General features: G+C 51.7%; 3 protein-coding genes across 3 annotated transcripts; 1 reads left to right on the forward strand and 2 right to left on the reverse strand.

Moving 5' to 3' along the window:
* Positions 1–2611: 2611 nt before the first annotated feature.
* Crocc2 (ciliary rootlet coiled-coil, rootletin family member 2) lies at positions 2612–64496 on the reverse strand. The gene is made up of 32 exons (XM_038340768.1): positions 64419–64496; positions 53970–54120; positions 52940–53088; positions 50636–50742; positions 49010–49151; positions 45504–45607; positions 44756–44953; positions 44323–44419; positions 44159–44248; positions 43815–44021; positions 43384–43583; positions 41606–41788; positions 41146–41290; positions 40742–40888; positions 40240–40470; positions 35679–35872; positions 32748–32875; positions 32192–32361; positions 31177–31353; positions 27970–28083; positions 25362–25505; positions 21693–21910; positions 20981–21140; positions 20482–20649; positions 18923–19280; positions 18541–18719; positions 17545–17665; positions 16755–16888; positions 9107–9202; positions 8082–8228; positions 5498–5629; positions 2612–2680 (listed from the first exon to the last, which is right to left on the reverse strand). The coding sequence occupies exons 1-32, from the start codon at positions 64494–64496 to the stop codon at positions 2612–2614; spliced, it is 4938 nt and encodes a 1645-aa protein (XP_038196696.1).
* Positions 64497–66867: 2371 nt separating this feature from the next.
* Mab21l4 (mab-21 like 4) lies at positions 66868–81265 on the forward strand. The gene is made up of 8 exons (XM_042055620.1): positions 66868–67140; positions 70665–70860; positions 71100–71274; positions 72328–72923; positions 76446–76671; positions 78788–78941; positions 80079–80435; positions 81173–81265. Exons 1-8 carry the CDS (start codon positions 66868–66870, stop codon positions 81263–81265), a joined length of 2070 nt encoding a protein of 689 aa, XP_041911554.1.
* Positions 81266–88585: 7320 nt separating this feature from the next.
* Positions 88586–98953, reverse strand: Agxt (alanine--glyoxylate and serine--pyruvate aminotransferase). Its single transcript, XM_038339908.1, has 11 exons — positions 98657–98953; positions 98372–98564; positions 96644–96708; positions 95998–96098; positions 94821–94891; positions 93776–93860; positions 92704–92799; positions 91953–92022; positions 89780–89875; positions 89327–89455; positions 88586–88925 (listed from the first exon to the last, which is right to left on the reverse strand). Exons 1-11 carry the CDS (start codon positions 98885–98887, stop codon positions 88818–88820), a joined length of 1245 nt encoding a protein of 414 aa, XP_038195836.1. The 5' UTR covers positions 98888–98953; the 3' UTR covers positions 88586–88817.
* Between the last annotated feature and the right edge of the window lie 42579 nt (positions 98954–141532).

Raw genomic sequence — 141532 nt, forward strand, 5'->3', positions numbered from 1 at the left:
TGGGCTCTACAAGGAGCCCGGAGGCTCCACCGTGGCAGGACCAGGCCTGAGGGCCACTTTCTCATTTTCATAGACATTCAGAGAGCTTGTTCAGATTGCTCAGGTTAGGGGCAGAGCTGAGGCACCCATCTGAAGCCAGCACCTCTCAAATGGATGTGGGATCCATCAGACTTCATACAGGCCAGGAACCAAATATGGGGCGGTCCAAAAAAAAAAAAAATAAAAAAGAAAAAGAAACTGCCTGCCTTCCCTTGGAAGTGGGGCTGGGCAATTCCAGTAGTGAGGTTTCAGAACCCTTTCCTCCCAGACTCTAAGGAGGACAAGAGCCAGAAGGCTGGGTCCCCCACCACCTGCAGAACCTGAATCGTTCACCCCAGCTGCCTCCTTCCTTGGCCTCACCTCTGCCGAGGGATCCCATTCTGTCCTCTGCAGTCTGCATCCCTGTGCCTGCAGCTCCACTGGGCAAGGCCCGAATGGAGTGAGCTGTGGGGTCCTGGATTTGACCAACAGATAGTTACCTATCTGATCCTGACCCAGCTGCAGCTTCCTTACCCACACACACTGGTCTCAGAGCGTGGCTGGGAAGGCCTTTCACAAGCATCAGCCCTTTGTCCAGGGCAGGAGTTACCAGACTCTGACACACACGAATGTGCACACGCCTTTGAAAATGTTTAGAGAAATGCAATATATTCTTTAGAAAAATCCCTTTTCCCCAAATACATTCTTTTATGTTGATTAAGTAAAAGCAACATTCCCTGCAGCGATTCAAATACTCAAAGCGCAGCATTCTCAAAAGCCCTCATGGTACTCAATGTTCTTCCGAGCAGCCTGTGTAAAGGCCCCAGATCACCAGGGAGCACCTTGGCTGGACCACAAGTGTCTTTCACTTTGGTGCTGAGAAGTACCCAGGCCCCCTCACTGCAAAAGCGTGTCCTCAGCTTTCAGGTACATTTACGGGACACCTCCTCAGCGGGCAGCTTCAATCCCACTGATGTCCCCGGGACACCAGTGAGCCCTGCGAGGACAGGAAGAGGCATTGACACGGCACGTGGGCTCCTTGAATGTGCAATGGAGGAGCTCCCTGGCCTCCTGGGGCAATCACCAGCTTCTGGGCCACTCTTGGGTCCTTGAGCAGGGAGGTCAATACTATTCCAAGGGAACTGCAGCCAAGGGAAGGAGGAAGGTGAGAGCCAAGTAGAAAGCCCCACTTTCTCAGTCCTTGGTGGGTCAGGCCCTTCCACTCTCCTACGCAAGGCTCAGTGTTGGCTGATACCTGGAAACTGTAGATGGGCATAGACCAGGCCACCTTTGCCACCACCAGCTTATCCTTTGTCCAGGGGAGCCATTGCCAAGGGTCTCTGTGCTCTTCCTTTCAGAACTTCAGGATCTTTCTTCACACTGTCTTCAGTGAACCAGCCTGTCTTCCCACCTTGGCTGTGCAGGGTCTGGTTCCTAAGTTCAGCCAAAGGTCTGACAGGATGGCTGGTTTTAAGTCTGGTGGTCTTGGAGTCAATGACAGGCGGTCACACACCCCGGCCACAGCTACATGACTGCAACTGGATGGGCTCCAGGAGCCTCTGGCCTTTCCTGCCCCATGCCAGGATCCTCGAAGATGCTTTGGGAGGTTCTGGCAGAAGCACAAGCCATGGGGCAACCTGCACTCTGTGGGTGTAGGCAAGCACTTCCCAGGCTCACCGATCACCTAGAGGTACTGGAAATGCCATTTACAATGCCAAAGAGGCTGGCTGGAGGGGAAGAGAAGCCATTCTGACCACTGCTGAATAGGAGAGAGGTTTACAGATGCCAACAGGTGAGGCAGAAGCAGGCTCTGGTAAAACAATGGCCTCGGTGTCTCCATTGCACCAAAGCACGATTCCCTATTGGCATTTGCCAGCACTTTTGATGTGAAAATGGGAGATGCTGGAACAGCTTCTTATCTCCCATGGCCAGCGAGTCACGGACTTGTAGCTGAGCCATTTCCAGCCACCTGCCACCACATCGGGACTGCAGTTCCTGGATGTGGAAGAGTCTGTGGCCTCTGGATATGGGGTGTGGTGGCTGGCCTCGCAGGACACTGTGTTTTTGGCTCTTGCCGGTGGAAATGTTTTCCATGTGTTTCCCTGTGTTTACAGATCCGAGGGCATGGAATGCAGCCCGTGGTGAGGGAGCTGGTCTGACAGGGCCCAGTCACCAGTGCTTGGCCCAGTAGCAGGGCCAATGTGGGAATGGATCCTTGGGCTGGTATGGGCTGAGGAGTGGTCAATGCGCCTGCTCCTTGCAGCAGGAAGGAATATTAAAGAGCAGTGCCCAGCAATGTGGTCCAGCCCAACCAATGTGTCCCCCACAGGCAGGACTTCTGCAGTCTGAGGAGGAGCTGAAGGAATAGCGTGCTTTGGTTGGTAGCTGCCTATATGTGCATTTTCTCACGACACACCAGTGCTTGCTGGGCTTGGCCCCTCCAGTATAGTGGGCATAGCACCAGTTTCCCCAGTAGCACAGGGCCCTAACGTCTCCCCCAGAGCCTGCTGTTCCGGCTGGTTGCTGCAGGCCACCCAGCACAGGGAGGTAGCGAAAGGAACTGCAGTGGAGGCCATTGCTTAGCTCAGAATGTCTAGTCACTGTGGGCCTGCTGCTGTTGCCGCCACACTGCCTCGTCCAGTTGCTTCTTCAGGCTAGCCACCTAGGGACAAAGTAGAGCTTCAGTCAGGTGGGAAGTGACCCATGGAGAGTTACGTCAGGAAGGGCTGGGGTAGGCTGCAGCCCATAGCTCCCAAGGGAGTGTGCATGGGCTAGAAACAGTGGGTAGACAGGCAGAAGGACTCATTTTATCCAATTAGGCCTGCCATGATGGACATCGGTGAGCATCCTATGAATAGTGAAGGGGATTGTTTTTTTTCTGTTAAGGCCAGAAATATACTTAGAATGACTGGGTTAAAATAAGCATCGCTAGTAGGTCATGGAAACTAAATTAAAGGTAATATTGGGCAGTTACTTTGCCTCTCTGCATCTCTTGTTTCCTTTCCATAAAATAAGGGGTTTTGACCATCCAGGTTCTTATGACTCAGCAGTTCAGCTGTGAGCTGTGGCAGGCTCAGCACATATGTACTTGTGTGCATGCACTGTATGCACACTCCTGAGGCTCTGTGTACACATGTACTTCTGCGCGTGCTCTGTATGCACACTCCCGAGGCTCTGTGCACACATGTACTTGTGTGAGTGCACTGTATGCACACTCCCGAGGCTCTGTGCACACATGTACTTGTGTGAGTGCACTGTATGCACACTCCTGAGGTTCTGTGCACACATGTACTTGTGTGAGTGCACTGTGTCCACACTCCTGAGGCTCTGTGTACACATGTACTTGTGTGAGTGCACTGTATGCACACTCCCGAGGCTCTGTGTACACATGTACTTGTGTGAGTGCACTGTGTCCACACTCCTGAGGCTCTGTGCACACATGTACTTGTGTGAGTGCACTGTATGCACACTCCTGAGGCTCTGTGCACACATGTACTTGTGTGAGTGCACTGTATGCACACTCCCGAGGCTCTGTGCACACATGTACTTGTGAGTGCACTGTATGCACACTCCTGAGGCTCTGTGCTCAGATGTACTTGTGTGAGTGCACTGTATGCACACTCCCGAGGCTCTGTGCACACATGTACTTGTGTGAGTGCACTGTATGCACACTCCTGAGGCTCTGTGCACACATGTACTTGTGTGAGTGCACTGTATGCACACTCCCGAGGCTCTGTGTACACATGTACTTGTGTGCATGCACTGTATGCACACTCCTGAGGTTCTGTGCACACATGTACTTGTGTGAGTGCACTGTATGCACACTCCTGAGGCTCTGTGTACACATGTACTTGTGTGCATGCACTGTATGCACACTCCTGAGGTTCTGTGCACACATGTACTTGTGTGAGTGCACTGTGTCCACACTCCTGAGGCTCTGTGCACACATGTACTTGTGTGAGTGCACTGTGTCCACACTCCTGAGGCTCTGTGTACACATGTACTTGTGTGAGTGCACTGTGTCCACACTCCCGAGGCTCTGTGTACACATGTACTTGTGTGAGTGCACTGTGTCCACACTCCCGAGGCTCTGTGTACACATGTACTTGTGTGCGCGCACTGTGTCCACACTCCTTAGGCTCTGTGCTCAGATGCACTTTCCCAACCTACTCAGCTGCTCATGTGCTGATGCTCTCCCCATGACTCAAAGGACAAGTGTGGAGCCACCACTGCTCGCTGTACACACCAGGCAGTCTCTGCATGTCCCTCGTGCCTGCATGTCCCTCAGGGTCATGGCTATCTCTGACTGGAAAACCCATGTTCTGCCACTCATTGATCTGTGGATGACCCATGGAGTCACTCATAAAAGGGCAGACATACAGCGTATGCTAGGAACCAAGGCTCCCGACAGAGGTCATGTGGTTACCCTTGGGGTGCCATGGGGGCAGGGGCCCTTCCTTTTCCCTTCTGCAGTCCCGCTCAGAGGACAGCGGCTGCTGGCCCTACCTGCCTTTCCAGGACCATCACCCTCTGCTGGTGTATCTGCTCACGGGACTCTAGAGCCTGTGTGGCCTGCAGCTGGGCCTCGTGGAGCCTCTCGGCCTCAGCTGCCAGGTCCCGCTGGTGCCGGGCAGCCAGCTCTCGGAGCCGCTGGGTGTGGGCCTGTTCCAGCTTGGCCATCTGGGCCTGGAGTGAGAACACAGGCACTGAGGGCTGCCGGGATCCTGGGGTCAGGTCCAGTGGGATGCCCCACCCTACCTTTGGGGCTGCACTTCCTGTCTTGGCCCCACTGCTTTCGGCTGGGGTGCTGGCCCTGGCCCAGAACCAGCCACAGACCTGGAGCTGGCATACATATTCAGCCCATGGGTTTTGAGTCCAGGCCACCTGCTAAGGGTTTTGCTGGGCAGGAGCCCAAGCCACAGGCCCCAGGAGTGGGCCTCAAATCTGTGTGAACAGCATCCCAGGTTCCCTTGGAGGTCACTGAATTTTGATGATTATTCACCCTCCCTAAAGGTAGTCAGCTGGAATGGGGGGTGTCCCATGGTGGAAGTGGAGACTGAACCCTCAAAGGAGCACAGGTTGGTATCAGGCCCTGGGCTTAGAAGACATATATGGCTCCATCCTCCAAGCATGCTTGATCCTCCATTCTGTTTCTTGTGCCATTCAGCCGGGCTCACAAAGGGCTCACCAGTCGCTCCCCCCACTCCTAAAAGACTGTCCCTAGTGCTGACCCAGTTCTGTCGGGAACTCTGAAGGGGTCTCTGGTGGATTTCACTGTTGTCTCTCAGTCTCAGCTTGGCACTTGTCACAGACAGTGACCTGCCTAGCTGCCTTTTCTGTACACGTGCCTGTATACACAGGTGACATTCACAGGCATGAGATACACGTGGGCCCACCCCTTGAGGGCCACACCATTTGAACCTGCCCCAGGTTTACCGCCCAAGCTTACATACCATAGAACACCACCGACTCAGCTCACCTGCAGCTGCTGGCTCTGCCGCAGGGCTCCGTCTACTTCCTGCTGTAGGCTGCTCAGAGACTGGAGCAGCAGCTCCTTCTTGGCCCCCAGCATTGCTGTGTCCTCCTCCTTCCTCAGGGTCTCCTGCTCTGCCTGCAGGAAGAGGGAGGCAGAACCGTTAGAGTCTTTCTGGAAAAGGTGCAATATGAGGTCAGACTTCCCTCTGGAGAGTAAAGGGCGCTTCTGGGATGGAATCCAAATCTCCCAGCGGAGTCGGCAAGGGTACTGCCCCTTGTCCAGGTCTATTGGCATCTGCAGCCACAGCAGGAGTTAAGGAGAAGTGGCAAGTATCTGCCCTGTTTTGGACTAGCAGAAGTTCCTGTGGTGATCCTTGGTAAGGGATGTGGCATTTGAAGACCTATGTCTCTACCTCTCCCTCAGGCTTCTTGAGCCCTACATGCCCCTATGCCCTTTTGCAATGCACAGGACCTGCTAAGTGCACAGCCAAAGCCATGGATATGACTATGGTCATTGTCACAGTGCCAACAAGCCTGTGTCAGAGTGGCATAGCTCTCTCTGCCATCCATCCTGGGACAGAGCCCTCTTAGTCACTCACCCCCACCATGGGGGATACGGGCTAGGAGGAGTAGCCTGGAGGTTAGCTGTGAGACATAATCATATTCCATGTGGAGGTCAGGGATCCTTTGACCCTGCAGCTGGGACCTCAGGAAGACAGAGCTGATGAAGAATCCTCTCCTTTGAGATCAGCAGAAGCCTACCTACACACACCAGGAGCCTGGAGTGGCTGCACGTGCTCTTGGAAACTTAGGGGATCCTGGCTTTATAGTTTCACCAGGTCGGCCATCACCAAGGCAGGATTAGAGCCAGTCTGCCTCTGTGCTCGCTGCTGTGCCTGCCTGCTGCTGGCCTGCTGGGCTCATGTTCCGTGCCATGCAGCACCCTTTCCAGTGCTAGAAAAACCCACTTTTGTCATCTGGGGCCTGGAGCCCACGCGAAACTCTCAGGGACCTTGGGATATAGTGAGCCGTTTGCACGGGCAAGGTTATAAGGTCAGGGTCTGAGCCCTAAAAAAATAAAAACCTTCTTCTTCAGCACTGAGGAAAAACAGAGTTCTCTCCGCTGAAAAGGGAACCCTGTTTCTTTAAAAAAAAAAAAAATCTAGCTATACTGCTAGAAATGCATGTTATAAAGAGAAGAGAAAAGTGAAATCCAAAATAAATAATGTCCACATCCGGGTTTCCCCTCCTGAGACACCAATAAAGGGTTTATGGGTTTGTGGGCCCCTCACAGCTGACCTCCTGGAACTAATTAGCTGTTCCTGCCCTCCCCCTCTCAGGCCCCAAGGACCCAGTGCTGGCATTATGCCCATAGCTTGCTCTGTTACCCCTAGGCAGTGCCACCTCCCCTTGCCCTAGCAACCTCCAGGAAGGCACGATCCTACTCTCCACCCAGGCTCAGGCTGGGAATAGCTCATCCTTCCCTCCAGCAGCTACAGGAAGACTCCGGTGACTATATCCTACTGATATCACCTTCCTTTTGTGGGAGGGCAGGTGGCCTTTTACAGACAAGCTGGTTGGCAGCTTTTGTAACTACCCTGGCCTGCTGGCTCCTGTGCCCTGGGCAGGCTGGGGTGGAGGGCAAGTCAAGAGGCCTTGAGAGGGGCAGCCTACCTTGGAACCCATGCCTGAGGCCCTCAATGTCTCAACTCAAAACATTCTTGCTCTGCTGTTTTGCAAATGGAGACCCAAAAAGCCCTGAGTAATCAAGTTGCTGATGCTACTTGGCCAGCCTGGGAGATTCTATCCTCCCCTCCTCCCCTCCGACATGCCATCTCCTCCTGACTCTCTCTGGAGCCAGTACTCTGGGCCTTTTCTGTCTTGGAGAGGGCAGCGAGTGTATCAGAGCTCTGTGATCACAGTCTAGCCCGGTGCTCTGCAAAGCTAGCTTGAATGGGCCATGTCTTGCTCCTTTCTGCTTCTTTGTAGCATAGTGAACACTGGGTTGCACAAATTCTGTCTTGTATCCTAACTTGTGCTGAGCAATGACCATCCCTAGTCCTACACAGCATCAACACTGTCCGGGTCTCATGGCCTGCCTGTCTGCTCTGCTCTACATGAGCTCAGTGGTACTCTCCATGAGAAATAAGTGTGTGTGTGTGTGTGGGGGGGGTACGACAGGCTATGAATATGGAGAGAGGTTTGCAGAACCGACACAGGGCATGACATCCTCCAAGTCGGGTGCTATTTCCACTGTGAACAGGGACCCAGGGACCCAGGGACCCAGGAGGTAGCTCATATTGGGGCAGAGCTGGCCACAAAGGGGCGGTCCAAGGAGGGTGTTTCACCTCCCTCAACGACAATCAAGAGTGGTGCATTGCCACCACCAGAGGTCTCTACAAGGTGCTTTGAAGCTTTGGGGCCGGCTCTGAACTTGGCACCATTGCCAGGCCAAATGCAGACACTGAAGCCTGCTGGACCAATCTTTCTTTTCCCAGCATCCGCTCTCTGGCCATCCGTGGATCTTCCCCACTTCTTGCAGCCCTTCCCTCCATCTCTAGGAATCTTTTTCGCCTCAAAACCAATACCTGTATGAGGCGCGTGCGCAGCGCCGCGAGCTCCCCCTGTAGGCGGGCCCGCTCCGTGCGCAGGGAAGTGGTTTGCTCCCGCAGAGCTCTCCTCTCTGCCCGCTGTGTCGCTGCAGCTTCCTGTTCCCTGCGACTCTGCAGGAGCACCTGGGTGGAGAGAAGCTGCATGTGCGTGGGCCAGGGATGGAGATCCTTGGCCTCTCAGAACCAGTCTGTCTGAAGAGGGTCTTGGGCTCAGCTTATTGTTTTCCCTCAAACCTGCTAATAACCCCTCCTTCTGGAGGTGCCTAGTGTAGAGCAAGAAAGTCAGTTCTCTGACTCCCTATGGTGTCCTTCCATCCGGGTTTCCTGCCTGTCATCTGGGAATTGGATGCTGTCTGGGTCACTGCACAACTTCACATTTGCCTCTGGTATCTGCCTAGGCTTCCTTTTTTTTTTTTTTTCTTAATGAAAACATTTAATTGTGGTGGCTTGCTTACAGTTCAGAATTTAGCCCATTATTTTCCAGGTGGGAAGCAAGGTGGCGTGTGGATAGACATGGTGCTGAAGAATGAATGGCCTGAGGGGTCTTACATCTTGATCCCGAAGGCAACAGGAAGTGATCTGACTCACTGGGCATGGCTTGAACATATATGAGACCTCAAAGCCAGCCTCCACAGTGACACACTTCCTCCACCAAGACCACACAGACTCCTAATAGTGTCACTCCCTTTGAATGTAAAGTGTTTTTTTTTTTTTTTTTTTGTGTGTGTGTGTGTGGTTTTTCGAGACAGGGTTTCTCTGCGTAGCTTTGGAGCCTGTCCTGACACTTGCTCTGTAGACCAAGATGGCCTCGAACACACAGAGATACACCTGCCTCTGCCTCCCGAGTGCTAGGATTAAAGGTGTGAGCCACCGCCGCCCCTAGGCCTCCTTTTATGCTGAAGAACTTTTTAGGTTTTCAGATGCAGCATCTTGTCACAGTGAGCAGGTTCATTGCCTCCTGGTGACAGACAGGTAGACCCTTTCCTCCTGGGGTCCCTTACCTGCTTCAGGGGCTCCAGCTGCCTCCCCTTCTCTGTAAGGCTCTGAGTGTGCCTGCTGCTCTCTTCCAGGGCCTGGCGCAGGGTGTCCACTTGTTCCTAGGGAGGGAGAGAGAGAGAGAAGAAGAAGGAGGAGGAAGAGGAGGAGGAGAAGGAGGAGGAGGAAGAGGAGGAGGAGGAGGAGGAGGAGGAGGAGGAGGAGGAGGAGGAGGAGGAGGAGGAGGAGGAGGAGAGAGAGAATCTGAGCATCATGGTGTCTGCTGGAGAGCCTGCAGATGTGTGGGATGAGAAAGCCAAGGCCATGGTTGAGATGTGCTGTGCTTTAACTGGTCAGTGGACGGTGCAACAGCAGAGGGATGGAGGACTCTTTAGATGTCCTTTGGCTTCATTAGGAAGGACAGAACAGGGGCTGGAGAGATGGCTCAGAGGTACTGAGTTCGGTTCCCAGCAACCATATGGTGGCTCATGACAACCTAGAACGAGATCTGGGGCCGTCTTCTGGCATGCAGGCGTACATGCAGGCAGAACACTGTACATATAATAAATAAATCTCTTTTTTTTAAAAAAAAAAAAGGACAGAACAGGCTATCAAGCACCCTAAACCTGTTCCTTGGGCCCTAACTGATGAGGAGTTGAGGGGCGTGTATGCATGTGTTCATAAGGCTTGTGTACATGTGTGTAGGTGCATGTGCCTATACATGGGGAAGCTAGAAGGATGTTGTACGTCGTCCATGATTATTCTCCACCTTAGTTTTTTTTTAACTTATTTTGTTTTATGTGTGAGAGTATTTGCCTGCATGTACATGTGTGTACTGCACGCATGCCCGGTGCCCGAGAAGGCCAGAAACGAGCTTTATTTGACTGGATTCCCTAGAACTGGAGTTACGGAATGCTATGTTATGAATGGTTATGAGAACCACCACGTGGGTGCTGTGAATCGTATATATACTTGGGTTCTCTGCAAAGGAAGCAAGTGCTTTTAACCCCCGAGCCATTTTTCCAGCTCCTCCTCAATTTTTGAGACAGGGCATCTTACCGAACCTAGAGCTCCTTTATCCCACTAAGCGGGTTGGTCAGTGTGCTCAGGGCTCCACCTGCCCCCTCCTCAGTGCTGAGGTCACAGACATACCCCTGTCTACTCTGTGCTCATTCACCTGTCCGATCACGCTGGCTACCATGGTTTTGATATTCTCCTCCAAAATTTTGTTACCATGTCTCAGATATCATCTACCTTGTAAACAGACAAAACCAAACCAAAAGCACCCAACCAACCAACAGCCATTAAGTCCACACAGACATAAAGACCCAAGCAAGCTGTCTTCTGCTGCACCAGAGCCCAGCCCCTCTAGGGAGCATGTGCACAAAGGAGGCCCAGCTCAGCTGGTAGAGTGTGTGCCTAGCTTGCATGAAGTCCTGCGTTTGATCCCTAGCACCACATCAACCAGGCATGATGGTGTTTTCCTGTAAAGGAAGTACTAGGGAGATGGAGGCAGGAAAATTAGAAGTTCAAAGTCACCCTTAGGTAGGTACTGAGGCTAGCCTGGGCTACATGACTCTGAAAAAAATAAAACCTACCAACGAGACAAACAAACAGAAACTACTGCAGGACACACACCAAATCACAGCTAGGGCAAACTGAAGAAGTTCAAACACCAATAGTCACGTATTCCCCATTAACAAAGTAGAAAATGGCAAAAAACCCCAATAACATAGAGTATTATTTGAGATAATACTCTATAGATACATAGATGAGATGCAAACGAGAGAAGAGATAAAAGTTGATTATTTGAAAAGACAGACTTTGAGTAAGGCAGATTAAGAAAAACAGACTAGCAATGCAATGGTTAGGGACAGCGGGGTGTATGGTTCCAGACCACACCTCCACCCAGAAAACCATTGTGCATATGCACACATTCATGTAACATATTTGCACCTGTGTATAAGCCATCTGAGGTTGCGGGTGTTGAGCAGATGCATATACAGGTTCTTGGCATGCCTAACTCCCAAATGACATGCCCGCCGATCCAAAAAGTGGCAGAGACAAAGACTGGCCCGGAATGGAGATTAGAGTGCAAAGCAGGAGCTGTAGGGTGGAGTAGGTACCCTGTCTTTGAAAAGCTGATTCCTGTGCAGTTTCTATCCCTCCATTGATAGACAAGGGCAGGAAGCGCAACAATTCTTTTTATAGCATGAAATATTCTTAGCACAGATAAATCCAAACAAATGTGACATCATTAAGGGATTACAGCTGCAAACAGTTGACAGCAACTGTGGCCTCATGTCTGCGGTGTAAGCGGTGTAAGTCCCGGCAAACGTGCGCCTCCAAGGTAGGCCAGGTGCCTCCGGACTGGAACCCAGAGTCCTGAGGCTTTTGTGTGCTGGCAGGAGAGAGAGAGAGAGAGAGAGAGAGAGAGAGAGAGAGAGAGAGAGAGAGAGAGAGAGAGAGAGAGAGAGAGAGAGGTGGGGGGGAGAGCGCACGCAGTGGGCTGTGTAACGCCAGTGGAGTTGTTCAGGGTGTGCTTGCCACAGGGGAGGCTTGGGCGGGAGTCCAAGGACTCCAGGCGCCGCTGGGACTATGGGGCTGTGACCTGGTGCCACAGAGAACATCAGTGGCCTCTCCACTGGGTCATGAGGAATGTGCATGGGAAGGGGGGCGATTCTTGATTCCTCTGCTTGAAATCCTGTCCAGATGCATGTGTCCTGGTGATGGGTGGATGCATGTCCTCATGCTGCGGACATGGCCGTACATACAGCTGGGTTCCTGGGGTAGTCCTGTGCGTCCTGTCTTTCTTCTGGGTTCCTAGGACAGTCCTCTGTGTCTGTCATTCTGCTGGGTCCCCTGAATAACCCTTGTGTCCCATTTTTTTTCTCTTGGGTCCCAGGATAGCCCTGTGTGCCTTGTTGTTCATCTAGATTCTCAGGGCAGCCCTGTGTGCCCTGTTGTTCTGCTGGTCCTGGAGTAGCCCTGGCAACGGGAAGGAGTTGCTCTCAAACAAGAGTTGTACTGTTTGCATAGCACAGCCTACCATTTAATTAGAAAAATATGTTTTTAATTAACTTTTCCTTGACAAACACATTGGCTTATGTGAACCAAGTGGTGGTGGGGGGAGCGGGGGCCGGGGAATCAGTCCGTGAAAGTGAAAGAAGTTGTAGAAAATGCAGGGCTTGCTTTGGAATATGCCCTAGGTTTGGCAGAGCCAGGAGGGCACTAGGCCAGCCCTGTGGGGGCCAGCAACTACCCAGCTGTGGCAAGAGGGGGAGGCACGAGGAAGCCATAAGGGTAGCCATGTCCCAAGGTCTCCAGCTGGCCAGGAACAAATGGCACTTTTCTAGGGTTATGGGGAAAAGATGGCATAATGTTGATAGGTTCTGTTATAAAAAGCAAAGTGAATGCTTAATTGACTTGAGAGGTGATTATGGACGGGGAGAACAGGGAGACGCAGAGCTGCCCATTGCACCTTGAGGGTGGGAGGCCCCAAGGGGAGATCTCCCAATCCCAGGAAACCTGGCTCATGTGGATAAGGTGGTCCCCTGTCCCCCTCAGGACCCCACACTGGTAAGCTTGAAGCAGAGGGCCCCTCTACAACAGTGTCACTGGGAAAGCAGGCCTTTGTCTCTTTGTTCCCAGGATGGAGGGTCTTTGGAAGGGGGAGACACTACTCTGATGCAGGCCATCAGGGTTTCTTACACCAAGGGGGATGCTTGGGACCTTTTCCTGCCTTTCCCTTCAGCCTAAGATGTCAGGATGGAGTCACTGAGTTCCCACTGGCTCTGCCCCCACTCTGACTTCCAACAACAGCAGAGGGTCCCCTCTTCACAGATTCGCAAAGTCAAGAACAAAGTCTGGAAGAGTGCTCGTCAGAGGGGTTGGTTTGAGGCCCTCTAACTAAAGTGAGTATTGTTTTTAAGGTGAGGTGGGGCAGGAGCCAGAGTTCCAACAAGCAGAAAAATGCCAGTCACAGGCCAGGATGCAGGGAAGACTGATGACCCAAGTTCTGGATTTGGGGGAACGGTGGCAAGAAGGAGAAGTGGGAGACAGAGGCCAGGAATCTAACTTAGGACCCAGGATCAGAAGACTTGAGTTTAAGACAAAGCACTGAGAAGAAAGTGATAAAGAAAAGGGTTTTGTTTGTTTGGTTGGTCTATTCTTATACTGGAGATTGAGCCTAGGGCCTTGCATAGGCTAGACAAAAGCTTTACTACTGAGCCATATCCTCAGCCATTTTCCTGGACTCAGGGTTTTACGGTGTTGCCCAGGCTGTCCTTGAACTCCCTCAATGTTTTAGTTCAATGCCCTTGAACTTTCAATTTTTTTTTTTTTTTTTTTGCATCAGCATCTGGAGTGGCTGGAGTTACAGTCCTGGCTGAGAAGTTTCTGAAGTGGGAAGGATGTGAGGAGAAGGCAGGGGATTCAGCTCTCCTCGTGGAGAAAGCTCACAGCAGACAGGCAAAGGGGATAAGAGGGGCTGTGGCAAGCCAACATTTTGGTAATTCACACAGCCCTGCCTGGCTTGGAGCTTTCTTGTCATATGAAGCAGGTTGCCTTTGAACTTGTGGCAATTTTTCTGCCTCTGCCTCCTGAGTGCTAGATTCATCACCACACCCAGACTTGGCAACGTATTTGGATTTTAAAGGCAAGTGAGCCCTAAGAAAAAAAATCTGCAAAGTGTCACATCGTTACAACATACCTGAGATGCTGCTCAGAGACCAACAAAGAACCTGAAGTCTAAGAGAAAGCAGCTCCTTCCCAGAGGAACCGGGCCACAGGGTGCTTCCTCACCAGTGACGTCATCTGGAGTGGTCCATTGTAACCACATAGCAGTCAGGTTCCGAGGGACCCATGCATCACCCTGCTGTACTGAGATCCCGTGAGGTCGCCTAGCAAGGCACTAGGTAGGGGGTGTGAAGTCTACACATCTGTGGATGGGCTAGCTTGCTGCTCAGCTCCATCCTGTCACACAGGAGCTTTGAGCTGGGATTGAAAGAGGAGCAGGAGCCTTCCTGAGTCACCTTGCTCACACTATCCTTCTGTGAGTCAACCCAAGAGGGCCCATGGTTGGGAGCCTGAGCCCTGGAAGCTAAGTGATACTTGGCCCAGGACCAGAACCTCAGTCTTAGAATGGCAAGGAGCTGGACTTGCCCTAGCAAGCCTGGAGGGCCTTCTCCAGGGCCTTTGGTGGGGATTCTGCCAGCTCTCTCCTGGAGAGGCCCTCTGTGCCAGTGCTGTCTCGGGGAATGGGCTTCCTGCACGAGGGAATTTAGATCATGAGCTCATGGTCACAAGCTGCAAACACCCGGGAAGCTGTTGGCCAAGTGCAGGTTGTAGTGGCTAGAAAGCCCGGGTCTGCAGCAGAAAAGGACATGGAAGCTCAAAACACAAGTGTGGGATGTGGTGGCAGGCAGCCTCCCCAAGGTTACTCTAGAGGAGGTCCAGGAACAGACAGACAGACAGATCCTCGGTACCAAGACACAGGCAGAGGAGTATAAGGAGCCAAAGATCCACAGGACATTGCTCAGCTGTGGGAGGACCCCCGAGCACAACCAGCGATGATCACCTTTGAGACAACCCTAGGGAAAGACCTGAGAACTGAGGCTGGAAGAAGATGGGAAAACAAAGAATGAACTTCCTTCTTGTGAGTAAGAAGAAAGCTCAGAGAAGCGAACACAGATGCACTCCGAGGAAAAACCACCTCTCATCACGCAACACTTGTCAGGGGGGTAAACACCCTGAAAAGGCAAGGATGGATAGAAACAGTTGGGAATGAACATAAAGGGCAAAAATGCAGAAGCTTCGCTGGGCAGATGAGTGCAATGGGGCCCCCATCAGCCTTGGGTCAGGTACGACTGAGGACACAGCATTTAATTGGAACGGAGGCCATTCTCCTCCATACACTGGTGTGGGACGCTATCTTAAGAGGAGCACGCCATTGAGTCTGTGCTGAAGATCCACAGAAACAGCTGATAGTGACAAAAAGAGGAGCTGGAGAGATGGCTCAGCAGTTAAGAATCAGTAGCTGCTCTTATAGAGCCCCTGGGTTCAATTCCCAGCACCCACATGAAAGCTCACAGCCATCTGCAGCTGTAGTCCTATGGGATCCGATGCCCTCTTCTGGTGTGCAGATACACATGCAGACAAACACTCATTATGCATTAAATAAATAATAAATAAATCGTTTAAGAAATAGTGACAAAAAAGTCATAGTAGACATCAACACCCTTCTACTGGCCTGGGGAATTCAGGAGAGACATCACATTGGCAGAATACCAGTCATAGCTTTGTAAAGGTTTAGAAAGCCCCCTTCCAAATGAATAACCCAAAAGCGATAAGCTATTTTTAGCTTTGTTTGGAGAAAACACACACAAGTGAGCATACATATAAAATAAAACTGATCCAGCCCAGCAGGCCAACCCTGACTTCTCTGATCCCTCATGTCCCGAGTCACTGCCTATCTAAGCCATTTAACTGCAACCAAGGCCATTGTCCCCATCCATCGATGTGGGGACACTATATTAGGAGGAACATGCTACACAGACACACAGACACACACACACACACACACACACACACACACACACACACACACACACACTGCACAGAAGCTGTGCCTAGAGGGGTCTTTCTGAAACCTCCTGGGCAGATGAGGAAGCTTCTCCTGGAGGCAGGAGAGGCTCTCTCTTCTGCCTTCTGTCTTCCTCCTTATAGGCTGAGGGAGGCCCCTGCCCACCTGACTGCTCTGTGCAGAAGTCCCCTGAGGGTGGCTAGACTCCCCCCATGATCCCCGTGTGGAGAGAGGGAGTGTAGGCCTGAGTGAGACTGGTGACCAGTCTGGCCTAGTAGTTGCCTCTTCGGTTGAAGCTTAGAAGCCTGCGAACCCATGATGTCGAAAGGCTATTATTCATTTGCCGCTCCCTCCTTGGAGGGATATTTGGGGACAAGTGACCTGCAGTTTTTACTGCATTCCCCTGTTCCCATCCATCTGGCAATCAGCCCAGGGGATCCCGTTTTCCCGATACTTGGTGGAGGCCTTCCAGCTGGGTGTGTTCTTCCCTACACATCTGGGCCTGCCCGGAACATTTGGGAAGGCCTCAGCTGAGCTCTGGAGTCCCGCCTTTGACCAGGGGAAGCCCAGCATTCTCCGCATTCCTTCACCTGTAGTCCATGGTAGAATCTCTTGACTGAGAGGGTAGAGGGAGGCCAGAGCCAGGTCCTGATCTATGGCTTGACTGCTCCCTCTCTAGGGTTTCTAGGCCCCATGTCCTCAACTAAAATGGAAACTCCAGCAGCTATCCATAGCACAGTACCCAGTATAGGAAAATGTACTTAAGTTCCACAAAAACCCTTCTGTGTCTGAGTGATGCAGAATAAAAAGCAGGCCAGGAACAACAGCCAAGGGCCCCATGAGGATCTCAGAGCTAAGCAGAACCTCCTTGTGCCTGCTTGTGGGACCTCAGATAAATAGGTGGACCTGGAAGGCAGGAATGCAGTCCTAGCTCTGCCCCTTGCTGCTCTGCCCCCACCAGAAGATCTGTTTTGCCAATCTGTACAATAAGGTCTAGGACCACCTCAAAGATAACTGTGCTGGGGATGGGCCCAAGACCCACGTTCTGATGACCATCTGGTTTGTCTGTAGCAACGTCCCAGGAGTCTTACCTGCATCCTCCGCCTCTCCTGGCTTGCAGCTCGTGTCCTTTCCAGATGCTCTGCTTCCAGCCTCTGGAGTGCCTCCTTCTGCAGGACCTGCGTTGCCTGGGCGCCATGCAGTGCACTCTCTGCCCTGCGTTGGCCTGGGGGCAAAGCAGTGTGGCTTAAGGCTCCCAAGCTTGGCAGATCTATGGGGTAACTGCCACTTGGTACTGCCCCTCCCCAGCTCAAAGACCGCAAGTAGACTCAGTGAGTTGAGGCAAGGGTCACCTGGGTGCAGGGATGGGAGAGGCTCCCCTTCTCAGCCAGGGTGCTAGGAGTGGTCTCAGGGCCTGATAGTCTGACCTTGGGTCACTGCTCCTTGTCTTGCTTTCTCTACCCATCACCCTTCCCTTCTTCTTTCTTGGGCTCTGGGTTGCCACTCCCCCATATGCCACATACTGCCTTTTTAATGGGGGCAGTAAGTTTAAAATAGTGGGGGAAGCCCCTGCAAAGGGTGTCTCTGAGGAGGTGACAAGGGGAGTCATGTGTCCTTCTGGAAGGGAGGGTGCCAAGTAGAGGAGGGCACAGTTGCAGCTGGCCTGAGGTGTGTGTGGGGGTATGGTTAGGTTCAGCAGGTCCCAGAGGTCTCTGGAGTCCACTCCTCTATTAAGAAGTCATTACTGAGAAAGGTGGCATTGAGCCATCCTGGGGATTGGGTACAGTCCCAGGCCTACCCCAGAGCCCTCCTGAGACCATACACTAAAAGTGGCTAAGGAAGGGCCATGGAAGGGCCCCCTCATAGGAAGGAGAGATCTACCTTCCACTGCATCTGCTAGGTCCCTCTGTAGCTGCTCCACACGGCTCTGTAGGTGGATGAGCTCGCTCTCTGCCTCTCTCAAGCGGCTGCTCAAACTGGCCACCTGGATGCAAGAGTTGTCCTAGGCAGAGAGAAAGAACTCAGCAGGGGGAGTTCTGGCAGGCAAGAGGGAGGCGGCAAAATATTTTCTAGTGAGCTGGGTGGCCAGGCAGGCGTTTTCTGATCAAGCCAATAACATATGGGACAGAGTTGTGAAACCATAAGCTGCAGGGAAGCCAGCTATGGTGGATGGCTGAACTTACACACTAGCTTTGGAAGGCATACAGGCTGGCTTTGGGCAGAGCCTGAGGAGCCTAGATTTGGGAGCATGGATATAAAGTGGGGGAGCTTCCAGGGGTGGCCATAGGAGGCTGGAAGAGTAGGCTAAGGATTAGAGCTGAGAAACTTACCCACAGATCTAGCATTGTGGGAAGGGGGAGCCCACAGGGAAAAGGTAGGCAACCCCTGTGGTCTTTGTGATTATGGTCTGTCCCAAGCTCATCTGTTAGCAAGGAAATCATAAGGGGACAGCCACTGTGTCCCTTGTGGAGTCCTGGCACCAGAGGTATTGGTTAATAGGAGGGGAGAATGTCTCCATGTGAGAGACCGTGGGGAACACTCAGGTGTCCTGGCCAGATGTATAATGCAGTGTGTCTCAGACTCTAGAAGCTTCAGCAATGTGAGCTCCAGGGCACTTTCTGCTGCCTACCCTGAAGGACAGAGTGACCCTGTGCCATGTGAGGCAGTTGGATCTGAGAGGTGGTGGCATTCCTGGTGTTTGTCACCACAGGGCAGTCTAAAAACTGACCACAGAGTGTTTCCCAGCATCTCATCAGGCCCATAAATGGACAGACACATAGACAGCAGTCTTCAGTGAGTGATTAAACTCCTCCCTGCCTCCCAGAGTCCCTGGGGGTATATGCCCATACGGATGTGGAAGACCTGAATCTCTTTTACCCGCTCCTGCTGGGCTTCTTGAAGCTTTTGCACCAAGTCCCTCAGGGCATCCCTGACAGAGGCCACATCTATGATCTGTGAGTCAAGGTCTCCAGGTACAGGTGAGGGCCATCGGGATGGAGAGTAGGATCTAGTAGGGGAACTGTCCCTTTGGCGTCCAGGGCGAGTCTGGGAGCTGCCTGCAGGAGGTGAGAGCCAGGGGAATGTGGGTAGGAAGAGACACATAGATATCCTGCCTATAGGAGCTGGAAGCAAAGCTATGGTAAGCACAGACTCCTAAAATTGTTGGGGCTGGTCTGGCCTCCTTATTATGTGGGTTGTGAGGCCTAAGGAGAGGTTGGGGTACTCAGGTTGGGAACAGAACAGAGCCGAAATCACTGACCTGTTGTGGGAGAACGGGACCTCCCTGGAGAGTCCCCGTGGCTTTGGCTCCGGAGCCCTAGGCCACTGCGGAGTGTGGAGCACAGTCGGCCCAGCTGGGCCTCTGCATTGTGCCTGGCACCCTCAGCCTGTGCCAGCTCCTGCTCCAGGATGTGGACTCGGCTACAGGCATTGTCCAGGCTGCCCTGGAGGCTGTCAACCTGGCTGCTGGCCTGTCGTAGCTTCCTGGTGAGTTTGCGCAGCTCGGCCCGCAGGGTCTGCTCAGCCTTCTGGCTCTCACAGAGATGTCCCTCCAGCTGCTTTGCTCGGGCCTCCCCTGCAACCTCAACTTCGGCCAACTTTTGCTGTAGCCCTAGAACCTGTAGGAAGGACATTGGGACTCAGATGTAGGATTCCGACATCTAGGCTGGTTGAATCAATGGCTCAGCCAGGCCAGTAGGAAAACCCTGTTCTGCATGCCCTTATGAAACATCATTTCAAGACAGGTTATAGCTGGTAGGTGCCCTAGCTCTGTCTCCTAGTGTTTAGCAGGTGGGTATACCCAAGCCAGGTTAGGACTGCTGCCTCAGCATCATGGTGTATCCGTCAGCAGCAGAGAACCCTGCTGGGAGCTGTCTGCAAAATTGCAGCTAGCTAGGGCCACAGACTGGCTGCCTTCTGCTAGGGACCCGCCTCAGCCACTCTTCTTCACCAGCCGCTTCAGAGCACAGTAGTGACCAAAGCGTGCTTTGTTATGTTTCTTGCCATGGGACAATACCTGTGCTCTACATATTCATGCATGCATGAGCTGGGAATGCACAGGCATGGGGAAGACAGGAAGGCAGCTTGCCCCTTCCCCTGAGCCAGCAAGGGGAGCCTGGCCTCATGTCCCTTTCTGGGTGACTGCATCCTAACAATGGCCCTATTCACAGAAGGAGGTGTGGGGCTGAGGTCATTCTGGGTCGCCTGAGCTTGGGAGCTAAGCCCCCACATTCTAGGCATGACTGGTGTTCAGGATGGCCAGGCATGCGTTTCGGGTATGGAAGCTAGGGACTGCTGGGCTCAGAAAGGCCCCTCTGTCCCTGGAGGTATGCAATACCTTTAGTACACTGAACTACAGTCCTGGGCTGTGGTTAGACGGTGTCTTGGGAGCTGGCCTAGGGGCTGTGTGAGTCCGGGGTACAGGGGTGTGTGTGCAAGGGTTGGGCATGTGTGATGTGGGCGGGCAAGGTCTAGGCATTAACTCCGTGTCCTGAGGCCTCCCTACCTGGCTCCTGCCCAGGACTCTGCCTAGCACCTGGGCAAGACTCGGCTCTTTCCTAAAACAAATCCGGGGAAATAAATGGGTTACAGCTTAACCAAACCCCTTGCCCTCTGATTCCTTTCGCACACCCCTTGCTGCACATGGTCAGGTTATCACGGGGACAGTGGATGGAGACAGAAATGAACATCAGGCCTCTTTCCACCAATCCCTCTCATTGCCTCCTGCCTCCCCTACAGGTGTTCCCAGGGACCTTGTCTCAGTCCCCGTTTGTACCAGAGCTCGGTGGTCTCCCTAAGAGGGGAAAAAAGCCTTCCTACCTCCTTCTGGGCACTGTCACAGGCAGCCTGGGCCTCAGCTACCTGCCTCTGCAGCTCCAGTGCCTCCTGCAGGTTCTTATGTCGCTGCTGTGCATCCTGAGAAACTTGGGCCCGCAGCTCGTTCACCTCCTTCCTCTTCCTCAGGTTCTCAGCTTCCAGTGTCCTTATCTAGGATGTAGGGGCGGTGCTGAGGGGTCAGGGACCCAGCAGCCCCCTTAGCCCTTGCCTCTTGTCACGGGGCCTCCACTTAGGAGCTGTCCACATTTGAGGGGCCTCAGTTCAGGCCAGAGGGCTTGGGATCTAACCTCTCCTACTCTGCAGACATATATGTGGGGCTCCTCTTTGGGTGAGAGTGCTGACTGGGGAGGTTGGGAAGCAGCTGTGTGTTGGTTATAGCTCTCCCCAGGGGAGTAGCTCTGGCCAGTGTCACTCTATGGCTATGAGACAGGGACAGGGGAGGAGGACCTGGGGCAGCCTGGTTGGGTGGAGGTCCCCTCACCTGTCTGTGGCGCTCCTGGAGCTTCCGGCGGGTATCTGCCTGTGCCTGTTCCAACTCCTGCACCCTGGTCCTCAGCTCGCAGGCATCCTTCTGAGCTGCTGCTTGGGCCTCCTGAAGTACCAGCAGCCTTTGCTCCTGCTCCTCCTTGGACCGCTTTAAACTAAGCAGATCACAGGCTGGCTGGACACTGGGTCCAGAGCTCGTCAGACAGACCCTCCCCAGAGAGATGTTATTCTTTGTGTGTGCCCTATGCTCTGCCCTAAGACCTGACCTCTGGAGGGCTCCTGTTATCCTTGACTCAGAGTCTATCCAAGTCTTAGTACCAAGAAGTGCGCCCCTGTCCACTTTCACTTCTCAGCTCCTCTTTAGCCTCACCCTCTTTTACCTCTCTATCACCCCCCCAAAGACCCCTTGTCCGGCCCAGCCTCCTGAGCCACTCATGGGGACTTCAGTTCCCTCACCTGTTAAGCCTACTGGACGGGAACTCCTTGAGGACAGGAACAGGCTGGCTTGGTCTTTAGCCTCCCCAAATAGACTAGCGTTTGTAGGCATTTTAATCGGGGTAGCTGAAGGTTGCTTTCACTGTCTTTCTGACCCAGCTTACAGGCTACCCCTGCCAGCCTGCACTCTCTCACTATGGCCTGGCTGAATAGCAGGGCTGCAGGCTCTTCCCATAACTACTCTATAGGTTACCCATCACACCCTGTCGTACCTGGCCTTCTCTTGCTCAACCCTGTGGATGGTGGCCCGCAGCTTAGTGTTGGAGTGCTGCAGCACATTCTTCTCCTGAGCCTCATCGTCCAGCGCCCGTTGGGCCTCCAAGGCCTCCCTGCGGAGCCCTTCATGACTCGCTTCACTGTCCCGAAGCTCTTGGCGCAGTTCAGACAGCCGTTCATGGGCCATGTTCAGCTGGGCCTGTAGCCCCTCTGCCTACGGGAGAAATGTGCTCTAGTGACCAGTTTGGGGACCCGTGGGTGCACAAGGAGCTGCTCCAGGAACCAGAGAGGGTACAGGATTCTGACTCTAGCTGGATACCCCCAGTCACCCAGCACTTGCGAGAGAAAGCGGGTCCCCGGGGGTTCAAGGCCCAGAAAGCTTTCGCCTTGACTGTTCCTGGAGCTGGCTCCATGCTATGTTCACTCTGTAGAATGCTGAGATGTGGATTGGGGTTCAGCAGGGCCTTTCTGGGGCATAGTTTTGTTTACACGTAGCTTTGACTACTGATAGCTTTTTTTTTAACCTGCTAACCCGAGGCCTGCTCCTCCCTTTTGATAACTATATAGGTAGTGTGGGTCAGCAGCCAGGTGCTTAGCACCAGCAACTACATAGTTGTTGCTAAGAGGATGGAGCTCAACCATCCTTTCCAGCCTCTTAATAGTGAGGGAGACAGGGGAGAGAGAGGGAGAGCTCAGGCATCTGCGCTCTTCGAATTCTCCAGTAGACTCAGGGCTTTTCAGGCCAGGCTGCCCCATTGCTGAAGCAGGAGGCTATAAGCATCATAAGAGTCTCCAAGGCAGGGGTATGGATACCCTCAAACATAAGGGAGGCCACTTAGTCCACTTAGTACCTCTGTGAACTGACCCAGGGAAGGCAAGGGGTCACAGTGTAAGTTCCCATCTCCTGCTGGCTGGCCCATGGCCCAGAGGATGACCCCATCATTCTGGAATTGAGGATAGGGCCTTCACACTGCAGGGGTACTAAATCCTGGTTTCCTGCCCTGGGGAATAAAGCATCTCTGGGCACCCAGGTTCTATATGGAAGGGTCCAGAGAAGGACCAGTCCACTCTTAGCTCACAGGCTATGGGATAGGGACTTGCTGAGGCCTCCCAGTCCCAACCTACAAGTCTGACCAGAAGCCTCAGAGAAGGCTCCATCCTGGCTCTCAAGTGTCCCTGGGGAGGAGGTGGAGGAAGCCAGCAGGGACATGTTGAGAGAGGAAGCCACAAGAACTCAGTGATGTTGAGTTGCTGGTTTGCCAAAAGCAAACCCCTCTCTGCTAGCTGTTTTCACGGGACATTGTCCAGGCCCCCGGCCGGCCTGGCTCCAGAGTACGCCCGCTGTTATTGTTGTTCTGTTTTTGGGAAGGGCCAGGGCCTCCCCGCTGCTCCCCACCCACCCCCCACATGTGGGAGCCACAACCGTGCAGAGCATTTTCCGCTGAGCTCAGCAGAATCCACCCAGAAGGTCAAGGACCAGGGAGAGGGCCTGTCCATCATAAAAGGAGCTGCACTCATTTCCCGGAGTAGGGGAGATGAAAATAAGAAAAACAAATGGGGGAAGGGCCCCCCTGCTGCCAGGACACCTCCTCCCCCCCTGCTGTCCAGCACCCCCACCCACCGCCTCTTGAGGACATCCATCCCTTTTGCAGGAATTTTACAGCCAAATCGCTTAATGTGATTATAATAATTATTTCTTTACTAGAAGTTGTATAAACAGTCTCTTTTGAAATATCCTGCAGGGAGGCAACTCCAGAGCTCTGCAGGGAGGAGGGCAGCAAGGCAAGCAGGGGAGAGGTGACAGCAGGGTAGCCTGTAGCATTCATGCATGCATGCATGCATGAGGGAGGATATTCATGTGTGCTTTGTGCACACCCAAAGGATATGTGTGCATGCATATAGATGTATGCTTACACATGTATGATGGGTGTGCTTCTAAGTATGCATGTGTGTTTGCTCTTCATCTACATGCACATGTATATGCTTCTTGATGTCTGTGCTTTCTTATGCGAGCCCTGCAAGTGTGTGTGTGAATGCCTTAGGTATGCCTATGCACATTGCTTGGTGTGCACATACCAGCGTGTACCTGTGTTCATAGATGTGTGCTGTCCTAGGTTGCACAAGATGTGCACATATGTGCATACAAATGGGAGGTTATCAACATGTAGGCTTACATGTCTGTGTGCATATTTACATGTGTGTGAACCCCAAGAAGGTCTGTGAGAACATGCACGTTCCCGCAGTTGAAAGTGGGGGAATTCTGAACCAACCTGGCCCCTGGGACACCCTTCTGCAATCATTTCTTTTTTCTGCTCCAGCCCCACCTTCTCAGACTCCCGTCACTCCTTATCACTTTCTGGGGGGTGGGGAGGCTTCTTTACTGAAAACTTGACTTTGCTGTGAGGTTCATATTCTTCATCTGACTAGAACAAAGAGCCCCCCTCCCCTAGATCCTCCTCTCTCTGCCCCCAGTTTTGAAATTACACTTTGCTTCTCCATGTGGTCGCTGACCAGGCCTCGGCTTTGAAATCTGTTGGAAGGAGCCCGTTCTCTTTGGGGCCAATATAAACAGCCCGTCATGTTCAGTCATGCTCTCTTCCTCTCCCGGGCTCTTGGCCGGCCCCTTGGGGTGTACTTGGGGAGGGAGAGCCCCTCTCCTCACCACACCAGGCCAGCTGCCCTGCCTGCCAGCCTTGGCACACAGCCCAGAAGCTGTGAGGCCGCTTTGTCCCCACAGGCCCCACCTGGGTTCTGGCTGACCCCCCTCCATCCTCAATCCACATACCCTCCTGCCCTTGCCTCTCCCAGGAGCCCCCAAGTCCTGTCAGAACTCCTCAGAAACACCTTTCCATCCACCGGCCTGCTGGGCCCCTGCCTGGCCTAGCCCTGGCCTCTTCTAGCTCCGCCCAAGACTGTCCCCCATCCTGTTGTGATCATGTGACTCCTGGAGCCTCTGTGGGAGCATCAGGGCCCAAGATTGTTCCTGAAAATCCCACCACCATCCCACTTCTGCCTCTCTGCCCTGCATATTCTAAACTCAGCTTCATGCCACCCCAGCACCATGCCTCTTGTACAGGCTCCCCATGGCTCATTAGGTGGACAGATGTTTAGATAGCATCCCCACCCCTGTGTCACTGTGGTCCCTCAGTCAGGCTTTGGAAGCCACTGTACAATGACAGCTCCCTGTTTCTGTCTCCTGGTCTCCGAACTGTGTAGAGGTGAAGGTTAGGCTGGAGAGACCCTGGAGCCCGTGCCATGGTTCTGATCAATTGTCCACGGCTAGTATCCCTGGGTAGCCAGTCTCTGACTGTCCCCACAGAAGCACAGATGCTCTGTGGTCTCCCTGGGAGGAGGCAGGCCTAGTGGCAGCCATGACTGGACCTCACATCTACCTGCAGCAAACAATAGCAGCTCTGCTTTCTCTTAGCCATGGCTCGGCTCTGTCCTGTCAAGTCTCTTAAAGCCCAATCTATCACTTTGGGCTAGAAATAATACTAGGCCATGGCCCGCTTTCCCCAGCTGATGTCAGGAGCCAGGTACCATTTCACACCCCAGAGAGATGCCCCTGGTTACCGAACCAAGTGGGGCAGTCCGTTTGACTCTTGCTGGTCTTGTGGTATCTTCCTTTCTCCTGCATCCTTACCCTCTCAGGGCCATCTCCTCACCTCCCTCCTCACACTGCTCCGCTCGGCTGCTATCTCCCGGAGCTTTTCTCTCAGAGTTTCGGCTTCTCTCTGGTGGGTGGAGATGGCCTCCTCAAACTGGACCTGGAGAGTCCTCAGCTCTTTCGTCACGGCGGTGATGGTGGCCTGGGGATAGAGGGACCACTGGGTTTCTGGGAGGCCGGTCTGCAACCCGACTGCCAGGCCATGAGATGAAACACGTGGTATGGATGCTCTGAGATGAGGCCCATGCCTACAGCTCTTCACTTTCCTTCTGGGATTCCCAAGCCCTCGGCTCGTGGCAAGCGAGTGGACATGGCCTGGTTGGTGGGGGGCGGGGCTCAGGTGTCCTTTTCTGTCCAACAGTCCTGTTTAGCCCACTTTATATAGAGAGGGGGACAGGAACAGTTGCTTAGCAAGTGAACAGGTCCTGCCCCCAGTGGCACTACCTGGGCAAGCAATGGATCTGGGGCTGAACCTCTACCCCAGTGAAACTTTCTGCTACTCGAGTCACCCAGGTCTGACTGGTCCTGGGGCATCCACTACGGTCAATGTCGGGTTGGCGTGGGGCAAGGAAGCAGAAATCCCAGTGGAGAGATGTGGAACAGGACTGGGCACTGCTCACCACATACGTCCCTGTCCACCTGGTACCCAGTTCCTGAACTTTCCAGTGGGTGGGTAGGTGGCAATAGAGGACAGCTACCATCCTACCATCTATAAATAAATGTGCCCTAAATGTATGTGTCCTAGTTTCGTATTTTGAATGCTGCCATCATAACCTGGCAGCTGTGCAGTGCCCTGGACTCAGTGCAGCCATGTCTGCTGTCCCGTTGCACCACAGACTATCCCTGCAGACTGCTGAGCACCCAGAGGAGACTGAGGTCCTCTAGGCACCAGTTCCTGGGTACAGTCTGAAGCACTTCCTTGTCCGAAGATGTTACTCTCCTCACCTTGACGAGGCTCAGTGCAGTCCCTCATTAGGATTCTTCCCCACTCACTCTGGGCCCCATCCTAGGCCTCACATGGTTTTTTTCCAGGACTGCAAGGACCTCAGCATTCGGAAGAAAGCACTCTTTCCCCCTGATAGGCTACTGTGCCTGATAGGCTGGGAATAGAGACATCTAGGCAGGCGAAGTTAGGGCCCCTCCAGAACCTGCTGTTTTACAGAGAGGCACCAAGTGCTCGTGGAAGCCCCACCCCCACCCCTGCATTTTGCAGGTCACCACCTGGGGTTAAGGCTACAGAGAGGCTTCCATCCGCCCCACCTCTCCCTCTGGCCCTTAGCCCCTGCTCTCCTTCTCAATGAGCACGAGTCACCTAGGATGGCCAGGTCAATGGTTTTGTGGCCCACATGGTCCAGAATTGCTTGCTCAGTGAGGTTGTGGTTCCCTGTGAATCTTGGGGGACCAGCTCCTGGAGGCAATGATGACTCAGGCCAGTAGGCCCCTCCACCCATTGGTGGCTCAGTGCCATGTCACCCCACAGCTGGGGTTCCTTGGCTGTACTTCCCCTCTCTCAGCGGGTTTTAATTTCCATTTTCTAAGCCGAGGTGGCAAAAGAACCCTTAATGAGCTCCCCGAGGAGCCGAGCTGGCTGGAAGGCCTGGTCCCTAGCCCAGGGGGAGATTTGGCCAGCGTGAGAGAAGGCTCCAGAAGCTGCAGAGACTGGTCTACGAGGAGGCAGCAGCTCCCAGGGTCTCAGGATGCTTTCCTGCTCAGAGGGCAGAGATTGGGAAAGGTGCAACTTGGAAAGAAGAACATAACCATAGACTCGGGGACTGGGGATGAGAGAAAACAGAGCAAGAGGAAAAGGAGCCAGGGGAAGCTTCTGGAGCCTGGGTACCATTTAGGTTGTCCTCATCTGTGATGGGGGGGGGGGTCAGGGTATGTGTACTGGGGTGGGGAGTCGCATCTAATTGCCACACCATTTCCTACTACACAGCACTGGGGACCAGCCCCTACCTACGTCCATCAAAGCCACCAGATCATCCTCCCCAAGGGCCTGCCACCTCTGTGCACCTGCCTCTCGCTCCAGCTGGGTGATCTTCTCTCATCGCCCATGTGGGTAACAAGAACAGATCTCTGAGAGTCAAAGACTGGCCGCAGGAACAGCCTCCTGTGGAGGCAATCTCCACCAGTAAGATTAGTCGTATGCCCTCCCACAACCGGGCTTTATTAGAACTAGCTTGAGCACAACAGGCAAGGTTCGTGCTATATAGACCAGAAGGTGGGGACATAGGCCTGGGTCTACTCCTCTCCTGGCTGTTGCTATCCAGTGTATGGTCCAGTCTGGCCCTCCTGTCAGTCTTGATCAAGTCCTGGGAGCACCAGGCCAGAAGAGTCCCAGGTGTCCACAGCCAGCAACAGGCAGGGGCCAAGGCATAGAGAGCCATAATCACTTGGCTATTTCTGCCTTTGAGATCGTAGTTTCTCCCAGCAGGAAACTTGGAGGCCAGAGGAACGTAAGACTCAGGAAGACACAAAGAGGGGGGTATACTTCTAGGAGCAGACAGAATGGGGGTATCCTGGGGGGCTCTGCCAGGACTTGCTTGGCCCTAAAGGACCAGGCAGCAGTCTGACCTTGCCTGGGAACTGCCGTCAGTGGGGCTCACCTCAGCTTGTGCTTGCTGGTGCTGGGCCTCCTGGCGGGTCCGTTCCAGCTCTCTGTTAGCCCCAGAGAGCTCCTTGCTCAGCAGGCTCTTCTCTGCTTCCTTCAGAGACATTGCCTGGACATGAGGAGACAGAGAGCTTGTAAGGGAGCTGAAGAGTCGGGGAGCTCAGCAGAGCTGCTAGGGCTCCCTGTCTGAGGCACAACAGAATGAATGCCATGTTAAGTTTCCTGCCAGGCTCACCAGCTTTTGTTTGCATACCCTGCCACTGGGCAGGGGGTGGTCCTGAGCTCAGGCCTTTACCGGCAACATACTCCTTCACCCTACTCTCCCCTTTGGGGGTTCACAATCCTTCATGCCGCTCCCACTTCTCCATGGTCAGAGGTCTGGTTCTCACTGGAAAGACTGGTGTTTCATGTCCCCATTACCGCTTCCTACAGTGATCACGAAGAAGCCGCTGATAACACTATACCCCAAGAATGTCTGTCTCACCAAGGGTTTGAGCAGGACACAGCAGCCAGACTCGGGGAGACCCAGCTCCCCCAATGGCAGGGCTGGAAACAGACTTCAACCATGTCCCAGTCATATCATTGATCATGCCAGGCAGAGAAGTCCCAAGAGCCTTGGACACCGGCTCAGGGAGAGTTCTGGTTGGTAAATACAGACAGGCTAGAAGTGTGATGGGCCAGTATCACTGGGAGCTGCATTCAAACTGGTGCCCTGGCTTGTCCTGATTAAGATAAAACTACAGCAGCAAGCAGAGCACATTCCTGATGATCCAGTCCTTCCCCTGACTCTCCACTTGTGGGTCACGACACTTCCCACACTTGCGGCGAGGCTGGTCAGAAGTAGGGGTAGCAGGAGAGCATCCCTTTAGCTTCCAGCCACCATACATCTAGCCCACGGCAGCTAGGATGGGTTGTATTGCTGAGGAATTTAAGAATGACAGTAGTCCCTGAAGAAGAGGTGGCACGGCAGGAATGCCACTCTCCATGTTTCAAAGAATTAAAAAATAAACAAACAACCCTTTGCTCCTCACCTATCCGCTCCCTGTCAGAACGTATGCTTGCTTTCTTCTGCCTCATTCTGGTAACCCGCCCACCCCTGGCCTGTGAGACCTTTGAGACCTGGGGCCTTGATTTCCCTTCTTGAAGTTCTCACTAATGGACATAGCAAAAAAATACTTGTTGAAATCCTAAGCAAGACTTCATGAAGGACAGAGTGTGACTTTTGCTGCGGCGAGGTGAACAGGTCATGGTTCAGGCCCAGCAGACTACAAGAGCGGAGAATTAAGGGGAAATGGTCCTTCATAGCCAGTTGTCTTGTTTCTTTGAGGCCTGGTCCATGCAGACTCTCTCCTCTTGCCTGAGGTCTCCTGAAGATTGCCTTATGGTTGAAATTGTCAGTTTCTTCCAAGAGGCGTGGCATGCAAGTTCTGCCTGCCAGATCTTCCCCACCAGGCACTGTTGCTTCATGTTGACATGAGGGGGAGCAAATGGTGTGGGCAGAGGGCCAGGGAGAGTCCCCTGGCTGCTGTGGTGACCACTGCCCACACGCCTGGCTTTCTGGATTATAGCATTGGAGCACAATGTTATCGTGGCCCTGTTGTGGGTCTGGGGACACCATTGGAGGCCATCTTCGCAGCTTGTTCTCCTTTTATTGACGCTCCTCTCTTGGGGCTGTTTCTGAGACCAGGAAGCTTCAGTCAGATGGGAATAGGTGGTGTGGCCTGGTGGGTGGTCTCAGATGGCAGTGAGGGACTTTGTAGGGCCTTGACCACTGCCCCAGATAGGTTGCTTCTCTGAGCATCTTCTCATACACCCATGGGGATGATGCCACTGCGTTCCAAGTGCCCCTGGATCCTTCACAGGTGCAGCTCTTTCAGCTTTAAGCTCTCTGTGTCCTCTCTGACTTCATCCTCATTACCCCAACCCCCTTCATATTACTCCTGCTTGGAAACAGCCCTGTTTTCCATCACGTGTACCTGGTACGTGGGGCCTTCAGGGCTCCTCCGCAGTCCTTGCCATTCAGTTCACACAGATTCTGGTGCCCATACTGACACATGCACCCCAGATATTACTGAATGCTCTCACCCCAGCCTCTTGCTCTCATTTCAATACCCTGCTCCTCTTGCAAGGCCTTAGCTTCCTCCAGTATGGGACACAGTTAAAAATCACGGCTCCCGTGCCCGGAGTGTACATGGGCAGGAGACCAACACGTGCCCTTCTCAATTTCGTACCAGTCCAATAGCTTATGAGGCTAGAGTGCTGACAGTCAGTTCATTAGACACACAGTCTTGTCACAACCCCTACCTCTTCCAGTGGCCTACATTCTCTCCCTGCAATTTGCGATCAGCGCAGAGATTCTCGTCCTTGCTCACTGTGACGGCATGCTTGCATGTGTGTACTTGTCTGCTCAACTCACTCAGCAATGAATTCTTGAGGACGGCCCAGTTCCTTGGAAAAGCCTGGGCTCAAGGGTAACCCTTCCCACCCAGTGTCTAGACTTGTGGGACGGAAGAAGGCTCAGGTTGGATGAGAGTTGTGTGGCTGGACCTTGCAGATAACGGGGTGATCAGGTGAGGGAGTTGACAGACACGTGGATGAAGAGTTGGGCACCTGGGTAGATAGCTGAATGCATGGCTAGCTGAAAGGGCATCTGAGTGGGTAGGTCGATGGATGGCCAGGGAAGCTGACAGAGGGATGGCTGGGCAAATTAGTGGATGGATGGTCAGCTGTGTGGATGGAGAGCTGTGTGTGTTTCTGGATGGCCATGCGTGTAAGCAGAGGTCAGTGAGCACAGAAAGAAAGATGGACAGTCAAGTAAGCAGAAGGAAGACGGATGAGTGGAAGGACATCCAAGTGTGTGGATGGGCAGGTGGGTGGATGTGCAAGGAAATATATGAATATATAAGTGTGTGTGTGTGTGTGGTGTGCATGTGTGTGTGTGTGAAGGGGTGATTGGTTAGATGACATATGAACGTGTGGCTGGATGGTTGATATATGAGCATGTGGATGAACGGATGGGTGTGTAGACGGCTGGATGTGTGGGTGGGTGGATGTCTGTTCAGCAGGATTCCCGTGGCAGCTCAAAGCTGTAGCAGCCTGGAAAGGACACATCTGCAGGTGGGAATCCTCACTGCAGCCCTTGGGCTGGGACCCAGAAGAGAATTGCCGCAGGTAAGGACCCCAGTTCCCATGCCACCATCACCTGCTGCATCTCATGCTCCAGCTGGAGGAGGCTCTCATCCCTCTCCTGCTTCAGGCTCTGGATTTCTCCCTCCAGAGCCTCCCTCTCAGCTGTACTTCTTGTCACCAGTTCCTTTTGCTGTTCCATCCACTGGGCAGCCACCTCTTTCTCCTCTGCCAGGGATAAACTGAGGGTCTCCTGGCCAAGGCAAAGGGTAGGTTGTGAGGTCAGGACTGGGAGACAGGTAGACACTTGAAGCTCTGAGATTTATAAACCTCCTAGCCCCGAAGAACTAGGGATGGGTGGTCCAGCAATCAGTTCTCCCTTTGTCTTCTCTACAAGATTCCCCAAAACAGAAGCTGGGAAGGGCCTCTCTGGGTCTCAGCATCTACCATCCCATAGTAATCTAGCAGATCTTAAGATGCTCCTGAATCTCTACCAAATGTCACATGGTAGAAGTGGACATAAAGATGGGTGAGTATATAGATAAATGGCTGGCTGGCTGGCTGGATGGATGGATGGATGGCTGGATGGATGGATGGCTGGCTGGCTGGCTGGCTGGATGGATGGATGGCTGGCTGGCTGGCTGGCTGGCTGGCTGGATGGATGGATGGATGGATGGACAGGTGGATGGATATGCATATGGATGGAGGGATGGATACATGGATGTGTGTTTGGATAGACAGATAGGTACATGTTTATATGGGTGGGTAAATGTGTGGATGGATGGACCGACGGATGGATAGACGGACGGATGGATGGATGGATGTGTGGGTAGAAGAATGGGATGGAACAAACAAGGCCTCCAGGGTCAAATGACCCTAGTGGTACAGTCTGAAAGGTGTGAAACTGTTTGGTCTCTATAGCAGCCTGGAGCCAGGATAATGGATCTTCAGGCTCAGTTCCTTCTCCGAGCAAGAGCCTGCTCTGCACATCAGCTGCCCATCCCCCATACCATACAAGGCCTTCCCTGCCAGGTCCCTCCCCCTGTTCTTCCACCTCTGCCTGTCGGGAGGACATAGAAGACACGGCAGACCTTCTCCCTCTGCAGCCGAGCCAGGTCCTCTCTGTGGGCCAGTCCCTGGCGCTCCAAGGCCAGCTGTGCCTCCTGCTCCTGCTGTGCGGCCTGCTGCTGCAGCTGTCCCAGATCCCACTGCAGCTTTGTCTCGCGGACTTCCCAGTCACCTTTCAGCCGCTGCATTTCCACTGTGAAGGGTCAGGACTGTCAGATCACGGTGCCCTCTGTCCTTCGAAGTCACCCACTTAAGAGGTGGCTGCCTGCTCTGCTAGCACATGGTGGGCAGGCCAAGCGGGGACACAAACACTGGAACAGGGTGCCAGGCAGGAAGCCACTATACCATCCCTGTGATGGCACCTCAGGTCTGAGCTCAGAGTCGGCCACAGAGCAGGATGGGCCAGGTGCCCCCGTACATCCCACACAAGCTCTAAGCCCTTGGGTCTCCCCTTACAAGGCCCAGGGAGGGAGAACAGCACTTATAGGGACTGAGTTCACCCCGACAGTGACTTGGGAGTCAGGGCAAAGAGGGTCCACCCACTGCCGCACCTTGCAAAGCCCTGTGAGTGAGCCGCACCTTGCAAAGCCCTGTGAGTGAGCCGAGCAGCCTGGGCCTCTCTTTCTAGTTGCTCCTGCTGGGCCTGCAGCTGTGTTACCAGCTGCTGAGCCTCAAAGAGGCTGTTCTCCAGAGAGTCCCTCTCGGCCCTGTGGAGAAGCATCAGAGAGCAGGCACGTCACCCACGTGGTCCCGAGGTGTCTCATAGTTTGAACATGTAAGAATCGGTTGCACTTTACACAAAAACATGTTTTGGGCCAAATTAAAAAAAAAAAACCACCAAATTCAGAAACAAAACAAAATAAACAAGTCATCGCATAATAACTCAGAACTGTAAAAATAGAACAGATGCGGAAGATATTTTAATCTTCTTAAGCCTGACACGAAAGCCACAATTAAAAAAAAAATAATAAAGAGGCCAACAGATCTGGATATACTTAAAGGAGGGAGGGGTGGTTTTCCATAGAAGATATTCCATAAATAAAGTTGGAAGGAAAGGGCAGGTAATGAAACCCATCACTTCATCTGCTAACTTAAGAAACTGATCTTTAAAAATTAAAGAAAGAACATGACAGGGGGTAGAATTGGGAGAAAAATCTGTATTTAGTATATAAACGTAGGGGTAAGAATCTATCCTATGTAAAGAGTTCTTGATAATCATTAACAAAGTCAGCAAAATGAGAAAAGTAACAGTTACAAAGAAAGCTTCAAATCAAGACAAAAGCACACGAAACGTACTTTACTGTACCATGAGAGAGCAGAGCCCAGGGAAATTCAAAGTACAGCCAGGCAGCATCATTAATCATACACCAGATTAGCAAAGGGCTACAGGCAACATGCCTGGCGGTAGCGCAGGAGTGGTGGGGAGACCAAGAGTGCTGACTTTACCCAGGGCAAGACAGGTTGCTCACCATGGCTTTACGCGGGGCGGGAGCTGGATTTGACTGCAATGCCAACAAATGGGAAACTGTTGTAGACATGGTGGTGCATCTAACGCATGGAGCATCACCCCCTTGTCAAGGGAGGGGTCAGTCACCCTCAGAACAACCAGCAGAACTAGAGTGTTGCAGGCAGTGTGATCCACTGTGGGAAATGCAGCCCAGATTTGAAGGCAGAGGCCACCATTCAGAGACACGTCTTGGAGCGAGGTGTCTTGACCCACAACAGTGCCCGCTTCTGGGGGTGGGGGTGGGGGTGGGGTAGCTGCCAACAGCTTGAATTCCTGACCGTCAGCTGACAGCGATGTGCCAGCCCAGAGCTACCAGCATGATTTGTCCCTGAGCTCTGGCGACACCACGAGCACCCCAATTCAATGTGCATCCTAATGCGACATCAAGGTGTGCTCTCAATGGGCAAGGGAGGCCACTGCCGTTGACCAGTCTGAGAGTTTCGCCACAGCTCCTGTGTTGTCTTGGAGCACACCAGAAGCCTGCCAGGCCCTCCCGATGTGTGAGGGAAAAGTTCTCTGGGCCCAGGCTACAAGCTCTAGAAACCTCACTGTCTGCCTTGCCATATCCTGCCCCTCTTGTTAACTACACATTTTCTACTCTACGAGGGGTTATGTCCTCTGCCAAGGTGTTCTTCTCAGCTGTGTATGGAGAACATCCTTCCTCTGGGCTGCCTTGAAGGCCCCTCCTAGAACTGTACGTGATCTCTGACCCTCTGGTGTCTGTCTGCTCACGACCTGGGAAACTGAGGGTGTGTCCAGTTTCTTTTCCCAGAGTCCCAAGAGCATCTCACTGTGGTTGAGCTCACGAGGGGAAGCCTGGTGTTACAAGGGGAAGGCATATGGGGAGTTGGTCAGCTGCACGGTGATGTACAGATGTATACATCACATATACAGACGTAAGCCTGGCCCATCTCGCTGATGAGCAGCCAGTACTCCGTGAATGGAGAGAGGTTTGGTTCAGGCAAGTCCCCAGTGGCCCTGCCACTAAAACCAGCCATCATGGTACACTGGTGGTTCTTCCGGGCTGCCATATGCATTAACTCTGGGTCCAGAGGTCAAGCCTGGAGCCAGGGGAGTGTGGGAGCGGGGCCCAACCCATGGAGAACTCTGACCAGGCTCATGGAAGTCAGGTTCACATTCTGGGTAGCAGTTTGTTCCCAGGGCTCAGGAACCGCTGTGCTCTTGTCCATCTGGGAAACCTCCCCTAAACTCGCCATTTGGATGTCTGCACCAGCCTTTATTCAGAAAGTTTGGTTCTGAGAAGCTGAAGATCTGGATCCCTCTAGTTCCCTATGGCCCTAGTTTCTGGAGTTCCCAGAGGAAACCAGCCCTCCATGGCTGAATAGTCTCTAGGGAGAGAAAGCACCAACCAGCCTTGGGTCCCTGCAGAGACTGTGGGTCCAGTCTAAGCCACCACTGTTCTTGCCTCCGTGTTCCCAACTCCAAGTTTTGTATGTTGTCCTGTTGGTTGTGGGCTTCCCTGACCTCCACTGTCAGGACCTTGGTTCCCTGGGTGGACGCTACTCCAGGCTGCACAGTTTTGTCTCTCTGGCTCCCAGGACTGTAAGGGAACAGCCACTGGACAGAAGTTCAGGCAGGCTCTCTTGCTACCTCTAGGTGTCTCCCTGGGAATGAAATCTCGGAGGTACTCAGCAGAGGAGGAGGGGAAAGATCTCTGAGGTCCTAGAAACTTCCAGACACAGCCAACCTGAAATCCTCATTCTTCAGGAAGAAATTGCATGTCTTTCTTTTACTGGTTTGAGCTGAGTTTCTGGTCTCACGGGGTTTCCCCTGTCTTCAGGAAGGAGACCCCATCTAATACTGAACCATCTCAAAGGCACAGTGCCTCCTTTCTGTACAACCCATAATATACCATAGGCTGAAAGCAGACATGCCTTGTCCTATGTTACTATGTCTATGTAGCACCCCTAAGTCATAAGCCCACGGGCTGTCTGAAGGCAGGATCACGAGAGGTATGCCCCGACTAGCGGTCTCACTGGTACCTCAGATCGGCTGCCTCCTTAGTCACAAGCTCACTATGTCTTTCCAGGGCTTCCTGCTTAGCCAGTAGTTGGGCCTGCTCCTCCGAAAGAGTGTTCTTCTTGTGAAGAGCTTCTTGCAGAACGTCCATCTGAGCCTCCTGATCCTGCAAGCTCTGTGCCAGCTGCTTCTCCAGGGCCTGTTTCTTGCAGGTGACCTAGGGGAGGAAGGAGGGACCGTGGGACAATGAAGAGAGTGAGCAAATGGGAAGAGGCTGTGGAAGGTGAGAAGGCACGGGAAGAGGAATGCGATGCAGAGTGGCATGGAGGTAACCGTAGAGAAGGTGGGTAGACATGAGAAGCATCAACACCCATCAAATCGCGTATGGACTTTCCAACAGAGGGAGCGGCCACTCTGAAACCTTGGTGCACTGTGACAGAACTGGGTGTTTCTAGGTGAGAGCCAACTGTCAATCTCAGAGGCAACCTTTGCTAGACTGTGAGTGCCCAGGGAGTTGGTCGTGTGATGTAGGGGTACAGACGCAGCACAGGGTGGAGCCTAGTGTTTCCACTAGGAACCTCAACAGAATCCAGACAAGACCTCTGGGAGCCTTAGAGCTGCAGAAGCAGCAGTGTCCAGAGCAGCGGGGCTCTTGGGACAGGGAACAGGCCCTTGGGCCTCTTCTCTCCTTGAGGCTTTTGCTGATTTGTAGTTTGGGTTGGGATGATTCTGAGGAATTCAGTTACCAAGAACACCCCAAGTCTTATTTGGTTCCATTGTCAAGAGGGCTTGACTCGAGTTGTAACTGTGAGTCAACTAAGGACCACTCCTGCAGAGTAGGAGGCAGGATCTAGCTCACGGAAATGGGTCACTAGGAACAGGCCACAGGGGGATCTTGTCCCTTTCGTCATTATTTCCTTGCTTCCTGACTTCTGTGACGTAAACTGTCACTACTGCTTTCTCTTTTCTGTCGTCCACATTTTTATGCCAACATGGTATTCCGTCTCAAAACTGGCCCAGAAATTTGAGCCCAATGACCATGGCCAGCACCCCCTGGAAATCAGGGTCCCAAGTGTAAGGCACTCTTAAATGTCCTTGTCATTCTTTTATTGCTATGAAGAGACACCACAACCAAGTCAACTCTTATAAAAGAAAGCATTTAATGGGGGCTTGCTTACAGTTCAGAAGCTTAGTCTAGTATCATCATGGCAGGCACATGTAGCACTGGAGAAGGAGCTGAGAGAACTGGAGAAAGAACTGATCCTCAGGCAGAGAGAGAGAGAGAGAGAGAGAGAGAGAGAGAGAGACTAGGCCTGCTGTGGGCTTTTGAAACTTCAAAGCCCGCCTTCAGTGACACACTTCCTCCAACAAGGCCACACCTCCTAATCCTTCTAATCCTTTCAAACAGTTCCACTCTTTAGCTACTAAGCATTCAAGCATATGAGTTTATGGAGGCCATTCTCATTCAAACCACCACAAGTAATATGTCAGATGCTTTGCCACAATGACAGGACAGTAACTCACCCAGCAAGGCAACCCAAACATGGGGGTCCCTTGAAACAGGGCCTGGTCAAGTGAAGATTAGCATGGAAGACAGCACGTGTTAGTTCCCACCCTACCCTGCCCACCTGTGCTTCTCACGCTCTGAGGATACCCGAGTCACCTGGAGGGTAACTGAAATCCATATTTCAAAGTCTTACTGAGGGAGTGTCTGACTCAGTGGCTCTTAGATGGACACAAGAACCTGCGTTGTTACATACATTGAGATCCACGAAATTGATATGAAATGGACTGAAGGCCTCAACCAAGGCCACATGAAAACACAGAAGGTGAACTTTTTGTCCTTAGGAAAACTGCAGGACATAGGAAATACTGATTGTAAGATAAAGAAAGCCTGGCCTGGTGGCTCATTCATATAATCCCAGCAGTTAGGGAGATTAAGGAAGGAGGGTTGCTACATTTGAGGCCAAGGTGGGCTACTTAGTGAGTTTCTGGCTACTGTCTCCAAACCAAACCAAAACAACAAGTCCACCACAACAAAACAGAGCAACGACTAAAAATGTAAAAGAAATTTGTCAAAGTTAAATCTTTATCTTCTTCAAAAATACCATTAAGAAAATTAAGCTGGGTGATGGTGCATACCTTTAATCCCAATACTTGGGAGGTAGAGGCAGGTGAATATCTGTGAGTTCAAGGCCAACCTGGTCTACAGAGTGAGTTCCAGGATATCCAGGGCTACACAGAGAAACCCTGTCTCAATAAACCAAAAATAAAAAAGAAAAGAAAAAGAAAAAAGAACAAGAAAATGGAAAGACAAGACACTAGCTGGAAAAAGCATTCACTGTACACCTGTCCAACAAAATACTTGTATCCATATATATGAAAAACTCCTACATAGACCAAAACACAAAATCTACATTTACAAAACATGCAAAATCCTAAAAAACACACAAATTCAACAGAAGCCTGAAAAATGTGCCCAAAACACCACTAGTTACCTTGGAAACAGGAATCAAAGCCTTAGCGTGTAGAATATCACACAGCGAAGAGCTTAAAAAGTCAAACGGATGATATCAAATGCTGACAAGGTCAAGGAGCAGCTGAAATGCTAGAGCCACTTCTGAATCAGCGCGCTCCTTCCCAATGACCCCCTCATTTGCACTCTTTGTATTTGCTCAAGAATACTGAGGAGTGAGTCAGTATACAGAGGTTTTCAGGAGCCTTATGTCTACCGCCCAAGCCAGAAATAGCACAGGTGTGCAGAAGCAGTGAGGAAGGAGATGTGTTTATACCTACCACAGTGTGTAGTTATGTGCAAAAGCAAAGAGCTATGTCACATGCACTTACATGGATGAGTCTTACAGGGGGTGTGGAGAGAGAGAACCTTGGTACAAGTGACCCACACAGCCAGTGCATAGTACTCCATATTGGACCAGAGGCTCCTGGGACTTTAGGCATTTGAGCAAGAACTGGGTGGCCTATGAGGGAAGCTTTTGGACTTGTGAGCATATTCTCTGTCTTGACTGGTCGTCCACAGGGCACACCATTGTCAAACTCATTGTCCTGTCTGTCACCAATACCGCACACTGATTATACCTTACCAAAAAAATGGGGAACATTATAAAAAGAAGGGCCTGAGAATGGGGAGAGGTCACACTGTCCCACATAAAACAAGGATTCCCAGATGTCACCAGAGGACTGAGACCCACCAGAGACACAGTTTCTGCACAAAATGTATTGTAAAAGACCAAAATGGCTTCAGACTCAGTCCACACTGAGTGATTCTCCTATAGCTCAGTGGGTGAAGAGTACTGTGGGATAATGGTCTTGTACCCCGTAAAGATTTGTCACTTGTATTGGTTTAATAAAATGCTGATTGACCAGTAGCCAGGCAGGAAGTATAGGCAGGGTGGTCAGACTAGGAGAATTCTGGGAAGGGGAAAGCCTCAGTCTGCAGTCACCAGCCAGATGCAGAGGAAGCAAGATAAGAATGCTGTACTGATAAAAGATAACAAGACACATGGCTAAACATAGACAAGAATTATGGGTTGATTTAAGTTGTAAGAGCTAGTTAATAATAATTAGTCTGAGCTAATAGGCCAAACAATTTATAATATAAGCTTCTGTATGTTTTGTTGGGGCTGAATGACTGCAGGACTGGGCAGGACAGAAACGTTTGTTTACACCTGAGTTCAACCCCAGAGCCAGTGTTGAAAAAAATCTGAGCACGGTGGTATGCTCTTGTAGTCCCAGCACTGAGGAGAGACCAAGGAATCCCCCATGGTCACTGATCAGCCTGTCTAGCTTAGTGAGCTCCGGACCAGCAAAAGATCCTCTCTCATGAACAAGGTGGAAGGGGCTGGAGAGTTGGCTTAGCTGTTAAGAGCACTGGCTGTTCTTCCAGAAGACCCTGGTTCGATTCCCAGCACCCAAATGGCAGTTGACAATTATCTATAACTCCAGTTCTAGGACACCCTCTTCTGGCCTCCACAGGCACTGCATGCAGGGAGTGCACACACACACACACACACACACACACACACACACACACACACACACGGGCAAAACCCTTAAACACTTTAAAATAAAAAAAATTAAAAAGAAAAAAACAAGATAGATTACATCTGAGGTTGTCTTTCTGACCATCACATGGAAATGCACTTATGAATGCACACACATGTGCATGTACACCTGTACATAAACATAAAACAAAACCTCCAACAACCAAAAGACAGAAACTAAACAAAAACACAGATGTTTAAATGATGAGTGGCAGGTGAGTTCAACTGTGAACACACAGACCAAGTCCCAGGGGCCAGGAGCAGAGCCCCATCCCAAACGTGGAGGACAGGTCTGACTCAAATCTCCCTTCTACAAACTCCCTTCCCCTGCTCACTGAAGCTCCCACAGGGATCGCATATGCTGCTGTTGGCTCCTCCATCCTGTAAGTCCTGATAACCTCAATTCAGGCCCCCAAGCTTGTGTACCCGGCTCTTCATTCCCTGAGCCCTCTCTCCACCCCTCTTTACAGGTACAACCAGCAATAGCAAGACAGATGTGTGACTGCTCACTGCCTGGTCTTACCTGGTCCACTTGCTCCCGAAGCTGGGCACTCTCCTGACCGAGCAGGGCCATCTGCCCCTCTAGATGTCCCTGCTTTTGCTCCAGGTGCCCACAAGTCTCCTGCAGACTTCTCCGCTCAGCCCTAAGGAGGCCTAGCTGCTGCTCTGTCTGTACCAGCTGCTCCCTGACATCAGCTTGCTCCTGCTCCAGAATCTTCTGCTGCTCCCGAAGCTGGTCCCGCTCCTGCTCCAGCTGCAGATCAGGTAGGAAGGCATTTAATCTCTGGACTGCACACCTCTAGTCCCCACAAGCCATGTAGGCCTTCCATGGAGATGCTGTGACCCCTGCTTCAGGACTGGCCAGCATCTGTGGTTAGGGTCTGCTTCCCATCTCCAGCACCCACCCTTGGAATGGTGGTCGCAGTCCAGGTAGGAAAGCGTTCTGAGGGATCCATGATAGAACAAGGCCACAGAGGAGGTTCAGGGGCACCTTGGGGAAACTGAGGCCTTGGCTCTTGCCTTACCTGAAGCACCAGATGGTTTAGGGTGTCTTTGTCCTGGGAAAGTCCTTCCACCAAGGTACTCATCTTGGCCAGTGAGTCCCGATGCTCTATGCCCTCCGACTTCAGCCGTGCCACCATCAGTTCCAAATCAGCATTGCTAGATTCAGCCTGCAAAGGCGTGGTGGTCACCCAGACTTAGCTCCAGGGAGAGGCTTCAGATTCTTCCCAGGAGAATTAAAGTTCTGACTAGAGTTGGTAACTGGTGGCCCAGGGAACATTCCCTAGAAGATGTTGCCAGAAGGGTTGGGAGGGCAAGGTGTCAAGAGTGAGGCTGGTATACAAAGGTGGTGACCAGGAGCCCTGGTAGTGGACCAGGCCGTGTGGGTAAGGACAAAGGCAAGAGCGATGTGTACTGGGGCACATACCCGGGCCAGGGCATCACGCAGGCTCTCCCTTTCAGATTCTATGATGTCTCTCTGCAGCTGCAATGAGCTTAGTGCCTCCCGGGCTGTGGCCAGCTCCTTCCTGAGCCCAGAGACCTTCTCTTCCAGTTGTTCCAGGCGGCCCTGACTGAAGCCCAGGGCCAGAAGGCAAAGTCAGTGGTCTCTTCAGAGATGTTCCCACAAGACTTATAAGCAGGGAAATTCTAACAAACCCCGTTAAGCCCAGGGAGCCCCAAAGCTGCATGGTGCTCCCCTTGAGAGCAGCCTTTGGCTATGTGTCTGGGTGAGGTATAAACATAGGAGGTTTATATACATAGGGCCAGGCATTGGGCTGATAGAGGTGTGGGGATATGGGTTGTGTGATACCCTGCCCCTGCCCCTGACGCGTTGTAGTCTCAGAGTCTAAGGGACCCTGCCGGCCTGCAGCCCCTCTAGGACCCACCTGGCCTCCAGCTCGCGCAGGCTCCGCTCACTCTGCTGAGTCAGCTCGGCTTTCTGCTCTGCCCGCAGCAAGAGGCTTCTCCGCAGTTCTGCATTTGTGACCTCCAGCTTCTGTGTCTCTGCATCCCGAATGTCTGCCTTTGCTCTTAGCTCCTTCATTGTTGTCTCCAGGGCCGCTTTCTCCCTGGGAGCAGAAGCAAAGGCAGAGGCCGCCTCGAGCCATGCTTCAGGGGGGAAGCCCCTGAGGCCATCAAGACTTACTGGAATGGGGAGGGTGGTCAGGGGTGAGTGGGTATGGATCAATAGGGAATGTGTCCGTAGAGGTTGGGGTGGGTGCAGATCCTCAGGGGTCTCAAAGGCAGATGGAGTTCAGGGAAGAACAGGAAGAGGAATTGACACTGTGACTCAAAGCCTCAGGCCCTCACTAGCTGGCTGAGATGACGTGACCACTGTCTGGCTAGACCAGCCTTGCCCTTCCTTTGCAGTTTAGGGTCCAGCTCTCTGCCACATAGGCCAACTCTGGGCAATCATCACAGACCTCTCTCTGCCACACAGGTAATGTCCACCCCATCCTTGCAAGCTTCTACCATAGAAGTGACACCTCCCTGGTCTACCCAATCTGTCCCTCAGCCCTCAGGTCTACATGCCTGTGGGCCCTGAAACCCCTGTGCAGTGGCCATGGAACTCTGGGTGCTCAGCCACGCTTCTCTTACCCTGTCCTCTGAATATCAGATCCCATTTCCTGAAGGTCATTTGGATCTGACACTGCATGGGCCTATTGTGTCCAGCTGATATCCTCCCAGCATGCCCCTTGCCGCTTCTGTTCTGCTCCAGCACCCCACAGTCACCCCATCCCACGTGGACTCTCGTGGCCTCTGCTTTTGGAGATGTGGATAGACCTCCTTCTGTGACATGGCCCTGCCTGCCCAATGGGCTCACCGAAGTCTGCCTAGAGAATGCCCCACATAGTTCTGCTCTGGGAGGGCCTCCCTGCTCTCTGTGAGCTTATTACTGCTGCCTTTGGATTTCGGCCGCTGGGTAAGGTTGCCCTGATCTGCCTACCCCTGTGCCCTCCTGCTCTGTGTCTCTCCAGGACGGACTGATTCATTCCCCTTTTGGGTGCCACAGCACCCAGAAAACGTGTAGTCTGCTTGGAGGAGCTGTGAAGGATGTGTGGTCTGTCCCCAAACCCTGCTCCCTGGGGCATTGTACATCTCCTTCAGGAAAGTTTCCAGGCTCATGGCTAATGCCCAGTTTTTGCTCAGCTTGCAGCCAATAGATCCCAGAGATTCCCTGTACACTCTGTGGCCCTGGTTCTTTCCAGCCCCAGGTCCTGTGTAGAAAGTAACCAGAACTCTATTGTAGCTGCAATGGAGCCATGGAAGCCACAGGGTATGTGGGGAGTGGGGTTCTTTTGGCCATGGTAAAGGGTCACCGGTAGAGAAAGGTCATCTAGAGGGGAATCTGGGGCAGGGGTGGTAGGAGAACAAAGGCTGCATGAGGCCAGAGCTTCTGGGAATAGGATATGGGCCTGGGCCTGCAGAGAGCTTAGAGCATGTGCAAATGGTGCTTTTGATGTTCAGGGAAGGGAAAGCCAGATCAGGTACAGTATAGGGGTCACAGAAGAGGGAGAGGAGCTACTCAGTCTAGGCAAAGAGGATGCAGAGTGAGGGGTAGCCTGATCACCAGAAGGTCTTCCTTGGAGATATGGCCTTTTTTTCTCGCTTTTCCTGTGAGAGCTCACAATACTGCCCCGTCCCACCCTGCCGCTCCCATCACCTTTCCAGGAGATGGACTGATGACTGGCAGTGCTGTGCCTCCTGCCTTTGGGCCTCCAGCTGTCCCAGGAGACCCTCATGCTCCTGTGCCCTATCCTGCAGAAGTCTCTGTGAGGCCCGCAGCTCCTGACGGTACCCAGACAGCTGCTCCCGGAGCCTGGCTGCCTCCTCCTGGGAGGACTCCAGCCTCAGACGCAGCTCCTGCCGGGGTAAAAGAACCCACAGTGAGCACCAACAGCCATCCAGAGCTCCTCAATTCTCTCAAAAAGGCCTCCTAACCCCTGAAGCCCCTTCCCAGGCTTTGGAGCTCAGGGGCAGGCTCTATGGAGACCTGGCCATCCCCATCACCCCCGGCACCAGGGCAAGTTGTGAAAAGTTCCATAAAGGTCAAGATTTGTGGCTCTGGTGACCCTGTGGACCATGGTCACATACCTGCTCCCTCTGCTGCCGCCTCTCAAGGGCTGCTTGCACAGCCTGAAGTGCAGAATCCAGGCCAACTGGAGAACTGCTCAGTGTTGGGGACATATGCCGGTGGGGTGACACAGAACGAGGGGGGCTTCTCAGTCGGCCCTGCACCTCCCTGACTTCACTGCTGCTGCTCCAGGTCAGCTCTGGACACATTGCATCTGACTGGGCCACCTTCAGGTCATACAGAGAGAGACAGGAGACGAGAGCACAGGGCCACCATTAAACAGTACCTTCTGGATGAGGATCAACTAAAATCAGTGCTCCCAGAGGCCTTCTGCATCCAGGAAGAACATCAGGCAAGACCATACCTCCTTGATGCTGACCAGGACATGTTGCAGGGCTTCAACCTCATCTGTCAGTTCATCTACCATCACTTGGCCCCCACTGCGCTGGGATTTCTGTGGACAGAGAGCCCTGAGCCGAGCAGACATGCCCCCATGGAAAAGCACCCCAATCTCCCATTCCCACAAACCAGTCTTTGGATGTCCGCCTTGAGTGTCAAGATGGATCTCTCTCCTTCTTCCTTCTGTTTAGAGAGCTTCTCTACCAACAGGGTCTGTTCTGAAAGTCTGAAGAGAGATGGGGTGATAATGAGGGGCCCTGAAGGTGCTGTGGGCCCATCAGGACTCCTCCCGATGGTACAGCCTCCACACAGTGCTAAGGCTAGACCTCAGTCCATGTCCTGATTGGATGCTTTCTCTGCTATAGAACTCTGATAACTCTTGCTATCTCGAAGCTCAGCGGTCATGGCTCATGCTCTCCTCTCACTCCGACTCAGATCTGCAACCCCCTGTCAGAATGCTGAGTGCCATTACCCGGAAAAACTGCAACCATTCTCTCCACTTCATCTTAAGTCCATGCCTCGTGGGCGTCCCTGCACTAACCAGCCAGAGCCCTGGGCCCACCTGGCTTGTAGCGCCACTTTCTCAGCTGCCCAGTGGCCCTGCATCTGCAGCATTTCCCTGGCCTGCTCCCTCAGCCGCTGCTCCAGGTCACGGGTCATGCTGCTGGCTGTCAGCTGCAGGTGGGAGTCGAGGCTCAGGCAGGCCACGTGCAAACGCTGGGCCGTCTGGGCCATGTCCGCCTGAACGTCAGCGAGACCCCTGGAAAATAAGAGTTGTACCTTGACTGAGCCTCATGACACTGCTGGGAGTTTAGGACCCAGGATGTTGCAAGCCAGACCTCAGAGGGAGGAGAGGCAGGTCACATGAACAATGACCATTTTCAGGAGAAGCCCTACTGTATGCTATGAATTGGCTTATATGTCATAGAATGGCGAGGATGGAGCCAAAGAAGAGTGAGCAGGCATGGGCCTGACCAGAAATGACAACTTTGAGTAAGACACTGGCCTCTGGGCCTTTATTTCCTCCTGTGTAAACGGGGGCATGATTACATTGAGGGTGACTGGGCATGCCTAGGATCCCCATGAAGTGTTCAGAAAGGCCTAGATGGATCTCTGAAACCATATGAAAGCCAGTGTCCACCCTCCCACACATGTGCCAATGCCCTGCCCTCCTTTCCCCTTCTCTTTTCCTCCCTCTCTCCTCCCCAGCTGTCCTCCTTCCCAGGGGGCAGCCAGAACCAGCACAATTGCAGCCCAGAAGGAACTGTGTCCTACCACTCGGGTGCCACGGGGTGGGCACTTCTGCTTACCTCTCAGTGGATGCCCGGAGCTCAGCCAGGTGTGTCTGCAGAGCTTTGGCTTGTCTCCACAGGGGGAGGATGTCCAGAGGCTCTCTCAGGCCCAACCTTTGGGTCTAATAATAAGAGGTTGCCTTTGCTCAGGCCACATCCCTTCCCTCTCCTACCACCTACTATAGGCTGCAAGGGGAATCTGTGTCACCTGTTAGGTATCCAAGCCTCATATCCATCCCACGGGCTTCCCAACGCCACATAGGAGACCCTTCCATGTCCTCCAAGAGAGGACTGTTCCCTGATCCTACCATGGCAGCAGGGAGTATTGTCCCACAGTAGAGGGCATGGCAGGGCTACTGAGAACCTGGTCTCCCCAGAACAGAAAGACTCCCCCAGGAACTGGTGCTGCCCTCTGAGTGAGGAGCTGTTCCCCTGTCCCCTTAGTGCCATGGTCTAATGCTAGGGGGTTCTACAAGATGTGCAGGACCCGTAACCTGCAGGGGCTAAGAAACTGGGCAAGAGCACCCAATAGAACCCTAGTGCAGCCAGCAGCAGAGAAGAAGAGGTGGCTGGTGATAATGAAGTGGCATGCCAATCATAACATGTGCCCACAGCCTTTAGGGAATAGTGGGGACCAGAAAGCTTGGGATCTATATGCTACCTTCCTATCATCATATCTCACTGTGTCCTGTATGCTGGCCTCTGGGACCCACCGGGTTCTCTGTATCAATTGCTCCGTTATAGCTCCTTGCAGGCCCCTGCATGATTTAGCTCAACCTAGAACTCTAGCATGGCTTTCATATGGACACTCTCCCTATGCCTGTCTAAAAGCCACACCTCTTTTTGTGTGAGGCCATTCCCGACTCTTCAGCAGACCCTGTGTCTGAGCCCTCTGTGGGTCCTGATGCCAGGACCATGTTTCTGTATACCTTGGCACCCAGCAAGGAATGCTTGATTGTGCTCTATTATATCCCAGAGATGAGACATACTGGCTCCTGTCTTATGGGAGCATGAAATTCTAGACCTTTCCTCTTCTTGACAAGGCTGAGTGGGCTAGCACGTGCAGTCAGGGGCAGGTGAGGAACCCGGCACCATGTAACTTCTTTCTAAAAGGAGCAACTTCAGCATTGGTTTCTGTACTCTGGGGAGCTGAGCAAAGTGGGGGTCTTCTCAAACATGTGGACATCCAAAGCTGCACTCAACACATTAAAGCTGAGTAGACCAGAGAACAAGAAGACCTCTGACGTGCCACAAGCACACGCTTACACTTTCATCCTGTTCTCATACTCCAGCACTCACATAGAGCCACAGACATGATTCACATGCACACAAACATACACCCATACAAACACCATACTCTAACACACTATACTCATACAGCTCCCGGAAACTCAAACACTCACATGTCCTTACACACCCAGATGTCATTCACCACAATGAGCTCCCCGTGCACACATACCATACTCCCACACATGCACATATACACAATACATTTATATCTTCACATATACAAGTCTTACACATACCATACACACAGGCTTACACGCACGCACACACACACACACACACACACACACACAGTCTTTCAGAGAAGCTGCCTGTCTAAAATGTTAGAGCAAATAAACAAAGGGAACAGCTCTTCCCTGTGCCTAGAACCACAGTGAAACATCATGTAGTCTAAATGCACACAACCTATGTTTTTACAAACGCAGAAGCCGAAAGAAAGCCTATTTCTGTGTGGCTCGAAGACTATTGGGGCCTCTAGGCCCCCATCAAAAGCAGTTGAAAATCCTTTCTGTAAAAATCCTGCATTCATCCCAGTTTCAAAGAATTTTCAGGAAGTTCCAAGGAGAATAACCAGCTCCCTGTTAGAGAATCAAAGATCACCAGTGACATAAGGAGACAACACAGAAGTCAGCAGAAACAATAAGCTCAGACTCGGGCGAGGGCAGGTGGTGGAGCATCAGACACCAAGCACAACATAGCTGGGATCCACACCAGCCAGGGAGGGGATATTTACAAAAGACTCAGTCTATTCGCCTGAAGATGAAAAGTCTGCTGCTTGCATTTCAAGTCACGGAGGCAGAGCCCAGGGCTATTGAAAGTTAGGAGGGACAGTGATGAGCAAGAACGTGGGTCTGAAGAAATTAGCCTGGCTCAGGGAAAAAGAGGCAAAGTAACTCAGAATGATTCTGAGCACTAGAGATGGTGTAAGATTGACACAGACCCCTTGTTGGCACGAGAGGAGGGGGAGGTGGACATAGGTAATACTGAAAGGGTTAACGGTCCTTTCTGGGCATGAGGAAAGACAGAGGCTGGATAAGCCTTAAGCAGAATAAACAGGAAGAACCCACACTGGGGTGTGTCATAGAAAGCTGCAGCCTGCCAAAGTCAAAACGAGGTGGGAGAAGTCGCCCGAGCAAGGAGACCAACAGTCTCGTGTCGAGTTAGGGTCAGGGGAGGCCACAGCCTTGTTGGCAGCAGCAAAAAGTCCAGAGGCAGAGCCCTTCACAGGCCTGAGAGGAAGGACCTGACCCATAACGAGCAAAGTCAAGGTGACTGTGGACACTGCTTGTATAACATGGTTTGGTGGAAGCCACTCAGGTGGGTGGCATGAACCACACCCAGATACATAATGTGGGCAGGGCAATGGCTGTCATCTGCTCAGACTTCCTGGAATGGCAGACCCGGCTCTCTGGTGCCTCCTCCTCATACCTTAACTGTCACGGATATCCTCCTGTCTCCTGCAGAAGTGGTGACAGCAGATGTGTCAACTGTAGTTGCTGCCAGGAATGACAGGTGTGGGACAGGGGCGGGGGCCTCTATGGCTGCCTTTCCTGACCTCTGAGGGCAGGGCAGTGATGGCGTATCTGACATGGATTTGTTTGAAGGGACGTATGTGGACACAGGCCTAGGGATCTCCCTCAGCTCCTGCTTTCATATGGAGAGCGTCTATCCTTCAAGTGACTTCAGAAGGGAAATCTTGCCACTGGTGTGTGCAGAACACTTGGATGGGCTATCAAAGGACTCCTTTAGCTTCAGTTGTATAGTGTCACCTCTCCAAGACCACACCCTTCTCAGGAGATCCCACGTCCATTGACAGATCAGTAGACCAAACCCAGATACCTCTCAAGGCCTGTAACATTACTCCCTGAGACTACACTTCGAGTGGGCAAGAGTATGGGTCTCTGGTGGTGTCTGGCTAGGAGCTTAAGGATAGCTGTGTGACACAGGTCCTTTAAGCAGCTTCTCTGTGAAGCCAACAATGTCCCACATCAGAGCCAGGAATAACCCAAGAACCCTCCAGTCTTGTTCTTCTTTCCCCAAGGCGAGAGGGGACCGAGCTGTCCCTCATGACACAGACTGCTGTGACCAAGCAGAATGGATGGTGAGGTCTCCTACCAGGAGGGATGGTATGAAGCCAGCATCCCCCTGCCTGCTCCTTGCTGCTCACCTACCATCGGCTACAGGCACCAAATTAGACAGGCAGAAGCAGGAGCAGGCTCTGGGGACCAGCGACATACCTCCCGCAGCTCCAGCTTGCCCTGCAGGCGGAGCAAGCTGTGTGTTGTTCTGGCCAGCTCCCTTGCCAGTGTGTCGTTGGCCTTCTGCATGTGCTCCAGCTGTCCCCGCAGGAGGGTGTTTACTTGGGAGAGGCCCATGCTCCTAGATGAACAAAACCCACAGCTTCATGTGTGGTGACTTCCTAAGGAGACACATGCAGCCCAGGGGTCTAAACCAAGGGCCTAAACGGTGCCCTGAGGCTCCCGCGCTTGCTCAGGTGCACGCCACCCCATCCCCCCCCCCCCCCCGTACTCCTAAGTGGCACCGACCACCTGCAAGGAGCCCCACATGAAGCCAGCATCAGAAGAACTCTCCCCAGGGCCAGCTCAGCATCATCTTTCCTTCCCAAGACTCCTGTTCTCCCAAGTTCTCCCTTACCCCTAGCCACTCCTTTCCCTGTAAGAAATTGATAAGGTACGGGAGGCTCCAAGGGAGCCTTGGAGGGGCAGGCTGGCAGGAGCTGGGCACCTCTGGGAGATGCCAGCCATCCTGTCAGCTTTTCAGGCATCAGGCTCCCCTGAGGCTCTTCTTCCCCCTCAAAATGGGTTTTCAAAATGCTCTTCAGCATTTTCTCCCTCCGCCAGATTCCTGGAGGATAAGCCAACCACAGGATGTTGGTGATGGCGAGATCCGCTCAAGTGGGGCTCTAAGGGCTGTTTCTGGGACTGGGGTGTGGTGCATTCTTGCCAAGTCTGAACAAAAGGGCCTGTTGACATCAGAGAGGCTTGGAGCCAAGAGTTCTGCAGTTGTGGTTGGCGTGGTAAGGGAAGCTAGAGAAGGGCACCCAGGATTGTGTATGCCAATGGCTCATGGTTGACTGTGGTAACCCACCAACAGTGATGGCCAGGAGTCCTGGCATCACACTCAGGGAATGGGGTCAGGGAGCCTCTGGCAATGGCTGTGCCTTGGGAAGCTGCCCATGAGCCCAAACCTATTCCTGCTGTGGGTGGGGAGGAGTGAGCAGATTCCCCCTCAGTTGCTCTGGGCCTGACATGGATGCTCCCATGTCTAGGAGGTGGGAATATATACTGAGGAGTGTGGGCAGAGGACAACAAGGTCATCTCTGACGCCAGCTGTCACTTGTAGATGGCTCCTCTTAAGAACCCTGGCCCCAGCTTTGGGATATTAAGGCTTCAAGCCTCTCTTATGTCTTTGCTCCCTGTATTCAGGGGTAAAGATAATCACTATTAAAGAGCTAGGAGACGTCTCACTCACCCAGCAGTTATGAGAGGGCTCTCAGCTCTGTACTGTCTGTGCCTTGGCCTGTGCCACAGGGAAGGGCAGGGGATCTGCTGCCCACTCTACAGACTGCCCTTTCTCTCCCTTCTCGCTCTCCCTGTCCCTGAGGGGTGAGAAGCTGTATGTGAGGATATGGGAGTGGTCTCCAGTGGAAAGCAAGAGAGAGCGGCATGGTACTCAGCTCTGCTTGACGATGACCCCTCCTTCCAAGGGTCCTTCCCCTGCGCCAATTTTCACAGTCAAAGTTAACTTTAATGGGTTGGCCAGTAGCGGCAGAGTGAGGTCTGCCCCCTCTGGGATGATGGCCACACTCCTGCAACCCCGATAGCCTGTCCATTGGGTCTCACCTTTGCTGTGAGGCCTCCAGCCGGCTAAGGGCCTCCTCCAAGTCCATGCTATGCTCCAGCTCTGACTTCCGAAGCCGGGCCTCAGTGGTATCCAGGCGGGCCTGCAGCTAGGAAGGAGTTTGAGCCCACCTGGTCCACCTCTCTCTAGTCATTCAGGTAGAGCATCTTTGACATAAAGCTCACTCTGGGAAGAGGCAGGAGACAGGGCTTCCCAGGGGCCTGTCCATACCCTGCTTCTCTGTCCAGTGCCTGTGGCCCACAGAGGAGGGGCAAGGGAAGCATACTGTTTGAGCGGATGATGCTTGGGCACTATTAGGCCTGGGAATACTATGGAAGTGGTGGGACCACCAGGGGGCAGGGCTCCGGAAGTCCCTGGAGACACTTCACCCCTGGTGGCTGGAAGCAGGGACAGCTGAAAAGCAGGCTCTGCCATGCCTGCATGGGACATGAATCTGGGCTCTCTGACTTGACCCATTTTCCAAGTTGTACCTCCACTCTCAACCCCCATTCTTAGGAGGTGGGAACTAACTCACTTGAAGCCAAGTCCCCTTTCTACCAATACAGAGAGCATCCTAACCCAAGGGGTTAGGAAAGGAGACTGGGAACAATGCAGGAGTCAGGAAAGGCACACCCAAGGCCTACTGCTCAGAGCCACTCAGCCATTACTACAGTGGGGATCTGAACCCAGAGCCTAGGAAGTCATGGGGTCCAGGAAGTTCTTGGAGGAAAATACAAAGAGCCGCAGGGAACGGTGATGGGACACAGGGGTGGCTGATGGCCAAAGACCTGTTTATCAGCCACCAGCAGTGTGACAGTTGGGATCAGAGAACTCCAGTGATAAGGCATTGTATCGTCATCTGGGGAGGACATGCTGGAAACCCCTAGCCCAGCTTCCCCCATGTGCTGGGGAGTAGTTTGGGGCAGGGTCTCCTGGCACCCCCCTCTATCTGGCTCTGGGCTGAGCTCTGACTCACAGCTTACTAGTTTACTCCTCTTTGGAAGGACATCTGCAGCTTCTATTCCCTGAGGTCCCTTCTCAACATCCCCCGCCCTGTGCTAGGAAGATCCCTTCCCCCAGAATGCACCAGGGCAGAGGCTCACAGGAAGAATAGCCTCATGGAGCTCCTGAGCCACGCCGTGATAAGAAGCTCCTCGCTGTCTTTCTTAGAGGGATTCTAGGGATGGAGCTAAAGAAAACAGCATTTTCCACGTTTGGTGGAAAGGACATCCGAGAACTGGGACCCAGCGGCAGGTGGGCACCTTAGGGCTAATGTGGTTGTATTCGAAGGCATGGCCAAGCATGGCCAAGCACGGCAAGCCTCTGGTTTGCCACAGTTACAAGCCATAGGATGAGCAGATCCAGGGAAGGACTGGGCCTGGGCATGGTTGTAGGGCATTAGGGTGGTGGTTCTCAGCCTTCCTAATGCTGCGACCTTTTAATACAGTTCCTCATGTTGTGGTGACACCCCCAGACTATAAACTATTTTGTCAATATTTCATGACTGTAATTTTGTTACTTTTATGAATCATAATGTAAATATATTATGTGCAATAAATCTGCTGTGCAACCCCCTCAAGGCGGGCACAAGAACCATTGTGTTGGGGAACACTGGCCAGGGCTGGGCCTTAGATTCCTCATCTTGCCTGCCACACAGAGCTCAGGCTAGGTCCATAGATGGCTTGGTGGTGGGTGCTAGGGAGTCAGAGCCCCCACTCTTCTCCCTTACCACGTCCTTTCCTTCAGTTCTGCTTCTGAAGCTCTCATGACTCAGAGAGGATAACGTGTGGAAAGAGCTCCAGCCTGGAGTTTTCTTTTCTGCCCAAGTTTCTTTACCTTCATAGAAAAGGCATCCCCTAGTCCACAGGCATCCCCCCAAACTTCTGGTTGAAGCCTATACCTCAGAGGTCACCCCTCATGTCTCCCATTCTGAAGCCTGGCGGTAAGTAGGTGCATGAGAAAGGGCTAGGGGCTGGAGCAGAAATGTTTCCCACAGGCTCTGCCTGGGGTCTGAGGCCAACCCTTCCTGGCTCTCTCTTCTGTTCAGAAGCTGGTTCTGTGATTATGATTGACAAAGCTCTGGGACCAGCGGGTCATCATTGACCCAGTCACGCCATAGAGCTCCTGGAGCAGACATACATCTGAAGGGGACATCGGCTTCACTTGCTTATGACTAGCCTCCATCTGTTGCCCAGGTCCTGAGACTAACTGATGGACCCGCCACTATAATCACCAGTCCTGGGAGGTGGTCCCTAACAAGGGCTCGACTGGGAACACTGGCCTGCAAGTACCAGCTACACACTCACCCTCTGGCTGACCATGTGACACCTGCTAACCAGTTCCTCCCGCTCAGCATCTGCCTGAGCCAACAGGTCCTCCAACCGGGCCAGCTCCTCTTGCAGGAGTTCACTCTCCTCCTGTGTATGGGTTGTAGTAGCTGGCAGCTCCCGCAGCCCTGTGGTGAGCGCAGCATCAAGATCAGGCCAGGGCCCTCCTCAAATATCCTACGGTTAGGTCTGTACCAACAGGAGAGGGCTTCCATGAGGAACTTCACTTCCTCTCCTGTTACTAAGCACCCTTGCTACCCTTATTGCCTTTGGTAAACATCTTTAACCTTCTCAGACCCATGCATGGCCAGGTCAAGTCCCTACCCATTAAAGCATGTGTGGGGGACACTGGGTACCACCCATTGTGTCTGGGTCCTGAGCAGTAGTGGAAATGCTGCTTTGAGGTAGCAGGACCCTGCCACCAGAAAGATTGCTTTTCCAAATATGCAGTGGTGTTTCTCTGTTCTTTCCCAACAGTAGCCCAGGGCCCTCCTTATGACACAAAGGGGTCATCAAGACCCCAGCAGAAGGGAGCAATGAGCTCAACTGGGGGTCAGGGAGCCTGAATCCTATTTGGCCTTCATTCAGGGATGGATTCCTTGGAGCCTGTTCCTACAGTGTGATGGTAAGATGTGTATGGGGCTGGATGCAGGGCAAAGACAAAGTTCAGGATGTCTGGGCTCAACTTAGACTGAAATGTCAACCTTTAGGATTTTCACTTTGGTGGAGAAAAAAAATGAAGATGGATAAAATCGAGACACAATGACATAACGGTGCCACAACACAGAGATTACCTCCATATAGCACTGATAACAGCCTCGTAGCTATCTGCATGACTCCTGGGGACCCAATGGGGAGATTGTTTCCCATTTGAGAAAAATGGGGTTAGGAGAGTCTGGGATGGGCAGCAAGGGCCACAGACAGTCCTAACGGTGTGGCTCCCTAGGGTCAGACTCCAGTATGCTGCTCTGAGGTCCCACGGGTACCCGAGAAGCTTCAGCACCCTCACCTGAGAGTGGCTCTTCCACCAGGCTGCTTGACACGATCTCTCGGATACGGGCTGGCACAGGGGTGGGTAAGGCCCGCTGGCTTTCTCCACGGACAGTCAGTGCCCGGTCCTCCCTGCTGGCCATGGGGCTCAGGATGGTGTCTTCCAGCTTCTGAAAAACACCCAGAGCTCTGATTGGTGCAGGCCCTGAGTGACTTGCAGGCCCCTCACACAAGCTCACTGGGGTCAATGAGTGCCCCCACACGGTCACTTCCATGTAGCAAAGAGTCTTGGGGATAGCAAAGTGGGGCGTGGCTGGTCACTCAAGACACATGCCTTAAGTCTCCCCACTTGTGGGGTGGCATTGTGCCTGTCGCAGGCTGTGCTTTGGCAGAAATGAGGTGATCAAGAAAATGGCCGTTTGAGAAAATTCCTAGCTTAGGTCAGCACAGCTCACCTCTAATCCTTTTTCCAGCTAAGAAGATTGGGCTTAAGTCCTGCGCCGACTCAGACTAAAGGGCGGGCACTTTCTCTAGTCACTCAGTAGAAAACATGAGGCTTGGGGTTGACTGACCGCAAGCGTGTGGCTCCCTTTCCCAGCTATCTAAGCAGCTTGCCGGTCACTCTTCTCGAGTTAGAGCAGTCTCCTGTCTCCAACCCTTTGGTGTTGCAACATCAGAGCCAATAAAAAAGCTCATTCCAAATGGTTTCTTTGTCCACATTGTGGTCTTTAGCATGAGCAACACGGGCTGGGCTTGCTGAATGAATTAGAGACAAGACCTCAAGCTTCTAAGTCTTAGCAGAAGCAGAAATGGCTGCATTAGAGGGTACGAGGAGCCAAGAAGCCTGACACCTGGAGCCATGAGCTATTCTATTGCCGGGCATGGCAGCTGAAGTGTTCAAGACAGCAACTGAGGGCAGAAACCCAGAAGTTGAGCTGGAGAGATGGCTCAGAGGTTAAGAGCACTGGCTGTTCTTCCAGAGGTCCTGAGTTCAATTCCCAGCAACCACATGGTGGCTCATAACCATCTGTAATGAGACCTGGTGCCCTCTTCTGTCTCACAGGGATACATGCAGGCAGAATATTGTATATATAATAAATAAATAAATAAATCTTTAAAAAAAGAAAGCTAACGAGAAAGCTAGAACTCAGTGAAGAGCCTGAGGGTGGAGCCTAGATTTGGTAGACTGCAAACCCCAGAAGAATTTGGGAGAGCTGCCGAGGGTTCTAGAGGCAAGTTGGGGTACCTAGAACGGGGGACACGGACAAGTAGTCTGAGCCCAGAGCAATGGACCTTGGTTTCAGGCACCCAAAGCAATAAACTTCTGACTGAAGGCTTGGAGCCATAAGCCTCTTGGTCCCAAGACTCAGAGCTGTGGGCCTCTGGCTTTGAAATTCAGGCCCTAAAACTCAAGGTCATCAATACCACGGGAGCAGCTTCTTGTCTATCCATGATTCCTACCTAGGCATGGTCTTTGGGCTCTCAGATTCTCAGCAACATTTTCTTGGGGCGGGGGGAAGGCACAGTTTTGGGGGAAACAATGGGCCTGGGATTGAGACCTTGTTAGGTCCTGTGGCCAGATTTGTTCCGTGTCAGCTGAAAACTTCCAGATATGGGACGGGCAGACAATATGATGAGGATTAAGAACAACCCACAGTGGCCCACCTGCCCGGTGCATAAAGGATGTTTGAATTATTAGAGGCATTGGGCTAAGACTAGTGATGGATGCCGGGGGCCCCACTCCCAGAGCTTCCCAGGGCAGCAGCCACAGTTTTGCCGACTCCCCAGATGCCTTTCCCACCTTGAGCTCCTTCAGGTGACACTCAGCAGTCTCCTGACTTCCATTTTTCAGCCCCCACCGACAACCTTTTCTATCTGGAGCCCTGCTGGTTCTGACTCTCAGGCCTGCATTCGTGGGGAGGTCCTGCTTCTCCAAGTGACTCCCCTTCCTTACCCATACCTCCTTTTGACTGTAGCCAGGCCTCTTTCTACTCTGAATCCCGAATATCTCCGTGGAGATAAACCAGGACTTTCACCTAGTCCTCCTAAATATAATGACCGCCCCACCCCCCCCCCCCGCCCCACTTCTTTCTGAGACAGGGTTTCTCTGTGTAGCCCTAGCTATCCTGGAATTCTGGTTGTAGGCCAAGTTGGCCATGACTGCAGAGATCCGCCTGCCTCTGCCTCCTGAGTGCTGCGATTAAAGGCATGTGCTACTGCCCAGTTGATTCCTGTCTTAGGTTAGTCAGATTGGAGTCACCCCAATATCCAGATTCTCCAGGGCCCTGGACAGGGCCTGTCCTGGTCCCCCAAGGATCCTGCAAAGGTCAAATGCTGCAGATGAGTGAGTTCAGGGCCTGGCTAGTCTGCCCCTTCAGGCTGGGCAAAGGCTTACTCCCCTAGGTGGTCTTGGAAGGTGCTTTCACTTTGCTTTCCTTCAGAGGACCTCCCAGTCTTGCTCTGAGTGGGTGGTAAACAAATTTCCTTGGGTGCAGCAGCTCCACTGGTGAGGAACGGAGCTCTGCTTGCTACATCTTCCCAAGACCACCAAGGCCTCACCTGCTTTTCTAGGAGTTGGAAGCGCCCAGCCATGGCTGCCCTGTTTTGCACAGGAGAAACCTAAGGCCTAGTGGGGGTAGCAATCAGCACCCCAGGCCCCCAGATTAAAGACGTGATGCTGGCTCCATTTAGAGGTTCCCTCCAGGCCGGAAGGACCCTGCCTCCCCTTCCTCCTCTCCCCGGAGCATCAACGGCGCCACCCGCTAACGGGAAAGCAGCGGCGCAGCACAAACTTGACTCATTCCTAACGTTTACAGAGGGTCACTTATTAGCCGGGACGTCCCGAGAGGCGCTGGGGGCGTAATAGGTTCCAGCTGTGGCCGGGTGCCTGCGATGGGTCGACGCCCAGCCAGAGCAGGAGGGGTGCGGAGGGGGGACGGGAGGGGCGCGTCCCTGGCAGCCCGCCCTCCCCTCCCGCCTCTGGTCCCTAGCGCGCGAGGGAGGATTGCAAGCGGGGGCCGCCCCGCCTCCACACAAACGGCTCGGGGGAGGGGCGCGGGGCTCTGCTACGTCGTGCAAGGAGGTCTGTGCTGACCCGGGCTTGGATCTCAGGGGATCTTACCCGGGACCGCCTCCTTCCCCATCCCCAAGTCTGGCCCGTGGTGGGGAGTGGGGCTAGGGGAGTTTCCAGCGTATGCCCTACAGACTTTGTCCGTGTTGCCACCAGCGGACCCCAGCCTGGGTGGGTCACCATCTCCAGGGCTAGGATCTTTCCTATCTAGCCTGGTTCTGGGGAAGATTCTAGCGGGACCTGGATAACCTCTTGGGGGCGGGGGGATCCTCCGACTGTGGGAAGGACGCCAAGGTTTGGCAAAAGGGACTTCCATGGTCACTTTCCTAAAAGACATCAGATTCAGATGAGCTGGTTTGCGTTTGCTCTTTCCTATTGCTCTCAGCGTGTTCCCCAGCTCAACCTATGCCAAAGACCCCCAGGGAGGCCATTGCTCCTGTCAGTCATCTAGATCTAGCCCCAAGTGGGTTTGTTTGAGATAGTGGGTGCAAACGCCATTGTCTCCTATTCTTCTGTGGTTGTGTGGAGGGAGTCCCATCTAGGAGACTGACCTCCTTACCTCACTCTCTGAGTCAGAGCAGAACCCCCTTCTAAGAGAACTGAGGAGGGGTCCCTGCTGTGCCATCAAATGAAAGGTGACCATGGATATATCACACCACCGCCTGTGAAGTGATGGAGTATGAAATTCAGGCCAACCTGGGTTCCAGGGCCCCAGGGGCTGTTTTCAAGTCTAGAAAGGAGGGAGACTGAGCACCAGCTGCCTACACCCCCGATAATAGTCCCAACACTGCCCACCACCCCTGACCCCCTGGGAATGCAAACAGCTCAGATCTTCCTTGTAAACTGGCCTCCCCATCCTCCTGTGGCCTAGGAACCCCACACTGTACTTTTGCCCTTGCCTAGAGCCAGGCTGGAATGGGGAATTCTGGGGGGTGGGGTATGCATCCTCCCCCATTCTTGAACTTGATTCAAACATTGTTGGGGGACAGCAGTTGTTGTGGATGGGGGTGGACGAGGTCAGGGGCAGGGCTCCAGCCCTCCATGTGGGTTCATATCCAGGAAAGGAGCCTATCACAAGGATGGGCTCCAGATCAGGGCCCTGTCCTATCCTCCGAGGTTCCTGCCCCACAGCCATGACCCTTTCAGATTTGGGATGGTGATCACCCTGAAGGGGAATCCAGGTGACATCCAAGCACAACCCACTGCTAAGGACCAGTGGGGAGCTCAGACCCAGAGGAGCTTGGCCTCTCTCAGCTCTCAGGGGTCTGCCTGGGCTGCTAGGTTGGGCAGGAAGAGGAGTCAGAGTGTTCACTGCAGTGGACTTCTTGAGCAGGGTTTAATGGCCTCTCACTGTTGCTTCAAACAGTGGAGGCAGAATAGAGCACACAGGGACACGCACCCCAAGTGGTCCCAGCGGGTAGCCTGGCATGCTCCTTTTGGGATGCAGGTAAAGGATAAAACAAACAAGACAAAGTAAAATACACAAACAAAAACCATTAAACTCTCCAGGGGTTTAAGAGGGCTGGCTTCCCCTCTCCCATCTGAACCAGAACCAAGCAGGGACTGCAAAGGAGTGAGTGGGAAGCTCCTACTACCCCTAAGTTCTCTCTGGGGTCCTCTTACAGTGCCAGCCACACTGGCCCACTCCCTGAAGACTATCAGGGTTTTCCTGTGGCAGGGATGGTGTGACAGAGACAAAGGGGGTCAATAAGCAGAAAAGGCAATGCACACAAGCTAATTCAAAGCCTCTTTCTCACTACTATGACCACAAACAGGGGGACAGTCTAGGTGCTGGTACCCCAGGGGAGAGCAGAATGGATTTAAAAAGGACCTTGGCTGTTTCAGGTGTGGAGAAAGGCAGAACTCACCCATATCTTTTAAATAAAGAACTCAGTGGCAAGCAGGACAGCCCCTCCACCAAGTCTCCGAGGGAGAGGGCATTCAACAGACAAGCCCAGTGGGATGCTATCTCAGGCCCTAACCTAGGCAACAGGCAGAACATGGCTGGGTGACAGAGTCCTGTATAGTGCAGCGCTGAGTAGCTAGGCTTGCTGCTAATGTCTGCATGCTGAGCTCCAACAGTGCCCCCGTGTGGCCCCATCCAGTACTGCAGAAGGGCTGCAGGGCCTACCCAGATGCTGAAACTCAGGGGCTCCAGAGTTGATGTAGGTTAGGTTGTTTGTAGTTCCTTAGTGCTGTCCTCTGTTCAGGAGCAGACATTTTAAAATCAGTTATCTCGACTTGAAAATTCTGCCCTTCTCCCTCTGTGTGGGAAAGCTGGGGCCGGGCAAGTTTATCACTGCTGGCAGGGTCTGTTAGGACTGAGACTCAACCCTGGGTCCCCAGATACCTGTGGGGCTAGTTTTCTGGATAGCCAGGTCTCTGAATAATTCCCTGCCTTGTGTGCACCTGGTTGGATGCCCGTGGACCCTCCTACACCCCCGTCAGTGAACTGGCCTGGTCAAGAGCAGGCCCAACTGTAGGAGAAGAACACTTTGTTCTCCTGCAGAGGGTTTGGTCAGGACTGCTGGACTCAGTACCTGTAATGCCTACTCCTGTGTCTCACAGGCTGGCTTTACTTCTGTTTTGATTGACACCCCTCACTCCCATGCCTGATTGTACCTGTCAAGCTGGGGTATGGGCATTGCCCCTGGAGCAGACGCGTCTAAAGTCATGAGGGGACTGGATGCTGGTGCAGGGGCTGAGGATGAAGGGGACAACTTATTCTTCCACCCCTAGCACAATGCCTGCCATCCAAACAGGCTCAGACAGGTTCCCAGCACAAGTAATTGGGAGCCGTGTTGGGATGGCCAAATGTATGAATCACTACCTACAAAATGACTCACAGCAGGGAATGCTCAGCAGGATGGAGATGCTGTCTGTCTTATCTGCTCCTATGTCCCAACACCCGCACAGGCATCCTGGGGAAGACAGCAGGCCTGCAGAGCATGCAAAGGCCCAGGATAAAGAGCAAGGGATGAGGAGTGAGGAGACAGGAGGAAGCAGAGAGAGGGGAGGTGGGATAGACAGGGCAGAAAACTTGAGTGCCATTGTCAAGGCTTGGGATGTTCTGCCAAGGAGGGAGGGGCCTGTCCCTGGAACATGGGTAAGAGAAGTCTGAGATGTGGTCCATCTGGTCAGTGCAGTGGCCCTGGTGTCTGAGCATGTGGCCCTGGGAACAGAGCTAGTCGGTGTGTCCTTCCCTAGCTGGCATGTGGTTATCACCATGGCCAGGCCACATTTGGGCCACCATCAGCTCCTGTCCTTGATGGCCCTGCTCTCCTGGGACCTCACACCCTTGATCTTTAGAGTGAGGAGTGACTTTGAAAGGGGAGTGTGAGGGGGAGTGGCTGGGTCCCTGGGAAACTCTGGAATGGCAAAGGCAGGATGAGAGCTCTGGATCTTTCTGCCCACCCCAAGACATCTGGTGATCTAGTACTTCAGTCCCTGGGATGTAATCAATAGTGTTTGTACAGGAAGTACCCACGAATGCCCCCAGTGAGGGGCTTGGAGTGGCTGCAGGGCTGGGGCCAGCAGGTACCCCAACAGGGTGCTTCAGTTCTCCCTAGCATCACGTTGTGAATTTCCCTGAAGGAGCCCTTTAAGTCAGCAACAGGTGATGCCTGAGTGTTCCCAGCTGTTTGGGGGGAAGCCTTAGATTTAGCTAGCCACTCAGAGGACAAAGGGCAGCCTATGACAGTGTCTGATGTGTTCTCTCCTGTAAGATTAAGCCCTAGCACTACCCCTGGGTAGCTGGTATTAGAACAGGTGGGTCCAGAGCGTTGACAAATCGGCTGTGGTCAGCAGTTGAATGAGTGATGGGTGGAAACAGTTCCTACAGCTAACGTCTTGCTTTAGACACATGCATTTGCAAAAGAGAGTGGGAATGAAAAATAGAGGAGTCACTGAAAAATAAGGCAGGCTCATGTGGAATTAGCGCTGGATCCCTCAATTCTTCTAGAACAGACCCCACAAAAATGAAACCAAAGACCCAGGCATTTGAGCCTGTATCCCAGTGATGCTCTCAGTGGCTCATGGAGGAATGAATTGGTGAGCAAGGCATGGTCCATCCACAGGAGGAATAATCCCTCAGCCATGCTATGACCTGGGAGGGCTTTGAGAAGACACTATGCTAAGTGAAATAAGTTGACAGACAGTTCCGTCCACGTGAGGTTCAAATACACAGAGACAGAGAGCAAGCTGGTGGAGTTGGTGCTTAATGAGAATGACAGTTCGAGAAGATGAAACTATACAAATGCCTTTATAAGACTGGCCTGTATGCAAGTCTTGTGGGGTATTGTCTGGATTAATGATTGATGTGTGAGGGCCAAGTGCATTGAGGACAGTACCACCCCTGGACAGATGGTCCTCCATTATATAAGAAATCAGGCTGAGCAAGCCATTAAGGAGCCTTCCCCCCATGGCCTCTGCTTCAGTTCCTGCCTCCAGGTTCCTGCTGTCTTTCCTGGATGGTGGAATACAGCTATAAGATGAACCCTTTCCTCCCTGGGTTGCTTTTGATCATGGTGTTTTATTACAGCACTAGGAACCCCAACTAAGACTAGAGTCAAGGAGAAGAAGAAGCAGGTGATTCTCAGGGAGACCTGCTCACCCTGGTTAGTCCAAAACTTTCTTGTACTTAAGAAACATGTCAGCCGGGCGGCGGTGGCGCACGCCTTTAATCCCAGCACTCGGGAGACAGAGGCAGGTGGATCTCTGAGTTCGAGGCCAGCCTGGTCTACAAGAGCTAGTTCCAGGACAGGCTCTAGAAACTACAGGGAAACCCTGTCTCGAAAAACCAAAAAAAAAAAAAAAAGAAACATGTCTTAAGTTCTGGACACCTTTTTTCAGACCCTTTGGGAAGCAGAGGTGGTTGCTCTGTGTGCTTCAGGTCCTATGATATTAAAAAGTCAGAAGCACGTGAGCCACTACCCTGGTTCATGTCTTGCTGCTACGGTGAGCCTGGCCCTTGTATAGATAGAAATGTGGGCCATTTAGCTCATGGAGCAGGTGAGGTGCCTGGCTATCACCCAGCATGGCAGAAGCCGTTGTGGTGGACGTAAAGAAAAGGTGTGAAAGAAGAGGGTATATGGTGTACGGAAGGAAGGAACCAGAGAGTGCAGGAGCTGGATTTGCTGCCTTTTTTTAAAAAAAAAAAAAAAAAAAAAAAAAAAACTCCTCCTGGAAGGAAATGGGGGCCAGAAAGAAGCCACCAATCCCTTCTGGGGCCAGTGCCCTATGACCTGAACACTTTCCGCTCTTCATTACCGTCACCCCCTAGACTTCCAGCTCATGAACCCTTTGGGGGCACATTCAAACCACACCCAAACCATAGCAACAGCTTCTGCCAACAAATATGAAAATTTATAATGGACAAGTTCCCAGAAAACTAGAACTTAACCCAAAAGAAACAGTTCGAAAAGTTCTAGGCCGTTAAAGCATCCAAGTCAAGAGGGGGGAATCTTCCCACACCACTCGCATCACCTGGGTCTGAGAGGACTCAGGAAGCCCCATCTCCTGGTGCACAGAGAGCCCCTCATTCCATATGCAATTTTAGGGGTCTTTGAACTCACTGAGCCAGTGTGCCCCGTCCCTCAGAATCAAGCTCGGGACTCCCAAGCCTGGTCCTTGTCTCCAGTTCTAGCTCTCAAAAGGCCTGGGGGGCTGGGGCTCTGGGGCACTGTGCAGAGGCTATTGGGGGAGGGTGTGCAGATGAGGCAAGGGAAAGGGGACTCTGACTGAAGGAAGAGGAATGCTGAGGAGCTCTTCCCGTCTCAGGAAGCAGCTTGAGGTCAAAGACCATGCTCCTGGTCATATAGGAGGCTTCCCCCACTCAACCTCTGTCCTTCTCTGGGTCCCACAGTTCCCTGTATGTAGCCAGAGGAGCTGGAGGTCCCTAGAGTCCTGCCACAAGTCTGATATGCCTATCTGGGTATCTCATGGCGCCTTCCTGCTGCATGCTCACCTGATGTAATTGCACAGAGATCTCAATCACAGCTGTGCAAATAGCGGGTGTGGCCCGGCAGACAGAACAGTCTCACCAGGCTCTGTATGACTCTCAGGTGACAGCTTCCCAGGGACAGTGGGATTAGGTGCAGGCAGAAGCCCCCATCACCCGTGCCCAGAGGTGTTTGCGTTACCCTGGGTTTATCCCTCATGTCCCCTGGCAAACACACAGCCACATACTTCTACCCTGAAGCCTCAAAGGAGCTGCCCAGGTCCTTGCAGGGTGATGTGATGCTCAGATGTGCTGGGCTGGGAGTATTTTGTGAGCTGTGGTGTGCCGACCTCTCCTTCTGAACCCACCATCAGTCTTGCTCTCAGAACTCAGCCTGAGACCCCGTGAGGTAGAACTTGCAGGGTGGCCTCCAATCTCTTGTCATGTTGCATCAGCTAACCTATTTCTTAATTACACTTATTTATTTGTGTGCTAGGTTGGTGTGTGTGTGTGTGTGTGTGTGTGTGTGTGTGTGTGTGCTATAGGGTATGTGGGAAGGTCAGAGAACAAATTTTGGCATTTGGACCTCTTCACCACGTTACTCCCAGGGATCAGACTCGGGTCATCAGACTTGATGGCAACAGCCATCACCCACTGAGCCGTCTCCTCCACCCCAACTGGCTTTAATACTCTGTCTGTGTCATGGTCTGCCCTATGTGGGCAGATGTGTATGCCTATGTGTGCAAAGGTGCTACCGTGTCATTTAGCCACTTGGCACCTTCTGTGCAGCTACTCCTTCCAGGGCATCTGATGCACTGTTTACCTAGGACCACGTCAATCCCCTGCAGCGTGGCTCTGAGGGGCTGAGAGCTGAATTCATGAATGCTCTGAGTCAGCAGGACCATCTGGGGCACACTGTGATCCCCAGAGGATGGGCACGGCCTGGCTGGCATGGTTGGGTGATGACGGCGAAGGGCAAGCAGGATGTGGAGGCTTAGGGTGAGGGACAGCAGGACCGGCAAGTAGATGAGCTTTGAAAAATGGGAGGCGGAGAGGAGAACGGGGATGTGGGGATGGATGATTCCATCAGTGCTGTTCTGCAAGCAAGTTCCATGATGATAGAAAAGAAACTTCTGCAGCCTACAGAGAGGGTATTGGGAGTCCCCTCAAATTGAAGTTTCCCTTCCAGCTCAGCTCCAGCTGCTCCTATACCTGGCTGTCAGAACAGAGGAGCCCCTATTCCCCCCACCTTGGTGTGCAGGGTGCAAGCCCAGGGCTCCAGGGGGCTGGCCTTCTGAGCCTCTGCACCAGTCTAAATGTCTACGCTTACATGCTCATATTCACTAAGAGCATGTGCTGCGCATGCCCCTGGGAGGTGCAGCCTTCCCTGCAACGGCCTATGGAAAAGTGCTCTCAAGACCTGCTCTCCAGGGGTCACAAAGGGCAGCCACTTCACTGACCTGGATCACGGTGGCCAGCCCCAGCTGAGACTGCTCAGTGGTGTCCCCGTCTTCAGGATTGCTGGAGGTGGAGCTCATCCTGGGTGAGAGCACAGCACCTCAGAAAAGCAGTGCCTGGACTCCTCAGCACTCCTTGTGCCTCCCCACACCCGTGTGCAGTACCTGGGGCCACTATGCTGGTTCTGCCCTGTTGAATTCACTTGCTTCTGGGCGCCCAACTGCCCCACCTTGATTGTGGAGACCACACACCAAACAAGCCCATGAGTGTTGCTGCGGCAACCAGGACGCCAAGGGCTGGGTTTCCCTGGAAATAAGAGTAAGGGCTTGTTGTGAGGACTAAGGAACACTGTTGGCCGAAGCTGTTTCCCTGGAGACCTGGAGTGAAGCTGACCCGAGGGCGGGACTAGCCTCTTTCTAGAGCCCCCATTTTCTGTCCAGAGAGACTGTTTGTTTGCCGACCACACCCGAAGGTGCAGACCGTTCTCCAGTCAGGGTCACAAACTGACTTAGGTAACGTGCCAAAAAACTTTATGATCAGTAGTGAGATGTGTGTCATGGATGTCTAAGGATTGGCGGGGAGCAGACCTTCCCCAGGAGCCTGGCAGGTTACCTGCTCTGCAGTGTGCCCTGCTAGACTGTACAGAATCACATCTCTCACCAGTTATCCTGTTGGCACTGGTCTGGTTCATACTCTTATCGGCACAGATTCTCAACCTACTCCTGAGACCTTTTGAACTTTGCTGCAGCCTCTCTGCTCACCTGTGCTATAACCTATACATATGCATGCAGATAGAGAGATATATTTACTGCATAGTACATGATATCAAAGTTAACATTGGTAATTAAAATTGGAATAAGAGAATCTGCCCTCCTCTTGGACCAGGCGACCAAGGAGGGTGGAACTGTGTGAAAAATGTATGTTTTGGAAACTGCTAAACCTGTGTGCTTACTGTTATTCCATAAAATTTGACGTGGAAAGCACAAATATGTTTTCTTTGTGTGGGACACGCATGTGCCTTTCTGGCATCGCAAGCTCATGGCAGCGAGGCATCTTCAGAATGTCCTAGGACTAGGAAGGCTGGTTCTCAGGTGGGGCCACCCTGTTCCCTACTCAGGCATACCGTCTGATCTCCATATTCAGTCTCTATGTCCTAGGATGCCCTCTATGGCTGACAACAACCTTGGTCTGTCCTCCTCTGGGCTGTCTGAGAGGACCTTGGCAGTGTTCACCAGTTCATCCCTCTTGGCCACGCGCAGGAGCCTAAGACCCTGCCTTGGCATCCATCCCTGATGCTCTGTGTGGTCCATGAATGTAGCTTCTGGTCTAGGGCTATTGATGGCGAGGAGAATCTTCATGGTCAACCCAGAGCATACTCTATAATGAACCCTGTGAGATTGGCCATTGAGGATAGCGAGGCTCAGGAGGGTCTCGTCCAGTCCTGACCCCCCTCCTAACAGACTGGACTGTTGGACCCAGTACCCTGAACCTCCTGTCCTGAAGTATAGGGAACGAGTTCCACCATAGTTGTCAAGGACGGGCTCTGGCTCTATTGTCCATCCTCCTAACATGTGGCTGATTTGCTTCTGTCTGTGGCCACCTGTCTGGCAGGTTGTTCGATACTTCCGTTCTTGTAGGGAGACTCCTTTTCAGAGGGGGGGGGGGTTGGTTATCATTCCTTCCTCCACACCTGAAACCTCACCTGAATCAGCGCCAGGACACCGCAAACTCTGGATTTCCAGTTCCTTGGAGGACAATTCTTAGCTCTCTGGTACTGAACATGAGCACTGTCATGGCTGGCCTCAGGTCTGCATAGGCACAGACACCCTGGTGATGGTGGGAGGTTAGCCTTGGTACCGAACAGGGTTCTAGTGAACCAGAAGTCCAGTGCACAGGGCACTTCCCCCAGAGCCTATAGGGCATGCACTTCTGACAGCAAAGGGGTTGCACCCCGGTCAGCCCAGCCTTGGCTACCCTCAAGAACCACTCCCTGTGAGCAATGGCTGCCGCCTCTGGACCTGTGAGTTCAGCACGTGTGGTGTCCGCCCTGTCTCCGGGGCACAGAGCTACCAAAGGGACAGAGATGGCCACAGACAGCAGGTCAGATTCCAGAGCACTTCCGGCCAGACAGGCTACCCTGGGGCTGTGAAGCAAGGACAGGAAAGGACATTCCTTTGTACCCTCCACCCTCTTCCCAACAGGAGTTGTCCCCAATATGAACTGTGCTCGGAGGATGTCAGAGCCCAACAGGGCTAGGCATCAGGGCTCCTTCAGAGACTGAATGACACTATCCTCATTCTTGGCCGTTGAGTGACGTGGAGAGGCCAGGGCAGGGTTGGGGTGAGGCTGTGGGTGCCCAGCCTTCACACAGAAGGTACATACAGGTTCCCTCATGAGGACTTCCAATGTCCTTTTCCTACTCCAGAAAGGTTTGGGTCAGGGTGGCAAATTATGACATTCATAGAGCCAGCCAATGCCATAAAGAGGGATCCAGATAAGGATGACCTGGGGGGTTCCCTGGGCAGAGGAGAACTTCGTTCTCTACCCGCTCAGTGCTCACCTGGCCGGTTCAAAAGATGGTGGATGGTCCTGGATCATGACTGCCAGGGTGGCTCAGGGACCCTGTCCTCTGTCACCATTCTCAAGGAATACCAAGATCCAACCAGGAAGAGACTGCCTTCAGTGACAGGAGAGGGTGTGGAGCTGCTGGTCATTCCTAGTTTGGCAAGGACCACGGCGTAAAGAAATGAGGAAGGCCCAACACACCGCATCTGGTTGTGACTTCCTGGATACAGCCAGGTAAGCCTGGCTGTCAACAATAACAGATAACTTGAACTTCATAAACATTAAAGCATTCCATACCTCGGGGCAATATTAAGAAAGAGAAAAGACAACAGCCAGGATATTATGTGAAAAGGTACTTGCAAATAGTCCATCTGACAGAGAAATAAAATCTAGAATATCTAAAAATTTTCAAACACTCAGCAATACAGCACAATTTAAAACATAAATCAAGAATAGGAATGGATATTTCTCTGTTGGACACATACAAAGGGCTCGCAAGCCTACAGAAATGTTTGGCCTTACTAATTATTAGGGGAAAACTGTACCGACAAACGTCACTCCCATTAGGGTGGCTGCTATTAAGAAAGTAGAAAAGTATGTTAATGAGGAGGTAGATTAACCGGAGGCCTTCGAAGCTGCTGGAATGTGCAATGGTGAAGCTGACTGAGAGCAGCAGGGGACTTCCTCAAAAATCAAACACCTGCCACGTGATCGAGCAATTCCACATTTGGGTGTGTACCCAGGAGAACAGAAAACAGAGATGGAGAGATCTGGCCGCCATGTTCATAGCAACCGAGTGTCTGCTGGCGGGTGAATAGATAAGCCACATTTGGCTGTCTGTACAGCTGGATGACTGCTCCGTATTTAGCGGAAGGGACATTCTGACACATGTTGCAGCAGGGATGGACCCGGAGGATGTCAGGTTGAGTGAACTAAGCCAGTCATAACAAGACAGGACTGTGCAATTCCATCTCTATGAAGCTCCTAGGGCTGTCATATCTACCGAGGCAACCGTTCTCCCCATGCTGCTGTAGCTGACGAGGTGTGTAAGGGGCTGGTGTCTCATGGTGACACGGCTTCTGCTCCAGAAGACAAGAGTCTAGCCAGGCATGGTGGTGCACACCTGGCTCTCAGGAGACAGAGGCAAGTGGATCTCTCTGAGTTCAAGGCTAGCCTGGTTTCCATAGCGAATTCCAGGCTAGCCAGGGATACACAGTGAGACACGGTCTCCAAGAAAGGAAGGTGGATGGAAGTAGTGGTGGCCGTACAATGTGAACTTTTTAATGTCACTTTAATGCATACTTTAATATGGTTAAAATAATAGACACTGTGCTAATTTATTCAATAAACCTCTAAACCCAAACCCAACAACAGCAAAAAAGTCTTTCTCGTAAACATGGAGGCAAAGGGAGACCTAGCAGAGACAGCACCCACAGATCCTGAACCCAGAATTGGCTAGCTTCTAGTCTATCCTGGGCTGATTAGGTGACTCTGGGTCAGGCAGAATGGCCTTGTGTGCCCCATGTGTTGAGGTGAACCACATTGTGTTTCCATGGCCCGACAGGTACCCCGACACTCCCTTTCACCCTTATTCTGGTGGCCCTCTCCTTTGTCTGTCTTTTGTGTCCCATGCTCCCCTAAACAGGTGGCACAGTTCCATACCCCCGCTTGTTCAGTACCGGGGCTGCTTGGACCCCAATGTAACTGAGTAGCAGGCAGGGCTCACAGCGTCCCTTTGGGGCAGCTGTGGGGTGATTGTAAGGACATTCTGAGGGTGGATGACAGTTGGTGATCCCAGTCTTGGGTCAGGAGAGTGTGTGTCCCAGAGCCCTGTTGAACATGTCCCCAGTAAATCACTAGACACAGAAGAACTGCACATATTATAAGTTTCCTACATATGGTGTCAGAGGTGCCTGAGGCCCAGATCATCTCTTTGATAGAGGCCCGAGGTTGAGTAACAAAGGGGGCGGTGGAATAGGTGAAGCTTGAGCAGGGAGACTGTACTGACACCCCTGCACTACAGGGGTGGGAGGAAGGAGCAAGGAAGAATGCAAAGGACGTATGGGAAGACGGTCTCCTTGCTTGGCCTTGCACCTCCTCTGTGTGGACAGACACTGGGCAGGTGGAAGGAGGAGGTGGGGCTGAGCCTCCCTCTCTTGCAGAACCTTCCCACCTCGGGCCCTGGTGCTTGCATTATCTTTCCCCTGACTAAGGAATGAAGGGAAAGGAGAGGCCAGCAGGGTTTTGTTTTATAGCTTGAACCCTTTGTGGGGCATGCTCTGGTGTCCTAGCTGTGTGAGGGAAGGAAACAACCTGGAAGCAGTAGCTCCAGCTCCTGTGTGGAGCCTCTCGGACATTGTTGGTGAAGCTGAGGCTCCTGGGAGCTACTGTCCTGCTTGTCCCTCGGTCCCCATCTGCCAGCTCTAAGCTTGGATTACACCACTCCAGTCCCAGCAAACGCACGGGGAGGGGAGGGACGGTCAGCTCCAGGCTGTCAGTGAAGCAAACCCAGACTTGAAGACATCTAGCAGACTTATCTTCCCCGTAGTTCCTCCCTCGCCTCCTAGGACAGTGGTTCTGAAATCTGTGGGTCATGACCCCTCGGGGGTCAAATGACCCGTTCACAGGGGTCACGTATCAGATAGCCTGCATGTCAGAGACTTACATTATGATTCCTCACAGTAGCAAAATTACAGTTATGAAGCAGCAGCGAAAATAATTTTATGGTTGGGGGGGTCACCACAACATGAGGCATTATATTAAAGGGTCATGGCATCAGGAGGTTGAGAAACACTGTCCTGGTATGACTGTGGGCCTCTGCCTTCTCCTGAGACCCAGCTTGGTGACAGACACAATGGACCCTGCTCAGCTCTGCTCTTAGCTGGGTGGCTAGGGTTTCCCAGGCCTGCTTCATGCTGGAGCTCACCCTGTTGACTCCATTATTGCCCTCCAGACCATTGCTAGCTCTTTGTCCCCAGCTTCTGCCCTTTCTGGTGTATTTGCCTCCGATACTTGCTTATCCCATGGATGATGACCATGGAGTTCTCATAAGCACCCTTAGGTGGGCTGTGGGACTGGCATGTGAGCCAACAATGACTTCAGCTGCTGTGAACGTTAGGTCACTAAGTTGTAGACAGTCGTCTCTCTTGTTCTGACCCTTCTCAGTGGGCACACACATGCTCCACCTCATGGAGTGGGGGCAGACTGAGCAAATAAAACGCAGGTCTCTCACCATTCCATAAAAAGGAATGCTTCTGACCTCCTCACATGTCCAGTGCGAATCCCGACTTAGCTGGGAGCTGTATGCAGTATCAGTCATCCATGCCGGAGTTAGACCATGATGCCACGTAGCAGGCAATGGGTATAGCCTGTGAGAGAGGTTTTGGGTTTGTTCAGCATGGTGAGCCCCACCGTTCCATCTGAGATCCTGACCTACCCATCTCGTTATGGTCACTTGCTTCCCCAGGAGAGAGCTTGTGTCAAAGGTACCTGGGTAGTCAAGAATCTACTGGGCACTGTCAGAGTGTGGAAGCGGCTGCGGGCACATATCCTGTGATCTCCCGTTCTTGGTCAAGGACTCTGAGCCCAGAAAGGACAGTGACTCTCTGTGGGTCACACAGACGGCCGCTGAATGCATGCGCTCAGGAACCTGACTTTCTGTGTCCATGTCTGAGCTTTAACAGGTAACAGGCACTCTGGGCATAGGGATCCTGTCAGACCACAGAGTGCCAGAGAGAAGCAGCATAGCTCACAACAGAGGAGGGGTCCATCCCAGAATCTACCAGGAATGCCAGTGGACCTCAGTGACCTTTCTTAGGGTACCAGGCGGTGCCTGCCTTCTCATGGGCTTCCCTTTGGTCATTGCTGCGAATCCTAGAGGTTGGCACAGAGCTGCTTTGTAGAGAGTGGAAGTGGCCTGGGAAGTCGATGTGGCCATGTAGGTCTGGTGGAGAGGCGCGAATGCAGGAGCCAGGTAGCTGAGTCCCACTGTGGTGGTATGTGTCTTCAGGACACTGGAGAGGCAGCCAGATGACAAGGACCTTAGGCAGACCTTGCTCAGGGGTGGCTGAGTTTCTCTGAGTGACATTAGGAGACCTCTGTGAGGTTGTGTGGAAAAGCCCAAGGTCTCAGTAAGAAAGAAACTGTCTGGCCTGGTGCATCAGAGCTGGGCTATCTAGGGCTGCAGGGTCTACCTCTCACAGACTACGGTGCAGTGGGGGAGCTGGGTGGGGCAGAGCAAGCAGTGTGGAAGGGCAGAGGCAGCCCTCTGAAACCTGCACAGCCTTGGAGAGGGTGAGCCGTACGCTGGGCAGCCCAGCAGCTAGAGCTGCACTAGGCTGTAGGGAAGCCTGTCTCTGTCACAGAGGCTCATAGAGGCCCGCTCACAGGTCACAACCCCTCAGAGGCTCTGAGCAGCCACTCCAGGAAGGGTGGTTTTCCTATCCTATCGTCTGGTAGCTCTGACTTAGTGCAGAAGGCTGGGGTCAGAGGTGACGCATGGTGTGGCTGCAGAGATGGAATCTCTGTGACACCCATGGGGCTGTCGCCTTGTTGGCTTGTTTGCAGAGCAGAAGCTGAGCTGCTACCTGTGAAACTGGAGCTCCTCTAAGGGCCAAGGGTCGCTGGGGGCGGATCCCTCCTGCCTGTCTGGACTTGCATGACATTGAGCAGGGAGGAGACAGTGGGCAGGGCACTGGCAGGTGGCTCGTAGGGTAAGACTTTCCAGCCATGAGGTGGAGTCAGAGGCCGCTTCTCTCCTAGAAGGCAGCAGCTCCTGGCCAGGTGCGTGCTAACTCTTCTCAGAGGGAGGCTGGAGGGATGGGACAGGCACCCTGAGGGGCCGAGCTGGCCAATTATATGAATGACAAATGGAGAAGGGATGATTTACACTGGTATCTGGGGAATGCTTATCCAGGTCAGGCCCGAGTCTTGTTCCTCTCCCAGCCGCCTTAGAGAGGAGAGGACCCATACAGAGTCCGGCAGCCATTGCCTTCCCATTTAGACTATGGAAAGGACACTGAGCAGGGGAGGGACACTGTGGCTAGGTTTTGAGTTGGTGGGAGGCGTGAAGCATGACATACACCTGCCCTCCTCCAGTTTAGGCCACTGTGTTTTGAACCTAAGGTTCAGGAGGGAGTAGGGAGGGAGGAGAGTAGTAAGCAATTGGGCCTCCGCCTCCCTGGACAGCCCCCTGTGATACTTTTAATTGTTAGGTACTGACTCACCCCACTTCAAAGGCCTTGGCCTTGGTTCAGCTATTTAACCTGCTGCGCAGTGCCTGCCCCTCTGGAACTCTGCCTGTGGAGAGCTGAGCCCTACCTGCAGACCTTCGCCTCACCTGGGCAGGTACCGCTTCCTCCTCGCCAGTCCGCACCAGCTGAAGAGCCATCCCCAAGGGCCCCTAGGCCCTGCTGCCTACGGTTCAGGGATGCCTGCCCCCTGTGTCTTTGCTCCAGACATGACCGAGCAGGTGCCCCTGTGGCATCACTACCTGTTGGCCATCCAGTCGCGGGAGTCACCCCGTGTCCAGGACTACCAGAGAGCGGAGAACATCTTGCTCACCGTGCTGGAGCGTGTCCATGCCTTGGACCCCCGCTTCCTCGTCGACTATTCTCGAGACCTGGAGGCCTTCCAGTTTGCACTGCGCTCCTCAGAGGATCCGCTGGATGTGGAGGTGCCCCTGGGGGTGGACGCCGAGGCCCTCCTGATTGAGGAGTCAGAAGCCACTGAGCCAGGGGATGGCTCTGCAATCTGTCGCCTGGGTGTCCTCAAGGAAGCATCTGGCCTGGAGCCGTGGATGACTGATGATGTCTTCAGCGTCTCCTCAGAGAGCAGAGACGAGTGCTGTGGCCACATTGTACCCAGTAAAGTATTGTGTGTCCTTAAAGATCTTCTGGTGGCTGCTATTGTACACTGCAAGCACCACAACCTCGTCCCACCAGGTACGGGGTGGGGAGTGGGGAGGTACTCTGCACGTATGTGCAATATGTGTGTGCATGTATGTGTGTGACCACTGTGTTTGAGGGCTCAGGGTATGGACTGGCCCATGGGGGCTGCATACAGGTCCCTGTTTGTGTTTGTGTGTGTGTGTGTGTGTGTGTGTATGTGTGTATTCCCTGTGCATATGAGTACAGTGTGAGTTGGCATTGTGTGTTGGGGACCCTGTGAGCCAGGAGACTTGCTCTGGCCCCTGAACCCCCAGCATCCCTGAGAAAATAGGTTGTGAATCACATGTGACCTATTTCTGCATGGTGCTTTGGGGAAGACATTTTAACAAATGTCACTTTACAAATGTCTGAGAGTTTAGGGCAAGCCTGTGGTATTGCTGGCAAGCTTGCTGCACAGGGTCTCTGGCAGGATTCTAGTAAATCAGTCTGCTACCTGTTAGAGTCTGTGGTGGTGATGCTTAATGCCTGTCCCCACTTCAGTCTCGGTCACCATCGGTCAGACTGTATGTGAATCAGGATGCAAACACATGCTAGTGTGCATGCATATGAGTATATGGGGGTGTGAACAGACATGAGTACACATGTGAATGCATATGTGTGAATGTGTGCCTCTGTATATACAGGCATGTGTGCATGCCTGCTCCAGTTTATGACTGAGATGCTAACTTGGTACATTAAGACCCAGACTGGGTATTTTCAAATATGGCAGGGACCCAGCCTCAGTCTCTTGTGGGACATCTTGTTTATGTAATCTGGGAGGTGGGAGCTTCTGGTAGGTCTCAGCATGACCAGAACCAGCCAGTCTCTTTACACAAAGGTGACTTCAATAGTAGGTACAGCCTGTGATAAGCAAGAAGACTGGGGACCCTAAGTGAAGACGTTCGTCCTCTTGAGTTCAGGTATAAGATGTCAGGTTGATAGGGCATTGCAGGCCAAAAGAGAATGTCCTGTTTTTCTTGGGAGGAGACAGACACATGATGGTGGCAGTTGCTATTTTCTCCTATGTTTGTCTTCCCAAGTCAACTTCCTGGTATTTATACTGTGTCGTCAGTGAATGGGTAGTTGCCTCACCAGAGGGCAGTAGCATGCCTGAGATCCCTTGTGTGTGGAGTCTCGGCCTGTCTGCAGGTCCAGGGACAGTGGAGCCTGGGGCAGTGAACTGCTGTTCCTTCCCAGGGCCCTGGGAAAGGGTGTCTAGCAGAGCCCACAGCTGGGCACCTAGGTTTCAGTCTGGGCTGCAGGATTCAGGAAGCCCTTGGGCTCTTAGGCTTCTGACACCAGGGGTCAGCTTCTGTGGGCAGTCACTCCCAGACCTGCTAGGCCAGGTGTCCTGGAGCAGAACACTGACCTTCGGGTGGCCAGAGACTTATTATTAAGTGTCTGGTGTTTTGCAGCTCCTTGGGCATCTTACTTGGTCATCTCTTGAACCCTCTAATTCAGCAGGACCATTTCTGCCTTTTCGCTTGACCTAACACAGTCATGGCCACTGCCAGCTGGCCCTGGCTTCTGCAGGCCCCACTATTTTGCTGAGACACAGACCTATGGGGTAACTAGGAGATTTCCAAGTAATGGGCCATCAAGGACAGTCCAAACCTCTAGGCCCCGCATGCATAACCAGGTTGCCTCCTGACTGAGAAAGGAGACCCCATAGCCTAGGCCCATTCCTGCTGCTGCGGCTGAGCTGGGCCCATGGGACATTTCAGGCATTGCTTCCAACACATACCTTAAAAGGGAAGCTATTGCTGGTTACAGGGTTCAGCTATCCACTCTCCGGAACCGGTGAGACCAGCCAAGCCTGGCTTAGAGGGAGCCTGCTGAGAACAGGTGTGGCTGGCTGTCTTCCAAGCTGCCATTTCACAAATAAAAATGTGACTAGAGGAAGACAAGGAGACATTTAAATGCTGAGCCGAGAGGGTCCCCCTCCCCCTTCACGGGGAAACTGAGGCTCATGCAGGATGGAGAGTTCCAGAGGTTGCCTTAGAGTTATCCTGCAGATCATGGGAACTGAAGGGATACACAGCAAGGCCCGGCTCTTTCCTTGCAATGGGGGCTCTGTTGCAAGGCTTGGGCTAGGGATTCTGTTTTGAGCACACCTGGCTCCCAGACGATTGGCTGTTCTGGCCTCTGACCCAGGCCCCTCAATGGACATAGACAGATAGCGCTGGGGTAGGAGGGGAAACGGCTCCTCCCTGAGCCTGTGTGATGGTATGGGTGTCTTTGTTATCCCCCTCACTATCTCTGTTGCTGACTTGTTTTGAAAGGAAGAGGACGCTGAGGTAGAAGACTCCTGGATACACCAACATCCAGCCCCGTCACTCCTGAATGTTCCCTCTTAGGTGGCCTAGAGGTTCATGATAGGGACCTGAGCTCTGGGTGAGGTCTCAGTAGGGAGAGGAGAGAGAAGTCTCTCGGCCACAATGTGTGATTCATCAGGTAATGGAGGTAACCAATTCCTGGAGTGTTAAGTAGATACAGACCTCATCATACAGAATGTTCAGGCTTAGCCTGGATTTCTGGGTCATGGCAGCCTGGAAATGGGGTCACCTAGTACCTCCTCTCAGGATATCAGGGCCTTTCCCAACATGGGCAGTTCTTTCCCATGAACCTGATCCTAAGCTTTTCCTGTCCTTTGTTGCCCAGTCCCACCTGTCTGGTAGGAGGAGCAGCATGCATGCATGCATAGGTTGGCTCTGACCTGAGCTGTTAGGGAGGCTCTCAGTGTAGGGGAGGCGATGGGCACAAACCCACCAGCTCATCAGCAAAGGTCCAACCTGGCATTGATCCCCCTAGCTTTGTTATTACTCAGGTGAGCTGGGTTGTCATGTCTGTTCTCCCTGGCCACAGCTGGCTGGAACAGGGATATGAGTCTGCAGACACTGCAGGTGACACTATAGCTAAAGGCTGTCCTTTGGAGTTAACAGTGTCTAGGGGGTACACAGTCCCTGGTATGGGATGCTAGGCCCAAGAGCACCCTGTTGACTTTCCTTAAAGACTGGAAAGGTTCAGAATGAAGCAATGAGATGTCTTTATAACAGCGATCCGCCAAAAGAGCTGCGGGCTCTGAGCTGCCCAGGGAGGCAGGGGAACTCCACCAGCCTAGCTCTTCACACTTCAGCTTTAAGCACCATACATGTCTAGTGCTTCTCCTTGGGACTTAGCCTCTCTCCTGACTCCAGCCTGGACATTGAATGGAGCTGATCTTGAGAGGAGGTGGAACAGATGGGAGAGGGACAGATCCCACAGGTCCAGGAAGTGTGGGAAGCAGGCTCAGGCAATAAGACCGAGGGAGGGACCTATCAGACAGAAGGCTCATGAGGGAAGGTGTTGTTATGAAGGATGCTGTGACGTAGCTCAGCTGGCATTGCTCCATGCGTAGGGTTGTGCAATGGTTCCTATGGGCAGATAGAGGAGCCGCAGATATGGGGAAGGGCAGTCATGACAGCAGGGAGGGTGTCCCAGACCAAAGCAGGGTTAGGCCCAGAAGAGGGGAGCTAGATTGATGGCAGGTTGTTGCAGGTTCCCTGAATGCTGGTAACCTGAAGGAAGGGCAGTTGCACCTGTCCCTGCTGGTGTCCAGCGGCTGGAGGAAGATCCGCTTCAACGTTGTGCCTGTGGTGAGGAAGAAGCACAGGGTGCCTGCCTTGGAGCGGGCCCAGTTGAAGCCTGGATTCCCTGAGGGCATCTTGAAAAGAATTGCCAGCCACGGGGTGGACCTGGTGCCAGCTAATGCCCAGCACTGGAGGTAAATGCTGCTCTGGACCTGAGGGAAGGGAGAAACACCTTGATGCTCCCTGAGCCTCATGCAGGAGGATCTGAGGGATTCTTGCCTGTTTCTTCCCTGTGGACATCTGTGTCATACTGAGGTTTCTAGAACTCTGGGGCAGTTCTAGTGTTTAATGACTCACAGGGAGCTTTGGGGAGGACATGGCTAGGCCATCTTCTGCACAGGAGGTGACCAATAGCATAACGCCGTGATGAGCTATCCAATGGGAAGGTGGTGTGGGAGGGGGTCTTTCACCAATAGCCAGCTAAACTCTAGCAGAGAGGTTGTCTAAGGTCCTCACATAGCGAGGATGCCCACACAGTGAGGATGCTCACACAGTGAGGATGCCCATACAGTGAGAGTGCTCACACAGCGAGGATGCTCACACAGCGAGGATGCTCACACAGTGAGGATGCTCACACAGCGAGGATGCCCATACAGTGAGAGTGCTCACACAGCGAGGATGCTCACACAGCGAGGATGCTCACACAGTGAGGATGCTCACACAGCGAGGATGCCCATACAGTGAGAGTGCTCACACAGTGAGGATGCTCACACAGCGAGGATGCCCATACAGTGAGGATGCTCACACAGCGAGGATGCCCATACAGTGAGGATGCTCACACAGAGAGGATGCCCATACAGTGAGAGTGCTCACACAGCGAGGATGCCCATACAGTGAGGATGCTCACACAGCAAGGATGTTCACACAGTGAGGATGCTCACACAGCGAGGATGCCCATACAGTGAGAGTGCTCACACAGCGAGGATGCTCACACAGTGAGGATGCTCACACAGCGAGGATGCTCACACAGCGAGGATGCTCACACAGCGAGGATGCCCATACAGCGAGGATGCCCATACAGTGAGGATGCCCATACAGTGAGAGTGCTCACACAGTGAGGATGCTCACACAGCGAGGATGCCCATACAGCGAGGATGCTCACACAGCGAGGATGCTCACACAGTGAGGATCCTCACACAGTGAGGATGCTCACACAGCGAGGATGCCCATACCGTGAGGATGCTCACACTCAAGGATGCTCACGCTGATAAAAGTAACTTGGGCTTCTTAATACCTTTCACTTGGGGTGGCATTGCCTGATTTATAGAGCTCTTCCCAGAATGTTCCCTCACCTGAGATGTTTAGTTATAGATGTTTCCTTTGTGTGCCAGCCCTTATCTCCAGCCCTGACTTCTCCGAATTCAGTGAGGGCTACTTGCTACCAAGTCAGTGTCTGTGAGAAGGTGAAGGGGACAGAAGCTCAGCCAGCAGGACTCAGGGCCTGGGACCCATCCAAGTCTGACATCACTGGCACCCACCTTCAAGGCCACAGTGATTCTGCTGGGGGACTTACAAAATACTCCCATGCCCAAGGTGCTGCCATCTTGGAGCCGAGTTGCTCCTTAGAAGTGACATTTATAAGCTGCTGTGACTTTCTGAAGCCTTTGCAGAGCTCTGTGGGTCCCATACCCTGCATTTTTGCTGACCAATTCATGCAGAACAGGGTCTGTGCCAAGCATACTGAGTAAACAACAGCCCACCAAGGCAGGTGAAGGGTGGGGCCGAGTAGAACATGGCCTTCCTGTTGCCCCACCTCTGCCCACCCTTTAGGACTGAGACTCACAGGGCATGGAGATCCTACCCAGTGCTGGTTCAGCAAGCACAAAAGTGAGAGCCTTGATGTGCTGGGCCCTGTTCTAAGGGTCCTAGACGAAGACCCTCACATATTCTCCACCCTCTGGCTCCCATGGTGGACAGGGGACTTTGGTTTCCCTAATACACCCTAGAGTGGAGCCCACATCCTCTGCCACCTCAGTCTAAATAAAGGGTGGGCTGGCTGAGGTCTCCCATATTTCCTGCAATCTTTGATGGGGAGTCTGAACCCCAGATGTTCAAGCTAGTAAACAGAATCACCTGCTAAGAGAGACGTAGGTCATGGAGCCCCAGGATGGCCACAGTAAGGGTATGACCCTCATATGGGACTCAGGTTCTAGTATTGGGGAGCAGCAGCCGCCTGCTTTTTCTTTTGGGTGGTACACAGGGTGCTGGGCACTGTGAACCCCAGACCTGACAGGTGGGTCTGGCTTTCAGGATCTCCACCGGCTACCTGCTCAGCCGCCTGCTTGGTGCACTAGGCTCCTTCCCTGGTCACCGCCTGGACAGCCTCTCCATCCTCGACCGGGTGAACCTAGAGAGCTGGCGAGGCGGCAGCCAGAGCCCCGGCCTCACTTTTGACCACTTGAAGGTATGCACGGTAGCTCACCACCTGCCTTGCTCTGTCGCTCACATCTGCGACTAGACGACAGGGGGTAGGGACCCCTGGGTGTGTCCCTCACACCAGCTCCCGTGATGAGCAGCCACAGGTACTGCGAGGATTCCAAGTTCACCTGAGGAAGAGACCACAGCCCACGAGGTCTCATAGGCATGGCTGTAGAGTGGTGTCATGGCACATCACGCTGGCCTTGGCCATTCCTAGACAGGTGTCGTGGGAGGGAGGACTTACAATCGGAAACATGACTGGGTTGGGCCACACAGGGCTGGACCTCTCCCTGGCACGAGTCCTCTCGTCAGATTCCCCTACCTGCTGGTGCCAACTGGGTACCCATGGGAGCACTGGCTCCCTTCCTATGCTCCCTGGGGCAGGACAGTCACATCACATCTACCTCCTTCTATGGATGAAGAACAGGGGTTCCATCACCCCAGCCCCCAGGGCAGTGAGAAGCAAGTAGGTAGAGTTGTGAAGTCTTGGGACCCCCTGGGGTGTGTGTTCACGATGGAGAGGACCCTCTGCTCGGTCCATGTCGTCAGACACTGGCTCTGGGGAGTCAGTCTGCTGTCTCAGGCCTCTGCCCCAGGTGGGGATCTGGTTTCCAGTGGCCAATGGGGTCTGATACACAGAGGATCCTAGATGAACTGAAAGATGGGGAGAAAGACGGTCTGAGGACACAGAAATGCAGTTGGGTAATGGGGGCGGTAATCTAGTAAGGGCCTTGGAGCAGAAAGGAGGAGGAGGAGGAAGGGGAGGAAGAAGAGGAGGAGGACTTCTAATGCCCCGGGGTGGGCCTTGGGGCTGGTCTACAGAGATCAATGGAGGGGCATGAAAAAAGCCTCCACATGGAGGAAGCCTCAGACAACCCGAGGGAGTTCTGAAGTTGACCAGAGTTCAGCAAAAGCTGAAAAGGGAGGCCCAGAGGAGAGAGGGAGGGGCAGAGAAGGTGATGGGAGCCCCAGGAGCTGCTAGGGTGGCAGATATAAGAGGGACTCAGCATTGGAGATGTTGAGGAGGGTTGGCGGATGTGAGCTGATGCAGGGCTAGTGAACGGACAGGTGGTGGGGAGCCGGTCCAGCCGCCCCTTGACAGGTCTGACTTTGTGTCCTGCAGACAGTGCTGCTGTGGGCCTCTGTGCTCTTCCCAGCACCCGAGGACTGGATGGACCTGCAGGGCGCTGTGTACCGTCTGCTGGTGGTGCTGCTGTGCTGCCTGGCTACCAGGAACCTGCCCCACTTCCTGTACCCGGAGCACAACTTGCTGCAGGACAGCGGTCTGGACCTCGGCGTCATCTACCAACGCGTGGAACACTTTGCCAGCCAGCCCGAAGAGTCCTTGCGAATCCATGTTACCCACCTGGGCCACAGCCGTCCACCACGCATTGACAATGGAGTCAAGGCACTCCTGCAACTCCCTGCCAGTGACCCTACTTATTGGACCACTGCTTACTTTGATTTTCTGCTTGATAAGGTGGGTGCGGCTGTTTCATGTGGGGAGTGGCTTAGAGCCCTGGTCTTGAACCCTGACCACTCTCTCCCAGGCAGGAACTCAAGGATGGCTGTGGTAAAACCAGAGCTCTGAATGGCAGAGGGTCAGATGGGACATAAAATGCAACCCCAGGAGAGGCCCCATGAGTGTAAGGTTGCTCTCTGGAAGTCAGGGCAGAGTGTCTGAGATTGCACCTGTGTTCTATAGAATTACCTTAAACCACACAGCAGATGCCCAGAGTCCTTTCTACTTTGGGGCTTTGACTTTCCCTGGACCTTCTGGGATCGATTTCCTGTGTATTCTTGGATTTGGCAATTCTGAGAGTCACGCCCTTTATGACCTTATGTTCTCTGGCCTACTGTTTCGGGGTGCCTACCTGCTGTCCCTTCTACACCTATAGAGCCCATTGATCCCTGACAAAGGCAGGGACTCATCCACCCAGGCTCGAACACTGCCTCCAAAGCATGTCTGACATTTCTTGGTCAGGAATGTGCAGGAAAAAAGCCTTCAATCAGTTAGTGGGACCTCCCTGGGGGGAGGGGTCATTCCTGTGTCAGGGATACATTGTGTGAGGTAGGGCTGTTGGAGGAGGGGTGCTGGGGTGGTCCACCTGCAGGGGGGATGGACCAGGTGGGCACTCACAGCTAGGGTGGTCAGAGAGGGTGTCTGAAACAGGTGCAGCCTGGCTCCCTGTGACCCTCTGTCCCTGCCCACTGCAGTTCCAGGTCTTTGACATCCAGGATAAGGACAGAATCTCAGCCATGCAGAACATCTTCCAGAAGGCCAAGAGCATGGGAAGTGACCACAGCTGAGCTGGGCGGGCAGGTCCAGTCTCTACCAACCTGCAGAGCTCCCTGGAACTTCTGGGAAGGAAATGGGGAATCAGAGCTATTTCTCTGAGTGAGTGGTGGAGGGGCTTGTTCCCTAAGGACTCCTGTCCAAGGGACAGCTGTGAGACTGCAAGTGCCGGGCACTGTGGTCTGGAGGCAGCTGCCATTTCCAGACTGGGACTGAGGTGGGTGGTTGTATGCTTCCCAGAGACCCATGGATCCATCCATTTGACAGTCAGAACAGATATAGGCAGGAGACAGCAATGGGCGTTTGCTCTGCCTCTGCTCCACACTACTCCTGGAGTTGAAAAACTGTGTGTTCAGTGTTGAATACATTCATGCCCCCGTGTGCCCTGTGGAGAGGACCACCCCCCCCACTCTCTGTGTCTCTTGGTGCAAATATAGACTCCTAAGACTACGAAAGGCTGGAGCGCCAAGATGATGTCATTTCAAACCTTCTCCACCCTCAGGTAGGGATTGCCCCCTGGACAGATGTCCTTAATCTCCGGGTCAGAAGGAAATGGAGCCAGAAGAGGGACTTCCACAGCCCCCTTTCCCCTATACTGGTCTGACCTACTGCTCTGTCTCTGCAGGAGTGTCTCCTGTTCCCAGAATCCCGTGATTCGCGTCTTCTCATTAGCTTCCCTGGAGCCTAGGGACCTCTGAGTACCCCAGCTCCGAGACATCTCTTCTCTATTGTCTTTGGCCCTTGGTGACATTTACTCCTTGACTTCAGAACAGCAGACTGCACCCCAGGCTCTGAGGAGGGAATCCAGGTCCCATATGTGGGCAGGTCACCCAGTGTCCCAGTGTCCTCTAAGGACTGATAACATTGTCAGATACATACAATGAGCAATGCTCAGGGCCTCTGAGTGTTGTGGAACCAGGGCCTGAGCTATCTATCATCAGGACAAGGGAAATGCCATGTTGTCTCCAGAGTAAGACTGAAGTCGACCCAGGCCCACCCTGGCCATCTCCTTGGGGATGAGTATAAGTCACAATGGCTGCACTTAACAGAGAAGAGAGTTATGAGCACAGGAAAGGCCAAGAGGACACAATTTTTTAGACATGGTCTTACTATGTAGTCTGAAACTCTCTAAATAGGACAGGCTATCCTCAGACTCTTAGAGATGTCTGTTTCCATCTCCTGAGTGCAGGAATTAAAGGCGTGCACCAACACACCCAGGTAAAAGTTTTTAGAATTATATTCTGCATATATATTTTGCTTATACCAGTGTGTATAACAATGTGTGTGTGTGTGTGCGTACACACATGATTCCATGGTTTATGTGTCAGAGAACAACTTGGAGGAGTTGATCCTTTCCTGGTCCTTTATGGGTCAGTCCATGGATGAACTCAGGACTTCACCCACTTAGCAATCTCATCAGTCCTCAAGAGAATATATTGAAACTATCCCTAGTCCACTTCCCTTTAGAGAGTCTACCCAAACCCACCTCATAAGGGTGCAGGAGCAGAATGCAGCACTCCTTAAAGTGTACCTCAAGGGCCCCAGTAAGTACCGGGTGGACTGTAGTGAGCATTGGGGAGATGCTGTTAGACATGTGACCTACGGTAGGACAGGATGACAACGCCTCTGGAACTTGCTCTGTAGGCATCAGTACAGGAGGCATACCCTCTCTGGTCCCATTAGAAGGGAGGTCTAGAAATGGTGTGTTGGAAGAGGACTGTATAAGTTCTAGATCTGGCTAAAGCTAACTCTCCTGCTCTGGGCACGAGACAGATCGTGGGAGACACGCTACAAAAGGGTTCTGTGATGCTACCATGCAGATCAGGGCCAGGAAGTCTCGCTGGCAAGTTCTTCAGTGCCTTACACAGGCATCCAACTTTTAACATTTCAACATGACATTATGGTCTACAAATGAGCCGGGTTCCATTCATGTGGTCTGTGGGCCACAGGTTGGACATGCCTACAGCCTTACAAAATGCCCTCATTCCATAATTCAAACAGGACAAATCTTTGTACCTTCTCAAGGTCAGCCACACAAGCAAAACCCTTGGGCTCAGAGGCCCAGTATAGGTTGGGACTTTGTCCTACCTGCCTTGGTGCTTGGTGACCTCTCTGGATCTTGAAGACTCTCTGCACCTCACCTACAAATGCCAATCAACTAAGTGACTATGATGATTATCACTTCTGAGTGGGAACAGTACACATGTGGCTTCTATGGCAAGTTTGTGTTGTGGATCCCTGCAAGCCCCAGCATAGGAGCTGAGGCCCTGGAGCAAGGGATTGTCACGCACAACAGAAGAAGCCCGATACACCATGTGACCCGTTCCCACTGCCATAGCCCCCGTGTGCGTTGGCAGGGGTAGGAGACGATAGCAATGCAGCATAGATCTGGAGGACAATAGATGCAGTCTATCTGGGGCCAGTCAAGCAGGCTAAGGGACAGATCAGTTAGAACAGTGGCTTGTGCATCTCTGTCATCACACCTGGTGACCAGGCCTCCCTGTCACCTCATGCTGGCTTTGGTGACTTCTCTGGGCACTCAGAGTCCTGGAAAGCAGCAATGAGGAATGGTCCTCCCAGAAACAGAGCTTCAAGACAAAGAATTATTCCTTAACTGCAGAGACAAGAGACCCCTGGGAAACACGGAAATGAAAGGAAATTATAGAGGTGAAGGTGACTGCGGATGACATCCAAAGTAAGTACTTAGGAAAGCCCAGAAGTTCTGAAGTTAAACAGTCCCCATACCCCACGAGGACCCACGGGGATGTGTGGGCACCTGGAGATAGGAACTTCCCACTCTCAGTACCTGATGGGAAAAGTCTCCATACCCCACAAGGACCCACGGGGATGTGTGGGCACCTGGAGATAGGAATGCCCCACTCTCGGTACCTGATGGGAAACAAATCAACGAGTGTGCAGAGCTGCAGAAGAACTGTCACCAGCAGCCTGACTGCTTCTGGAGGAGCCTGCCCTGCTCACTAAGAACAGGTTTGAGTGCATTTACACGGATCTAAAATCCATACACAATAGGCTTTCTGATTTCAATAGACACAAATTAAAATAAAAACCGAGTGGATAGTTTGAATTTCCTCCAAATATTTAGCAATTGTACAACATAAATCAGAATAATCTATGGTTCCAGGAATAAGTCCCAGGAAAAAAGTCATCAAATACTTTGACTTGGGCGGCCACGAGAAAATTGCCCATGGAAGCTGGGAGACAAAGCCCACGCAGTGCTCAGAGGGAAGACTTTAGTTGGAAACGTCTAGATGAGACGCTGTGTTTAAAAATCAACTTCTTAAGCTTCCGGGGTAGGAAGCAGGAAACCAAGAGCAGACCTCCAAGATATGGAAAAGAATTACCTGTCAATCAAGAATTTATCCAAAATTTCAAAGAAGGGCTGGTGAGATGCCTCAGCAGATAGGAGTGTCTACTGACAAGCATGATGACCTGAGTTCAACTCCCAGGACCTCCCCCGCCAGGAGGAGGAGAAAACCAACCCCTGCCAGTTGTCCTCTGTCCTTTACACATTGTGGCATATGCACACACACATGTACAAAGGCACAGAGAGAGAGAGAGAGAGAGAGAGAGAGAGAGAGAGAGAGAGAGAGAGAGAGAGAGAGAGAGAGAATATAAATAAAAAGTTTAAGTGAGTAAATTAAGACGAGAAGGACAGTACAGTAGAAATGATCAGAGGACAGATGACAGAGAAAAGACAACACAAGCAAACATAGCAGTTTTGAAAAGACAGATAAAATCAATATTTCTGGCAAGGCTGATGAACAGAAAAAAAAGGAGAAAATATACACCACCAATATAGAGGATGCTGAAAGAGAAATCACTATAAACTCCGTAGACACAAGAAGTCCATGAAGGGGCACTGTTGGTGACTTCATGCTAGCACACTTAGCAGCCGAGACGGGAAGCTAACATGCCATGGGTAGTACAATTCTCAAAACTGACGCAGAAGGAAGATGACATCTAAAGAACCCATATCCAGTCAGCTCTTAGGGGGCTGAGGCAAGCAGAGGGCAAATTCGAGGCTAACTCGAGCTATGTAAGGAGACCCTGTCTCAAATAGAAGAAGGAGGGAGAAAGGAAGAAAGGGAAGGAGGGAGAGACAGAAGGACTCGTGTGTTGAAAAAGTTTTAAATTTCTCTGTTAGGAAAGTTTCCATCCGTAAGTTCTGGGGTTGTTGAATTCTACCAAACACATGAGGGCAAGAAAATATCTCCATTTCTAGATTAACTTTATCAGAAAATAACAGAGAAGAAAGTGTTGTTTAAATCGTAACCTTAATACCTAAGAAGTCCTGCACAATAGCTAAGGGTGGGAGTGTTGTGAGCTCCCCGCTGATAGCAAAATCAGCAAACTGAGGTAGACAGGAACTATAGAAAACCTGCTACTGGTACCATTCATAAACTGAACACACACACACCAAATAGATAAAATTTTTAAAATTAAAATATTCAACACTTTCTCTAAATCTGAAGTTATCCTAGCCATATATATTTTTTTGCAATGGGTTTATGGTCCTCAGCGAGGTGAGAAAGGAAGGTGAGAAAGGGTACATGTTTGAAAAGATGTATCAATGTCATTCAGAGGCAACTTGATTATCTACTTAGAAAAGCCAAAGAAATATACAAAGAAGTCATCAGACTATGAGCCTAGCAAGGTCAGTAAATGCAAGACTAATATAAAACACCATATTAAAAAGAAACAGTTGGAAATGAAAAAAATAAATACCAATACCAGCAAACTTCTTACAAATAAATCTAACAGAAAGATATATGCAAGACCTCTACAGTGAAAACCTGGAACATTGCTTACAGAAATGTAAAGTCATCTAAATTAATGCTCATAAATTCAAAGTTTATGGTATTTCTAAGATTCCTACTGTCCTTATCTAATCAAAATTCCAGAAACTTATTATGTAGAAGCAGACAAAATAAACCTAAGATTCATGTGGAAATTAAAAGGTTTTAGAATAAGAAAATTCTCTGCGGGTGGCTATGGAGAGAGAGAGAGAGAGAGAGAGAGAGAGAGAGAGAGAGAGAGAGAGAGAGAGAGATTGCTTCGTATTCAGACTTATTGGTGGCTGCGCATTTTGAGATAAGGTCAATTGACTTAGGACCCAAAAAAGCAGGCAGAGTAGAACAGATGCCAGAAATCAATCCACAAATACGTAGTTGATGACATTTGCCAAGCTGGCGGGTCAACTGAATGGAGAAAGCAAGGTTTGTTTAACAAGCGTACCGCTGGGACAACTGGCTCCTGCTATGGACAAATGCACTTTGCCCCATGTCCACACCATGGAACAAAGGATAGACCTACATTGTAACTCCAAAATAAAAGACAGAAATATCCGTAACAGCCTCAAAATAGAGAAGACCTCTGGAACAAGATACAAATAGCTCAGATCACAGAAAGAAAAATCATAGGACTTTGCCAAAATTAAACAGACCCGTTCTTTGGAGCCATGAGTAGGAAAATAAATAGGTGAGCCATAGCACAACGAAACCCTTGGCACACAAACATCTGGGTCAAGAATACACTTTCTAAAGTCTATTTTGGAGCTGGGGAGATAGCTCAGTGGGTAAAACATGTCACCAGGCAAGCATGGGGACATGTTTGGATGCCCAGTACCAACATAAGAGCTGGGTACAGCTGTGCACACCAGTAATCCTGGGAAGGAGCAGAAATGGGTTTGCTGGGAGTCAACCTAGCCAAAATGTGAGTTCTGGGTCCAGTGAGAGACGCAGTCCCAAAATTAAGGTAGAGAAACACAGGTGGAAGACATTCCAGAGTTTACCTTTGGCCTTCATATGCACCTGCATAGACAAGTGCATCCCCCACAGGAACTCAACCAATGACTATTACAAACCAGCAACCCAAATAGGAGAAGTCCACATACTGAGCGAAATATTTGAACTGACACTCCTCTAAAGAAGGTTTGCAAGTGGCTAGTGGCACAGTCTCCAGGGGAGGGTAGAGGCTAACGCAGTTAGTTTGACAGTTATTAGAACAAAAGGATGCCGGTCGCCTGGGCAAGGATGTGGAGTGACCGCAGCTCGAAGGCACAGTATCTCCTAGTTGAGGTGGCCTGCAACTGAGATCCCTGTCATTTACTCAAAATAAGTGAAAGCAAACACCACACGAAGCCTTGAATCAGGAGGCCCTTACTGCTGGGTTTATTAAAGTCCCACACTGGAAATGAATCAGGTGTCTGTCCGTCACTGGCAGGTAAAGAGACAGAATTTCTACAGAATTCCAAGGACAGTCAGGCACATGTGTGCAGAAGGTCCAAGATGCTGGGCTGGCTTTCATCAGAGAATGTGTGTGGTATGGGGTGCCACAGCTGATCTGCGGGACCAGAGCCAGGGGATCTTCCACTGGGTGGTTCCTGGGTCCGTTCTTAGCCAAACCACTGTGTACCTTAGTGTGCCTGCCTCTCGGGAGATCAAGTCAAGATAGGACAAAGGCCAGGCTCCAAGTGATCACATGGCTCTGGGCATTCTGGGCCCTGAGCTCTCCTGAATCCTCTCCAAGAACCCCCCTCCTTGCTCTGCTCTAGGCCCCTGTGTGGCATTGATCACAACTCTTCTGTGACTGTGTCTGCATGTCTCTTAAGACTGTCCCTTCTGGTCAGCAGGAGCCACAGGACTCTGTTGGCTCAGGAACCTACCCCACAACTGTGGCCATTGTATTAGGGATGTGGACATAGCCAGGCCAACCATTCTCTGTCAGGGGGTGCATACCTACTGGCAACCTGGTAAGAGGGGGGCTCTCCAGCCTTGGTAAGAGGGGTGCCCTCCAGCCTTAGTAAGTGGGGGATTCTTCAGCCTTGGTAAGAGGGGTGCCCTCCAGCCTTAGTCAGTGGGGGATTCTTCAGCCTTGGTAAGAGGGGACTCTGAGTATAGTTGCCGAGTGTGCCCTAGGTCTGAGTATGCTGGACAACTGAGCCAGAAGTGAGGTTCAGGAGACAGTGAGAGCAGGGAACTGGGCCTCAGGGGTCCCCTCAGGTGAATATGAAACCTCCATGGGGAGGGCCAAGGATGTGGGCCTTCATGGTTATGAGTTTTGATTCTGCGTGTTTGCGGGTGTCTTGTTTTTATGAGTGGGGTTCCTTGTAGGTTCACTTGAAGAAAGCATTATGAGAGTGTGTTTGGAGACTGAGTGACATCTGGAAACTGAAAGCAGCATCCTTAGACCCGGGAAAGGATCTGTGTGTGGCCTCCAGAACAAGTTACTCTCCTCAAAGAGCCACACTGGGGCCATGCAGGCAGCTGAGAGGCCCCCGTTCTCTCTTCCACACCCAATTTGACACAGTCAGAGAAGAGGCGTGACAGGCACTTTATTGATTCTTCCCAGAGGCCAGTGGCCTCTACACCGCAGCGTTATTGGATGGTGATTACCACCCTGTGTCCACAAGGTCCCACCTGGGGGGAGACGGGCAGCTTCACACTGTTCCTTCCCACCTCGCCAGGCTGTGTCAGCAGCTTTGCTGTCCCCAGGCCTGGTGGCCTTGTACTAGCTTCAGGAGTGCATAGTCCGGTGAAAGCTTGCTCATAGCTTGTTCTTAGGACAGTGTTGCAGGGCTTCCCTCAGGGCCTTGGCCAGGCGGTCCACATTCTCTGTGGTGGCATTGGAGCCCAGCAGGCCAATCCGTAGCACCTGGCAGGCATGGACCAGAAAGATGTCAGTCTCTGTTCATAGCCCCTTCCCTGATAGGAGATGGTCAGGTATTTACCACATGGGAATGCCATCCATCTGGTATGCAGGAGGGAAGTGGCCTCATGCGTGTCACACAGGGGCCAGAGCCAGCCTTCCCTTCTGTCCCCAAAACATAGAGAGTCCAGGAGTGGGGCCAGGGAGGGTCCCTCAGGACACAGAGTGAAGCTGTGTGACTTTCCTAGTGTGTGGAGAGGGTTGAGGATATTCTCCCTGAGGTGAGTGACAGGTTGAGAATATTCTACCTGTTCTGGGCCCTACAGTGGCCCAACCCAGATGGGGCGTGTGCGGCAGGGCTCAATACAGGGTGTCTAGTGCCTCTAGTGCTCCAAGTGCCTCCTCACCTTCTCCTCAGAGGGCCCAAGGCCCCCAGAGATTTCAATGTTGAAGTGGTCCAGCACATAGCTGACGATGTCCCTCCAGTTGTAGCCAGCAGGCACAGTCACCGTGGTGATTGTGGGTAGCCGGATTGCCTGCAAGAAGTGCCAGGCTCAGCCATATAGGAGCCTCTATGACGAAGCTCAGGTTTCTAGACCTGCGCTGGCTTTTAGAATCCAGAGAAAGGTCCAGAAACTTGCTCCTTAGCTGGTGGCTCCTGCAGGGAGGGTTCCCTTGGCAGGAAATAGGAGCCATCTGGAGATTGCCTGGGGCCTAAAGGGGTTGCCCCCAGCTTTGGGAGGCTCTAAGTCCCACTGAAACATGGCACTTGGTTTCACCAATCGATGGTAGCCTCACCCTCCCCATTGGACTAGTGTCTGGGTCAACTGGCGGGCATCCCCTTCCTTTGGGCTCCTCACCGGGTCCTTCACAAAGAGCTGCAGGCCCAGCTCCTGCAGGTGTTTGTGCAGATATGCTGTGGCTTCCCTGTGCCGTTGCCAGGAATTCTCCAGGCCCTGTGGGGGAAAAGGTGGCCATGACCAGCAGACAGGTGGGAGCCCCCCCCCCCGGTGAGAGCCCCCCTCAGATGGTAGGACCCACAAAGCTTTGTGGCATAGCTGCACTGAGGTAACTTCTGGTATCCCAGGCCCCAAGGAGACAAGAGGGTCTAAACTTGACAAACTTGAGAATAGAGGATATTTTCTGGGTCTAGAGGGAGAGAGGTGGGTATCAGCCTCCAATGGGTACCCAGTGGGCTCTGGGGAGATAGGCAGGACACATTTCAAAGTGTGTAGGCTGCCACTGGGGGAGGTTGGGATAGTTGGCCACACAGATCTGGTGTGATCAGTCAGGTCCTACACATTGTGACCTTGGACCTCAAGGAAATGTGATGCATGGCCTCTAAGAACTAGTTCTTCCACTCGGGACCAACAATCACTTCCAGGTCGCGTCTTTCCAATCAGCTCCTGCCTCCATTGGCCACTGATTCTGCGACCTGGAAGTGCTTCTTAGCACACTGGTCATCAGGCAAAAGCTGCCGGAGTCCACTGAGCTAACCTCTTTCCCAATACTCTTCCTTCTTCCGTTTTAGGGTCTCAGTATGTAGCCCAGGCTAGCCACAAGCTCTTGATCCAGCATCAGCATCTGGAGTGCTGGGATTACAGGTAGGGGCCACCATGCTTGGCTCCCCACGACTTCTTACCTTCCCCTGTCCATCTCAACCCTAGCCCTTGCTCCAAGGGATGTCCCCCCAATTCAGAGCCTTTGCCAGAGTGTAGGTGACCATCTAGATCACGGGTCACTACATCTGTAATCCACTCCTCATGCAGCAATTTTTTTTGGGGGGGGGCGGCCCTAAGAACGCAAACATGGTAACCACAGCCCAGGGCCTCATAGTGGCTTCTGTGGCTGGCAATGGTGGATGAAGGACATCAGTCCCCAGAGGAATACGCTCAGACTTTGGTGGTTTTTTTCTGTCCTGTGATCTACACAAGTAACTGGGCCTGTAGCCACACTTCACCTCCATTTCCCGAGACTGGACTATGTACTGGACACAAGCCCTGACCCAGTCACACCCAGCTGGCCTGGGACCTGCACATGCCTGCAGACAGCCAACCCCTACTTGACTCTGCTGAGTGCTGCGGTGGCCAGGTGTGCCCCCAAGGCTTCGGTGAACACTATCTTGGCTAGCGATACAGAAGCCACAAGGGGTGCACTGGCTTGTGTCTGACGGTGGGGTTATAATGAAACCTAAGATAGTTGGGAATGGTGGATCCTGCTTGTAATCCCAGAACTTGGGAGGTAGGATGCAGGAGAATTGGGAATTCAAGGCTAGCCTGGAACTCAGATACATAGCGAATTTGAGGCCAGCATGGGCTACATGAGACATTAATTTAAAAAAAGTCAGAAGCCAAAATAACCTTTTCTTGCTCTACCTGGCTCTCTGGCCCAAGTGATACCCCAGATACACTATGATGGAGTTAAGTGAAGGACCTGGCCTTGAACTTAGATTTTCCAGTCTCCAAAAACTTTCAGCTGAGTAAATCTAACTGTAAAGCACTCCACTGTGGCTTTCTGTTAAAACGACACAAGCTAAGATAGCTATTGATTTACCTAGCAGCGGCTGCATAACGTCACCATGCCTACCTCTCTCAGAGCCCCCACTCTATTTCAGGGATCCCCTCTCTTTCAGCCTGCCCTGTGCTCTGCTCAGTAACTGAAGAGTCCGATGAGAGTACCTCTGTCTGTCCCAGGCTCTGTTCTCCCAGTCTTTCCATAGTTAGTGCTCCACCCTCCTCGTTGAAGAAGCTGTTCCTTCCCTGGCACTCCTTGGGAAGAACTCCGTCTTCCCAGTTATACCACAGCTTATCCTACTGGGAAGCCTGGGTCTGTTGGCAAACAGCTTCACTGCTGTCTCAGGAACCCTCTTGTCCCCTTTCTCCAGAGCAATCTGAGGGCGTCATGGGGAAGGAAGAATTCCACAGGTGCAAGTCTGAGGTACACACAGGTCTGAGGGCCTTCCTTCTCTTCCCTTTCTCTTTTCCTTCTTCTACCCCTCCCTGCCACCTCCTTGAGTAGAAGACCCTCTAGTACCTGCTCTGAGATGAGTGCCAGACTCTCCCTCAGGCAGTATAAGCTGGTGACAGGCGTGGTATGGTGAACTCTGGGGAACAAAAGAGAGCCTGGTTCAGTATCATGGTAGGGATTGTCCCACCCCAGCATCTCAGACTCTATGGCAGGAGCCAACCATATCCCAGGGATGCTTTACTGTTTCAGAGTCACAGAGTCAAGGATACCAGGGAGGGAAGGCCAGCACAGGGCTTGGCAACATGAAGGGAAAGGGGAGAAATAGAATGGATCCCCTTGCTACCAAGACTCCATGTTCCCAGGAAGCCAACACTGGACCCTTTGTGCCCACCAGCCTAGCTCCTTCCCTGTCCCTCCTTGGGAAGAACTCTATCCTCCCAGTTCTGGTTCCCTGTCTTGTGTTTAATACAAGACCCCCTCGGGATGATGACCAAGATGGTTTATGGAATCTCTGGTGAACCTTCCAAGGGAGGTAAACTGAGGCCTGAACTAGGAGGATAGAGCGGAACCAGGTGTAGAAAGCTGATGGAGGACAAGGATTATGGAAATGGTAGCAGACGGTGTTTATTGGACCTGAGCCTCTGGGCCTGGTGACAAGCGAGGCCTGGATTTAAGGGCCAGCATAGGATTTCCCATTAGAGTCTGGCAGCTAAAGGCACAAAGAACTGGATGTGCATGACTGAGAGGAGGCTGATGCTCAGCTGGCACAGGGGCAGCCACCCTGCTACCCTCACCCCTGGCCCTGCCCGACACTCACATTCTGGTCTTGCCCTCACAGCCCCACAGCTTGGCCAAATACGTGATGTCCATGTAGAAGGAGACCGGCTTTGTCTTCCGAGAGTAGACCTTGTGTCTGGTCAAGAGAAACCCATCTGAGTACCCATTCCTGGCTTTGGGCGGTCCTGTGTCACAGATCGGGTGCAGGGGCAGAAAGCCTATTGTGAAGCTTGAACTCACGGGACCTTGTGAGCGGATTCCGGCTTCCCAACCCTCTGCGATCTCAATGGATGTGACTGTCACATGGGTACCTAAGCCCACTGGCCCCACTGTGCTTAGTCTCTTCGTTTCTTCCACTTGTGCCCACGGGTTTGTCCTGCCTCATTTCTCAGGGAAACTGAGGCCCAGACTTGGGTGGCACACTGCTTTCCCAGGTGGAACTTCCCAGCCCTTCGTTTCTCTCCTGATGAGCTTCCTCCGTCTATCCAGCTCTCAGCCCCCACTTTCCCTATGGCACCGCTGGTGTCTGCCATGACAGCCAGGAAGAATTTCTGACCATACCAAAATTGACTCATTTTGGTTGGGACACAAAGGCAGGTTGCAGCTGATGGTCACGACCTGCTGTGGTCTCTCCCGTGACCCTGTCTCTCCCTCCAGTCCCACTGGCCTGGCTCGTGATCTAGACAGCAGGAGCCTGAGATGATGGTGGAACTGCCGAGTGAGGGGTGGCTTGTGCCTGTGTCTGGAAGGTCCTGTGCCGACTCCAGGGAGCTGATCTGGGGTGGAAGGGTGGGTGCTGGGCTCTGAGTATTCAGACACATTGGATCAATCACCCCTTAGAATGATACTGGGAGCCTTTAGAATACCCGCCTCTGATCCTGCCCACAACTGGGCCTGAATATGTTCATCCCTGCCCCCGACCCCCCTGCTCCCACCCCCCACCCTGACTACCACTATTCTGCAAGACAGCTTTGAACACATCTTGGCTTTTAGGACATCCCAGCAGGGCGAGCAGGGAAAGGTTTCAACACGGAACCTTTCCTTTCCACCCTCCAAGGGCCAGGGACACCCCATCTGCATCCATACCCCAAGGTGAGGTGGGGACCACTCACTTGGCCTTCTCACTGAAGGAGATGAGGGAGATCCCTGGTGGGGCATTCAGGACCTTCTGGGAGCCAGAGTACAAGACGTCAATGCCTAGGATGGGGATGGAGAAGGGGATGTCTGAGATCTCACAGTGGAGTTTACCAAATAGGTGTGTCTGTCCAGTCCAAACCATGTTCTGTGACTGGGGGACCAAGTCTTCACTGAGGCAGAAACCAGGAGGCGTATGGGAGAGACCTGGCTTCAGGTCTCAGTGCTGTTTCTTCCAACTGATGACCCCAGGCTGGAGCCTCTTAGCATGGCTTCTCTAACCCTGTGAACAGCCAGGCCTGGGCAGCATAGCATGGCATTCGAGGGATGGCGCCTACACCTGGACTTGCTGCATCTGATACACAGGGTCCCGTCTTTCCTCCTCCTGTCTGCTCCTACTGCAACTGGAATGCCTCCCAAACACCCTCAGAGTAGCAGCTGCCTCCCGCTGCACCCCTACACCCTGTCCGATGGCCTGGCAGATATTCAGGCTGTCGATTCTCTTTGGAGTCTGTTCGGGACCCAAGGTTATGGTGTAGTGTTGATGTGCTGCGCCCAAGGGCTTATGTGTTGGAAAGCTGGTCCTCAGTGTGGTATGGGTGGGCTGGAGCCGCTGAGAGGCCCGAACTATCGGGAAGTGATTGTGTCCCTGGTTGTCTTCGGGAATCGACTCTGCCTAGTTCTTAGGAAAGGGGCTGTTATGAAAGAGCTATTCTTTCACTTCCTGGTCTCTGGCTTCTCATCCCACCCTGTGATGGCTTCCCCTTGTTGACTGTGTTGCTGTCTTCCATGAGGTGACACAGCCAGGACCCATGCCAGAAGTCCTGCCACGCTGCTTGGACTTTCTGCCTACCTAGCAAACTTCAAGCTACAAAACCTCTTTTGCCAGGGCCTGTGGAGACGGCTGTAAACTCAGTTATGGTCCAGCAGTGGGCCTACAGGGACTGTCAAACTGAGCCTTCTGTAGCCTCGGAGTCTGCCAGCATGTGTGATGTGGATTATGGGAGCGGGGCATGCTCTTACCTTGCTGGTCCATGTAGATGGGGACCCCGCCCAGTGATGCTACAGAGTCTACCAGGAACAGGCTCTGGTACCTGGAGGAGTCATGGGCATTGAGGCAACACAGTGAAGTAGAAGAGATCCTGGGAGTTCAGAGTTCAGCCTGGACTGGGTGTCTGGTGGGATGGGAGGCGGGGGCAAGGGTGGGGCAAGGGAAGGGCAGCAAGGAAGCAGGAGGGGTCCCTCTCACTTCCTACATGGTGTTCCCTCCCTAAAGCAGCTCCTAGAAACCAGAAGCAGCTGTATGGTTAAGGAGGTATCTATACTGGAGCCTGGGTAGCTGGGTCATGACCCAGATGGCTCTGTTGCAGGACTTCTCAGAGAACGACGGGGGGGGGGGGGGGGTCAACCAGGGTTCCGAGTGCTAAGAGCCGGCGCAATCTGGCAGCACAAAGGTCTGGGCCTCCCTCCACCAATAGCTGCACACTTGGCCAGCTGCCACAAATGCACAGCCTTTGCAGGCCAGAGTCCATCTCTAGTAACAGCCAGTTATGCTCATTCTCTTCTATCCAGGTGGAAGGCACAGCCATGGGCAAGGCTGGAGCCCCATGGTCTAATTGGGCTTCATGCATGGGCAGGACTCTGTGTGAGGGACTCTTTCAGTGGGTCCCTGCCTACATGGGCTCCACGTCCCTGAGGCCAAAGATGGACGTGCATGGCAACCCTCTACAGCTGTGGAGAGGTCTGTGGCCAACACTACAGACAGCACAACCGGCTTCCAGAGGGGCTACTATGAACTTGAGCCAGTCTCCTGTAAATCCTTGTGTGGGGGTGGGGAAGAAGTGCAGGCAAGGTGCAGCTTTGGTGCCTGGGGAAAGCAGGCTTTGAGATGCACGCACACTGTGGGTCATCCCAGCCTTTGCTAGCCATGGGACCTCCAAGGTCAGTACCACCGTGGTGGCATCTGGCAAGAGGGTACTTGATCCTACCCCAGCCCCTGCATCCTCACCAGATAAAAGCTAGCACATGCATTCAGCCTGGAGCAAACCCTCCCGTGTCGTGGGACAGTGGCAGGAAGGAAGACCACACAGGATAGTTGGGATACCTTGCCGCCGCCAGCCCCGCGGCTCCCTGCCAGCATCATCCAGCCAGGTTATAAGTTTTGTTCCACCCTGGTACTGCCACTCTAGGCCAGACTCACCTGCGGCAGAGCTCCCCAAAGCCGTCTAGGGGTTGCACCACACCAGTGGATGACTCCCCGTGGGTCAGGAACAGCAGTACTGGTTTGTGCCTGGCCAGGCCCTGAGGGACAGAGGTGACAGCTGTGAGTAGAACTGATGGAGACCTTTCCCTGGATCAGCCGGCCCCTTACAGAGGGACATCGGCGAGTGAGGACAGAGTCAGGATCATCCACATACACCCAGCTCCCTCCAAAGTGGAGCAGGCCAATGTAACAAGCAAGAATGCGACGTGCCTCACCCACCTCCTATCCATGTGTGCCGATGGAGGGAACCGGGTGGAAGGCTGTGCCAAGAAGAAAGAGTGACCAGCATCCTCCCCGGTCTATAGGTAGGATGGAACTGACCTGACCTCACAGGGAGGGGCTGGAACCCTGGAGTTCAGTAACAAGTTGTGCCTCCCTAACCCCACGCAGCTGCAGCCACACTGGCCCTGCCCCCAGGGCTGCATCCCAGACTTCATTTTCAGTCAGAGGTAGGCTTCCCACATGGTCCTAGGTACCAGCTCCCCTCTTGTGGCCAGTCCCAGACACTAAGACCGAAGTCAAGCAAGCCCCAGGCCTCAGCATCTCAGCCCAGCCCCTCCCACCATGACTCAGTTCGCAGTACCTCCTCCACCTCCTGCAATGTGTAGTGTTCTCCAGGCTCCTTGATCATCTGGTGCACACGGGCTCCTGAGGACAGGGGCAGAATGGGTCAGTGAATAAGAAACAGGGTGGGAGGACCCCGTTCATGCTGGCTACCAGGTGGCTATTCCATAGAGGGAGTGGAGCAGGCTCCGGGAAGGCTGCTTCTTGCATAGATGCAGTGCTGTCCTGGCCTCCAGGGCTTTGAGAGGTCCCTCCTCAGGCTATGGCACCTGAGGCTCTTGGCAGCCCCGTGGTATAGATAGTATCTACACAGGTCACTCTGGGCACAGCAGGTGGCATGGGAGCCCACCTGACCCAGGTGTAGTTCCCAGATATCCCACACCTGTGGACCAGGTGTAGGTCCCAGATATCCCACACCTGTGGACCAGGTGTAGTTCCCAGATATCCCACACCTGTGGACCAGGTGTAGTTTCCAGATATATCCCACACCTGTGGACCAGGTGTAGTTCCCAGATATCCCACACCTGTGGACCAGGTGTAGTTCCCAGATATCCCACACCTGTGGGTGGAAGACTGAGCGAAGGGAGAGAGGATGATTTAGGTCTTGACCTTGTGCATCTGGTGATACCAGGAACCAAGCAGCTATCCCGCTCTTGTCTCTGAGTCCTATGCCACGTGCACCTGCTCACAACCAGGGTCCTAGCAGGGGAGGGGCCTGAGCGAGGAGCCTAAATGACCACTGTCCTCTTGAGTCCCTAGCCCTGCCCTACCCTGGCTACTTTTGAAAATGGTGGCCGAGGGCCTGGAGAGATGGCCCAGCTGTTAAGAGCACTGACTGCTCTTCCAGAGGACCCAGGTTCAGTTTCCAGCATCCATGTGGGCAGCTCACAACTGTCTGTAACTCCAGTTCCAGGGCATCTGACACCCTCACACAGACACACATGCAGGTAAAACACCAATGCACATTTTAAAAAAAGGGAGAAGAAGAAGAAGAAGAAGAAGAAGAAGAAGAAGAAGAAGAAGAAGAAGAAGAAGAAGAAGAAGAGGAAGGAGGAGGAGGAGGAGGAAGAGAGAGAGAGAGAGAGAAGGAGAAGGAGGAGGAGGAAGAGGAGGAGGGAAGGAAGGAAGGAAGGAAGGAAAGAAAGAAAGAAAGAAAGAAAGAAAGAAAGAAAGAAGGAAAGAAAAAAGGCAAATGGTGGCTTATCAGGAAGTGGTGGTAGCTCCACACCCCCCAGGCTCTCTGGCTGTCCATCAACACTGTGGTCATACTCTTGTGAATCATGCAGGCCATTTGCAAAGGCTGGGATCTCCCAGGAAGTCTGGGAGCACACCTGTCCTCTTCCATCTTGGATGATGGAGGAACAACTGTCCCTAGGTCCACATTTTACAGATGAACAAGGTTCTGAGATTTGGGGAGGGAGTTAGTCTCTGAACTTCTGATGTCCCCCGATTGCTGCTGGAGCTCACCCCAGGGGTCTCCCAGCAGCACTTCGTCCATGCATTCCAGAAACAATCTTGTTCTAACTCTGAAAAGGCCAGTCTGCATTCATCTGCTGGGGCAGGAGAATACCCTGATGCCTGCCTTGGGGAGGAGGCACTGGGGATACAGGAAGAAGTGCCCAACAGGATGACACAGGCCTGATCTGTTGGAGACAGCTTCTGGATTCCCCCAGGAGGCCAGGCCACTGGAGGGATAACATTGGGGGCGGAGGAGGAGCACACTGTCATAGACGGTTCTTTCCCTTACCAATGCGCTCAGCGATCTCTGCAGCCCGCATTCCCCAGATGCCATTGGCTCCCACTAGAAAGGAGTCCCCAGGCTCTAGCAGGTTGAATAGGGCAGTCTCCATGGCACAGTGTCCCGAGCCGCTGACCACCAGCGTGAGGGGGTTCCTGGTCTGGAACACATACTGGATGCCTTGCTTGATCTCGTCCATGATCTAGACAGTAGGCACACAGGTGAGACCCTTTCCTTTGCCCGTCACCAAGTGATCACCACCCCTAAACTGAGGCTGCTGCCACCAAGGCTTACCTGAAACATCTCTTTCTGCATATGGCCAATCATCCTTAGGCCTCCGGCTGCCAGCACTCGAGGAGTCAGGTTGGAGGGCCCTGGACCCAGCAGGAGCCGCTTAGGAACCGACAGGGGCTTGCTCAGGGCCTCTGGGGGTGGCACCAGCAACTGGTGTGAGCCCATGGTCCGTACCCAACCTGCAGCTCTGCTGCCCAGAGTTACACTGGTCTTGGTCAACATCCGGAACATTTCCCAGCTAGCTCTGCGCTGGACTCAGAGGCGAGGCCTGGCTGATGAGTCCCTGTTGCTCCTGCCCTTTTATTGTCAATTTAACCCTGATCGATGTTTGTTCTTCAGGATGAACGGGACAGTGGAGATGTTGAACCTTCTGTAGGGGGCGGGAAACCTCTGCTGTCCCGTCAAAGAATAGCAGTGTGACGTCACACCCCGCTCCCTGGGTCCACACACAGCCCAGTCAGAGTTGTGAAAGTTTCTTCAAGAGTCAGAGAACAGGTACCTGAGGTCTGAAGAACTGAAATATTGTAACCACCCACCTGAGCAGCGGGGGTCCCATAGCAGCCAGGGTGGATGGGGCTGCATCCCAAATCAGCTTCATTCATTTGATGCTGCCTCTGTGTGCATGGTGTAGGACTGCCCTCGGCAGCGGGGTTAGTCTCCTCAGATGGTTTGGGATTCCTGAGCTCCTGCCCCAGTCATGGAAAGTTGACTGGATTGGAAAAAAAATGAAGAGCACTTGAAGTCGGGTATGGAAAAGTGGAGGAGCGTCAGGAAGAAATTGAATTGGAGGGGAGGGAAAGGAGTGGATTTGGTCAAAACACATTACACACATGTAGGAAATTCTCAAGTAATAAAAATAGGTCAGAAAAATCCATCAATAAATCTTTTAAGATGATTCCAAAGACAAGACACCATATGTTTTTGGTTTTTATATGTTGATAACTAAAAATGGTTCATTGCAGACATATGTTTATACCGATGGGCAAATCTGTCCATTGACTCTCAGAGGTTAGAGAGGGAGAGAAAATAAAGGAACTGTTACAGAATCTTATAATGCCTTAACTACCATGTTTTGTTCATATTCTGCTTTCCAGTGAAGGAATATCTTTGTCAAGAATATGTGTGCATGTGTGTGCATGCACATACTGTGATTATGTGTGTGTGCATGCACATGTGTGTGTGCATGTGTGTATTTCATTCACATTCATAAAACAGGGTATGGGGGGCCCAGAGATTGTATGTAACTTGCGAACCCTGGCTTGACCAATGGGTAGGTAGGTTTCAACAAGTGTGTGTGTGTGTGTGTGTGTGTGTGTGTGTGTGTGTGGTGTGTGTGTGTGGTGTGTGTGTGTATGTGTGTGTGGTGTGTGTGTGGTGTGTGTGTGTATGTGTGTGTGGTGTGTGTGGTGTGTGTGGTGTGTGTGGTGTGTGTGTGTGTGTGTATTCCACCACACCTCCCTCTCACACTGAGACCCTAGCCCTGCATGAAGACACAGAGATGACACGGAGATGACACGGAGATGACACGGATACACAGAGACCTCCACCTCACTTCTTGCACTCACCAAGACACTACACGGAGACTGTCACCTCTCACGATCCCCTCCATGCAGTTCCCCACACAACTATACCTCACACGGGTCATCCATCCACACATCAGCTCTCACACTCACGCACAGACACAGACTCCTATATGTTCCGCATGTTCACACTTACATATGTGCCAACTCACATACACCGACTCTCACACTCATGCACTTGCACAACCACACAACAGCTCTCTCTCACAAGTGCATTAACTTCTATTCTCACACCAGCTCTATATACACACACACACCAGCTATACACACACACACACACACACACACACACACACACACACACACACCAATTAAAATGCATTCTTACACTTAGACACGCTCCAGCTCACCTACTGCGGACATGCTGAATTCTGATCTTTTGGGCGTAAAGACTTCCAACAGCCCCCCTCCGCCGCCCGGTCAGAACTCTCTGGAATCAAGTTCACACTCAAAACCAACCAGCACCGGCAGAGCTCTCTCTGCTTGCCAGGTCAACATTCAGAAAGAATAAATGAAAACTCAGATTCCTAAAGAGGAGGAGTCTGCCTAAACTGAGGGTCCTGGGAAGTATGGAGGCTACATAATCCCCCTTCCCTGATTTGAGGAAGTGAGGCCCCGCCCCTGTATCCCAGCAAGAGAGGAGGTGGGGTGCAGCCGCTGTCCTCTGAAGACCAGGTTTGCTGACAGCAGTGCTTATTTCTTCATGGTGCTCAGGAGCCAGGCTGTCACCTCACAGGACCCGAGGCCCCTCTGATGGGGCAACCCTGGCTTTGACAGCTGAGGTCACATGTATCCAAACACAACAGGAGCCAGCGCAGTGTCCAGGAAACAGTGGTGCCCCAGGGACCTGCTCCCGAGCTGGACAGAGCAAAGGGTACAGGATCATCCCATGGTCAGCCTGCCCAAGCCTTAGAGGACCAAGCTTTCAAGCCCCGGTTCATCCTCTTCCTTCATCCCAAGTGCACGCAAGCCATCATCTCCAAGACCCTTATTATCATAGAAGCCCCTGCCTCCTAAGGGACAGTACCCCCACTCAGATCAACTCCTGTTGTAGCCTCCAGGGAACCACTCCAGGTCCATCAAGCCCCAATCCCAGAGACCTCCTGGACCATTGTTTTTGTAGCTTGTTGGGTCTTGGGTGGCTTTGTCCCTTTCATTCCTGTTAGGAATATTTCTTAGTAAGAGCCTCTCCACCAATGCAAATAATTCCAATCAGACCTAATTAAACCGAATTAAAGATGCCCGTGTTTAATGCAGTGCTCCCGGGTGGCACCAGGAAAGTGTGGTGAGGGAAAAAGAGAAAGAAGGGGAGACCACTTGTTTATTCTTGGAAGGGGGCAGTTTAAGTAGCCTGTGGGAGTGGTCTTGACCTTCCCCGGAGAAGGGTTACCCTTTGGTGGGCCTTCTTGACCCTCCCTGGCAGGCTTTCTTGGAGGTGGAGTTTGGACTAAGGCAACTCCGGGGGGGGGGGGGGGGGGGGGGAGCTTGAAATGGAGTTTCCTGACCAATATTCCAAAGGTGGATGCCAAAGCCAGGGATGAGACCCCTGACTAAATATTTCAAACAATTCCCACGCATTCTTCGCTGCCCATCTAGCAGATACACCCGGACTCCTGCACACAGTGGTCTTTCTTCCTGGGATGTTTGCCCCTTTCTTGGCTCTACTCCCTCTTGGAATCCTGGGAACTGTCCCTTGCTGGAACTTCTGCATGCTTTTGGATACTCTTCTTCAGGCCAAGGGCACCTCCTTCAGGCCACACGTGTAAGCGTGACACCATGCATTTACCACCTGTCCCTTCCTACCAGGACCCCCACGTACGCTCCGCGCAGCTCTGTGTGCCCAGTATGGCTCATGGGAGGCACAGAAAATGAAGGGACACTCTAAGGGGTGCGTGTGCAGCCCCTCTTGAGCCGGGAAGGTATGCACTTTGCTCAGGGCCGAAGCAGGCTCACCTGTGCCGCCAGAGCCAGGAGCCAGAGGAGCTGTTGCAACCCAGGGAGGGCGTTGTCACAGGCCTCGTACTGATTGGGAGCTGGGGCACTGACAACAACAAACATCAGAGCAGGTAACGACCTCGGTTTCCATGGAGATAAGGGCCACCTGGGCCTGGCAGCTCCAACCTCCACCTACAACGTCAAGCTGGAAGAGGGACGCATCCTGGAGTGAATGTGTCAAATGGGAACCAAAAGTGTGTCACCGATGGGCCTTGGCCCGCCGTGTGTCCAAGGGTGGGCGTGTCAGATCCACATTAGAACCTGGGTGGCTGAAGGGTCCCAATAGGGTCCTAGGTCTCCAGACAGAATCCCCAGGGGGTCCAGCCCTTGCCACTCCGTACCGTGGTCTGAAACAGTGAAGACAGCTGCTCTGGCCTGCAGGTCCAGAATTTGCATACTAAAGTAGTGTGCTCTGTGACCCTAGAGTGTGCCACATAAGTTATAATGTCATCATACTTCTCTGCCAGGCTGCCGGCTCCTGCCAATACCTCCAAGAGGCACTGTTCTGTGACATCCAGGCTGGAATGACCATTGTGACCGAAGAGTTCGCTTCCTTGACAGCCAGCATAAATGCACGTTGCAATCAACAATGTTTAGTTATCAATATATAAAAACAAAACATGTAATATTTTGCCTTTGGAATCTTTTAAAGATTTATTTATTGGTTTTTCTAATCTAAGGGAATGACTTATTACCTGAGAATTTTATACACTCATGTAATATGCTTTGATCAAATCCATCCTCTTCCTCTAATCTCTAATTTCTCCCTTATTCCCCTTCCAAACCCACAGCTCTAGCTGGAAGGGGAACTCCTTGTCTATGAGCCAGCTGAGGGCTGAGCAGCTCTGCCGAAGTCAGGATCTGCATGGCAGACTTTGGTCTTTGTCAGGTGTGTGCCCCTCAGAATCAATCCCAGCAAGCAGCTCCTGACCTTCCTGCCAGCCCTGGGTGTCTATTTTGGTGGGTGGTGATAAGTACCACAGGTCAATGTCCTGCCACCTGTGGAGTACAACAGTTTCCTCGCCGTACTTGGTGTTCAGGACACGAGGCGTTCAGACATGAAATGTGGACATACATGCCCGACTCAGCATGGGAGAGAGGGCGGTGGAAGGCCTGAAATCCAGTTAGAAAAAGGAAACACAGATCTTTTCTGAACTGTGGTATCACAACCTGACTTGGGTATCAGGGGCCCAAGGGTGTAGGATGGAGTTGAAGGAGAGGCAGGGGGCGGGGGCGATGCAAAAACTGTTTGAAGACAACTTAAACCTTCACAAGAGACTTGTGCGACCTGTCTCCCTCCAGGCCCTGTAGTTGGACTGTTTGTTCAGGGCATTGCTCCCACCCATGGCCTCTTACCCCACTATCCTGCCTTGTACAAGCCTTGTACATCTGGACCCCAGAAAAAACTTCCTATCCACATCTGTATCAATTCTCTGTCTTCAAAAGGTGTCTTGGGTCATAAGGCAACCACAGGTTCAAAGTAGGAACCAAATCTCCCTCCTGGACTCTATCACCTTAAAACGATGCTCATTCCTTATGCCACCCCTGACAGCTTGATGGACTTTGGGGCATCCCTTCTTGGACAAGGAGTAGGGGGTCTTCGTTAGGAATCTTGGTACAACCACAAACTCTGAAAGCTTGGAGCTGGAATATTAGGGGTTTTCCAGGAGGCCACCAACATTCCTTTCGTGGCCTTACTGGTCTAGGCTTGTTTTCACGGGTGTGGCACAGCCTACCCAGGTAGAGTAGGGGTTCCTAGAACAGGAAATTCTCCACCCTATCCTCAAGACCCACCCAAATCCCCCACTCCAAGGGCTGTGAGAGGAGGTGCTCATGTGGGCTGGGAGAGTGTGGGCTGGCCTCCTGGACGTGGTGGTATAGGGAGGGCCATGACGGATCATGTCAACCCTCCAGTCTGAGATCTGGACACAGTGTCCTTAGCCCTAAAGCAGGAAGAGACACTCAAGCCCCAAAGGTTTGGTGGCCAAGAAGACCACAGGAGATGGTTTTTGCTGGATCTCCACCCCACCCCACCCCACAGGACAGTCTGCCACTCTTTTCTGGCCAGTGGTATAGACATATACTGGAAGGTAGAATTCCCCAAGGTACCTTCCAGGTAAGTAGGCTGGCTGGCTCAGCCAGGCAGCCACATTCAGAGCATGCCCACACGTGCATGGAAGCCAGCATCCCAGGACTGCCCAAGAAGTGGGCAAAGTCCACACCAGTCTTGGTGGTTATGGTTGGTGCATCCCTCAATATGTGTTCTAGTCTGGACCCTTGACGTTTCTGATGGTGATGTTGTGTTTAGGTTTTTCAGATATGGTAAGATGGGTCGTTCCGCATCAGGGTGGTCCTGATCCTACGACGGTAACCATATAACAGAAGGGAATTGTGTACGCACATGCACACACATGTGCGCACACACACACACACAACACAGGGGCTTAGATACACTTGCAGATATACAGGAAGACACAGACACACACAGCAACATGCAGTGCCGACTCAGAAGCCAGGTGAAGCAGAAACAGCCCAGGACAGCCGCAATCACAGAAAGTACATGAAGCAGGAAAGACACTGGCCTGAAGCTTCAGAGACGGGCCTGCAGACACCTTGATCTTGACAGCTTGGTGTGTGTCATCACAGCCACGGGGGACATTAGCCAGAGCTAGAGTCTGGCCCTTCCTAGGGTTTTGTCATCAACACCCATAAGCACTGAGCTCAGGGGCACAGCGGCTTGCCTCCTGGGTGTCCATCTCAGCCTCCTCCACCCTACCTGGGTCGTCAGGCCTCAGTGGCTGAGGTCTCCAGGGTTTTCCTGCTTCATCTTAACTCCCAGCTTACATTTAGCTGCCCCTCTGAGGGTCACCACTGTTGTCTCATTGCCTCTCACTGTTCTTTTCCTTCACAGATCCCCTCCCCCAGACACTTCTGAAACTTTGAGACAGGGACACAGGGAACGCACAGGGGTGGGGACAACTCCTCATTGAAACTGTGAGTTTCTCATAGTCTTCTGAGTGTTATGTCAATAGCAAACCACAGCGAGAATGTGCAATGCCTTAAGGCTGCCTGCCAGGTAAGTGCAGGCTGAGTAACCAAACAGGTGCTCTGCCACGCCCAGCCTTGCCTCCCGAGCAACTCCCCTCCTCCCCCGTATCTGTGGAAAGGTTTCAGAACTTTTTATGGGGCTGTGAAGGCTTCTAATCCTGAGAACTACCGTCCTGGCCCTCCAGCCCTTCTGTGCCTGACCATTTGAAGCACTGAAGGACACTGTCCAAGAGTCAGAGAATCAGATCTACTGTCTTAACCTGCACTGGGATCTACAAGGGGTGTATGTGTGCGCACGTGCATGTGTGTGCGTGTGTGTGTGCATGCGTGCATGTGTGCGTGTGTGTGTGCGTGTGCGTGCGTGCATGTGCGTGTGCGTGTGCGTGCGTGCATGTGCGTGTGTGTGCGTGTGTGTGCTTGTGTGTGCGTGTGTGTGTGATGGTGGGTGGTGCCTCAGGAGCTGGGTGCTGTCCATCAGTATCTGAGGGATTTTGAAAGATTGACAGATACAACTTGAGGGGAGATGTTGGGACCCATTGCCATCTGAGCTCCCAAGCTTCTCCTGGGATCCCCTGGTCCTCCTTTGGGTCCTCTAGCCTTTCCTGAACTCTCTTGACCTTCCCCAGACTCCACAAACCTCCCCAGGCTCCTCTGGTCTCCTATAGGATTTCTCCTTAGTCTCTCTGGTCTCCCTGGGACTCCCCAAATTAGATCCCCAGTCCCTTTCTAGGCTTCCCTGGCCTCCCTGGGACCACAAGCTTTGGGCTCCCTCTTTCCTTTCTAGCCTCTCCAGTTCTCCCTGGGGTTCTTCTGGTCCTTCCTAACCTTCTGCTCGCCTCTGGCCTTCTTTGAATCTCCTGACCCTCCCTAGATTCTCCTGAGATTCTTTTAACCCTTCCTGATCTGCCCTGAGACCCTCTGACTGGCCCAGACTCTCTTGGGCTTCCCTTGGGATCCCCTGACCCTCTTTTTGGGTTCCCCTAACCCTCTTAGGTTCCCCGGGTCCTAGTGTCTCCCTCCTTCCTCCATGGCTTGAACTTTGTACACTTTCCTTGTAATAAGTCACAGCTGTGAGTGGATTGCTCTCGCCAATTAAAAGATGTGCACACCCTGTTCTCACAGTCGGGTAAGACCCTGAGAAACACTATGATTCTGTGCCAGGAGACTACGGCCTCAACATAGCCGGCACCCGTCTGGCACCCACGTCAGCAGGGGCCCTGAGAAAATCAGAGTGTCCAGTATGGCAGCGCAAGACAGTAGGGCTCAAAGGGATGCCGGAGGGAGAGGGGGACCAGAGGCTCAGAAGTCTATGCTTGAACTCACCCTACCCAAGGAGCTATCAGCCGGGAACTGTAAAAAACAGTTCCCCCAGGAAACTCGAAAATAGCGACACCTAGTGGCCACACTGTAGCAACTGTGTGTACCACACCCCCTTCCTCACAGGCTAACAGCCTCCATGCTCCCTCTTTTTCCTTAATTTTTTTGTATTTTTAATTGTTTTTATTGCACTATACATTTTTCTCTGCTCCCCTATCTTCCTCCCCTCTCCCCTTCTACCTTCTCCCGTGATCTCCACGCTTCCAATTTACTCAGGAGATCTTGTCTTTTTCTCCTCAAGAAGAGTTCCAGACAAATGTATGAGGTATAGAGTATTTTGCCCAGGCTTTTAGGAAAGAAGCAGTTTGAAGAGTTTGCTTTTCTCATTGTTTCAGAGGGTTCCGCCCATAATCAGCTGACTCAAGTGTGTCTAAACCTTTGGTAGACAGAACATCCTAACCCCTGCTATGGAACAGAAGAACCTGCTCACACTGCATGGAGGCTGAAGGAGCTGAGAGACAGACAGAGAAGGACCCGGGAAAAGAGAAAGTCCCCTAAGAACATGACCCTGTTGCCCTCCAAAAGTTTCCATCGTTCATCAATGGATTAATCCATTGATTATGTCAGAGCTCATGATCCAAATTTCTCTCAATGACTGGGTCTGCTAGCGAAGACAAGCCTTCAACCTGTGGGCATTCGTGACATGAAGGCACTTCCAAACTATAACGTGGAAGGACACAGAAAAGTCCAGAGAGGACCTGCACCTAGGCTAGCCGTGCACACAGAGCCTTGGCCGTGGCATACGGTTGCAGATCCTGCAATTGACTCGTGAGAGGGCAACCTGGACACTGACCTTCTGCGTAAGGAATTCTGAGCCCAGTGGCAGTGGCCTCTGGCAGGCACAGTCTGTGAGCAGACAGATGTGTGAGGTAGTGACAGGTGACGTGACTCCTGCCGGGCAGAGTGGGGAGCCTCACCTCACACTGACCCAGCAGGGCCAAGGTTTGGCAAACAGAGATATCCGGAACAGAGTAAGTGGGACAGAGAAGCAGTCACTCGGCCTTCACTCCTTGGGGGTGGAACAGCCTCTAGAGAGGAGCAAAGGCTGTTGGGACCCGGGCAGCAGGCCAGGATCTAAGCCAGGAGTACACCTTCATGAAGAGGACTGTCAGGAACGACAGGCAGACGGGAAAGGGCCTGCAGGGGCTCTGGCCTCCAGCAGAGTCACAGGGAGTAGTCCAGGTGGCTTTGGTGGGTTCAAAGCCTTGGGGGAGGGAGGGGCTTGCCGACATGGCTGGGGGGTTCAGATGCCTCCTGCCCCTCACTGACGTGGCTATGCTGCAGCCTCCCAGAGTCCTCTCATTCAGTGTTCTACCCGTCATCCCCTGGCTTTTGTCAGTGTGTGGTGGTGTGAATGTAACTGGTCCCCATAGGCTCACAAGGAGCGGCACTATTGGGGTGTGTGGCCTTGTTGGAGTAGGTGTGGCTTTGTTGTAGGAAGTAGGTGTGTTTCAGTTCACTTCCTGCTGCCTGAGGGAGGATCAAGATGTAGAGCTCTCAGCTCCTTCTCCAGTACCCTGTCTGACTGCACACTGCCATGCTTCCCACCATGGTGATAATGGACTAAACACATGACCTGTAAGCCAGCCCCAATAAGATGTTCTCCTTTGCAAGAGTTGCCGTGGTCATGGCGTCTCTTCCCAGCCGTAAGGACCCAGGGGATTTCATCACCGCGACAGGACAGAAATGGAGACACCTCATCTTCACATCACAGACATCTTGAGGAAACTGGATCAAAGCTCCCCATCACTGGTCCACAATTTGTTCTTAGCATCCACAGTGGACTCCCCACAGTATCCGGTGCTCACCGAATCTTGGTTTACGCCTGCTGGCTCCCCTTAGCTCACATGCGTTTTTGTTTCGGTTTTCATTCATCTCCCACATTTCCCACACAGCCTGTCTGAGGAAGGCTGAGTCTTCCTGCTGCGTGTCATCCGCCCCACTGGTGACAAGTGGGTGGGGATTCCTGTCACCCCTACTTTGCAGTCACAGCCAGCTCTCGTGCAGTGTGGATACGAAGATACCTGAGGGTAGGAGCCCTAAGACAAGTTGGCAAATGGGCCCAGGAGTGGCGTCCCCCTGGAATAGGGGACAGATTTGCCGGGGTAGACAGGAGAGGAGAGCCAGGCCTGAGTCCACGGGTTTCAATCTGTCTCTTTCTGCATCAGTTTCCACGCTAGGGAGAGACATCGAGCCCTGAGGTATCTACTTGAGTCAAAGCCTGAGATCTATAAAGTCCTCTGGCCCAGAAGAGGAATCAGCCCCACTAGGAAGCAATTCACCACAATGCCTGGTCAAGAGCCAGCTCCAGGATGGGGGCAGGTGTGTGGGCGAGGCTGAGGCTGGGATAATGTTCCTGTCCTCCATCCTGCTGCCTTTGACCTCCAGAGTCAGTCTCCTCTCTCACCACCAGAACCCAGACCTCCCGTCTCAGAACTAGAAGACCAGAGACTCATCACCATCCAGAAGCTGAGCTTCAAGCCCATACACCACAGTGTGAAGTCACAGGATCCAGCTAACCTTCATCTGGAGGACACCCTTGTGCAGCTGCTAGAACCTCAGACAAGGCATGTTGGCTACCACAAAGCAGGGCCCCAGACTCCCCGAGAGAGACCTTGGCTCTGTCCATTTAGAAAGGAATGACCACAGAACTCCCACAGGAAGCAGAGTTTCAGAATGTTCTAGACCAATCTCTGTGTGCCCTGTCTCCAAGTTCTACAGGTCCTGCTCAGCCACACCTCATAGTTCTTAGAAGAAGACCTCCTACTTATCCTCCCTGCAGGAGAAGACACTGACATCCAGGACAGGGCAGTGACCTTCCCAAGGGCATCCCAAGAATGGGGCAGTGGTCAGCTAGGGTAACCTGGATAGTACTGGAGTGCAGGCTAGACCTCCCAACTTGAGACTCGGGGTCCTGTGTATGTCCTGACACGGCTTAGACAATGAGTTGGGGATTCCCATCCCCAGGAGGTCAGTTTCCAGTCACTGTGCTGAGACACCCCCTCTCCCAGGAGGAAATTTGGAGAGTGGGTGGCAGGCCCAGCAGGCACTACCCCAGTGGGATGTACTGCTTACAGATCTGACTCTCTTTTATCATCTGTCTCTATATGTTCGAGTTCATCTCTTTTACCCTGGTGTCACGCTGGACAGGCTATGTGGAGCCTTCTGACTCGGTGGGCTCAGATCATGCCTTCACTGGATCCCAGCTGGAGAGCCTTTTCAATTCTTCTCCACTGTTCTCACTCCAGGACATGCCTTAGTTTCTAGTATTCCCAGTGAGTCCCTGACTCTGGCCCTCCTTATTTCCCTTGCCTTTCTCCCCTTCGCACCTTGAGTTGTACTTGGGTAGGAGAAGGGGACCAGCACTGGTCCTGGAAAGCAGTGATCAGGGACACCTGGAGAATCTTTTGTGAACCACAGCACCATCGACTGGGCCGGTCGCCCTTAGATATCCTCCTGGGAAGCAAACAGGAATTGATCTCTAAACTCCTTCCTCCAAGGTCAGCCTTTCTTCTGCCAAGATCTAAAAAAAGACTTGGTTCCAGCGGCTTCTGCTGGCGGTTGGGTTTTGCATTGTCACTGTCTGACCCGTGAGGTTGGATGGGATCCTTGTGTGTGGTGTGTGGGTGGAAGTGGCACCCAGTCCCTTTGATGGAGCCCCTGGGGCTTGCTGGTTTACACACAGAGAGAGATCAAAACTGGAGAGACAAGAGCTCTTCCCGAAGCCAGGAAATATCACCTGGAAGTGGGGATGGGGAAGGCTCAGGTATGTCTTTCCTGGGGGTATTCCAGTGTGGGCTCTGAGGAAAATCACTTCCTTGCTCCATAGAAGGAGCTAAGAGGAGCTAGGGCCAACAGCTCAGTGCAGATGGATTCCGAATTGTCAACACGACCTTGCACAGGGCAGGTCCTAGAGGCCATTCTGACCAGTGGACCACAGAGAATGGGCACAATGAATCCCCTGGTAGCTGGGCCTCTGAGGATGTCTGTTGGACTCCGATTCCTGTCTACAGATGAGGAGGTCAAGCCTATGGGGAGGGGATGCACCCAGCTTGTCCCCCACCCTCGGCCATGCTTCCTCTTTCTGCCATAAGTTGATGCAACATTGTGTGTGTGACATTTATTTGTTGTTAGATTTATTCTGTGACTTACAGAATCCCATTGCTGGTGTGTAAAATCTGCCTTCCGCATGTTCATGTGTTAAAACATTTTGAAGGTCAAAACCGTGCACCCATCACCAATTCAGTAACTGTTCAGGATTTCCTCACTTTTGCCTCAGACAGCCCCATCACTTTTTAAATAAAGGAAACGGTTGTCAGTTGCTGCAGTCACCAGCTAGTGTGGCGTTGGCAGGAGGAAAGCAAACGGATCGATGGAGCAAAGTTTCACAAACAGACGCAGCACCACGGGCAGGCCCTAAGAGAGGAGTGGCGCTGTGACAGAGAAAGGCGTCTTCAGTGAGGGGGGGGGCCGAGCTTCGTCATACTGCGTCTGTGGCTCCCACACCGGAGCTTATGGATGGGTTGCCAGAAGATGACACTGAAGGACGTCTTTGTATCCTCGGGGACCAACGGTGCCTCCCCCCACCCCCAGAGGCACTGCGACTAACCATAAAGGGAGAAAGTTGGGTTTCGATACATTGAAAACTTGCTCACCCAAAGCATCATCAGCAGAATAGAAAAGTTACAAACTGGGCTGGCAAGAAGCTAGGTAGGCAAAGGCACCTGTCACCAAGCTTGATGGCCTGTGCTCCAGCCTCAGGACCCGCATGGTGGAAGGAGAGAACTGACTCCTGGGAGCTGTCCTCTGACTGTCACATGTGTGCTGTACGTACACATGTGCATACACACACACACACACACACACACACACACACACACACACACACACAGAGAGAGAGAGAGAGAGAGAGAGAGAGAGAGAGAGAGAGAGAGAGAGAGAGAGAGAGAGAGAGAGAGAGAGAGAGAGAAACATACCAAATGTACGTAAAAATGTAAGACAAGAAGGTGCCAGCTCTGCAGGCCTAGAGGAAGGAAATGTGACGGCTCTTTCCGAGTGAAACATTGTTGCTCTTTCCGAGTGAAACATTGTTGCTCTTTCCCAGTAAAACATTGTTGCTCTTTCCCAGCGAAACATTGTTGCTCTTTCCCAGTGAAACATTGTTGCTGCTTAGGAAGTTTGAGAGAATTAAGTACATTAGCAAAGTGATCAAACTCTAGATCAACCAGAAAAGCCAGCAGCAGCAACCAGAAAATGCAATGGCAGGAGGGATGGGAATATCAGGTAGGAGAGTGAACAGCCAGTAGACAGGAAAACACACACACAAAGATGCTCAATCAAAATCAAAATCAGGGACTGGCAAGATGGCTCAGCAGGTAAACATGCTTGTCACCAAGCCCGATGACCTGGGTTTGATGCCCCAGAACTCACACCATGGAAATGAACTGACTGCTTCAAGCTGTCCTCGGACCACCACACACTGTGTGTGGCGTGTGCATGCACTCACACTCACAAATAACAAATGGAAGAATTTTAAGCAAAATGGAAAATGAGATGCTGTCTCATAGCCTGTGTGTCTGACCACGCCCAGGTGGCAAGCTGCTGGCCAAGGCTGAGTCCCACACACTGAAGGAGGACCAAAGAGTGAAGATGTGCTTCCCTAAAGACCCAGTGGTCCTGCTTCAGCAGGAGAGCAGTGTGCACAAGGATGTCCATTGCTGTGTTAGTGAACATCCTCAAACAGATCAGCACGGAAGAGTCCCTCAGGAGAAGACTGGGCAAAGGAAGTGTGGGTGCTCATGTCCTTAACACCAAGATGGAAACAGTACCCAGATAAATTCCCCCACGCAAAGCCGGATGATGAGAGTCAAACAGCCAGCCACTCCCCTGCCGTGTTTCACGGCAGACCGTGCAGCCTATCGCTTCAAGACTTTACATCGTCATAAATGTGTAATAAATATTAGTTAGAAACCACACACTGGTAGAAATAGTGATAGCCCAAGTAATTGGTGAATGCATTGTATCTAGAATTTGAATCTTGCAATTCAGACATAAAAGACAAATGTCCAGGTGAAGTGGCACGTGGCTTTAGTCCTAGCACTCAGGAGGCAGAGTCTGGCAAATTTCTGTGAGTTCCGGGCCTGCCATGTTTATATGGTGAGACCCCAATTCAAAAAAAGTGGGGGGCAAGAAGAAGAAAAGATAGGTGTTCAACCTTCTGCTTACAATAAGCAAAATCTGGCCGGGCGGTGGTGGCGCACGCCTTTAATCCCAGCACTCGGGAGGCAGAGGCAGGCGGATCTCTGAGTTCGAGGCCAGCCTGGTCTACAAGAGCTAGTTCCAGGACAGGCTCTAGAAACTACAGGGAAACCCTGTCTCGAAAAACCAAAAAAAAAAAAAAAAACAATAAGCAAAATCTGGAGCAAGCCTTTCACAAAAATAATATTCACGCACAAATAAAAAGATGTATATGAAAAGGTTCTCAGTTTGTTGGTCACAAAAAATTCTCAGGCTTATTAGGAAACACACCTTCTAAAATGGAAAAGTCACCATACAGACAAAACCAGCAAGAATGTGCACCACCTGGAACCTTCCCGAAGGGGTGGACATTTTGATTTTGGTTGAGCATCTTTGTGTGTGTGTGTGTTCCTGTTTACTGGCTGTTCCCTCTCCTACCTGGTATTCTCATCCTTGCCATTGCGTTTTCTGGTTGCTGCTGTTGGCTTTTCTGGCTGATCTAGTATTTGGTCACTTTGCTAATGTGTTTATTCTGTCCAACTTCCTAAGCAGCAACAACTTCGAAGAGAGCCGTCACATTTCCTTCCCCTAGGTAAGCAGAGCAGGCACCTTCTTGTCTTCCCGCGGAGAACAAGCACTGTATGTGGATGGTGAGAGCGGCCAGTACAGGAACTTAGCTTTAATTTGTTGGAAACCCACTGTCAGTCATTTCAATTCCATCCATCCATCATTGCCATGCATTTATCGCCTCATGCGCTTATGAGGTACCGCCTTTTTAGAAAGTGGCATGTAGTAATTGCATGTATTTATGAAACACAGCATGATGATATGATGTATTCAAGATTTAGAAATCAAACCAGGGCAGTTAGTATTTTCCTCTGTAATATTTATTCTTTATAAATATTTATTATATATACACATTCATAGTACATATACATAAATATATGTGTAGCATGTATATAATATGTAACACACATATATGTATGTATGTATATATTCACATATATGTATGTATATACACTTTTATTATGGAGCTGGCAGTTGAACCCAGGGTCTTGGGCATGAAAGGCCAGCATTCTACCCCTGAGCTGTATTCCCAGCCCAACATTTATAGTTCCTCTGTGTTAGGAACACTGGGCCTCTTGTCTTCTAGTTCTTTATAAAATATACAATAAGTCATTGTAACCTATAGTCCCACATTGTGCTGTGGAGTAGAACAGTGGACTTTCCCCTTCCCATCTGTGTGGCTTGTCACCCTGCCTCTCTCTCCCACTCCCCCATGCCTTCCTGGCTTCCGGGAATGCTGCTCTGTGATTTCTACCAAATCATCTCCAGCTTCACTTATGAATGTGAACACAGAGCACTTGTTTTTCAGTGTCTGACTTGTTTCACTTAATAAATGGCATTTCGTTCTCTTTTTTAAAATTATATTTAGCCAAGGGTGACCTTGAACTCCTGCTCAGCATGCCTGCTTTGTGCTGTGCTGGGGTTTGAGCTCAGGATTTGGTGTGTGCCAGGCAGACATTCTACCAACGGAACTTCATGAGTTTCACCTTATTTCCTCCCTCCCTTCTTCCCTTCTCCCCTTCTGCCCTCCCTCCATCCCTCCCTCCACCCCCATCTGTCCCTCCATCTTTCCCTCCCTTCCCTCACTCTGTGTCAAGCTTGGTTGTTGGTTACTATTAGATTTAAATGAGTCAGTCATTCTCAGCCCCCCCCCCCAGCTTCTCTGAGGGCTTATGGCTTGCTTTCTCCTTGCTGGAGGGGCTGTGTCCCTCTGGAGTGTTAATAAGAATTTCATTTATTTCTGAAGGACTTTCTTTGTTCCTTAAACCCAGTAAAAATTTCAACTTCCCAGAACTTGGACTTTTTTTCTCCGCTGTGCTCTTATTATTATGGGCTCAGAAACCAATGCCCTGTGTAGTTTCTCTGCTGACATTTTTTGAGGAGCAGCACGATTAGTTAAGATGGCATCAGTGCTCCTGGGTTCTAGAGACGCCTGAGCATGTCAGAGAACTGCAGCTGGAAACACAGGATACTGCAGATGTCATCAGGACTGTGGACTCCCAGAGAGGGGAAGGCTGGTTACTAGGACCAGCCTGGAGGCTCAGGGATAAATCCATTGCCGCATTGTGGAGGAAGAGGCTTAGGATCCAAAACCCTCTAGCAAGAACTGAAGTCACCTGAGAAGGACTAGGCAGAGGTGGGTTGAGGAAGCCCAAAGAACCTAGGCTACCACACCCTGGTACCTCCATAGGGTACTCAGCACACCCCAGCCACTCCACGGGGTACCAAACACACCCCTGCCCCTCGAAAAGATAGCCAACACACTCCATCCCCCAACAAGGTACCAAGAACACCCTGCCCCCAACATGGTACCAAGCACACCACAGCCTCTCGTAAGGGTACCCAGCACATCCCAGTCACTGCACAGTCTACAGAGCATACCCCAACCCCTCTATAGCATATTAAGAACACGAGACTCCCACCACAGAGAAACCCAACAGACCCCAGCTCCTCCTCAGTGTACCCAACACATCCCTAGCACCTCAACAGAGTATCAAGCACACCTCAGCCTTTCCACAGGGTTCCCAGTGCACTCCAGCCACTTCAGAAGATATCAAGAACACCCCAGCACATCTGGAGAGTACCCAGCATACCCAGCCTATTCCATAGGGTACCCAACACACCTCAGCACCTCCACAAGGAACCCAGCTCCCCAGCCCCCCACCAGGTTCCCACACACCCAGTCCTTCCATAGGGTACCCAGAACACCTTAGACCCACTACCAGGCCCCCCCATAAGGTACACGGAACACCCCTGTCCCAACACAGGCTATCCACACACCCCACCCCATCCACAGGGTACCCAACACATCCCAGTCCCTTGAAAAGTTACTAACACACCTCACCCCTCCCAAAGTGTTCCATGCACACCCTAGCTCCCGCAGGGTACCAAGCACAGCACAGCCCCTCCACAAGGTATCCAGTACTCTCCAGCCACTTTGCAAATAACCAACATACCACAGCCCCTCCACAAATTACCCAACACACCCCAGTCCCTTGAAAGGTTACCAACATACTTCACCACTCCCAAAGTGGTCCATGCACACCCCAGCACCTCCACAAGGTATCCATCATCCCCCAGTCCCTCTTCAAATATCCCAACATTCCACAGCCCCTCCACAAATTACCCAACACACTCCAGCCCCTCCACAAGTTACCCAACACACCCCAGCCCCTCCACAGAGTACCCACACAGCCCAACCCCTCTACAGGGCACCCGCACACCCCAGTCCCTTCACAGGTTACACAACACACCCCATCCAATCCACAGAGTACCCAGCTTACCCCCAGACTTCCCACAGAGTACCCAGCACACAACAGCCCCTTCATAGAGTACCCAGACACCCCTGCCCCTCCTCAGGGCACCCATACACCGCAAATCCGCATCAGGTTCCCACACATCCAACCCTTTCATAGCACACTCAGAACACCCGTGCCATTCCACAGGGTACCCAGGCACCCCATCCCCTCCAAAGTGTACCCAGCATGCCCCAATCCCTCCACCAGGTACCCACACTTCCAGCCTCTCCATAGAGTACCCAGAACACCCCTGTCCATCCACAGGTAACCCAAAACATCCCAGCCCCTCCACAGGAAACCATGCATACCCCAGGCTTTTCACAGGGTACCCAGCACACCCCAACCCCTCCACAGGGTACCCATACACCCTACCCACTCCAAATGGTACCCAGCATACCCCAATTCCCCCACAGGCACATCCCAGGCCCCCCAGGGTACCAAGCATACCCCAGTCCCTGCAAAGGATACCCAGCACACCCCAGACCCTCCCCAGGGTACCCAGCACACCATATCCCCTCCAAAGTTGAGAAAATGCCTCCATGAGATCCAGCTGTAAGGCATTTTCTCATTTAGTGATTATGAGGGTCCAGCCCGTGGTTGTTAGGGGCATCCCTGGACTGGTGGTCCTGGATTCTATATGAAAGCAGGCTGAACAAGCCAGGGGAAGCAAGTCAGTAAGGTCTTCCATGGCTTCTGCATCAGTTCCTGCCTCCAGGTTCCAGCCCTGCTTGAGTTCCTGTCCTGACTTCCTCCAATGATGGACTATGATCCGGAAGTGTAAGCCAAATAAACCCTTTCCTGCCCAACGTGATTTTTGGTCATGGTGTTTTGCTGCAGCAATAGGAACCCTAAGATTTCATTAATCAAGGTTTCGTTAGGGACTATTTGTTCACCGAGAACCCTCGCTGTACTCACATCTAGTTTTCATGTTTAAAAAGATTCTCGTTTCTTTTTCTACCGTGTTACAAGAGAATTTCTTCATTATTCAGTATAATTTGGATAAAAGGAATCTATTCTTTAAAATGACCAAACCTTATTTTAAAACTGCCATAGGAAACTCTATTTGGGGGTTGCTTATATTTTAAATCCAAACTCTTAGACAAACTTTTTCTAAAAGGAAAAGCTATAACTGGATCCAATCAGTTGGAGTCTTTCTTTTTTATTTTATATTTTATTTTATTTTATTTTATTTAGTTAGTTAGTTTCGAGACAGGGCTTCTCTGTGTAGCACTAGCTGTCCTGGAACTCACTCTGTAGACCAGGCTGGGCTTAAACTCACATAAATCCGCCTACCTCTGCAACCACCCCTCCCCCCCTGGAAAAAGTGCTGGGATTAAAGGCATGGGCTACCCCTGCCCCAGCTAAAGCTAGTCACTTTTTATGAGGTCATAGCTCATAAGGTCAAACTGGTCAAACAAGCAAAAATCAAAACAAAAACAAAACAAACACCAAAAAAAAACCCCTCAAACAACATTCCCCCCCCATCCCAAAGATTAGTTTAAATATGCCAAATATAAAATAGCTCAAAGAGAACAAAACACAGCTTAGGAAAAGCTGGAAAGAAGTGCTGGCCTGCCACAATGGCCTGGCAGTGGGACAGATGCTCGGAGCCTAGCAAGCGAGCTAGTCCTGGGAGGTCTCCATTTCCCTATGAACCTTTGGATCCCTAAAGGCTTCCACTGTTCAGTCTGCGAGGCCGCATCCTAACCCCATTGAGCAAAAGCGAATCCTCAGAGCTCCTCAGGCTCGCTGGCACTTCAGAAATCTGCCGGACCAGCAGCCAGACACTCAATGAAAGTAGGACCAGGCCCTGGCTGAGGTTTACAGAGCCCAGCGGCTCTCACGGCTGGCAGGGCCCGCCTCGCTGTCGCTTAGAGCCGCAGTGCTCTAGCGAAGGGCGGGGCAGGGAGTCTAGCAAGTACCAAAGAAGTTACCATGGCAACCAGGCCTCCTGTGGGGCGTGGCTTGAGGGGCGTGGCTCGAGGCAGAGACTGGTGGTGGTACCGGCTGGAGTCGCCAGCTTCATCTCAAGCTCCAGATACACGGGCTAAACCCAAAGCTGGGGCCTCACAGCTAAGCTGTCTTCTTCACTATGATTGTGTTCTCCTTGATCTCTACGTTTGTTTTTTGTTTGTTTGTTTTGTTTTTCTTGCATCCTTAGTCAAGACTTGAAATACTATTTCAGTGTCTTCATGGTCTATACTCTTAAACTCCAGGTATCTTTTTGAGCCCCCGCCCCCTTCTCTGCAGGGTGCAGGCCCGCCTCCTGATCCGCCTAGCAAGATGCCCAGCTGGTCTTCCCTTAGGCTAACCTGGGTAAGACCTCCCATTCTCATGTCTACCTAATCCCTGAATGCTTCCCCCTTTCCCCTCAGACCTGAGCAACAGCTGTCTGGGTGCCTCGGTTCTCCCCATCCCTGGGCTCAGCTTGAGCAGAACTCCATGGTTTACTTTCTCTTGGTCGGCAACCTCTGGAGGGTTGTTCTTTTCAGACTGGGAGCTTGGGCTCTTCTGATGACCTGCTACTCTGACACGTGGTTGAGCCTTTAAAGTTTTATTAATTTTTTTATATTATAATACAATTACATTATTTCTCCTTCCCTTTCTTCCTTCCAAACCCTCCCAATACTATGCCACCTCTCTCTCTTTCAAATTTATGGCCTCTGTTCTCATTAAGTGTTGTTGTTGGTTTTTTTTTTGTGTGTGTGTGTGTGTGTGTGTGTGTGTGTGTGTGTATGGACATCACAAAGGGAAGTCAAGGCAGGAACGCAAGGCAGCAACCTGGATGTAGGAACTGAAGCAGAGGTTACGGAGGAACACTGCTTAATGGAGCGCGCACGCACACACACACACACAATCATACACACATTACTAAATATAAGAATACAACCTGTTTAGTCTGTATGTTATGTGTATTTATGTTTACAGATATGATCATTTGGTATTGAATAAACAATTGCTATATTCTTTCCTGGGGAAGATTATTTCTCCCGCTCTTGGCATTCTTAGTTGTCTGTAGTTCTTTTGTAGGGTAGTGGCCTCCAGGGTACACCCCACCCTGTCCATATTAGCCTGTGTTGTTTTTGTGCTGTTTAGGAAGTCATGAGTCTGGCTCAGTGAGAGGGAAATCATGCCTGGTACCAGACACCTAGTCAACTCTCCAGGGTGAGTAAAGTCATGGATCTTGGAGGAAAATATACAACCATCACTTTGCTAAAAAAGTACAACCCAGAACTACACATTCTAAGTATTTGTCCTTATACCCACCTCTCATTAAGGAAACTTCTCTTCGCAACAAATGGAGAACATTACAGAAACCCACAACCAATCAAAAGGCAGAGTTGTGGAACTCTGTCCCAAGGGATACATCTACAACGTAACTCCTGCACTTAAGGCTCAGAGATAATGGCAGAAGAGGGGTCAGAAAGATCATAAGAGCCAGCGGATCAGGGAGTTAGTTCTGAGACTAAGTCTCCTATGGATACCAGATGCTGTCACCACGACCTCACCCATGTGACTGCCCAAGCATGGGTTGAACAAGGACAACAATAGAGATATTGAAGTAGATGGAGAAGAACCCTCATGCCTCAACCTACACAAACAACTACAGACCAGCAACTAAGGGATGCTGAGTGGTTGAACCTCATGGCGTACGATCACCTAGACACCAGGAATTTCATAGGATTCAACCAATTATTTGTTGTTCATGGTTTGATTTTTATATCGATGTCTGACTCTCTAGCAAGACATTTGAAACTTTGTCTTGTTTTATTGGAAGACTGTTTTAGCTCTGGGAACTCCGAATACTACTGAAGAATTATTTGCCTTCGTCAGTACTCTTAAGTCTGCTGGTGAGAACGTGTTATATCGGAACCAAACTTCAAACTTCAAACAGCAGACAGAGGGAGATTATTTATTTAAAAAGTCAAACAAAGATTGCCACTCCTCACTCCCAGCAGGTTCTGTAATCTTGCCAACCTTAAAAACCCAGAAGCAAGGTTACCTATTCACAGAACAGATCATTACACTACCTGTCTCTAAATAATTCATCAAAAACATCCCGGTGTGCTAGTTAGTTTTGGTCGACTTAATATAAACCATAGTCATCTGGGAAGAGGAACCTCAATTGAGAAAATGTCTCAATCAGACTGGCTAGTGGTCACATCCAAGAAGCATTTTTCTTGAACAATGATTGACGTGGAGGGCCCAGCCAGATGTTGGCAGTGTCACCCCTGGGCAGGAGGTTTCGGGTTGTATGCGAAAACACTCTGAGCAAACCATGAGGAGCAAGCCATTAAGCAGCATTCCCCTGTAGCCTCTGCTTCAGTTCCTACATCCAGGTTCCTGCCTTGAGTTCCTGCCCTGAGTTCCCTTCATGATGTAAAGGGAAATAAACCGCTTTTCTCTGCTTATTGCTTTTGGTCATGCTGGTTGTCACAGCAACAGAGAGAAAACTAGAACATCTGGCCATCTTTCTATATCATCTGCTGTCAACACACACACTCTTGTTGGCAGCTTTGGGGGTGTCACCCCACTTCGTCAAGCCACTGGATGATGATCACTCCATTAGCTCCGATTTTACATCAACCGTGGCACATATTCTTGGCTACTCAGGGAAATCTTTGCGTAGAGAAGAGGCACAGAGCAGGGAGCAAGTGCAAGCACAGTTTAAATGCAGATGGATCTTGACAAGCTTTCTCTAGGGGAATGGCACCGCTGGAGTGCTCTGGAGTGGCAGTGACAGACAGCTGGCTCTGCTGAACGTCACTAGACCTGCTCATCCCCAGAGGCCATATAGGTCTCGCTGTTTTGATCCGAATTTCCCTGTGATGGCCTTTTTGTCTGGTACTCATCTATTTTCTTTATGTAAGAGGCCCATCTCAGTGTTTGCCCATCTGTCTGGGGAATTACATGTATTGTTGTTTTGCTTGCTGTTGACCTGAGCAATCCTTTCTTACAGTTAGGAAATTCTTGTCGCCTTTGTGTGTATTGAAATGGTCTTTCTGGTGTGGGGTGACCTTTTGGATTCTGTTCTTGGCTGGGTTAAATAGATGTTCAGGCATTTTTTTCCCCTTCAGCCCATCTATCTTCTTTAGAGAGTTCAGATTACATGCTACATCCTGTGTTCTCAACTCCATCCAACTCCCTAAATGTTCTCTCCAGGGATTTATCTCACTGTCAAGCGTCAGGTGGAGTCCAGCTTTGTATCTTCATACGGGTCCCACCCACTCCCCCAAACGATACCTTCATCATACACATCTGATGTTCTTCATGCTGGCATCTTTGTAACTATCGGAGTTTCATAACGTTTAGGTGTTTTTGAGACAAGCTGTCTCTTTGTAGCCCTAGCTGTCCTAGAGAGCTGGTTGTGTAAACCAGGCTGAACTAAAATTTACAGTAATCCTCCTGCCTCTGTGTCCCTAAGGCTAGGATGACAACGCATGCTGTCCCACCTGGCTTATGATTTGACATATGAGTGGCAAATCCTCATCAGGATTTTTAAAAATTATTTTTCCCATGTAAACATCTGCCGCTATTTTATTAGGGAGTCTATTGCACCTGTATTTTGAACTTGGGGGACTCCTACCTTCACACACCGCTGTACCTTTTCACTAAGCTTTAGTGGATTTTTACTCTTTTCTATAGTCACACATAACTGCATCAAACCCACTGTCATTACAGCTTTCCACTTGTCAATCAAGCTTTCTAGATAGATCATCACGTCATCGGACAATAGCAATTTTGCTGCTGCTTTCCTGATATTTTTAGCCTGTGTTCAAACAGGAAAAAAAAAACCCCTGTGTTTTCTTCATAGCCAGTATCTCTGGAACTGTAGGGGTGAGATCATCCTACATCAAACGGTTCTTCAGCTCGCCTGCCACAGGCCAAGCGTCCCGCAGCTCAGCTCCGTCAGGGGTTACCTAAGCCAGAGTGAATCCCCACAAACTCTGACCTGGCTGTAAACCAGGGGCTCCTGACTCCTCCCTAGAGCTTTGGTATTTTCTCTGACAGTTCTCAGAATTCAGAGCAATGGATAGGTTTACTCGTATGTTAATAGGATGTGGTAAAAAGCCAGGTAAAGAGGTCATAGGTGAGTCTAGAACAGTCCTGGGTTCAGGAGCTTCTGCCCCATGGACGAGGGTGTGCCATCCTTCTGACTCATGGATTTGTTTACCAATCTGTAAGCTCCCCAGTCCTGTGTCTTGGGGACTTTTGTGGAGATTTCCTCTCTTGATCTGTCTGGGGTGCCAGAACAGTGTACCTTATGCAGGGTGGTTTATAAACATTCTTTTTCTTCTCGGTTTTGGAGACTGGAAGTCTGAGATAAGAATGTTAAAAGAGTCATTGTGTCAGATGAGAACCTGACCCTCACATATGGGGATTTCCTCACGGTGGAAGCAATTTAAAGAAAGAAAGATGCGGATAATGGCCATCTAGTTGTGACATCTGTCATCTCCTTGTTCATGATGCTTAATTTAGCTGATCTGCCTGGCTAGGTGGCCTCCTTCGCTACTCTGCATGTCCCTCTGGAAGGCTTGTGCTCAGCTGAGTGGGGCGGCCTCCCCTGAGAGGGAAGATATTTCTTCAGTGCAGGACATGTCATAGGCTGTGATCTCTCACTAGAACCTCCCGATAAGCTAGGAAGAATAAAAATATTGGTTTGGCTTACTGTTTGAGGGAATACATGTCAGGGAAGGCATGCCAATGGGTGGCTCCTTGGTTATGGGGGTCTGTCGCCAGGTCTCAGTGGAACCAGAACCTAGAAGCAGACGAGAAACAAGGCAGGTTCCCAGGCTCAAGGCACACCCCAGTGTATAGTGATATTTATGTTTTAATAACTAAAGCTTGCCTGAATATTAGAAAAGCAAAGCAACCAAGCCACTAGAAAAGGTTTACCCCCACCAAGGCTGGGCAACTGCAGACAGAGAGCTGAAACTCTGTCTCCTCCCATTTTATATTCCCCTTTACTGCTGGGATTTAAGGCGTAACTCCCTAGGACTGTAATTAAAGGTGTGAGCCGCCACCACCACCTGGATCTGTTCCTGCATTAATCTTGTGTAGCCCAGGGTGGCCTTGAACTCACAGGGATCCATCTGCCTCTGTCCCCCAAATCCTGGGATTAAAGGTGTGTGATACCACTGCCTGGCCTCTAGTGGCTTAGTTTTACCCTCTGATCTTCAGGCAAGCTTTATTTGTTAAAACATAAGTAAAATATCACTGTACCAGTGTCCCACTTCCTTTAGCCAGAACCCAAACCAGCTCAAGAACCAAGCATTCAAACAGAGACACCTGTAGGGGCATTTCATGCTCAATGGTACCAAGCAAGAATCTTACTCGTGAGGGCTCCGCTCTTCTGATCCAATTTCCTAAGATTCCCCCCCCCCCCCCGGCCGCCTCTCATTTTATTCAAGATAGGATTTCTTTGTGTAGTTTCAGCTATCCTAGAACTCACTTTGTAGATCAGACTGGGACTGTCCTCAAACTCACGGAGATCCACCTGCCACTACCAAGGGCTGGGATTAAAGGCGTGAGCCACCACTGTCTGGCAAGATTCCGCCTCTTAATATTATCTCACTGAGGGTTAAGTCTATCAGGATGACCTAACAGAATACCCGAAACAGGTATTAAATAGGGTGGGGGCACCTTTCAGTCCATTGTCTTCATCGGTAGGTGTGATTCACTATCCACTCACCTTTAGCCTCTTTATCCTCAAAGATAAGGGGGTGGGTGGGGTTGAAGGTTTCCAGCTCCCAGCATGGCTTAAGCTTTTCATGACAAACCTAGAGCCTGAAACTATTCAGGAGCCCACCACATTGTACTCACTGGAGCAAAAGACATTCCATTGTCCTGGAAGGCTCAAGAAGAGAATCCAGGTCTTGGAACCAAAGATTTGATCTGGGAGAAAACTATAGAACAAAAGATAATCCTATACTCAATAAATTATAAGAATTTCAGAACTTTTGATGGACAGAGATGGATATGAATATATTCTCATGTCACATTTTCTTCTTTTTTCTAATTATATGGGTTGATATTGGAGTTGAAGCAAGAGTGCTCATTCTTATGCTAATAGGAGTTATTTTGCTGTCTCACTATTATACGTCTTGTTTACATGTTTTTTGCTGTGTATCCAGACCGAGGCTCAGCATTCATATGTGCTAATTCATTTTGCTTCTTATGCAGCTGCCTGAGGGTGGCCTTTTCCCATCAGCAGAGAAGGACTAGCCCAGGGGCTGGCACCTGTGGAGGTCACACAATTGATGGAGGGTTGGGTTGACTTCTGCCCAGGTTGTTCCAAGAATGAAATTGTCCAGTGAGACCCTGCACAGCTTCTCTTTTCTCTAGTAGAAGAGGAGGTCAGCCTTTCCCAAAAGAGATATTTATTTTTGTACTGAGCAATGAAGCCAGGGTTTTATCCAAGGTAGATAAAGATTTGCTTAGCTACATCCCCCTAGGCTTGACCAACTCAGTCCAAAGATTTAGCCATAGTGTGGCAAGTATTGTAGTGCTGGATTCTGCCCAGTCATGGTGTTATTATGGTGTTAGCATTCTCAGAAACCCTGCAGGGGTCACTAGGGCCTCCCCACCAAGCATCATTGTCGTTCAGACTTCACAAAGGGGTTTTATGGGCATCCTCCTTTTTGTAGGTATAAGTCACTTTCGTCAGCACCAGAAGGTTCTCGACTATTTTTATGATTGAGAGAGCATGACATTCTCCTGGCCAAGTCTGTGGGGTGCTTCTCTGTGAATGCATCCATTTTCCTCTATGAGGCTCATCTGTTTGAGCTTCAGTTGATTTATTCACAAAACTCTTCCCTTCATACGTATTTTCAAGTTATTTGTGTAGCATGTTTCTCTAACTCTAAATCTGTTTTCTCTTTTGTTCTGATTTTATGTTTCTATGTTCTTTGAGTATCCAGTCAGCAGTGTTTCTGCCCTGCCTCCACCTTTGTAAAAGTCTGTGTGTGCATATATGGTAAAGTCACACTCTGTAGCTAAATTAGCCTGGGACTCACTGTATAGCCGAGGATGACCTGGAAATATTGCAATCTTCCTGCCTCCCGAGGCTTCAGAATAATTTCCAGCCAGGATCCATGTTAGAGTACTTTACATTTCATGAGTAATGTAGATTTTAAAAAAAGATTCAAGAAGTATGGAGCCAGGCAAGGAGATCAGAGGCTCAAGGTCACTCTCTGCTACATAGAAGACTCTAGACCAGCCAGGGCTGAGGGAAACCCAGTCTCAAAGCAAACACGGAGAATGAGACGATAAGAGGGTCAAGTATTTCAGAATGTGCACCTGCTGTTTAAAGCAAGAAGTCAGGGGAAGAAGAAATGTGTTTCTGCCGGAACCGTAAGTCTAGACAGACTCAGCAGTGCCTGTGACGGTGAAGAGACCAAGGTGATGCCCAGAAAGTGAACACTGAGAACACGCATCCGCCGTAGGTGTGTGAGTCCTGTACTCTGCACCTGGACGTCCCAGACAAACACCCGACCCCAGTGGCACTGTGGGGAGAGGGCATGGATCTCTAGAAGGTGGAGCCTAGTGGGAGACCCTAAAGGCAGTGAGATTAACACTTTGCTCCAGCACGTGGATCTGCAGCCCTCACTAGAGGGCCAAGGCGCAGTAGTCGGTCTCCCCAACTGGGCCTGGGACCTCCAGAGTTGTCCGCTAATGGTGAATTTTTTTTCCTTCTCTAAGTCCATTGTTTAAATATTTTATTTTTAATTTTTAGTTTTCTGAGACAGGATTTCTCTGTGTAGATTTGGAATCTGTCCTAGAACTCACTCTGTAGACCAGGCTGGTCTCAAATTCACAGAGATCCACCTTCCTCTGCCTCCCAGTGCTGGGATTAAAAGTGTGTGCCACCCCTACCTGATGTAGGAAGTCCTTCTGTGTATGTGTTGCTTTTATTGGTTAATGAATAAAGAAGCTGCATTAGCCTGTGATAGGGCAGAGTAGAGGTAGGTGGGAAACCTAAACTGAATGCTGGGAGAAAGAAGGTTGAATCAGTGAGAAGCCGTGTAGCCACCACAGGAGACAGATGCCCCTGTGGAGCCTGGCGGATCAATAGAGATGAGGTGATTTAAGATGTAAATGTTAGCTAGAAATATGCATAAGCTAATAGGCCATGTAGTATTGTAATAAATAGAGTTTCTAGGTGATTATTTTGGGTCTGGGCAGTGGGGAAATGAACAAGCAGCCTCCGACTACAACCACCCAGCAAATATTTTATTTTAGTAACAAACAAGCACACAAAGCAGACTTGTTGGGGCTGGAGAGGTGGCTAAGCAGTTAACACTTGTTGCTCTTGCAGAGGACCTGGGTTTAGGTCCCAGCAGCCACACTGGGTGGCTCACAATGGCCTGTAATCTCCAGGGAATCCGATGCCCTCCTCTGGCCTCTTAAGTCACTTGCACAAATAGGTACATACACTCAAATATACATATAATTTTTAAAGAAAAATTTAAACTAGGATATGGGATAAATCAAAATGAGTCTTAAGTTTGAAGCAATTGCCATGGAATAAAAGTTAGAATAATTCAGTAGAAGCAAACTCAGATTATTGAATGAGATAAAGGAGAACGCCACTGCCGAATTAATGAACATTTTAAATACGGTGTTAAAGCCGGATTTTTGACACAACTGTTTATTATAGTGAATTAAGTTAGAAAAAGATTGAAACAAAGTAGACTCAAAAGTTCCAAAAATTGACTGGGCAGTGGTGGCACACGTCTTTAACCCCAGCACTTGGGAGGCAGAGGCAGGTGGATCTCTGTGAATTTGAGGCCAGCCTGGTCTACAGAGTGAGTTCTAGGACAGGTTCCAAAGCTACACAGAGAAATCCTGTCTCAAAAAAACCAAAACCCCCAAACAAACAAATCACAGCAACAACAAACTACCAGGGTCTGAAGTGGCTGAGCTGTTAAGAGCGTTGACTGCGTACAGAGAACCAGGCTTCAGTTCCCTGCACCCACATGGAAGCTTGCAGCCCTCTGAAACTCCAGTCCTAGGTGATCCAATGCCCCCTTTTGTCTCTTCGGGCTCCTGAGTTTATATGGTGCACACACATACATTTACTTCTGGCCAGAACTTTGACCAAACATACCTTGTAATGTAACGAGCCTTAATTGGAAGGTGGTAACAAAAGATTACAAACACTTCTGGAAAGTAAAATTATTTGAGAGAAAGTACAAGGGAGACGAACTTTTAGATCAGAATGATCATGAAAAGAGGATCAAATTTGTTATATCAGTCCAAGGCAGGACTTTAGATGGAGTTCTGTAGCTTTAAATAGAACTGAAATCTTAGAGCACTGAAGGCTTAAAGGGAGCCACAAACAGAATGTAAAGACCCATGAAGGGACTATCAGGCGAGGACGGGAATAAGTAAAATAAAGGGGAAACTGAGAAGATTCACAGAACTAAAGTTGGACTTCTGACAATATTTAAAAACATCGAAAAGAAGAAATGGGCCTGGGGAAATGGCCCAATGGGTGTTTGCGTCAAAGGCCTGGGAAACCAGAGTTCAGATCCCCAGGGCCTGTGTAAATGCTGCGTAGGTGTGGTAGACCATCTGCAATACCATTGCTTGGGAGATGGAGGCAGGGATATCTGCATAGAGTTGGATAGATAGATTTGCCAAATCGGCAGGCTCAGGGTTTACTTGAGAGACCTTGCCTCAATACTAAGGTGGGAGGCCAAGAAAGAGACACAGTGTCAGCCTCTGGCTGCTACTACATGCATGTGCACACATACAATGTACTTGCACACACATGTGGTCTCACTCATAAATGCATACCACATACCACACACACCAAATGGAAGAAATATATATATGTATACACACTATATATATATATATATATATATATATATATATATATATGAGATCCAGAAACCAACAGTGTGATGGTCAGTCTTCAATCTGACTGGATTTAACATCACCAAGAGACACAATGTGGTCTTTGTCAATGAGGTGTTTCAGAAAGGCTTAATTGAGGGGAGAAAACGCCTAAATGTGGGCAGCAAGCATCTTATGGGCTGTGGTCCGGAATTGAATAAAACAGAGAATGTAATCCAACCCAGCAGTCATCTCTCTCTGCTTCCTAACTGTGGACACGACGTGACCGTGGACACGATGTGACCGGCTGCCTCAGGCTCCTGCTAACGTCCTCCCAGGAGCACATCTTCCCACTGTGATGAACAGTATACCTTCTTAAACCACATGTTAGCAACTCAAAAACTCAAAGAAATGAATGCTTAGAAAAAGCTCAGTTGACTGGAGAGCTGTAGTCTTTGCCCGGATTAACAAGCGAAAACGGAGTCGTCATCACCATGACTTTTTGGTCCTGACATCCTTGAAGATCAGCTGCCTATTAGCCATATTGTCTATAGTTGTCCAGTATCTTCTTTGGGTAATACTGGAGAACAAGAAGGGGAGCGGGAAGCTTTTCCCCGAGGGGCGGGGTGGGAGTGGGGGTAGTATCTACCAGAAGATGGAGGGTCTGGGCCCACGCTGCCAACAGGGATTTTGCGAACTAAGGTGGAGCACCACCTCCCTCAGGTTGCTGTGGGTTAAATGGCTAACAATTTACAGAGCCCAGCAACTGCCGGGAGCAGGGGATGTTGCCCGCAGGGGCTCTTTGGCGAGGAAGCTGGAGCCCTAGTTTCATAGTCCTATGACGTCATCTCACCCACCACCGCAGTGCGGGTTGTCCTGGTGGGTGAGCTGACCATAGGCCCTGTCAGAGTTACTCAGTCCTGGGCTGCGGTTGGCCCCATGTGTATTTAGCTGCCAGTCAACCCCGACTGAAAAATGGAAACAGAGGCGAGTCCTTGAAGGCCGGGTTTGCCGTTGAACATCTAGGGAAGCATGCGGGTTGAGGTCCAGGGAATTCAGACGGGAGTGATAGTGTGTGATGACAGCCTATGACCCATGGAATAGGGGGACAAGGATGGAGGTCTCCACCCGAGGGAAGGAGGTGCGGGTCAGTCCGCCCGCCGGCTGTGGCGTCATCCTATTAGCAGCACGCCCTGCAATGCTCGACTTTCCTCTGGTGATCTGGCCCAGGCACCAGAAGCAATTTTAAGACTCACCTGTTAATTCTCTGGAGTCCAGATCCCTAACCCGCCCCTACATACCTTCTTTAATGAAAGAAGCACCCCAACCCCATACCCAGTGGGTTTTCTTTTTTGTCCCCCCTACGAAGCACCTGTCTTGATGTTCCCGGGCCCAGCAGGTGGATGTTTTACAGTTTTTATGATTTCAGTTGAAAACAGTAAGGACTCTGCAGGCAGGTTCAGCTGGGCGCTACCGAGTCCCTCTCTGGAAGCGAAAGGCAGTGCTGAGCTAGGGGCTGCTGCATCCGAATCCGGGCGTCTGTCCCCCACCCCTCACTGGTGATGTCACAGCCCAGCCCCAGCCCCCTCCCGCTCCAACCTCATCTCTTCTGCGTCCGCTACGCCCGTCCCTCTCCTCGCGCGACAAACCAGCTGGCGGCTGAGGCTCGGACGCAGCGCGCAGCCAACCAGCGCATCGGGAGGGGCCCGGGGAGGGCCGGGCCGGGGGCACGGAGCTCGTCACGCGGCGCCGCCGTCACAGCACCAGGAGCAGCCAGCAAGCAGCATCAGTTCCAGGCTCGGAGACCCTCGCCGATGCCAATGCCCATGCGGGGCCGCCGCCAGTGACGCCTGAGAGGTAAGGCTACCGCCCGCCCGGCCTGTCACCATCCGCGTTCATCCTCCGCGTTCATCATCCCGCACCTGTCTGTAGCATCCGGCACCCGCACTAAGTGTGCATCGGGTGGTGGATTCCGGGCCGACACCAATGTCCTTGTCGCAGCCCGAAGCGCGGGCTTGGAGCTGTGGCTTCCCTTCCCCCGACCTTCCTCCGCCTCTTCGAAGAACAAAGAGGCGAATTCAGGGGTGTTGGTGTTCCCTGCGAAGCTTTTCAGGGCCCTCAGAAAAGACTCCTTTGCTGTCGCACGACCCTTGGCCCATGTGGGCGGAGGTCGCCAGCGAGAGGGACCAGCAGATTTATTCACAGACTCCTTTCCCCCTGTATCCCTGCACTGCAGAGAGGCTACCCAGAGGGATGCGACGGATCCGCGGGGGAGGGGAGGCAGAGATGTGGAGTAGGGATCAGGATAAGCCTGCGGGGCGTCCGGACCGGGCGCGGCTGCAGATCTAGGCCCTAGGGGAAGGTGCGCGGGGCAGCCGCTCTGGTCCCCGGTGGGTGGGGGAAGGCAGATGCTGGCGGCGACAGCAAAACAGGCGGGCGGGGCGGGGGATGCGGCGCCACGGCCAGGCCACCGGCTTAAAGTGCACTTGGTGGCTGCCCATCACTCCTATTGCTCCCGATGCCCCTCCCTCCAGAGACCCCATTTCCCTTCCAGAAAGACAGCGCGGGAGGAACCACCCGTAGACACGCCTAGAGGCTACTAAGCCAGCGCCCCAGTAACAGGTGTGGCCCCCGGCTGGAGGGAGGGGGCCGAGGGACGCGTCGCCTGGGCTAGTAGAGGTCCTCAGGCGTCTGGCATTGGTTGACTCTAGGAACATTGCCAGCGAAGACCCTCGCACTCCCTCATTAAGCCACTCCTTGCTCCAACTGCTTCCTAGGGGAAGGCCACCGCCCTCTGCTCCCGAAGGGGCAGGGACCGCAATTGGGCTGAGAGGGAGAGGAAGGGTCTGCGGTGCAGTGAGGTGCAGGCTGATGGGGGCCGCAGGCGAGGGAGGGGGAGGGGGAGAGAGGGATTGCCAAGTCATGGGGCCTGCTGGGCGCCGGCGCGACGTCGCCCGGGCGCGGACCCGATGCGCGCCCACGTCCCCAGGAATGGGGACTTTTCCCCAGAGGCCAGAAGACTCGTCCCCCAGAGGCTAGCCTATCTAAAAGGGGACCGCATTGCTGGGATTAAAGGCCTGCTAGGGTAAGCGGATTGGATCATGCGGCTGCGGGAGGAGGAGGTGCGGAGAGTTCCTGCTGCGTTTAGGGCTGGTGCTAGTCCAATCCCCGGGACCCACAGACTCAGCGCAGGCTCCTGCGGAAGACACGGTCACACCGAGCTGGCCGAAGGCGGCTGTCAGGGCAACGTGCCAAGCGCCTCTGTCTAAGGAGGCAGCGCGGGCTGCAGGGAAGCTGTGGGGTTCGGGGGGCTGGGGACGCACCTGCGGCGGCCATTTTGCAGGTGTGGCTGGTCACCTGCCCTGATTAGGCTGTGAGGAGCGGGTGGGCAGGGCACGTGCGGGGCACCAGGATGAGGGGTGCTGCACGGTCCAAGGCAGACCTCAAGTCTGCTCTAGCTCTGCACAAATCTGGTCCCTTGGAGGTTCCTTGCTTTTGGTGGGTGGAGTCAACATTCAAGTCTTCTCTGGCAGAGGGCTGTGTCCTCTGGGTGTGAAGCCTGGGAGGGCCCTGTTTCCAATGCAGGGTTCCCAACTAGTTGCTTCCTCCTGCAGTGAGGATGGATCTGAAGGACAGGTTGTCCTTCTTGGTTTGTGGGCCACGAGTCAGAGAGACTGCCTTAGGAGGTCCCTGTGTGGGAGCTTGCCATATGACTGTGGCGGCTCCCCCACTGGGCACCGCTCAGGCTGGATGCCTCTCTTGCCATACTCCCAATGCCCTACTCAGATGGAGCATGGAACCTGCAGACTGCGCTAGCCTCAAACAGGTGGAGGTCTGTGCTCTCCGCAAAGCCAAAACTGATGAATGGCTGAGTGGTATCCAGGTCCAGGCCAGTGGGGTGAGGCGGGGGATGTCTCAGGATCCAGCCTGTTCTGTGCCTAGTTTTCTGTCTTTTATGCTGATTGTGTGCTCTGTGAATGTTGGGCAATACTCCTATGGGCTTTGTGCTGGGTTTGGGGGAGCAGCAAAGACAGGGTAGCAGGTGAATCTGACTGCTGCAGCAAAAGCCTAGGACAAGATTATTCAAGGAGGATCATTCTGCACCAAAACGGTACCCTGGCCTTTGGGCAGAGCTCATCTCTCCAAGAATGGGAATGGAACTCAGTGGAGAGTGACGGGCCTGGGTCAACTGAGCTGGCAGACGAATGTGTGATTTGCAGTGTGCAAAGGTCCACACGTTCCCTATGGGCAAAACCAGGGCTCTTAGGTCAGAGGACAGAGCTTCTCACGGTCACCAGCAGAAGCAGTGAGAGACTCCCCAGGCCCTCCTGATGTAGTGTTTGTTGCTCTACTCCTGAGCCCAGCCAGGGTCCTGGATCCACACTTGACCAACTGACTGCCCCTCCCCCCGGGTCTTGGTGACTCAAGGATGGCTGAGCCAGGCCTGCCATGGTGAAGGTGGGGACATTGCAGGGCTGGAAGATTCAGTCGAGGCCAGCAGCAAAGGCCCTCCTCACTCCTCCGAGTGCCTACAACAGTCCCGCCCGCTGGCACTTAGTTCCTGAATTTGCCCTCAGCAAAGCCTAAATTTATACCCTACGTTCAATCTAATCCTGGGTGTGGCATGGGCAGGCCAAGACATACAGATGGTCTGGAGGTCCCCCTGAGTGCCATCTCTTGCTCAGATTTCAGGACTCACATCTACCTACCTGGGTATCCTTCTTAGCCCCCGCCCAATGCCAGGGACCGGCAGCAGTGGCAGCCCTGGTCCTAGAAGCAGGTGGGGGGATTAGAATCAGGGACACTAAGTAGCTATGCATCCCTTGCTCAGATTGGCAGTGTCCTTCAATGCTGGTTCCTGCTAACTTTACACTGGGACAGACCAGAGGTCAGCTCAAGGGGAGGGGCCACAGGAGCAGTCAGGGTTATCAACCCCTGAGGGTTTTATCTTCCCCACATTTACCTCGTGTGGCTGGGGCCACACGCACCAGATACAAACACACTATGGCACGTTCACATATGTACACGTCTGCACAGGTCACACTCGTACACACACGCACGTGTGTAGACATACAAACATTCAGCATCCCTGGGTCCCTGCTTTTGTTTTGACTCTTCTCTGAATCATCTTCTTCTGGGGCCTAGATCTTCCTGAAAGGCCTCTTGGGTACTGCCTACTTCAGAAAGCTTGCTGTAAGTCACCAGCATGAAGGGAGGCAGACCTACCTTTCTCTCCTGTAGGCTTGGGGCTGGGAAGAAAACAGAGGACATTTATATGACATAAACTGCACTGTGCCACTGTGTGGACTCCATGATATGATACTCTCAGATACTCCTCAGTGAGGAAGTGGTAGCATGCCCATTACTCAGATGCGGACACTGAGGCTCCTGAGAAGTCATGCTTAACTTTTCCAGGCTCCAACAATTGCTGCTCTTTTAGTTCTTTCTGCCTGCCTCCCACCCCTCCCATCTGTCTTTCCTTTTTCTTTTATATCCCTATTCCTTGTCCCTTTCAGGGGGGGCAGCATAGTGTCACCTCCTGCCCTTCAGTAAGACTCAGTGAGTACCATCTTTGATCACCAAAGCCCAGGGTAAGCAGCTGCTACACTGTCTACTGGACTGGGGTAGTCTTAGGTCTGCAAATTTTTGATGCTGTCTGGGGAAGACACCCTTCCCTTTGGGTGGAACTCTAGGGGTCACCACAGCCCCTGACTGTCCCTATGATCCCATCTCCTTGAGCTGGCCTCTGGGAATGATGATGCCCAGGAATGTTCTAGAGGGGTGCCCAGACTCCCCATGTCTACTCACCTTCCCGGGGACCTCAGCTGCCTGTCCCATCTGTCACCCGTTCAAAGTAAGAGAGGAAGAGACTGGGCCAGTGGGCACCTTTCTGAGGCTGCTTCCCTGGAGGTGGGGACTCAGCTGCTTTGTGTGATTGCCTCTCACTTTCTGGCTGCTTCTTGGTCTAGGGTCACTGTGGCTGCATGTCTCCCGCATGGGACAGGGCATGGAGGAGCATGGAGACACATTGGCCTGGAGTTTTGCTGCCTGTGCCTTACTTCTGAGCTTCTGCAGGGTTTCCTTTTTTAATATATATTTTTTAAATTTAATTTTATGTGTATGTGTATTTTGTTTGCGTGTATGTCAGTACATGCATGCTTGGTACCTCAGGAAGCCAGAAGAGGGTGTCCCTGGAACTGGAGTTATAGATGATGGTGAGCCACCATGTGGGTGCTAGGAATTGAACCCAGGTCTTCTGGAAGAGCAGCCAGCACTCTTAATCACTGAGCCATCTCTACAGCCCTGACAAGACTTTCTTGATTAGGTTTTTTTCTTTTCTCTAGACCTCAGATACCTTCCTCCCTCCCTCCCTCCCTCCCTTCCTCCCTTCCTCCCTCCGTCCCTCCTTCCCCCTCTTTCTCTTTCTTCCTTTTTAAAAAATTGAATGGGTTTCTTTTGTCTCCAGCTTCTGCAGCTCTGCCGAGTACCCTCTTTCATGACACCCCAGGCCTGGGAGCCACCTCCCTCTGGCTGACTACCTTCTGTCAGTTGGCTACTGCCTCCCATCAATTGAGTCTCTGATTCTTGGCCCCCTTGGCTGTCTGTTTATGCTTTTCTATCTTGCTTTGCTGGGGCGCATCCTTTCAAGGTTTAATGAAAATGACGCATGAGCATGACTCTGAGCGAGCCTGTGAGGGGCTCTGCTCCATCCTCACCCCCTGCTGAGTCATTTCCTCTGAACTTGGGAGGCTATGACATCACAGGCCTGGGCATCCCTGTGCCTTCACCTGTAACTCCCCTCCTTCTGGAATCTTCGTTTTCCATGGGAATCTACCATGCATTTGGATAGGTCTCAGTGGGTGTTTGTTTTTAATGATGCGTGTGGGTCATTTGGATGGAGGATCAGGTCCCTTATTTGTAGGTTCATAGTCCTGCCGCCTTTTCTCTCCTTTCTTCCTCTAATTCCCGTGTTGCTGCTTTTCTCCCCCACATTAATCTCCTTGTCTCTTCTGCTTAGAGTTCATTTTCCAGTTCTTGGCCTGAAATTCTGCGTACTCCCTTTTCCATGTTTCGCCTCTAACACCTCGCCTGCTTTAACTGCTTCCGTATCAGAGCACCCTGCTCTTATTGCTGAAGGTGGCTCTTTCCAGTGCCTGTAAGCTGAGGTTTGGTTGCTCTGTCTGTGGCCAGTTTCCTGCACCTTTACCCCAGCTCCCCACTTTGCTCATCCGCGGGACTCAGAGACCCCGGAGTCACAGGACTTGGGAGGCCCAGTGTCAAAGGAGTACATGCGATCCATCCGCTTTCTCTGAGCGAGACTCTGACTGGGGTAAGGACCCTTTGCAGGCTGGCTCAGGTGATGGGGTGGCTGCTGCCAAGTTACCTACCCAGTACCAGAGTTTTAGTCTCTGCCTCTGCCCTGAAGGTTGTGCTCTTTTCTATTTGTGGGGAAAAAAAAAGAAAGCAGTCAGCTGCCTGCTGATGGTCCCAGTAATGTTATTGATTATGAGGCGGATGGTAGTGGGGGTTGGGCAAAGTTTCCTATTTAGCACTATGCTTCACACCTGCCTTCCTCAGGATTCTTTGGGTGCCCTGGGAAGCCCTGGGAAGAGCACCACACAAGCAGCCACTGCACCTCTGAAGCCATCCAGGCCCTTTATTCTCACCACTGGGGTGACTCTGCTGTGCCCTCTCTCTCACTGTCTTAGTGTGGCTGGCAGGCGTGATGGTTGGTTGAGGGCTCCCTCCTCACACTGTGGGAGTCAATGGGTGTGAACTGGCTTTGAACTGTGTTAAGAAGAAAACCCGTTCCAGATGTCTTTCCCCCTTCGTATTAAGAAAGAGAAACCAGGGGATGTCATATTCTTCAGTGTCTCTGGCATGGTTGTGTGTACACAGATCAGCCCACTGACCTGTCTGAAAAGTTGGCAGATCCCTAGGTAAAGGCTGCTAGGTTGCCAGGGATGCCCTAGTGTGTTCTCTGTAGAGTCTCACCCTTCCTTGGTGGCCAAGAGCACCTGCTGCTTGTGTCTACCCCACGTATTTGTCTGCCTTCTGCATGTGTCTTGATCCGAGTTCTGTAGCTTTCATGAAATACCTGGGACCATGTAACTCACAAAACATATGGTCTTATTTGGCCCATAGTCAAAGAGCATGGTGCCTTCCTTTGCTTAGCTATGGTGAAGGACTTATACCGCATCTGACAGCCAAAACTATCCCATTCAAGACAGAACAGGTGTGCCTGAGAGTCTGATTTTATATTAAAGTTGAGACCTTGATTTTATATTCAAGTTGCTCCTGTGATGAGCCATTAAACCATGAATCCACGAATGGTCCATTTCTTCATCCGAAAGATGTTGTTAGCACACGGCTCTGGGGATTAGGTTAGATCCATGGCTGCGTTCTCAGTCATTGCATCATGGCTGTCTCCTACCCACTGTCCACAGGGACTTGGTATTTCCTTGCCTTCACTGTGCACAGTCCAGTCCCATGTTGACGCAGAAGCCTGAAATATACAGATGCATCCTGGCCCATGCCTCCCTCAGACACTGATAGCAAGCAATGTCTCCGATGCCCCAACATGGGGCCTGTCCCCTGGCTCAGGAGCCCCCAGGGACAGCTCAGTTTCCTTTTGACTGTGTCAATACCATGCTCCACATTAGCCGTCCCTTCCATTGTGCACAATGACCCATTCTCTTGGCCTCTGAGAGAATTCGCCACTCCCCACCCCCTCTAGAGTATGGTGTGATGATGAAGTTATCCTAGCTACCCTTTCTTAAACATATTTTAAGAGTTTTTGTATATGTGTGTGTGCACGTGTGTGTGCAGGTGTTGTGCCCATGTTTGCACATGCAGAGAGGATGCAGAGGCTAGGGGAGGACTTTGAGTGTCTGGCTCTAAAGTCTCCATCTTACTCTGTCGAGACAATAGTTTCTCACCGACTCTGGCTCACCATTGGTTTAGCTAGGCTTGTTGACCAGCAAGCCCCTGTGACACTTTTGTCTCTGTAACCTGTCTCCTCAATTCCCTGTTTGGGTTACAGGTGTGCCTGGCTTCTTATATAGATGTTGGAAATATGGACTCAAGCTGTTATAACAATAAACCTTACAAAATTTACAACGTAGAAACTGCTTAGTTTTGCAAATTTCCATTTAATATTTTTAGGTCATGGTTGCTCCCAGGTAGCTGAATCCAAATGTGTTAGCTGTTTTTTTTTTTTTTTTATTTTGGTTTTTCGAGACAGGGTTTCCCTGTAGTTTCTAGAGCCTGTCCTGGAACTAGCTCTTGTAGACCAGGCTGGCCTCAAACTCAGAGATCCACCTGCCTCTGCCTCCCGAGTGCTGGGATTAAAGGCGTGCGCCACCACTGCCCGGCTTGTGTTAGCTGTTTTTATAACAAACATCCGAGAGAATCACCTTACAAAGGGGAAGGTTTTGTGAGGCTCACAATTTGGTTCCAGGGTTGCATGACCTCATCGCTTTGGGCCTGTGTTGAGACATCACCATAAGAGTTCACTGTGAATTAAGCCATTTTTTACCTCATGTTTAGGAGAGAGGAAGAGAGAAGAGAGGCTAGAGTCCCTCTATTCCTGTCAAGAATCTCCCCAGTGAACTGGAAGACCCCCCCCCCGATTCCTTTCCTAAAGGTCACATCACCTCCCAGCAGAGTAAGCTGGGATCACAGGGACTGAGTGTGGGAAGTCCAGATCCAATTTGTAGCCCTGGGTACAGTGAATCCATGGTCTGTTTCTCTTCACACTTGGCACTGGCATCCTTAGTATCTTGTTCTCCCACACACATTTTTAGAAGTAAGTTGCCAAGTTTAATAAAAGAGATTAAGATATCACTTGAAATTACACTGATGTTTTAGATCGATTTACATAAAAGTCAGCATTTTTGAGATTTTTGCTTTTCATGAAAGGTCATAGCTCAGGCTGGGGAGGTAGCTCAGCTGGTAAAGCTAGTGCCAGGCAAACATGAGGACTTGAATTCTAATTCTATCCCCAGTACCATTGGGGAATGGGCAGTTCTTGCTTGTAATCCAGGTGCTGGGGACTTAGGGGCAGGAAGGCTCCTGGGGCGTGATGGCCAGCCAGTCTAGCTGAATGGGTGAGCTCCAGGTTCAGTGAGAGACCCTACCTCAAAAAATAAGGTGGAAGGAAACACCTAATGTAGACCTCAGCCCTCCCACGCACCTACAGGCATCATGCACACAGACATGCACACACACTGCGTATGTACTAAAATAAACAGGAAAAGATCAGAGTTCTTTATTTAGATCTTGGTAAAGTTTAAAGCCTTTCTTCATGAAAATTTCATAAACTCCTTAGTGATGATCTTTAGGTACTTCATAGTTTGGTTATTATTTTAAATGGTATCATACAATGTTTCTAATTCTCTGACCTGGTATATATCAACACATAGATTTCCAACAATCTTGCCAAAACTTTGCACTTATTCATGATTTGTGGGAAATAAATTGGCATCTTTGTAAATGAACAAACAGAGTGGGTGGTAACTATCCTCTTCCTCCCTGCTTCCCTCCCTCCCTCCCTCCCTCCCTCCCTCCCTCCCTGCTTCCCTCTGTCACTCCTTCCCTCTGTCCCCCCCCCCCATCTTTGTTTATTGTTTTTTCTGTCTTACTGTGTGGTTGGAACCTCTGTAACAGTTAAGCAGAAGTGGTGACAGGCATTCTGGGATGGTCCTAAATTTTTTTATAGATGGAACATTTTTTCCCCAAGTCATTGACAAGTGTGACCTTTGGGTGGGTTTCAGCGGATGGCTTCTGGGATTTAAAAGTCATTTTTTTTCAAATATCACTCAGAGATTTACTATATGTGGGTCGGGAAGACTACTGATTTTTTCCTGTTATTTGTTTTGTTTTTTTAATATCCGTGGAGGATATCTATATTCCATTTCCCAGCTGTGTAAGGAGTCACAGTGACAGATGTCCCTGTTGTGCTTTACGCCAATTATTTCAGGAGCTCCAGGTTTTTTGTTTTCTAATTAAAATTTTAAAATGATATTTATTTGTTTTTTTATTGCATGCGTGTTTGTGAACTTGAGAGCCATGACCAGGCCTGTGGCAGCCAGAGGCCAACCTGTGTTAGCTGGTTCTCTCCTCCCCTCACGTATTGCTTGTGACTGACGTCAGACACCAGACTTGGTGGCCAGCGCCTCGACCCTCTGAGCCATCGTGTGAGCGCCAGTGCCAACTCTTCGAGGGCTCCTGTGTCTATGTTCATTAGTGAGATCCATCTATAATGTCTATTTTTTTCTGATTCTCCTTGACCAGTTTGTCACCAAAGTATGGCTAGTTTCAGTGAATAAATTGGAAATATAGACTTCCTTTCTGAATCCTTCTCTCTCGCCCACTTTCTATCAAGGTCTATATAAAATTTAAATTGTTATTTTTAAAATGTCTGGTGGACCTCATTTACAAAGCGCTTCGAGTTTGTTGATTTTTTTTTATATGTTACTTACTTTAGTTCTTTCCTTGAAGTGGAGTCTTGCTCTGTTGCCCAGGTAGGGATCAAAATCCTGGCCTCAAATGACTCCCACCTCAGTCCCTTTAGCGCGGGTGCCTGGCTTGTGGTTGAATTTTTTCAAACATTGACTCAATTTTATCCAATAATGTAGAAAAATGTGTGTTTCTGTTGGCTGGCTTTTCTCTAGTTCCAGGTTTTCCTGCTTCTCAGCACATCTGGAGTTAATTTTTTGGACACCAGGTGTGGCTTTCCCACTCTGGTCCGAGTCACAGGTTTTACCTCTAGAGTGCACTGGGTATTGCTCTGGCAGGCTAGCAGCTCTCTGGAGGGGCGGCTTTGTCGAAGTCCATGAAGCTTTTCCAGTGTAGATCTAGAGTAGATTTCCTGCAGGGAGGTGGAGAGTCACCCAGTTACAACAGGATTCTTCCGTGTCTCCACAGAATTCCTGGGATGGAGAAGACTCCTGTTTCCTGACTGATTGGATCACAAATACCTCTTTAAAAACAAACAAACTTTTTTTCGTTTATTTTACATACCGACCACATAGCTTCCCCTCCTTCCTCTCCTCATAGTCCTGGCCCACTTCCCATGTACCCCCTCCCCTTCCACTTCTCCATCTCCATTCAGAAAGGGTTTGAGCAAATCATGCCTTCAGTGGTACTCTGTCCACAAACACCTCTTTATTCAGTGCGAGCTTTGGGGATTGTTTAGCCTGCAGCTGCTCTGTCCATTTGTCTCTGGATCACATGGCCATAGATTGACACTCTGCAACCCTTAGGGGCATCACTGGCAAATATCCGGAGCTATGAGCAGTCTCTTTCTTCCCAGAATTATTCAGCTTTTCCCACCTACCCAAACTCTGAGAGTTGAGTCTGGTCCTTGTGACTCCATCCTGGTTGGAAGTGGAAGCCCCATTATGGTTGCTAATAGTATTTTTGTTATTGTTTACTAAGAATTTCTGTAGCTCCATTGTGACTCCTTTGGTGTATCCATTATTTAAAAGTTTATTTTTAAAATTTCTAAATATGTGGGTTAGGGTTTTGTTGTTATTATTTAGCTTGTTTTCAAGTGAAATAATTCATTTGCTACATTATGGAAATTATTGGGAGTTACTTTGTGGCCTGCTGAGTTTTAGATTTCTAAAAGTTCACATTTTACCTTGTTTTTAATTTATTACTGCTTTCTTCAGTAAACATTAAGACAACTCTATCTGGGCATTTGAAAACCTGAAGCCTGGGCTGGAGAGATGGCTCAGAGGTTAAGAACTGGCTGTTCTTCCAGAGGTCCTGAGTTTAATTCCCAGCAACTACGTGGTAGCTCACAACCATCCATAATGAGATCTGGTGCCCTCTCCTGGTCTGCATGAATGCATGCATGCAGAACTCTGTATACATAATAAATAAATCTTTCAAAAAACAAAAAACGAAACCTGAAGCCTTTCGGGCATCATATCTGCCTACGTCCTCTCTCCCTCCCTTGACTCTAGTGGAATGAATTGCTTTTCCATTTGTTTGGTGATCTATGATTTTGTGCTTCTGTGTGGTTGGAGTGTAATACATCTGCACTACATCTGCACTAGGGAGGCTGGAGCTGGGGAGCACGGGTGCTGGTAATTTGCTAGAAAGCCTGTGGTGGTTCTGAGGATTCAGATCTGATGCTGAGACCAACTTGGGTCTGAATATCTGTGGGTCACACAGACATTCTCGATTTGTAACTGAAACTCCATGAGGACAGTCCTTGACCTTAGATTCTTAGAAACTCTCGCTTTGTCATTCCTTGTGTCCCTTTAATGGTGAACTGGTCTCCCCAGCCTTGCCTCACTGTAGGGGTAGATTTGAAGGCTCTGATGTCTTAAGGTAATGTTTGTAGTCATGAGTGGTCTGCTTCCTGCCACGCAGTCCCAGTTCTCGGATGCCTTGGCATCAGCAAAGGCCAGTGCCTT

The sequence above is a fragment of the Arvicola amphibius genome, chromosome 8 (genome assembly GCF_903992535.2).
Source record: "Arvicola amphibius chromosome 8, mArvAmp1.2, whole genome shotgun sequence".
NCBI lineage: Eukaryota > Metazoa > Chordata > Mammalia > Rodentia > Cricetidae > Arvicola > Arvicola amphibius.

Coding starts and splice junctions, on each gene's coding strand:
- Crocc2 (XM_038340768.1), bottom strand. CDS start 64,496: ATGAGCTCCACCTCCAGCAATCCTGAAGACGGGGACACCACTGAGCAG. Junction 44,249..44,322: donor AGGCGGACATCCAAAGACTG/GTTTGTGGGAAT, acceptor CTCTGTCCACAG/AAATCCCAGCGCAGTGGGGG. Junction 5,630..8,081: donor TGCGCACGCGCCTCATACAG/GTATTGGTTTTG, acceptor CTCTTCCTGCAG/GCAGAGCAGGAGACCCTGAG.
- Mab21l4 (XM_042055620.1), top strand. CDS start 66,868: ATGACATTCATAGAGCCAGCCAATGCCATAAAGAGGGATCCAGATAAG. Junction 70,861..71,099: donor CATTGCTGCGAATCCTAGAG/GTTGGCACAGAG, acceptor TGTGTGGAAAAG/CCCAAGGTCTCAGTAAGAAA. Junction 76,672..78,787: donor GCTAATGCCCAGCACTGGAG/GTAAATGCTGCT, acceptor TCTGGCTTTCAG/GATCTCCACCGGCTACCTGC.
- Agxt (XM_038339908.1), bottom strand. CDS start 98,887: ATGTTCCGGATGTTGACCAAGACCAGTGTAACTCTGGGCAGCAGAGCT. Junction 89,876..91,952: donor TGGCACTCATCTCAGAGCAG/GTACTAGAGGGT, acceptor TTTCCCCCACAG/GGCCTGGAGAATTCCTGGCA. Junction 88,926..89,326: donor TTGGGCCCTCTGAGGAGAAG/GTGAGGAGGCAC, acceptor CATGCCTGCCAG/GTGCTACGGATTGGCCTGCT.